Source organism: Urtica dioica, chromosome 4, assembly GCF_054948205.1.
Source record: "Urtica dioica subsp. dioica isolate 48M chromosome 4, U.dioica_male_clone48M_v1_H2, whole genome shotgun sequence".
Lineage (NCBI taxonomy): Eukaryota > Viridiplantae > Streptophyta > Magnoliopsida > Rosales > Urticaceae > Urtica > Urtica dioica.
In genome coordinates, this window is record NC_142759.1 from 37922308 (window position 1) to 38066486 (window position 144179).

The 144179-nt window shown below is 51.1% G+C and overlaps 1 protein-coding gene and 1 pseudogene across 5 annotated transcripts; one reads left to right on the plus strand and one right to left on the minus strand.

Annotated features, from left to right (window-relative positions):
• Positions 1–21236: 21236 nt before the first annotated feature.
• On the plus strand, positions 21237–50141 carry LOC149401526 (uncharacterized). The gene is made up of 3 exons (XM_089610770.1): positions 21237–21331; positions 21464–22931; positions 50073–50141. The coding sequence occupies exons 1-3, from the start codon at positions 21237–21239 to the stop codon at positions 50139–50141; spliced, it is 1632 nt and encodes a 543-aa protein (XP_089466896.1).
• A 50242-nt stretch (positions 50142–100383) lies between these two features.
• On the minus strand, positions 100384–101957 carry LOC149401527 (enoyl-CoA delta isomerase 3 pseudogene; annotated as a pseudogene). 4 transcript variants are annotated; one of them, XR_016296741.1, is made up of 3 exons: positions 101173–101957; positions 100825–100888; positions 100384–100634 (listed from the first exon to the last, which is right to left on the minus strand). The product of XR_016296741.1 is annotated as an enoyl-CoA delta isomerase 3 pseudogene, transcript variant X3 (transcript). The 4 variants fall into 4 exon arrangements; XR_016296742.1 differs by lacking the exon at positions 100825–100888; XR_016296739.1 differs by having other exon boundaries at positions 100384–100888.
• Positions 101958–144179: the final 42222 nt, after the last annotated feature.

Sequence of the window (144179 nt, forward strand, 5' to 3'; positions counted from 1 at the left end):
TCGAGTCGAGCTCGCTCCTCGAGTCGAACTCGCTTCTCGAGTCCAGTTCGCTCCTCGAGTCGAGCTCCGAGTCCGCGAGTCGACTGATGCTCGTGCCGACTTCGCACAATTCCTCGAGTCGAGCTCGCTCCTCGAGTCCAGTTCGCTCCTCGAGTCGAGCTCGCTCCTCGAGTCCAGTTCGCTCCCCGAGTCGAGCTCGCTCCTCGAGTCCAGTTCGCTCCTCGAGTCGAGGGAGCTCCTCGAGTCGAGCTCGCTCCTCGAGTCCAGTTCACTCCTCGAGTCGAGCTCCGAGTCCGCGAGTCGACTGATACTCGTGCCGACCATGCAATTCCTCGAGTCGAGCTCGCTCCTCGAGTCCAGTTCGCTCCTCGAGTCCAGTTCGCTCCTCGAGTCGAGCTCGCTCCTCGAGTCGAGCTCGCTCCTCGAGTCGAGCTCGCTCCTCGAGTCCAGTTCGCTCCTCGAGTCGAGCTACGAGTCCGCGAGTCGACTGATGCTCGTGCCGACTTCGCACAATTCCTCTAGTCGAGCTCGCTCCTCAAGTCTAGTTCGCTCCACGAGTCGAGCTCGCTCCTCGAGTCCAGTTCGCTCCTCGAGTCGAGCTCGCTCCTCGAGTCCAGTTCGCTCCTCGAGTCGAGCTCCGAGTCCGCGAGTCGACTGATGCTCGTGCCGACTTCGCACAATTCCTCGAGTCGAGCTCGCTCCTCGAGTCCAATTCGCTCCTCGAGTCGAGCTCGCTCCTCGAGTCCAGTTCGCTCCCCGAGTTGAGTTCGCTCCTAGAGTCCAGTTCGCTCCTCGAGTCGAGCTCGCTCCTCAAGTCGAGCTCGCTCCTCGAGTCCAGTTCGCTCCTCGAGTCGAGCTCCGAGTCCGCGAGTCGACTGATGCTCGTGCCGACTTCGCACAATTCCTCGAGTCCAGCTCGCTCCTCGAGTCCAGTTCGCTCCTCGAGTCGAGCTCGCTCCTCGAGTCCAGTTCGCTCCTCGAGTCGAGCTCGCTCCTGGAGTCCAGTTCGCTCCCCGAGTCTAGCTCGCTCCTCGAGTCCAGTTCGCTCCTCGAGTCGAGCGAGCTCCTCGAGTCCAGTTCGCTCCTCGAGTCGAGCTCGCTCCTCGAGTCCAGTTCGCTCCCCGAGTCGAGCTCGCTCCTCGAGTCCAGTTCGCTCCTCGAGTTGAGCTCCGAGTCCGCGAGTCGACTGATGCTCGTGCCGACTTCGCACATTTCCTCGAGTCGAGCTCGCTCCTCGAGTCCAGTTCGCTCCTCGAGTCGAGCTCGCTCCTCGAGTCCAGTTCGCTCCCCGAGTCGAGCTCGCTCCTCGAGTCCAGTTCGCTCCTCGAGTCGAGGGAGCTCCTCGAATCGAGCTCGCTCCTCGAGTCCAGTTCACTCCTCGAGTCGAGCTCCGAGTCCGCGAGTCGACTGATACTCGTGCCGACCACGCAATTCCTCGAGTCGAGCTCGCTCCTCGAGTCCAGTTCGCTCCTCGAGTCCAGTTCGCTCCTCGAGTCGAGCTACGAGTCCGCGAGTCGACTGATGCTCGTGCCGACTTCGCACAATTCCTCTAGTCGAGCTCGCTCCTCAAGTCCAGTTCGCTCCACGAGTCGAGCTCGCTCCTCGAGTCCAGTTCGCTCCCCGAGTTAAGCTCGCTCCTCGAGTCCAGTTCGCTCCTCGAGTCGAGCTTGCTCCTCGAGTCGAGCTCGCTCCTCGAGTCGAGCTCGCTCCTCGAGTCCAGTTCGCTCCTCGAGTCGAGCTCCGAGTCCGCGAGTCGACTGATGCTCGTGCCGACTTCGCACAATTCCTCGAGTCGAGCTCGCTCCTCGAGTCCAGTTCGCTCCTCGAGTCGAGCTCGCTCCTCGAGTCCAGTTCGCCCCTCGAGTCGAGCTCGCTCCTTGAGTCCAGTTCGCTCCCCGAGTCGAGCTCGCTCCTCGAGTCCAGTTCGCTCCTCGAGGCGAGCGAGCTCCTCGAGTCCAGTTCGCTCCTCGAGTCGAGGTCGCTCCTCGAGTCCAGTTCGCTCCCCGAGTCGAGCTCGCTCCTCGAGTCCAGTTCATTCCTCGAGTCGAGCTCCGAGTCCACGAGTCGACTGATACTCGTGCCGACCACGCAATTCCTCGAGTCGAGCTCGCTCCTCGAGTCCAGTTCGCTCCTCGAGTCCAGTTCGCTCCTCGAGTCAAGCTCACTCCTCGAGTCGAGATCGCTCCTCGAGTCCAGTTCGCTCCTCGAGTCGAGCTCCGAGTCCGTGAGTCGACTGATGCTCGTGCCGACTTCGCACAATTCCTCGAGTCGAGCTCGCTCCTCGAGTCCAGTTCGCTCCTCGAGTCGAGCTCGCTCCTCGAGTCCAGTTCGCTCCTCAAGTCGAGCTCCGAGTCCACGAGTCGACTGATGCTCGTGCCGACTTCGCACAATTCCTCGAGTCGAGCTAGCTCCTCGAGTCCAGTTCGCTCCTCGAGTCGAGCTCGCTCCTCGAGTCCAGTTCGCTTCCCGAGTCGAGCTCGCTCCTCGAGTCCAGTTCGCTCCTCGAGTCGAGCGAGCTCCTCGAGTCGAGCTCGCTCCTCGAGTCCAGTTCACTCCTCGAGTCGAGCTGCGAGTCCGTGATTCGACTGATACTCGTGCCGACCATGCAATTCCTCGAGTCGAGCTCGCTCCTCGAGTCCAGTTCGCTCCTCGAGTCCAGCTCGCTCCTCGAGTCCAGTTCGCTCCTCGAGTAGAGCTCGCTCCTCGAGACCAGTTCGCTCTTCGAGTCGAGCTCCGAGTCCGCGAGTCGACTGATATTCCTTGTGCGACTTCACGCAATTCCTCGAGTCGATCTCGCTCCTTGAGTCCGGTTCGCTCCTCTAGTCAAGCTCGCTCCTCGAGTCCAGTTCGCTCCTCGGGTCGAGCTCGCTCCTCGAGTCCAGTTCGCTCCTCGAGTCGAGCTCGCTCCTCAAGTCCACTTCGCTCCTCGGGTCGAGCTCGCTCCCCGAGTCCAGCTCGCTCCTCGAGTCGAGTTCGCTCCTCGAGTCGAGCGCGCTCCTCGAGTCGAGCTCGCTCCTCGAGTCCAGTTCGCTACTCGAGTCGAGCTCACTCCTCAAGACCAGTTCGCTCCTCGAGTCGAGCTCGCTCCTCAAGACCAGTTCGCTCCTTGAGTCGAGCTCCGAGTATGCGAGTCGACGTATACTCCTCGCCGACTTCACGCAACTCCTCGAGTCGAGCTCGCTCCTCGAGTCTAGTTCGCCCATCGATTCGAGCTCGCTCCTCGAGTCCAGATCGCTCCTCCAGTCCGGTTCGCTCCTTGAGTCGAGTTCGCTCCTCGAGTCGAGCTCCGAGTCCGCGAGTCGACTGTTACTCGTCGCGGACTTCACGCAACTCCTCGAGTCGAGCTCGCTCCTCGAGTCCAGTTCGTTCCTCGAGTCGTGCTCGCTCCTCGAGTCCAGTTCGCTCCTCGAGTCGACTTCATGCAATTCCTCGAGTCGAGCTCGCTCCTCGAGTCCAGTTCGCTCCTCGAGTCGAGCTCCGAGTCCGCGAGTCGACTGATACTCCTCGTGTCGACTCTTCATACGATTCCTCGAGTCGAGCTCGCTCCTCGAATCCAGTTCGCTCCTCGAGTCCAGCTCGCTCCTCGAGTCGAGCGTCGAGTCCGCGAGTCGACTGATACTCCCCGTGCCGACTCTTCACGTGACTCCTCGTGCAGGCTCTACATGGGTCCTCGAGTTGAGTCCGAGTCCACGAGTCGATTAGCTACTCCCCTTGCCAACTCCACCTGTCTCCCCAAGATGTGTTCATTCCTCGAGTCGAGTTCGAGTCCACGAGTCGACTGATACTCCTCGTGCCGACTCTTCATGTAACGCCTCGTGCAGGCTCCGCGCCGAAAGGTAGCGAAGCATCAACAAGTCGGATCCGCGCACCTGACCTCCGACCTCGCACGTCTTTCGCTGCGACACTCTCACGCAATGTCGTGCCTTGCACACCGATAGGCAGTAAGGTGTCGACGGATCACGTCCGCGCACCGGATCGTCGGTCCCGAAACGTCAACGAGTTGGATCCGCGCACCGGACCTCCGACCTCGCATGTCTTTCGCTGCGACACTCTCGCGTAATGTCGCGCCTTCCACACCGATAGGCAGTAAGGCGTCGACGGATCACGTCCGCGCACCGGATTGTCGGTCCCGAAACGTCAACGAGTTGGATCCGCGCACCGGACCTCCGACCTCGCACGTCTTTCGCTGCGACACTCTCGCGCAATGTCGTGCCTTGCACACCGATAGGCAGTAAGGCGTCGACGAAACACGTCCGCGCACTGGATCGTCGATCCCGAAACGTCGACGAGTTGGATCCACGCACCGCACCTCCGACCTCGCACGCCTTTCGCTGCGACACTCTCGCGCAATGTCGTGCCTTGCACACTGATAGGCAGTAAGGCGTCGACGGATCACGTCCGCGCACCGGATCGTCGATCCCGGCAGTCAAAACTCAAAGCGTGACACGCGTATCGACAAGTACCACGATCACTGGGAACTACGCTCGCATCAAGCCCACCCCGACGCGTAACACGCACGTCGATAGGTAGCGTACTCGTCGGAAGATGGGTGCAACGGCCACCCAGCTCGCACACGCCGATAGACAACGAGTCACGAATGGATGGCGAAGAGTCGCACCCGCCGGACGAAACTGGTCTAGCCAGCGTCCGCGGGAAACTTCGCCGCCAGGTGCGGCACTAAGCCGTGCAAACCGGTTACGCTGAGCATAGTAAGCCGGGCCCGTAAGACGCGCACCAATCACATCGCGCAAATTGATTACGCCTTCACTGGTAAATCGAGAAAATAAGACGCGCACCAACAAAATCCTGCGAATCGACTACGATAGTATGTCGGGAACATAAGACACTCATAAGGACGTCCCTCGTGACACGCAAAAGCCGTCCCTCGCGACGCACAAAGGCCATCCCTCGCGACGCCCAGAGGCTTTCCCTCGTGATGCATTAAAAGCCCTTTTGCGGCACGCTCATAAACCCGAGAGCGTTCGTCCCGCGTCCGTACGCCGGCGTAAGCATTGAGTTTCCACTCGACCTACGCTCGACCGCAAACTCGGGGGGCTAATGTTGTCGGTCCGTTCCGGGTCGACGGCGCCCGCGGGCGCCCGCGGGGTCCCATGGCCAAGGGGCCAAAGATCAGCTTGACGAGCTCGACCTTGGCCTCAGCTCGACCTCAGTCCGACCTCGGCCTGACGAGCTCGACCCCGGCCTCAGGTCGACCTCGGCCTGGCGAGCTCGACCTCGGCCTCAGCTCGGCCTGGCGAGCTCGACCTCGGCCTCAGCTCGACCTCGGCCTGACGAGCTCGACCCCGACCTCAGCTCGACCTTGGCGTGGCGAGCTCGACCTCGGCCTCAGCTCGACCTCGGCCTGGCGAGCTCGACCTCGGCCTCAGCCCGACCTCGGCCTGACGAGCTCGACTTCGGCCTCAGCTCGACCTCGGCCTCAGCTCGACCTCAGCCCAACCTCGGCCTCAGCTCGACCTCAGCTCGACCCCGGCCTCAGCTCGACCTCGGCCTCAGCTCGACCTCGGCCTGGCGAGCTCGACCTCGGCCTCAGCTCGACCTCGGCCTCAGCTCGACCTCGGCCTGGCTAGCTCGACCCCGGCCTCAGCTCGACCTCGGCCTGACAAGCTCGACCTCGGCCTCAGCTCGACCTCAGCCCGACCTCGGACTGACGAGCTCGACTTCGGCCTTAGCTCGACCTCGGCCTGGCGAGCTCGACCTCGGCCTCAGCTCGACCTCGGCCTGGCGAGCTCGACCCCGGCCTCAGCTCGACCTCGGCCTGACGAGCTCGACCCTGGCCTGACGAGCTCGACCCCGGCCTGACGAGCTCGACCCCGGCCTCAGCTCGACCTCGGCCTGACGAGCTCGACCTTGGCCTGGGCCCAACCTCCGCTCGGCCTCCTGGGCCCAATGCATCTGCTCGGCCTCCTGGGCCTAATGCCAAAGGGTTGCCCTAATGCCTCTTGATCGCCTATAAATACAGGTGCCTCTCACCTTCTCCAGGGAATCCATTTTTGAGTCCAGAAACGCTGTAGAACTCAGACTTCACTCGTTTCCTCATCTTTGGCCTCTGAACTACATCATGACCTGATCCCGACTAAAGGGTACGTAGGCAGCCAACCCTTGGGGCGGTCACATCCCTCATTCACCCTCCAGATTCCCCATTTGGAGGTGTTTGGACGAGCTTATACACCACCGACAACCAAGGGAAGACTCGGGACACCGAGCCCGACACGCTAGAGCCCAGGCGAGGCCACTCGGTCCGGCCTTGGGTCTAACCGCCTGTGGCCCCTAAATCGTTGTCCGGAAAACGGCGACAACCGTTTGATTCAGAACAAGCCATCGTTTGGCTATAGGAAACAGGATCATCCATGTCAGAGATGGCTACGAGAGAGTCTTTGTCACGACCCGCGACCTCTCGTCGCCGGTTCACGAGCCGCGATGGTGGGTTACGTCACAAGTCACAACGTCACTATAATAATATATCTCATATCCACAGGAATAACATTATATAACCATAATCAACGCAATACTTATATTAAACATAATACGATAACATATAAGTATTATAAGTCGTTATATAAAACCTGGTAAATTTTTCGTTTTTCTCAATTCAAACTTTGAGTCTCACTACGACTCTAAATATTTACATAACCGCTCTTGGGTTTACGTATAATTACAGGAAATAGTTTTAGGGGCGTAGTTTACGGAAGGGGTTCAACAAAATATAGTTATAACTATAGAAGAGGTTGATCCCGAGTGAGTCTCCACTAGCCCAAAGGTCAAGAGATACACGTCCGGTCTTCGTCTTCAGTTCTGTTATTCACATCGCCGTCTTGCCCTTCTCTACATTACCAAGGGTCATAAAACTATGAGTCGATTGACTCAGCAAGTGGGAGTCTAACTTAGAAAATAAAGCGACTAAATGCCATGTGATATCATGTGACGTGCAAACAAGCACATAATAATGCATGGATGCAAATCTACCAAGTCTAGAGCATGACTCTTGTGTATACACTTTAACTAGAACTTGTCGTCTTTAAGGTTACACACATCCCCCGCTATAACCTTCAGAACGACAAGAGACCAGCCTTAGACTTCGAGCAGCAGTCGTCCGGCGGCCTAAGAGTTTTAACGTCTGTCTGGGATCCACTAATGGTACCAACTTCATTCGGCGTCGACGCAACCCCCAGGCCCTCATAGCCCGTCAAGGTGCGTCCTTCAGGTCCTCATAACCTGGCATTAAGATCGGGTGTGACTCTTGGTCGACTTCCCGATAAATGAGTACTCAGCGCCATCCCCCAGGCCCTCATAGCCCGTCAGGGTTCATTTCGTTTTGGTACCATCGACGCAACAATTCTTTAAGGTTCGGGTACTCTGCTGCACTCAGAGTACACACCTATGCTACTTACAGGAGAGCAACTCAGGATAAATCCTGAAAGAAATTTCATTTCCCTTTTATGCTCGTTAGTGTTTTAGGTTGAAGACTCGGGATATGACTCCCGGTACTTCTACCCTCGATTTGAATTCGAGAGTTAAACACGACTCTCCTGTCTCCCCCGTTCTAACGGGTCATCACAGCCTAAGGAAATTATATCACATATCAGAGGCTGGGTTTCACAAATCTCATGTTTGAACTTATTGAGCGAACTCACGCTAAGTTTTCAGGAAAAGCGGCCGAAGCCTTAATCTTTGAGATTATTCGATTTTAAAGCTTTTCCTATTCTTGTTTACTAACAAACAATAATGCACGTAAACAGGGTTATTCCCTTGGTATGTAGTTGACTTAAGTCTCCACACTTACCTGGAAAAGATCGTCTGAAAATTTGTTGACTTCCAGAGTTTCATTGCTTTTCACGCTTCCCGAGACTCTACACGTCCTGGAGCGTTATCACGTTCTGAAGCGTCGAGAAACTAAAACCCGAAGTTGAAAACTTATTAGTCAATGATCCGGAAGGTGATGACAAGCTTAAGGTTCGTTATCGGGATTCATTGCGAGTCGGTTCAGGGGTTCGAGAATTTAATTCACTTATTTCCCGGCTTTTCAGAATTTAAACTTATTCAAGACTCGTACAAATTCGTACCAGAGAATGAGTACGAAATAAAATCCAAATCCTTATTTTAACGAGTCTTAAATAAATTAAAGAAATAATCCGAAATAGTACAAACCGAGAATTCTAAATGAATTAACCAAAATTAAATTCTCGAACATCTCTTAATTAAATAATTGATAATCCTTGAATACAAATCTCAAATCCAAAATCAAGACTCGAGTCTAACGCTACAAAGCGATAAACGACTCACGAGTGAGATCGAGCTTTAAAAATCTGTTATGAATTCTCTAACTTTCCAGCTTCCACGCGTTTAGTTCCGCCGGCTCTCGCTCGTCTCGACCTGATCTGTGACTGAGCTGTGAAATTCAGAAAACGAATATCGAATCAATTATAACATCCAACTCCCGACTCGACTTAGAAACCGAAATCGAACCACTAACACAATTCTTAAATCCAATATAACTTGTCACAAAATCCATAACCTTGTCAACAAATCACGTAAACTTGTCATAAAGTTCACATTTCAACCTAAAAAACGAGCTAATTAACCAAAAACCTGAGCCCGACAGAATCATCAAATCTCAAATCATATCCACCAATTCCAAAACCAAATCACAACCTAAAACTTAAAACCATATCCAAACCCCAATTCTCAAATCAATTTCAATTCCAAATTCTCAAATCTCAAAATCACAAATCATAACTTTCCAAAAATCGTCATAGCCTCCTAATTCAACCAGAAATTCCTTCACAAATCGAACCCATAACAACCACACAACTCAGCAACGACAAAAATATTGCACACACACACACACACACGGCCTTAACCAAGTTCACGGCCGAAACCAATTTTCAAACCAAATCCCAAATCAAACCACATCAATACCCAAATCATCACGACCTCCATCAAACCCAGCATCAACAACACAAGATTCACAATTCAAAACACACGGCTAAAAAAACCAAGCTACACGGCCAAAATCAAATTCATGAGCAAAATCATCAAAAATCCAAAACTCATCACATCAATATCATCATTAAGCATCAACCACTCCGGAAAAACCACTAACCACACTCAATTCCTCAAGAACCATTTTAGAACGCGAAATCCCCAAAACCAATTTCTCAAAACCCTAGTTTCCAATTCGGGTCAAGGAGATTTACCTTGTTTCTGAAAGAATTGAACCCTCCGGCGTCCTCTCTAACTCGCGGCGGCTCAACCTTCACAGCGGTCGCGCGCACGGCGAGGCACGGTGGTCGGCTGGATGGCGCGCACGGGGCTGGGGTCTCGGGCTGGTGCTGGTGGCCGAGCGTTCTCTCCCTCGGTCGCTCTCCTCCTTCTCAGTCTCGCTCTCTCGCTCTCTTCTGCTCTCTCTCGCTCGATCTCTCTTTCTCTCCCTCTCGGCCGCTCACTCTTTCTCTTCTCTTCTTCTTTCCTTCTCTTCTTCTCTTTCCTTTCCCTTCTTGCTTTTTTTTTCCCTTTCCTTTTCTTTTCCCGTGTCCTTTCTTTGTCTTGGGCTGGTGGGTTTAATTTTACTCGGCCATGAAGACTTAATGACAAAGTAATTGACCAAGATAAGTGTTGAGTTGGCAAGGATAAGAACTAAGTTTCCAAAATTCCCATTTAACCTTCTTTTCCTTGTTTCCTTTCAAGTGGGTCCATTAAAAATTGTCACAACCACGTCTTTTCATATAATTATTTAATTAAATCCATATCCGAACGGATTATAATTATATGATTCGAACCAAGAATTTTCTCGTTCGTTCTTGATTAATTTAAATATATTTAAGGTTTCTCGGAAATAATTCTCATCCTTGAGAATTTATTTCTTAAATTAAATTCCGACATATTTCTTCGGAAATAATTTATTATTCGAGACAAACTCGATAAATCCTTTATTTATTCCAAGATTTTTCATTACCTTAAAATAATTTAAATTAACTCGCTAAACTTCAACGTCCATAATTTATTCAAGAACTTACTTGTAACACACGAAAGCTCATTTATTAACCGTAAACTACAAACGGCGAGATTCAAAAGTTTATCCCTTACAGTCTTCATAAGACATGTCCCTATCAGGCTTTTGAGTAGCCCTCCTACTACGTCGAAGTACTACTTGAAGTGATTCTGAAGAGTTAGGTTGTGTTTCAGTTGGGGTAAGAATAGTTCTTACAGATGAGGTAGAAGCTTCCACACCCAACTTTTCTTCAAGCACAATTTTACTTCTAGGTTTTGCATCCTTCATAAAGTCCTCCTCAAGGAAACGAGCATTCGTTCTAACGAAAGTCTTATCGTCCTCGGGACTATAGAAGATGAAACCCTTGGTTTCCTTTGGATATCCCACAAACAAGCACAATTCTGACCTACTAGCCAACTTGCTAGTTGTTGTCGCAGTTTTTCGGACAACGATTTAGGAGTCAAGGGCGGTTAGACCCAAGGCCGGACCAAGTGGTCTCGTCTTGACTCGAGTGTGTCGGACTTGATATCTCAAGTCGTCCCTTAGCTGTTGGTGATGTCTATCTCGTCCAGCACCTGAAAAGCAAGCAGGGAGGCGTGAACTACAAAGGGGAAACAGAGGGGTTGCCTCTGTTTACCTCTCCGACGCTCAACATTAGTAGGATTGAGGTCAATATAGAGGGTTTAAGTGTTTAGAGGCCGAGACTTGAGAGAAACGAGCGAGGTACGAGTTCGACAATGTTTCAGTACTCAAGAATGGATTACCTGGACCGGGGGCGGGACCCCGGCATTTATAGGCGACCGAGGGGCATTTTGGGCATCCCCTTGGTTGAAGGCTGGCCCTGGGTCGGCCGTTGAGCCGGAGGCCGGCTCTGGGTCGGCCATGGAGCCGAAGGCCGGCCCTGGGTCGGCCATAGGGCAGGAGGCCGACCCTGGGTCGGCCATGGAGCCGGAGGCCGACCCTGGGTCGTCCATGGAGCCGAAGGCTGGCCCTGGGTCGGCCATGGAGCAGGAGGCCGACCCTGGGTCGTCCATGGAGCCGGAGGCCGAGCTCATGAGGCCAGAGGTCGGCCATGGAGCTGGAGGCCGAGCTCATGAGGCCGGAGGTCGCCATGGAGCTAGAGGCCGAGCTCATGAGGCCGGAGGTCGGCCATGGAGCTGGAGGCCGAGCTCATGAGGCCGGAGGTCCGCCATGGAGCTGGAGGCCGAGCTCATGAGGCCGGAGGTCGGCCATGGAGCTGGAGGCCGGCCTTGGGTTGGCCATGGAGCCGAAGGCCGGTCCTGGGTCGGCCATGGGGCCGGAGGCTGGCCCTGGGTCGGCCGTGCGTCGGGGGAGTCCCGGGGTGGTCGCTATCGCGGCCGTCGCTGCTCTACCGGGCCAAGATGGACCAGTAACATTAGCCCCCCAAGTTTATCATCGAGTGTAAGTCGCGTGGTAAACTCAAAGTCTACCGTCGGCCCACCGGAGAAGCCCGTCGCCCAGAGGTATGTTCCAACGTCTTTTAATATTATTATTATTTTTTGTCGATCGCTTTAGTCTCGTTATTTGCGCCCATGAACCCCATCGACCACCTATCGGGGGGTGGGACCATTGAAGACGACTTGCTTCACTTGTTCGGGGACAACCACGTAGACTTAGACAATTTTTGGGCCCAAATTTCGCCTCCCCCAACGTTCTTCGAAAAACGACACACGTCGAACTCGAATAACGCGGCTGAGATGACCGGGGAAGACCTCTCTTTGGTGGAGGCGTGGCTGACCGGCGAGGGAGAGGATGCACGTGCCGGAGACCGCACCCGACTGAGCGGCCGCGCCGGTGCGGAGGAACGCCCGGGCTATGCGAGTGAGCCCAGGGCGGCCGCGCACGGCGAAGCCGACGCCGAGAAGGGCGTGCCGACTGGTGTCGACGCCCTCTGGGCCGATCCCGACGCGGGGGAGGCCTTAGTTCGGCTGGGTGAGGCCGCCGGACGGCCTGCAGATCGCGCCCAGGAGGAGAGCCCCTCGGGCCTGGCCGTGCCGGCGATGTCGCACGCCACTGGAGGATTGCCGATGCCGGGCGACGCCGCCCAGGGAGGGGCCGACACCGGGCAGGAGGTGGCCCGGCCAGGTGGCGCCGGCCAGGGGGTAGCGGCCTGCCCAGCCCTTGGGCAAACCTTAGGCCCTATCGGGCCGGGCCCGTGTGTGGAGGACTCGCCCAGCCAGGAGGTGGGTTGGGTCCTTGGGATGGATGCGCGCACAGGAGGGAGCACGGCCGGCCACGGGCTGGGCCGGCCTGACGGCGACGGCCCGGCAGGCTGGCAACCAGGCGCGCGCTCGGGCGACCATGTCGAGGTCGAGAGGGATAACCCGGCTCGAGTGGGCGGCCGTGAGGGTGTCGCCCCCTGCCCGAGCAACGCTCCAGACGCCGAGCGCTCGAGCGACTCGTCGAGCCGTCATGTTACACCTGCGGCGACACTTTCCTTAACCGCGCGGGAGGAGACGCGGGCCTTGACCTTCCCGACTGGAGAATCGGTCATACGTGGCGCCCTTGACTGCTCGGGCGTCGATGTCCCGAGTTCGCTCTCGATCACCAGCTTCATGAGCCTGAGGAAGCGCTACAACATCCCAGAGTTCGTGTCGATTCTACAGCCGTTACCCGACGACCTTCCGACTCGGCCGCGAGAGGGGTTCGCCGCAATCCATGAGGCGAGTCTTCGCGGAGGACTGAGGTTGCCCTTCGAGCCGGTCATCCAGGAGTTGCTGGTTCGGTTAGGGGTACACGCTTCGCAGATGTCTCCGTTCTTTTATCGAGTGGTCGCGGCGTGCCATATGATGCTCTATCGAGCGAAGAAAAGGGCCGTTACTGCGGACGACATTCAGGATCTCATATCGGTGCGAGGGGTCCCCGGGATGCCGGGCTCCTACCTAGTCTCACATCGGAAGCGCCTAGCCATCGTCACCAGGGTCACTTCGAAGCATAGGTACCCTTGGGTGTGGGTTTCCGAGTCAGCTTTCGAGGTTGCGCCCCTCGCATTTGGTCCCGCGGCCGATTTTCCACCGGTAAGCGACTTCGAGGACTCCCAGCTCGACACGGTGATCAGGGCTGTCCCGGAGTCGAGACGGCATGGATCACTCTTCGAGTCCCCAGACCTGATGGCGAGGACTGGGTGGTTCGTGCCAGGCGACGACGCTCCTCCGTGCCCGGGTCTCGGCGCAGAGGTTGCGGAGGATCCTCAATCAGAGGCGGGGGGTTCGTCTGCCCCTCCCCCCGATGTGGGGGGTACTAGCCATACTTATGTTTCAGCGCTGTTGCATGTTTCGCTGTATTTATGCTTATCGTTCGCGTTCTAACTTATTGTCGTTTCTTTCTCATTTTCAGATACCATGACCCGATGACATCGACCGCGCACACAAGGGCCGAGAGCGGCATCTACCGTTGAAGCTACGACCGCGGCTCGTCCCCAAGCTGAGGTTCACCACCGGGGGTCGCCACCGCGGGCGAGGAACGAGGCGATCTCTTCTAACAAGCGATCGTCGTCGTCGACTTCCTTCGGATCACCCTCCGGCCACAAGCGCGCCCACACATCAGCGGCGTCGGACAGCATGGACTCGATGCTCCTAGCGGAGGCGGCAGAGCTGAGGGACCAGTGCTCCCGAGGGATCCTTGAAACCCCTCTGCGGGATTTCAAGGGTCTCCTGACGACGAGCGACCTCGAGCATTTCCAGAACGGGATCGGAGACGCCCGAAAGGTACGACTCGTTTGCTTGTTTTGTGTGTAATTATTATGCTCATTCCGATCACACGTATATCACTCGTTTCCACAGATGCTCACACGCCAAGAGTGAAGCGACCGCATTCTCCGGGATCTGCTACGGCGCATGCAGATCATGGAGAGAGACAAGGAGAGCACGGCGGCCGCCCATGCTGCCGCTCTAGCGGGAGTCCGTACCGCTCGAGAGTTTCAAGCACTCGAGGAGGAACTGAAGCGAGCTCGCGAGGAGTCGGCGGCCGAGAAATCGCTCCGCGTGGCAGAGCAGGCATCCCGAGAGAAGGCGGAGCAGGCGGCTGACACCTTCTTAGGGGAGACGAAGAAACTCCAGGCGGCGCTCTCGAGCCGGGATGAGGAGTTGAGCATCGTCCATGCTCGACTGTCGGCGAGTGAGATCTCTCTGGTCAAGTCCGAGAGGGAGAGGGACACTTTGCGAGCGGAGGTGCAGACCCTTGTCGAGGGGAAGGACGACGCCCTGTGATCCAAGACGGACTTGGAGGACGACTGGGACCTCGCGCTGGAGGTGGCTCGTCACGAGGCGGCCATACGAGTCCGAGACGCGACCGCGAAGGAGAATGCGTCTCGCGGAACCACCTTTTCCTTCTTCGACGCCATGTTCCCTCCTCTGGATGACGAGCTGCCAGAGGACAACCCGCGTCCTCAAGCCCCCGTAGAGGCCGCTCAGTCGACGAACCGACAGTTTGATGGAGAAGCCACCGACGGGTCCGGCGCCCCCCGTCCCGAGGAGGACGAGGAGCAGATTGATTTTGGCTCAGAGTAGCCAAGTTTTCTTCGGTTTTTTGCGCACTTGTTTAGCGCTTGCATTGTGTTTTCTTCCGGATTTTCGTTATGTTTTTCTTTCGTTCGACACTTGTCGTACTCTCATATTTTTCTTGTTGGATTGCTCATACAACATTGTTTGCTTTAGTTAAAGCTTTTTTTGTATGTTATGCGTCTTATTTTCTCGACTTGCTATGCTTAGCGCAATCGATTCGGGCGATGTGACTGGTGCGTGTCTTACGAGCCCGGCTTACCATACCTGGCGTAACCGGTTTGCACGGCTTACTGCTGCACTTGGCGGCGAAGTTTCCCGCGGATGCTGGCTAGACCAGATTCGCCCGGCGGGTGCGACTCTCGGCCATCCATTCGTGACTCGTCGCCTATCGGCGTGTGCGAGCTGAGTGGCCGTCGCGCTCATCTTCCGGCGAGTACGCTACCTATCGGCGTGCGTATCGGGACGAGCTTGTTGTGGACGCATTTCCCAGTGAGCGTGGTACTTGTCGGTACGCGTGTCATATTTTGGGTTTTGACTGCCAGGATCGACGGTCCGGTGCGCGGACGTGCGCGGATCCGATTTGTTGATGTTCCGCTACCTTTCGGCGTGTGAAACGTGGAGTCGTGCGAAAGCGTCGCGCAAGGGTCGAAGGTCCGGTGCGCAGATCCGATTTGTTGACGTTTCGCTACCTTTCAGCGCGTAAAACGTGTTATTGCGCGAGTGTGTCGCGTGAAAAAAGAGTTTGTGAAAAATGAGCTTATTATCCTCATTTTATCCTCGTTAGCCCCCCGAGTTTCTTGGGTGCTCGTAGAGGAGACGAGAAATTGTAATACAATAAGGTGAAGATGTCGAAGCGAAATGTAATTCAATTATAATGTTGAAATAGTTGAAAATTACATTCCCAGGCCGTTGGCCGTACTTGAAATATGAAATATGAGATATGAAAACAAAATGAAAATAATTGCAGGTCGGGGATGTGGCGCCTCTATTGGTAGTATTGCCGCAGGTGCTCCGCGTTCCACGGGTGCGTGAACACGAGTCCTTCCAGGTTTTCGAGCTCGTACGTGCCGTTGTGAATGGCTCGGCGCACACGATACGGGCCTTCCCAGGTGGGACCCAGAACTCCCGCTCCTTGCACCTTGGTGTTTTGGAACACCCTTCTGAGGATGAGGCTTCCGTCGGCGAACTGTCGTAGCTTGACCTTGGAGTTGTAGTACTTCTCGACCTTCCTCTTTTGTGCAGCAAGGCGGGTGAGCGCGTCCGCCCTCTTCTCATCTATTAGGTCCAGCTCGAGCCTGATTGCGTCGTTGTTGGCGGCCTCTTCGTATTCCTCGATGCACAAGGTTGGCAGCTTGGTCTCGACGGGTACCACGGCCTCGACGCCGAACGCGAGAGTGAAAGGGGTTTCGCCGGACGCGTTTCGTGAGGTGGTTTGGTATGCCCACAGGACCATGGGAAGCTCGTCGGCCCAAGCCCCCTTTCTCTCCTCCAGCTTCTTCTTCAGATTCTCCTTGATCGTTTTGTTGACCGCCTCTACCTGACCGTTGGCTTGAGGATGGCGGGGAGAAGAGAAAGTCTTGCTAATGCCCAACTGTTCGCACATTTCTCGGAGGCGCGCATTGTCAAATTGCTTTCCGTTGTCGGTCACAATTGACGCGGGGATCCCGAAGCGGCAGACAACGCTCTTCCAGATGAAGCTCGTCGTGTTTGCCTCGGTGATCTTCGCCAGCGGTTCGGCCTCTACCCACTTCGCGAAATAGTCGATTGCCACGATCGCATGCTTGTATTGCCTCGGGGCCATGGGTAGCTCGCCGATGAGGTCGATTCCCCATTTCGCGAAGGGTCGCTGTACGATGATCGGACATAGCGGGGCAGGCGCTTGGCGCGGGATGTGAGCGAACCTTTGGCATTTGTCGCATTTTTTGGCCCACTCGTGGGAGTCCTTTTTCATGGTTGGCCAAAAATATCTGAGCCTTAGAAGCTTCAATGCCAAAGATTGTCCGGCGGCATGGTTTCCGCACACCCCTTCGTTCACTTCACGGAGCGCTTTCTTCGCCTCGACCTCGGTCAAGCAGCGGAGGAGGGGCATGGAGTAGCCCCTCTTGAACAGGTTTTCCTCCCTCATCATGTACTTCGGCGCCAAGCTTCTCAGCTTTTTGGCCTCTTCTTTGTCTTCGGGGATGACTCCTCGCTTAAGGAATTTCACGAGCGGAGTCATCCATGAGGGAGGTGGGCTCTCGTCAACTACCCCTACGTCGCCTCTCGAGACATAGGGTCGGGTCAGCACTTCGATCGGGACGCTGCCCTCGCCCTCCTCGTCTATTCCGGACGCGAGGCGAGCCAGGGCGTCAGCGTCGACGTTCGCCTCTCGAGGAACTTGGATGATCTCGAACCATGACAGGGCCGGCCTCTAGGTTCTTTTGGGTCTTGGATAGGTACACGATCATGTTTGGCTCTTTTGCGGCATAGTCGCCCTTAACATGGTTCACAATCAACTGCGAGTCGCAGTGGATGCGCATGTTTTGGATGCCTAGCTTGTTTGCTAGCTCCAAGCCAACGATCATAGCCTCGTACTCTGCCACGTTGTTGGAAACCTTGAACTCGAACCGCAGGGCGTATCTCAGTTTTTCCCTATCGGGATTTGTGAGCGCAACGCCGGCGAGCACAACGGGCGTACCTCCATGGTTTTTCCAATTTGATTGGCGAACATTCGGTTCACCAACCTTTGATACGTTGCTCCCGCATTTTTGAGGCCAAAGGGCATGACCTTGTAACAGTAGAGTCCGCGGTTCGTAACAAAGGTGGTCTTGATCTGATCCGGCTCGTGCATGCGGATCTGGTTGTAGCCTGAGTAGGCGTCCATGAAGCTCAACAACTCGTGGCCCGCCGTAGCGTTCACAAGCTGCTCGATCCTCGGGAGAGGGAAGCTATCTTTTGGGCAGGCCTTGTTGAGATCTTTATAGTCGATACAGATCCGCCACTTCTCGTTTGGCTTCTTGACCATCACCACATTGGACACCCACTTGGGGTGTTCCGCCTCCCTGATGAAGTCGGCGGCGAGAAGTTTGTCAACCTCTTCACCAATGGCTTGGTATCTCTCTCCGCTGAACGTCCGCCGCGGTTGAACGCGTTCAGCTACTCTCTTGTCGTCGTTGAGGCGGTGAACCATTATCTCGGGGTCGATCCCCGACATGTCGGCGTGTGTCCACGCGAAGACGTCCTTGTGCTCGCGGAGGAAGGTGTCGAGCCGGTTTCGGACTTCGGACGAGAGCTGGGCGCCTACCTTGACTACCTGGTCAGGTTTGGCGTCGTCCAACACGACGGGAACAAGGTCATCCGGTGTCTCCACCTTTCGACGCTCGACATCATCCCTCTGGTCCAGTTCTCCGAAGGTGCCTCCCTCCTTGACCTTGCATGGGAGCTTGTCCCCGAGCTGGAAGACGGTGCTCACCATCTTTCCCTTTTCTTTCCCGTCCACACCTTGGATGTAGCACATCCTTGCCATCGATTGGTCTCCCAACATCATGGCTATTCCCTTGTCAGTCGGGAACTTCATCATCAGTTGGTAAGTGGACGTAATGGCCTTCAACCGATTGAGGGTCGAGCGGCCAATTATGATGTTGTAGGCGGAGGGTTCGTCCACGACCAAGAACGATACGATGTGGGTGACCTCGAGCCCCCCCGGTGTCCCGAAGGTCGAAGGTCACCGGGAGGTCGATGGTTCCCTCCGTCATGACCCTCTCCCTGGAGAAGGTGAAGAGTGAAGTCGAGATCGGAGTCAGTCTCATCCCAGATAGCTTCATCCTGTCCAGCGCCGACTTGAAAATTATATCGGCGGAGCTCCCATTGTTGATCAGGATTCTCCGGACGAGGTTGTTGGCGACCGGGGCTGAGACGACTATCGCGTCGTTGTGCGGGTGGAGGACTCGCGCTGCCTCTTGGCCAGTGAAGAACATGGACTCGAATGGGGCCGGAGGAGGAGCCTCGTACGTATGGTTGATGTAGTGCGCTATTTTCCCTTGGGAAACTTCACGCACGTACTTCTTCCTTTGCGTGGACGAGTCTCCAAACAACGGGCCACCCATGATTGAGCCCACGACGTGCAGTTGTGAGCTCTCCGGTTCTCCGTTTGCCGCTCGGTCCGTGACAGTTACCGTCGCCAGACCCTTTCTTTCTTGCCGCGGGCGTTCTCCGTGCGTCGCGGCCGTCCCGATCGTTCTGAGGACGTACTCTTTCAATTTTCCGCCTTGAATCAGGGCCTCGATCTGACGCTAGAGTTGATAACACTCGGACGTCAGATGCCCGTGATCTTGGTGGTACTCGCAAAACTTGCTTCGATCCCTCTTTGCAGGATCCTTTGTGAGAGGAGTGGGGCTCCCTAGCTTGTCGCGGTGCAGAGCTAGGATCCGCTCCGGTGGGGTGTTCAAGGGGGTGAACGTCGAGAACTTTCGGAAGCTATCGATGTGTGACGGTCTCGGCCCGGGGAGGGAGCGGCCGTTAGGGGCCTGGCCTCCCTTGTTCCTCCTCTTTCGAGGGTCGGGACGATCTCCATCTTGGTCGTCGCGGCGTCGACTACCCTGTCCCCCTGACTTACGGCCATCTCGGCCATCGAGATAGTCCTCGATTCCCATGTATGTGCGGGCTCTCGTCATCAGCTCTGCCATGTCTCGCGGGACTTTCCCAACGATAGACTTGAGGAAGTCACTCGTGCGAACTCCCTCGGTGATTGCTGTGATGGGATCCTTGTCGTCGAATCCTTCAACCTTGTGAGACTCCTCGGTGAAGCGGGCGAGGTACTGTCTCAACGTCTCGTCTCTCCCTTGCCGAATGGAGAGGAGGTGGGTCTTCGACTTCTTTTGTGCGACGAGCGTGGCGAAGCGGACAAGGAAAGCCTCTCGCAAGGCCCGGAAGGACGGGATCCTCTCAGGTCTCAAACTCTGGAACCACTCAAAGCCCGACCCCGTGAGGGTCAGGCTGAAGGCTTGGCACAGGGTCGCGTCCGACTGCCCTTGCATTGTCATCCACGTCTCGTAGTGTTGGATGTGGAAGTTCGGGTCCGTCCGTCCGTCATAGGGAAGGATGGATGGCAATTTGAAGTTCCCCACGCAAGGTTGCGCGAGGATTTAAGCGGCGAAGGGAGACCTCAATCCCTCCATACGGCCGTTGCCTCCCTGACTCCCTCATCTCGATGATTTGATTTTGGAGGCTCTGAATCATCGTGACCATGTCAAGCCCGTTTAAGACCCTGATCATAACTTTCCGTGGTGTTGTCTTTCTTGTTTGTGTCGTTTGGGGTGTCGTTTTTTATTGTTCGTGTCGTTTGGGTGTCGTTTGTGTCGTTTTGGTGTATCGTTTTCGAATTCCTTTCATCGCCTTCCTGGTCTCTGAGTAGTTCGGTACGAGCACAACGCCGGCGCTACTCCCCGGGCGTTTGAGGCGGCATCCACGTGCAAGTCCCAGACCGGCCCTATCGGGTTGTTGGTCCTCTTCTTCGATGACTCGCTGTGGTCATCCTCCTTGTCTTCTCTGCCCTCACCACCTTTGTGCCCCTCGTCAGTTGAGGGCGCGCCTGTGAACTCGACTACGAAGTCGACGAGGGCTTGGCCCTTGATGGCGGTTCTCGATTGGAACTCGACCCTGTACTCGCCCAACTCTTGGGACCATACATCCATTCGAGAGGAGGTCCCTTTTTGAAGGGCCTTCTCGATGGGATGTCCCGTGCGGACCACAATGGGGTGAGCCTGAAAGTAGGGTCGGAGTTTTCTCGCGCTCATGATAAGGGCGAGGGACAATCTCTCGATTTCCGAGTATCGAGTCTCGGCGTCGAGGAGCGCCTTGCTAACGTAATAGACCGGCCATTGCACCTTGTCTTCTTTGCGTATGAGAACCGAGCTCACGGCCCTGTCGGAAACCACGAGGTAGATGTACAAGGTTTCGCCATTCTTTGGCTTTGCGAGGAACAAGGGGGAGGCGAAATAGGCTTTCATTTCACGGAATGCTTCCTCGCATTCCTCCGTCCACACGAACCCGTCGGTCTTCTTCAGTGCCTTGAAAAACGGTTGGCACTTATCGGTGGCCTTGGACACGAATCGCGTCAGGGCTGCGATCCTTCCTGTCAGACTCTGAACTTCTTTCACTTTCTGCCCTTGCATTGTCATCCACGTCTCGTAGTGTTGGATGTGGAAGTTCGGGTCCGTCCGTCCGTCATAGGGAAGGATGGATGGCAATTTGAAGTTCCCCACGCAAGGTTGTGCGAGGATTTAAGCGGCGAAGGGAGAGTACGACTCCTCAATCCCTCCATACGGTCGTTGCCTCCCTGACTCCCTCATCTCGATGATTTGATTTTGGAGGCTCTGAATCATCGTGACCATGTCAAGCCCGTTTAAGACCCTGATCATAACTTTCCGTGGTGTTGTCTTTCTTGTTTGTGTCGTTTGGGGTGTCGTTTTTATTGTTCGTGTCGTTTGGGTGTCGTTTGTGTCGTTTTGGTGTATCGTTTTCGAATTCCTTTCATCACCTTCCTGGTCTCTGAGTAGTTCGGTACGAGCCTATATAGAGTTTGAGTGAGTGGTAAAAGGCAGAGAGAATAACTATCGCCATCATCAAACACGAGTGCAGAGTGATAATTTTTTAGTGTAAACACGTGAGGGAGAGGTTTGTGAGGTTTTTTTTTCTTTTGTTACTAACAATATCTTGCAGTAACCATGTCTAACAACGGCGATGCAGATGAGGGAATTCCATACTGGAGGCTGATGATGCAAGCAATGATAGGAGAGATGAGAAGGATGATGAGGGAAGAGTTGGAGCCACTACGAGAACGTGTTGAGAGAGTGGAGGAAGGCCAACAAGCTCCCAACAGAGGAAGACGAAGACAGCCTAGGGAGGAGACAGAAGATGAGATGGAGAATGATTTTGAAGAGGAGGATTATAGGAGAGGAGGACGAAACGAAAGAGTGTTCGAAAGAAGGCAAGGAGGAAGGGACAGAGAAGACGGAGGAATTGGTGGCATCAAGCAAAAGATTCCAACATTCCAAGGGAAAAGTGACCCGGACGCCTACTTTGAATGGGAGACGAAAGCCCAGTTTGTGTTCAACTGCTACAACTACACCGAACGCAAAAAGGTAATACTTGCCGCTGCTGAATTCACTGATTATGCTATTGTTTGGTGGGATCAGCTGGTGACGAGTAGGCAACGGGCTGGAGAGGAGCCGATAGAGACTTGGGATGAGATAACGGCCATCATGAGGAAGAGATTCGTGCCTCGCCACTATTACCGAGAGCTCTATCAGAAGCTTCAGCGTCTACGGCAAGGCACTCGCAGTGTTGGGGAGTACTACCGGGAAATGGAGGTTGCCATGATCCGAGCAAATATAGAGGAAGATCGCGAGTCTACCATGGCCAGATTTATCAACGGGCTGAACCCTGACATAGCGGACAAGGTGGAGTTGCAGCATTATGTCGAGATGGAGGATTTGGTTCACTTGGCCGTCAAGATTGAGAAGCAGCTCAAGACGAGGGGTAGCATGCGGGGAAACCGATTCTCAGAACAACCTGCATGGAAGCAGACCTTCAACCGAGACGAGAAGAGCAGTTTCAAACCACGAGGGGACGTAGCCAAGCCAAGCACTTCCACAGCCCCAACCACATCTAGTCCTGGTCCCAGTGCTCAAAAGAAACCGGAGATGACATCTCAAAGAAATCGTGATATCAAGTGCTTCAAGTGCCAGGGAGTTGGTCACTTCGCAAACCAATGCCCGAATAAGAGGAGCATGACGATTATTCTGACCGGAGAGATGGTTACCGACGATGAAGAGGAAGATCAAGAGTGGCCTGACGAGGAATCAGACGAGGAAATTGAGGAAACGGCAGAGCTCGTGTTGGTCTCTCGACGAACGATGAACGCACAGGTTGTACGAGATGATGAGGAGCAGCACGAAAACATCTTTCATACCAGGTGCCATATTGGTGAGAAGGTGTTCAGTGTTATCGTCGATGGAGGGAGTTGTACGAACATAGCCAGCGTTGCTGTAGTGAAGAAGCTTGGACTTCCCACGACAAATCACCCTCGTCCTTACAAGCGTCAGTGGTTTAATGATGGTGAAGAGGTACGTGTCTACAAACAAGTCCTTATCAGTTTTCGAATTGGCAGCTATGAGGACTTGGTGCTCTGTGACGTGGCACCAATGGACGCGGGGCATATACTTTTGGGGCGGCCGTGGCAATTCGATCGGAGGGTGACTCATGACGGCTACACCAACAAGTACTCCCTCAGGCACAAGAATCGTACCATCACCCTCGCACCCCTTACTCCAAAGCAAGTTCATGAAGATCAACTGAGGATGCAACAAGAGAGGGAAAGGTTTAGGGCACTAGAGAAGGGAAAGGAACCAAGGGATGAGGTAAAAACAGAGAGAAAAAAAGAGAGAGCCCCAGAGAGAAAACCCGAGAGAGAAGTGGGGAGTGAAAGAAGAGATGGGGTCATGAAAAACAAAATCGGTGAGAGAAAACAAAACAACTTCTTTGCGGGACAGAGTGATGTGAGGAAAGCCTTCTTTGCCAAACAGCCGATGATTTTACTTGTGTACAAGGAGGCTTCCTTATTCTCTAACCAACATGGCGAGGTCCTACCTACGGCCATTGTTTCTCTTTTGTAGGAGTTCAAGGACATTGTTGTTCGAGACATGCCAACAGGACTACCACCGATTCGAGGGATTGAGCACCAGATTGACCTTGTACCCGAGGCCTTGCTTCCAAATAGACCGGCCTACCTAACCAACCCTGAGGAAACGAAGGAGTTGCAACGTCAAGTCGAGGAGCTTTTGTCAAAGGGGTACATTAGAGAGAGCATGAGCCCGTGCGCCGTACCAGTTCTACTAGTTCCAAAGAAGGATGGGTCCCAGAGGATGTGCGTGGATTGCCGAGCCATCAACAACATCACGGTCAGTTATCGATTTCCCATTCCTAGATTGGATTATATGCTAGACGAATTACATGGTGCGTGTGTTTTCTCTAAAATTGATTTAAAGAGTGGGTACCACCAAATTAGAATGAAAGAGGGGGATGAATGGAAAACCGCTCTTAAAACTAAACTTGGGTTGTATGAATGGTTAGTGATGCCTTTTGGTTTGACTAATGCACCTAGCACATTTATGCGACTTATGAATCATGTTTTGCGTTCCTTCATTGGTAAATTTGTGGTGGTATACTTTGACGATATTTTGATTTATAGCAAGACCCTGGATGATCATGTCTTACACTTGCGTGAGGTTTTTATTGTACTCAAACGTGAACAGTTATTTGCTAACCTTGACAAGTGCACCTTTTGCACCGATCACGTTGTTTTCTTGGGTTTTGTTGTAAGTTCTAAAGGAGTGCAGGTAGATGAGGAAAAGGTGAAAGCTATTCAAGAATGGCCGACACCGACAAATGCAGCACAAGTACGGAGTTTTCATGGCTTAGCGAGCTTTTATAGGCGCTTTGTTAGAGATTTTAGCACGATCGCTGCCCCGCTCACGAAGGTGATGAAGAAACATGTGGCGTTTGCATGGGGGCAAGCACAAGAGGCGGCGTTAACCGCAATCAAAGGAAAATTAGTCAACCCTCCTTGTCTCGCATTGCCTAACTTCGATAAACCATTCGAGGTTGAGTGTGATGCGTCCGGCGTGGGAATCGGAGCAGTTCTCATGCAAGATCGACGGCCGATTGCGTATTTTAGCGAAAAATTGAGTGGGGCCACCCTTAATTACCCCACTTACGACAAGGAGATGTACGCATTGATTCGAGCTTTAGAGACTTGGCAGCACTACCTTTTGCCAAGAAAGTTCGTGGTCCACACCGACTGTTATCGGCCCGACCCCGATCGAAGCTATTCAAAGGCAAAAAAGCAATCAGACTTGCCCAGGCCATTAATCGGCCCTTGGGCCGGCTCGGCCAAGGGTCGGCCCAGGCCTCACGAGCGACCTCGGCCTTGCGAGCTCGACCTCGGCCTCGCGAGCGACCTCGGCCTTGCGAGCTCGACCTCGGCCTCGCGAGCGACCTCGGCCTCGCGAGCTCGACCTCGACCTTGCGAGCTCGCCCTCGGCCTCTCGAGCTCGACCTCGGCCTCACAGGCCTATCCTCGGCCCTATGCTATCCTCGGCCGAGCCTATGTTATCCTCGGCCAAGGGGCCCACCAATGACACCAGCCCATGTTGTCCTCAGCCTAGGGGCACGCCAATGACGCCACCCTATGTTATCCTCGGCCAAGGGGCACGTCAATAGCGCCAGTCTATGTTATCCCCTGCCGAACCCATGCTATCCCAAGCCGAGGGGCCCACCAGTGATGCCACCCTATGTTATCCTCGGCCGGGCCTATGCTATCCTCGGCCAAGGGCCGAACCCATGTTATCCTCGGCCAAGGGGCCCACCAGTGGCCCCTTGGTCGCCTATAAATACAAGCGCCTCCCACCTTCTCCAGGTAATCCAAGTTTGAGGACTGAAACGCTGCCGAACTCACCTTTCGCTCGTTTCTCTCAAGTCTCGGCCCCTAAACACTTAAGCCCTCTATTCTCCACCTCAATCCCACTAATGTTGAGCGTCGAAGAGGTAAACAGAGGCACCCCCTCCGTTTTCCCTTCTTAGCTCACGGTTCTCTCGTCCTTTCCAGGTACCCCGGCGAGCTCAGACACCACCGACAGCCAATGGAAGATCTGGGCAACCAGGTCCGACACGCTCGAGCCCAGGCGAGGCCACTTGGTCCGGCCTTGGGTCTAACCGCCTGTGGCTTCTAAATCATTGTCCGGAAAACGGCGACAACATTTTGGCGCTAGAAGGAGGGGATCTCTCGTCCTTGGCGACACATTCCCTCTACCACTATCACCCCGACTTTTGAACGATGAGTCACATTCCCACTACCTCCGCGGGTACTCGGGCGACGGCCTCGAGGTACAGTCTCCGACGCCTCGCACATCGTCTTGAAGGGCAACCTCGCGATAGCGAGAGCCAGCCCCAAGACCCGGTGAACGACCCCGAGGCCGAGCTCCGAGAGGACACGGCCCGGCGGCTTGCGGAGCTCCTTGACCGTCCCGGCGTTGACGGTTCGCTCATTGCCGATCTCCTCGGCTACGATGTCGAGGATCGATCCGCCCATAACTACTCTGACCCCGACTATGTGGGGGAGTCGAGGACCGACGAGGCGACTGCTAGCCTCGACCATTCGCGGTCCGAGAGGCCCAATGGCGCGACGGCAGGCACGGTCGCGTTCCCAAGGACTCGCCCCTTCGGTTTCAAGAGGCGGTCGGACACGGCCCCTCGCCGAGGAGAGAGCGACTCTGGGCAATGATGGGGCCGATAGCCGAAGCGCTAACCGCGCGGCCCGACCAAGGGCGAACTCGCCCCACCACTCGCCGAGTGTGGACCTTAGAGAGCGCTTGACGGCGCAGAGGAACTCTCGGGGGGAGGATCTCCGCCAAAGGCTCAACTCTCGGAGGGACGCGCTCCCCCGCCGCAACTCTCGGCCAACCTCAGGCCAATATCGTGGACCAAGCATCCAACGAGCGCCAGCCAGCGACTCCCGTGGCCCCGGCGGTCAGCCCTGCTAACGAGCTTGACATGGTCACGATGATTCAGAGCCTCCAAAACCAAATCATCGAGATGAGGGAATCGGGGAGGCAGAGGCCATATGGGGGGATCAAGGAATCATACTCTCCCTTCGTCGCGCAAATCCTCACGCAACCTTGCTTGGGGAACTTCAAATTGCCATCCATCCCTCCCTATGATGGGCGGACTGACCCGAACTTCCACATCCAACACTACGAGACATGGATGACAATGCAAGGGCAGCCGGACGCGACCCTATGCCAAGCCTTCAGCCTAACCCTCACAGGGTCGGGCTTTGAGTGGTTCTGGAGCCTGAGGCCTGGGAGCATCCCGTCCTTCCGGGCTTTGCAGGAGGCTTTCCTCGCCCGCTTCGCCACGCTCGTGGCACAAAAGAAGTCAAAGACCCACCTCCTCTCCCTTCGGCAAGGGAGAGACGAGATGTTGAGGCAATACCTCGCTCGCTTCACCGAGGAGTCTCACAAAGTCGAGGGTTTCGACGACAAGGACGCCATCACGGCGATCACCGAAGGAGTTCGCACGAGCGACTTCCTTAAGTCCATTGTAGGGAAGGTCCCGCGAAGCATGGCGGAGCTGATGACGAGAGCCCGCACGTATATGGGAATCGAGGACTATCTCGATGGTCGAGATGGCTGAAAGTCAGGGGGACAAGGTAGTCGACGCCGCGACGACCCGGACGGAGATCGTCCCGACCCTCGAAAGAGGAGGAACAAGGGAGGCCAGGCCCCTAACGGCCGCTCCCTCCCCGGGCCGAGACCGGCACACGTCTATAGCTTCCGAGAGTTCTCAACGTTCACCCCCTTGAACAACCCACCGGAGCGGATCCTGGCTCTGCACCGCGACAAGCTAGGGAGCCCTACTCCTCTCACAAAGGATCCTGCAAAGAGAGATCGAAACAAGTTCTACGAATACCACCAAGATCACGGGCATCTGACATCCGAATGCTGTCAATTCAAGCGTCAGATCGAGGCCCTGATTCAAGACGGGAAACTGAAAGAGTACGTCCTTAGAACGATCAGGACGGCCGCGGCGCGCGGTGAGCATCCGCGGCAGGAATGGAAGGGTCCGGCAACGGTGACCGTCACGGACCGAGCAGAAATCGAAGAACCAGAGAGCTCGCAACTGCACATCGTGGGCTCAATCATGGGCGGCCCGGAGTTTGGGGACTCGTCCACGCAAAGGAAGAAGTACGCGCGCGAAGTTTTCCAAGGGAAAATAGCGCACTACATCAACCACACGCACGAGGCTCCTCCTTCGGCCCCGTTCGAGTCCATGTTCTTCACTGGCCAAGAGGCGGCGCGAGTCCTCCACCCACACAACGACGCGATAGTCGTCTCGGCCCCGGTCGCCAACAACCTCGTCCGGAGAATCCTAATCGACAATGGGAGCTCCGCCGATATAATCTTCAAGGCGGCACTGGACAGGATGAAGCTATCTGAGATGAGACCGACCCCGATCTCAACTCCGCTCTTCGGCTTCTCCGGGGAAAAGGTCATGACGGAGGGAACCATCGTCCTCCCGGTGACCTTCGGGACACCGGGGGGGCTCGAGGTCACCCACATCGTACCGTTCTTGGTCGTGGACCAACCCTCCGCCTACAACGTCATAATTGGCCGCCCGACCCTCAACCGGTTGAAGGCCATCACTTCCATTTACCACCTGATGATGAAGTTCCCGACGGACAAAGGGATAGCCATAATGTTAGGACACCAATCAATGGCGAGGATGTGCTACATCCAAGGCGTGGACGGGAAAGAAAAGGGAAAAATGGTGAGCACCGTCTTCCAACTCGGGGACAAGTTCCCGTGTGAAATAGGGAAAGGAGGGATCTTCGGAGAACTGGACCAGAGAGACGATGTCGAGCGTCGAAAGGTGGAGACACCGGACGACCTTGTTCCTGTCGTGTTGGACGACGCCAAACCCGACCAGGTGGTCAGGGTAGGCGCCCAGCTCCCGGCCGAAGTCCGAAACCAGCTCGCCACCTTCCTCCGCAAGCACAAGGACGTCTTCGCATGGACACACGCCGACATGCCGGGGATCGACCCTGAGATAATGGTTCACCGTCTCAACGACGACAAAAGAGTGGCCGAACGCGTCCAACCGCGGCGGACGTTCAGCGGGGAGAGATACCAAGCCATCGGTGTAGAGGTCGACAAACTTCTCGCCGCCGACTTCATCAGGGAGGCGGAACACCCCAAGTGGGTGTCCAACGTGGTGATGGTCAAGAAGCCAAACGAGAAATGGCGGATCTGTATCGACTATAAAGATCTCAACAAGGCCTGCCCGAAAGATAGCTTCCCCCTCCCGAGGATCGAGCAGCTTGTGGACGCTACGGCGGGCCACGAGTTGTTGAGCTTCATGGACGCCTCTTCAGGCTACAACCAGATCCGCATGCACGAGCCAGACCAGATCAAGACCACCTTTGTTACGAACCGCGGACTCTACTGTTACAAGGTCATGCCCTTTGGCCTCAAAAACGCGGGAGCGACGTATCAAAGGTTGGTAAACCGAATGTTCGCCAATCAAATTGGCAAAACCAAGGAAGTCTACGTTGACGATATGCTCGTCAAAAGCCTCAAGACCCACGACCACGTTCGAGACCTGGGAGAAATGTTTGCAATCCTGCGACGCTATAGGATGAAGCTCAACCCCAACAAGTGCGCTTTTGGGGTCGAGTCCGGAAAATTCTTGGGCTACATGGTTAGCCGCCGCGAGATCGAGGCTAACCCTGAGAAGATTAGGGCGATCTTAGAAATGACGTCGCCGCAGAAAGTGATAGAAGTTCAGAGTCTGACAGGAAGGATCGCCGCCCTAATGCGATTCGTGTCCAAGGCCACCGACAAGTGCCAACCGTTTTTTAAGGCACTAAAGAAGACCGACGGGTTCGTGTGGACGGAGAAGTGCGAGGAAGCATTCCGCGAGATGAAAGCCTACTTCGCCTCCCCCCCCCCCCCCCGTTCCTTGCAAAACCAAAGAATGGCGAAACCTTGTACATCTACCTCGCGGTTTTCGACAGGGCCGTGAGCGCGGTTCTCATACGCGAAGAAGACAGGGCGCAATGGCCGGTCTACTATGTTAGCAAGGCGCTCCTCGACGCCGAGACTCGATACCTGGAAATCGAGAGATTGTCCCTCGCCCTTGTCATGAGCGCGAGAAAACTCCGACCCTACTTTCAGCCGCACCCCATTGTGGTCCGTACGGGACATCCCATCGAGAAAGCCCTTCAAAAAGGGACCTCCTCTCGAATGGCCGTGTGGTCCCAAGAGTTGGGCGAGTACGGGGTCGAGTTCCAACCAAGAACCGCCATCAAGGGCCAGGCCCTCACCGACTTCATCGCCGAATTCACGACGCCCCCGACCGACGAGGGCGACGAGAGTAGTAAGGGCACAGAAGACAAGGAGGACGACCACGGCGAGCCGTCAAGGAAGAGGACCAACGGCCCGACAGGGCCAGTTTGGGACCTGCACGTAGATGGCGCGTCAAATGCCCGGGGGGCTGGCGCCGACGTTGTGCTCACAAATCCCGATAGGGAAAAACTTAGATATGCCATGCGGTTCGAGTTCAAGGCTTCCAACAATGAGTCGGAGTACGAGGCTCTGATCGTTGGCTTGGAGCTGGCGGACAGGCTAGGTGCCCAAAACCTGCGCATCCACTACGACTCGCAGCTAATCGTGAACCAGGTTAAGGGCGACTACGCCGCTATAGAGCCGAACATGGTCGCGTACTTGTCCAAAACCCGAGAGAACCTAGAGGCACTGTCATGGTTCGAGATCGTCCAAGTCCCCCGAGAAGCGAACATCGACGCTGACGCCCTAGCTCGCCTCGCATCCGGGATAGACGAGGAGGGCGAAGGCAGCGTCCCGATCGAGGTGCTGACCCGACCCTACGTCTCGAGAGGCGACGTAGGGGTAGTTGATGAGACTCCACCTCCCTCATGGATGACACCGCTCGTGGAATTCCTTAAGCGAGGAGTCATCCCCGAAGACAAAGAGGAGGCCAAAAAGCTGAGAAGCTTGGCGCCGAAGTACAGGATGAGGGAGAACAACCTGTTCAAAAGAGGCTATTCCATGCCCCTCCTCCGCTGCTTGACCGAGGTCGAGGCGAAGAGGGCGCTTCGCGAGGTGCACGAAGGGGAGTGCGGAAACCATGCCGCCGGACAGTCTTTGGCATTGAAACTCTTAAGGCTCGGATATTTATGGCCAACCTTGAAAAAGGACTCCCACGAGTGGGCCAAAAGGTGCGACAAATGCAAAAGGTTCGCCCACATCCCGCGCCAAGCACCGGCACCGCTATGTCCGATCATCGTACCGCGCCCCTTCGCAAAGTGGGGAATCGATCTCATCGGCGAACTACCTATGGCTCCGAGGCAATACAAGCATGCGATCATGGCAATCGACTATTTCACGAAGTGGGTAGAGGCCGAACCACTGGCAAAAATCACCGAGACAAACGCAACGAACTTCATCTGGAAAAACATTGTCTGCCGCTTCGGGATTCTTGCGTCGATTGTGACCGATAACGGAAAGCAGTTTGACAACGCGCGCCTCCCAGAAGTATGCGAGCAGTTGGGCATTAGCAAGACTTTCTCTTCCCCCCGCCATCCTCAAGCCAACGGTCAAGTAGAGGCGGTCAACAAAACGATCAAGGAAAATCTGAAAAAGAAGCTGGAGGAGAAGAAGGGGGCTTGGGCCGACGAGCTCCCCATGGTCTTGTGGGCATACCGAACCACCGCGCGAAACGCAACCGGCGAAACTCCTTTCGCTCTCGCGTTCGGCGTCGAGGCCGTGGTACCCGTCGAGACCATGCTGCCGACCCTGCGCATTGAGGAATACGAAGAAACCGCCAACGACAACGCGATCAGGCTCGAGCTGGACCTCATAGATGAGAGGAGGGTGGACGCGCTCACCCGCCTTGCCGCACAAAAGAGGAAGGTCAACAAATACTACAACTCCAAGGTCAAGCTACGGCAGTTCACCGACGGAAGCCTCGTCCTCAGGAGGGTGTTCCAAAACACCAAAGTGCAAGGGGCGGGAGTCTTGGGCCCCACCTGGGAAGGTCCATACCGCGTGCGCCGAGCCATCCACAACGACACGTACGAGCTCGAGAACCTGGAAGGACTCGTATTCACGCACCCTTGGAACGTGGAACACCTTCGGCGGTACTACCAATAGACGCCCGTTCCCGCTTACTCTATGTTTTGTTATGTTATTCCATTTTCAATTTTTGAAATGACATTTTTAAATCTCAAGTACGGCCGAACGGCCTGGGAATGTAAATTTTTCTTTTACTATTTCAACATTGTAATCAAATTACACTTCGCTTCGAAACCTTTGCTTTATTTTGAAACAATTTCTCATCTTCTTTGCGAGTACTCGAGAAACTCGGGGGGCTAACGGATTGTTGGGACTTCGACTTCGCCTGGCCGAGCTCGTCACTTCGCTTAGTCGAGTTCGTCGCTTCGCCTAGTCGAGCTCGTCGCTCGCCTAGTCGAGCTCGTCACTTCGCTTAGTCGAGCTCGTCACTTCGCTTGGTCGAGTTCGTCGCTTCGCCTGGTCGAGCTCGTCACTTCGCTTGGTTGAGTTCGTCGCTTCGCCTAGTCGAGCTCGTCACTTCACCTGGTCGAGTTCGTCGCTTCGCCTAGTTGAGCTCGCCACTTCGCTTGGTCGAGCTCGTCGCTTCGCCTAGTCGAATTCGTCACTTCGCCTAGTCGAGTTCGCCACTTCGCCTGGTCGAGCTCGTCAGTTCGCCTAGTCGAGTTCGCCAGTTCGCCTAGTCGAACTCGTCACTTCGCCTAGTCGAGTTCGCCACTTCGACTTCGCCTGGCCGAGCTCGTCACTTCGCCAAGTCGAGTTCGCCACTTCGCCTAGTCGAGTTCGCCACTTCGCCTAGTCGAGTTCGCCACTTCGCCTAGTCGAACTCGTCACTTTGCCTAGTCGAGTTCGCCACTTAGACTTCGCCTGGCCGAGCTCGTCACTTTGCCAAGTCGAGTTCGCCACTTCGCCTAGTCGAGTTCGCCACTTCGCCTAGTCGAACTCCTCACTTCGCCTAGTCGAGTTCGCCACTTCGCCTGGTCGAGCTCGTCACTTCGCCTAGTCGAGTTCGCCACTTCGCCTAGTCGAACTCGTCACTTCGCCTAGTCGAGTTCGCCACTTCGACTTAGCCTGGCCGAGCTCGTCACTTCGCCAAGTCGAGTTCGCCACTTCGCCTAGTCGAGTTTGCCACTTATCCTAGTCGAACTCGTCACTTCGCCTAGTCGAGTTCGCCACTTCGACTTCGCCTGGCCGAGCTCGTCACTTCGCCAAGTCGAGTTCGCCACTTCGCCTAGTCGAGTTCGCCACTTCGCCTAGTCGAGTTCGCCAATTCGCCTAGACGAGCTCGTCACTTCGCCAAGTCGGGTTCGCCACTTCGCCTAGTCGAGTTCGCCACTTCGCCTAGTCGAGTTCGCAATTTCGCCTAGTCGAGTTTGTCACTTCGCCTAGTCGAACTCGTCACTTCGCCTAGTCGAGCTCGTCACTACGAGCTGGTCATTCCACCTAGTCGAACTCGTCACGTCGTCTAGTCGGGCTCGCACAATGACACGTTTTACACACCGAAAGGTAGCTAAAGATTAACAAGTCGGATCCGCGCACCGGACCTCCAACCCCCACGCGACGCTCTCGCGCAATTCCACGCCCCGGACCGTCGATCTCGGCAGTCAAAACCCAAAACATGGCGCGCGTACCGACAAGTACCACGCTCACCAGGAACTGCAAGCTCGTCCTGATACGCACGCCGATAGGTAACGTACGAGCGCGTTCGGCGTCGAGGCCGTGGTACCCGTCGAGACCATGCTGCCGACCCTGCGCATCGAGGAATACGAAGAAACCGCCAACGACAACGCGATCAGGCTCGAGCTTCACCTCATAGATGAGAGGAGGGCGGACGCGCTCACCTGCCTTGCTGCACAAAAGAGGAAGGTCGAAAAATACTACAACTCCAAGGTCAAGCTACGGCAGTTCACCGACGGAAGCCTCGTCCTCAGGAGGGTGTTCCAAAACACCAAAGTGCAAGGGGCGGGAGTCTTGGGCCCCACCTGGGAAGGTCCATACCGCGTGCGCCGAGCCATCCACAACGGCACGTACGAGCTCGAGAACCTGGAAGGACTCGTATTCACGCACCCTTGGAACGCAGAACACCTTCGGCGGTATTACCAATAGACGCCCGTTCCCGCTTACTCTCTGTTTTGTTATGTCATTCCATTTTCAATTTTTGAAATGACATTTTTAAATCTCAAGTACGGCCGAACGGCCTCGGAATGTAAATTTTTCTTTTACTATTTCAACATTGTAATCAAATTACACTTCGCTTCGAAACCTTTGCTTTATTTTGTAACAATTTCTCGTCTTCTTTGCGAGTACCCGAGAAACTCGGGGGGCTAACGGATTGTTGGGACTTCGACTTCGCCTGGCCGAGCTAGTCACTTCGCTTAGTCGAGTTCGTCGCTTTGCCTAGTCAAGCTCGTCGCTCGCCTAGTCGAGCTCGTCACTTCGCTTAGTCGAGCTCGTCACTTCGCTTGGTCGAGTTCGTCGCTTCGCCTGGTCGAGCTCGTCACTTCGCTTGGTTGAGTTCGTCGCTTCGCCTGGTCGAGCTCGTCACTTCGCCTGGTCGAGTTCGTCGCTTCGCCTAATCGAGCTCGCCACTTTGCTTGGTCGAGCTCGTCGCTTCGCCTAGTCGAACTCGTCACTTCGCCTAGTCGAGTTCGCCACTTCGCCTGGTCGAGCTCGTCATTTCGCCTAGTCGAGTTCGCCACTTCGCCTAGTCGAACTCGTCACTTCGCCTAGTCGAGTTCGCCACTTCGACTTCGCCTGGCCGAGCTCGTCACTTCGCCAAGTCGAGTTCGCCACTTCGCCTAGTCGACTTCGCCACTTCGCCTAGTCGAACTCGTCACTTCACCTAGTCGAGTTCGCCACTTAGACTTCGCCTGGCCGAGCTCGTCACTTTGCCAAGTCGAGTTTGCCACTTCGCCTAGTCGACTTCGCCACTTCGCCTAGTCAAGTTCGCCACTTCGCCTGGTCGAGCTCGTCACTTCGCCTAGTCGAGTTCGCCACTTCGCCTAGTCGAACTCGTCACTTCGCCTAGTCGAGTTCGCCACTTCGACTTCGCCTGGCCGAGCTCGTCACTTCGCCACGTCGATTTCGCCACTTCGCCTAGTCGAATTCGCCACTTCGCCTAGTCGAGTTCGCCACTTCGCCTAGACGAGCTCGTCACTTCGCCAAGTCGGGTTCGCCACTTTGCCTAGTCGAGTTCGCCATTTCTCCTAGTCGAGTTCGCAACTTCGCCTAGTCGAGTTTGTCACTTCGCCTAGTCGAACTCGTCACTTCGCCTAGTCGACCTCGTCACTACGAGCTGGTCATTCCACCTAGTCGAACTCGTCACGTCATCTAGTCGGGCTCGCACAATGACACGTTTTACGCACCGAAAGGTAGCTAAAGATTAACAAGTCGGATCCGCGCACCGGACCTCCAACCCCCACGCGACGCTCTAGCGCAATTCCATGCCCCCGACCGTCGATCTCGGCAGTCAAAACCCAAAACATGGCGCGCGTACCGACAAGTACCACGCTCACCGGGAACTGCAAGCTCGTCCCGATACGCACGCCGATAGGTAACGTGCTCGCCGAAAGACGAGCGCGTTCGACGTCGAGGCCGTGGCACCCGTCGAGACCATGCTGCCGACCCTGCGCATCGAGGAATACGAAGAAACCGCCAACGACAACGCGATCAGGCTCGAGCTGGACCTCATAGATGAGAGGAGGGCGAATGCGCTCACCCGCCTTGCTGCACAAAAGAGGAAGGTCGAAAAATACTACAACTCCAAGGTCAAGCTACGGCAGTTCACCGACGGAAGCCTCGTCCTCAGGAGGGTGTTCCAAAACACCAAAGTGCAAGGGGCGGGAGTCTTGGGCCCCACCTGGGAAGGTCCATACCGCGTGCGCCGAGCCATCCACAACGGCACGTACGAGCTCGAGAACCTGGAAGGACTCGTATTCACGCACACTTGGAACGCGGAACACCTTCGGCGGTACTACCAATAGACGCCCGTTCCCGCTTACTCTATGTTTTGTTATGTCATTCCATTTTCAATTTTTTAAATGACTTTTTTAAATCTCAAGTACGGCCGAACGGCCTGGGAATGTAATTTTTTCTTTTCGTATTTCAACATTGTAATCAAATTACACTTCGCTTCTAAACCTTTGCTTTATGTTGTAACAATTTCTCGTCTTCTTTGCGAGTACCCGAGAAACTCGGGGGGCGAATGGATTGTTGGGACTTCAAATTCGCCTGGCCGAGCTCGTCACTTCGCTTAGTCGAGTTCGTCGCTTCGCCTAGTCGAGCTCGTCGCTCGCCTAGTCGAGCTCGTCACTTCGCTTGGTCGAGTTCGTCGCTTCGCCTGGTCGAGCTCGTCACTTCGCTTGGTTGAGTTCGTCGCTTCGCCTGGTCGAGCTCGTCACTTCGCCTGGTCGAGTTCGTCGCTTCGCCAAGTCGAGCTCGCCACTTCGCTTGGTCGAGCTCGTCGCTTCGCCTAGTCGAACTCGTCACTTCGCCTAGTCGAGTTCGCCACTTCGCCTGGTCGAGCTTGTCACTTCGCCTAGTCGAGTTCGCCACTTCGCCTAGTCGAACTCGTCACTTCGCCTAGTCGAGTTCGCCAATTCGACTTCGCCTGGCCAATCTCGTCACTTCGCCAAGTCGAGTTCGCCACTTCGCCTAGTCGAGTTTGCCACTTCGCCTAGTCGAGTTCGCCACTTCGCCTAGTCTAACTCGTCACTTCGCCTAGTCGAGTTCGCCACTTAGACTTCGCCTGGCCGAGCTCGTCACTTTGCCAAGTCGAGTTCGCCACTTCGCCCAGTCGAGTTCGCCACTTCGCCTAGTTGAGTTCGCCACTTCGCCTAGTCGAACTCGTCACTTCGCCTAGTCGAGTTCGCCACTTCGCCTGGTCGAGCTCGTCACTTCGCCTAGTCGAGTTCGCCACTTCGCCTAGTCGAACTCGTCACTTCGCCTAGTCGAGTTCGCCACTTCGACTTCGCCTGGCCGAGCTCGTCACTTCGCCAAGTCGAGTTCGCCACTTCGCCTAGTCGAGTTCGCCACTTCACCTATTCGAGTTCGCCACTTATCCTAGTCGAACTCGTCACTTCGCCTAGTCGAGTTCGCCACTTCAACTTCGCCTGGCCGAGCTTGTCACTTCGCCAAGTCGAGTTCGCCACTTCGCCTAGTCGAGTTCGCCACTTCGCCTAGTCGAGTTCGCCACTTCGCCTAGACGAGCTCGTCACTTCGTCAAGTCGGGTTCGCCACTTCGCCTAGTCGAGTTCGCCACTTCGCCTAGTCGAGTTTGTCACTTCGCCTAGTCGAACTCGTCACTTCGCCTAGTCGAGCTCGTCACTACGAGCTGGTCATTCCACCTAGTCGAACTCGTCACGTCGGCTAGTCGGGCTCGCACAGTGACACGTTTTACGCACCGAAAGGTAGCTAAAGATTAACAAGTCGGATCCGCGCACCGGACCTCCTACCCCCACGCGACGCTCTAGCGCAATTCCACGCCCCCGACCGTCGATCTCGGTAGTCAAAACCCAAAACATGGCGCGCGTACCGACAAGTACCACGCTCACCGGGAACTGCAAGTTCATCCTGATACGCACGCCGATAGGTAACGTGCTCGCCGAAAGACGAGCGCGTTCGGCGTCGAGGCCGTGGCACCCGTCGAGACCATGCTGCCGACCCTGCGCATCGAGGAATACGAAGAAACCGCCAACGACAACGCGATCAGGCTCGAGCTGGACCTCATAGATGAGAGGAGGGCGGACGCGCTCACCCGCCTTGCTGCACAAAAGAGGAAGGTCGAAAAATACTACAACTCCAAGGTCAAGCTACGGCAGTTCACCGACGGAAGCCTCGTCCTCAGGAGGGTGTTCCAAAACACCAAAGTGCAAGGGGCGGGAGTCTTGGGCCCCACCTGGGAAGGTCCATACCGCGTGCGCCGAGCCATCCACAACGGCACGTACGAGCTCGAGAACCTGGAAGGACACGTATTCACGCACCCTTGGAACGCGGAACACCTTCGGCGGTACTACCAATAGACGCCCGTTCCCGCTTACTCTATGTTTTGTTATGTCATTCCATTTTCAATTTTTTAAATGACTTTTTTAAATCTCAAGTACGGCCGAACGGCCTGGGAATGTAAATTTTTCTTTTACTATTTCAACATTGTAATCAAATTACACTTCACTTCTAAACCTTTGCTTTATTTTGTAACAATTTCTCGTCTTCTTTGCGAGTACCCGAGAAACTCGGGGGGCTAACGGATTGTTGGGACTTCCATTTCGCCTGGCCGAGCTCGTCACTTCGCTTAGTCGAGTTCGTCGCTTCGCCTAGTCGAGCTCGTCGCTCGCCTAGTCGAGCTCGTCACTTCGCTTAGTCGAGCTCGTCACTTCGCTTGGTCGAGTTCGTCGCTTCGCCTGGTCGAGCTCGTCACTTCGCTTGGTTGAGTTCGTCGCTTCGCCTGGTCGAGCTCGTCACTTCGCCTGGTCGAGTTCGTCGCTTCGCCAAGTCGAGCTCGCCACTTCGCTTGGTCGAGCTCGTCGCTTCGCGTAGTCGAACTCGTCACTTCGCCTAGTCGAGTTCGCCACTTCGCCTGGTCGAGCTCGTCACTTCGCCTAGTCGAGTTCGCCACTTCGCCTAGTCGAACTCGTCACTTCGCCTAGTCGAGTTCGCCACTTCGACTTCGCCTGGCCGAGCTCGTCACTTCGCCAAGTCGAGTTCGCCACTTCACCTAGTCGAGTTTGCCACTTCGCCTAGTCGAGTTCGCCACTTCGCTTAGTCGAGTTCGCCACTTCGCCTAGTCGAGTTCGCCACTTCGCCTAGTCGAACTCGTCACTTCGCCTAGTCGAGTTCGCCACTTCGCCTGGTCGAGCTCGTCACTTCGCCTAGTCGAGTTCGCCACTTCGCCTAGTCGAACTCGTCACTTCGCCTAGTCGAGTTCGCCACTTCGACTTCGCCTGGCCGAGCTTGTCACTTCGCCAAGTCGAGTTCGCCACTTCGCCTAGTCGAGTTCGCCACCTCACCTATTCGAGTTCGCCACTTATCCTAGTCGAACTCGTCACTTCGCCTAGTCGAGTTCGCCACTTCAACTTCACCTGGCCGAGCTCGTCACTTCGCCAAGTCGAGTTCGCCACTTCGCCTAGTCGAGTTCGCCACTTCGCCTAGTCGAGTTCGCCACTTCGCCTAGTCGAGTTCACCACTTCGCCTAGACGAGCTCGTCACTTCGCCAAGTCGGGTTCGCCACTTCGCCTAGTCGAGTTCGCCACTTCGCCTAGTCGAGTTTGTCACTTCGCCTAGTCGAACTCGTCACTTCGCCTAGTCGAGCTCGTCACTACGAGCTGGTCATTCCACCTAGTCGAACTCGTCACGTCGGCTAGTCGGGCTCGCACAATGACACGTTTTACGCACCGAAAGGTAGCTAAAGATTAACAAGTCGGATCCGCGCACCGGACCTCCAACCCCCACGCGACGCTCTAGCGCAATTCCACGCCCCCGACCGTCGATCTCGGCAGTCAAAACCCAAAACATGGCACGCGTACCGACAAGTACCACGCTCACCGGGAACTGCAAGCTCGTCCCGATACGCACGCCGATAGGTAACGTGCTCGCCGAAAGACGAGCGCGTTCGGCGTCGAGGCCGTGGTACCCGTCGAGACCATGCTGCCTACCCTGCGCATCGAGGAATACGAAGAAACCGCCAACGACAACGCGATCAGGCTCGAGCTGGACCTCATAGATGAGAGGAGGGCGGACGCGCTCACCCGCCTTGTTGCACAAAAGAGGAAGGTCGAAAAATACTACAACTCCAAGGTCAAGCTACGGCAGTTCACCAACGGAAGCCTCGTCCTCAGGAGGGTGTTCCAGAACACCAAAGTGCAAGGGGCGGGAGTCTTGGACCCCACCTGGGAAGGTCCATACCGCGTGCGCCGAGCCATCCACAACGGCACGTACGAGCTCGAGAACCTGGAAGGACTCGTATTCACGCACCCTTGGAACGCGGAATAGCTTCGGCGGTACCACCAATAGACGACCGTTCCCGCTTACTGTATGTTTTGTTATGTCATTCCATTTTCAATTTTTGAAATGACATTTTTAAATCTCAAGTACGGCCGAACGGCCTGGGAATGTAAATTTTTCTTTTACTATTTCAACATTGTAATCAAATTACACTTCGCTTCGAAACCTTTGCTTTATTTTGTAACAATTTCTCGTCTTCTTTGCGAGTACCCGAGAAACTCGGGGGGCTAACGGATTGTTGGGACTTCAATTTCGCCTGGCCGAGCTCGTCACTTCGCTTAGTCGAGTTTGTCGCTTCGCCTAGTCGAGCTCGTCGCTCGCCTAGTCGAGCTCGTCACTTCGCTTAGTCGAGCTCGTCACTTCGCTTGGTCGAGTTCGTCGCTTCGCCTGGTCGAGCTCGTCACTTCGCTTGGTTGAGTTCGTCGCTTCGCCTGGTCGAGCTCGTCACTTCGCCTGGTCGAGTTCGTCGCTTCGCCAAGTCGAGCTCGCCACTTCGCTTGGTCGAGCTCGTCGCTTCGCCTAGTCGAACTCGTCACTTCGCCTAGTCGAGTTCGCCACTTCGCCTGGTCGAGCTCGTCACTTCGCCTAGTCGAGTTCGCCACTTCGCCTAGTCGAACTCGTCACTTCGCCTAGTCGAGTTCGCCACTTCGACTTCGCCTGGCCGAGCTCGTCACTTCGCCAAGTCGAGTTCGCCACTTCGCCTAGTCGAGTTTGCCACTTCGCCTAGTCGAGTTCGCCACTTCGCCTAGTCTAACTCGTCACTTCGCCTAGTCGAGTTCGCCACTTAGACTTCGCCTGGCCGAGCTCGTCACTTTGCCAAGTCGAGTTCGCCACTTCGCCCAGTCGAGTTCGCCACTTCGCCTAGTCGAGTTCGCCACTTCGCCTAGTCGAACTCGTCACTTCGCCTAGTCGAGTTCGCCACTTCGCCTGGTCGAGCTCGTCACTTCGGCTAGTCGAGTTCGCCACTTCGCCTAGTCGAACTCGTCACTTCGCCTAGTCGAGTTCGCCACTTCGACTTCGCCTGGCCGAGCTCGTCACTTCGCCAAGTCGAGTTCGCCACTTCGCCTAGTCGAGTTCGCCACTTCACCTATTCGAGTTCGCCACTTATCCTAGTCGAACTCGTCACGTCGCCTAGTCGAGTTCGCCACTTCAACTTCGCCTGGCCGAGCTCGTCACTTCGCCAAGTCGAGTTCGCCACTTCGCCTAGTCGAGTTCGCCACTTCGCCTAGTCGAGTTCGTCACTTTGCCTAGACGAGCTCGTCACTTCGCCAAGTCGGGTTCGCCACTTCGCCTAGTCGAGTTCGCCACTTCGCCTAGTCGAGTTTGTCACTTCGCCTAGTCGAACTCGTCACTTCGCCTAGTCGAGCTCGTCACTACGAGCTGGTCATTCCACCTAGTCGAACTCGTCACGTCGTCTTGTCGGGCTCGCACAATGACACGTTTTACGCACCGAAAGGTAGCTAAAGATTAACAAGTCGGATCCGCGCACCGGACCTCCAACCCCCACGCGACGCTCTCGCGCAATTCCACGCCCCGGACCGTCGATCTCGCCAGTCAAAACCGAAAACATGGCGCGCGTACCGACAAGTACCACGCTCACCGGGAACTGCAAGCTCGTCCCGATACGCACGCCGATAGGTAACGTGCTCGCCGAAAGACGAGCGCGTTCGGCGTCGAGGCCGTGGTACCCGTCGAGACCATGCTGCCGACCCTGCGCATCGAGGAATACGAAGAAACCGCCAACGACAACGCGATCAGGCTCGAGCTGGACCTCATAGATGAGAGGAGGGCGGACGCGCTCACCCGCCTTGCTACACAAAAGAGGAAGGTCGAAAAATACTACAACTCAAAGGTCAAGTTACGGCAGTTCACCAACGGAAGCCTCGTCCTCAGGAGGGTGTTCCAGAACACCAAAGTGCAAGGGGCGGGAGTCTTGGACCCCACCTGGGAAGGTCCATACCGCGTGCGCCGAGCCATCCGCAACGGCACGTACGAGCTCGAGAACCTGGAAGGACTCGTATTCACGCAACCTTGGAACGCGGAACACCTTCGGCGGTACTACCAATAGACGCCCGTTCCCGCTTACTGTATGTTTTGTTATGTCATTCCATTTTCAATTTTTGAAATGACATTTTTAAATCTCAAGTACGGCCGAACGGCCTGGGAATGTAAATTTTTCTTTTACTATTTCAACATTGTAATCAAATTACACTTCGCTTCGAAACCTTTGCTTTATTTTGTAACAATTTCTCGTCTTCTTTGCGAGTACCCGAGAAACTCGGGGGGCTAACGGATTGTTGGGACTTCAATTTCGCCTGGCCGAGCTCGTCACTTCGCTGAGTCGAATTCGTCGCTTCGCCTAGTCGAGCTCGTCACTTCGCTTAGTCGAGCTCGTCACTTCGCTTGGTCGAGTTCGTCGCTTCGCCTGGTCGAGCTCGTCACTTCGCTTGGTTGAGTTCGTCGCTTCGCCTGGTCGAGCTCGTCACTTCGCCTGGTCGAGTTCGTCGCTTCGCCAAGTCGAGCTCGCCACTTCGCTTGGTCGAGCTCGTCGCTTCGCGTAGTCGAACTCGTCACTTCGCCTAGTCGAGTTCGCCACTTCGCCTGGTCGAGCTCGTCACTTCGCCTAGTCGAGTTCGCCACTTCGCCTAGTCGAACTCGTCACTTCGCCTAGTCGAGTTCGCCACTTCGCCTAGTCGAGTTTGCCACTTCGCCTAGTCGAGTTCGCCACTTCGCCTAGTCGAGTTCGCCACTTCGCCTAGTCTAACTCGTCACTTCGCCTAGTCGAGTTCGCCACTTAGACTTCGCCTGGCCGAGCTCGTCACTTTGCCAAATCGAGTTCGCCACTTCGCCCAGTCGAGTTCGCCACTTAGCCTAGTCGAGTTCGCCACTTCGCCTAGTCGAACTCGTCACTTCGCCTAGTCGAGTTCGCCACTTCGCCTGGTCGAGCTCGTCACTTCGCCTAGTCGAGTTCTCCACTTCGCCTAGTAGAACTCGTCACTTCGCCTAGTTGAGTTCGCCACTTCGACTTCGCCTGGCCGAGCTCGTCACTTCGCCAAGTCGAGTTCGCCACTTCGCCTAGTCCAGTTCGCCACTTCACCTATTCGAGTTCGCCACTTATCCTAGTCGAACTCGTCACGTCGCCTAGTCGAGTTCGCCACTTCAACTTCGCCTGGCCGAGCTCGTCACTTCGCCAAGTCGAGTTCGCCACTTTGCCTAGTCGAGTTCGCCACTTCGCCTAGTCGAGTTCGCCACTTCGCCTAGACGAGCTTGTCACTTCGCCAAGTCGGGTTCACCACTTCGCCTAGTCGAGTTCGCCACTTCGCCTAGTCGAGTTTGTCACTTCGCCTAGTCAAACTCATCACTTCGCCTAGTCGACCTCGTCACTACGAGCTGGTCATTCCACCTTGTCGAACTCGTCACGTCGTCTAGTCGGGATCGCACAATGACACGTTTTACGCACCGAAAGGTAGCTAAAGATTAACAAGTCGGATCCGCGCACCGGACCTCCAACCCCCACACGACGCTCTAGCGCAATTCCACGCCCCCGACCGTCGTTCTCGGCAGTCAAAACCCAAAACATGGCGCGCGTACCGACAAGTACCACGCTCACTGGGAACTGCAAGCTCGTCCTGATACGCACGCCGATAGGTAACGTGCTCGCCGAAAGACGAGCGCGTTCGGCGTCGAGGCCGTGGTACCCGTCGAGACCATGCTGCCGACCCTGCGCATCGAGGAATACGAAGAAACCGCCAACGACAACGCGATCAGGCTCGAGCTGGACCTCATAGATGAGAGGAGGGCGGACGCGCTCACCCGCCTTGCTGCACAAAAGAGGAAGGTCGAAAAATACTACAACTCCAAGGTCAAGCTACGGCAGTTCACCAATGGAAGCCTCGTCCTCAGGAGGGTGTTCCAGAACACCAAAGTGCAAGGGGCGGGAGTCTTGGACCCCACCTGGGAAGGTCCATACCGCGTGCGCCGAGCCATCCACAACGGCACGTACGAGCTCGAGAACCTGGAAGGACTCGTATTCACGCACCCTTGGAACGCGGAACACCTTCGGCGGTACTACAAATAGACGCCCGTTCCCGCTTACTCTATGTTTTGTTATGTCATTCCATTTTAAATTTTTGAAATGACATTTTTAAATCTCAAGTACGGCCGAACGGCCTGGGAATGTAAATTTTTCTTTTACTATTTCAACATTGTAATCAAATTACACTTCGCTTCGAAACCTTTGCTTTATTTTGTAACAATTTCTCGTCTTCTTTGCGAGTACCCGAGAAACTCGGGGGGTAACGGATTTTTGGGATTTCGACTTCGCCTGGCCGAGCTCGTCACTTCGCTTAGTCGAGTTCATCGCTTCGCGTAGTCGAGCTCGTCGCTCGCCTAGTCGAGCTCGTCACTTCGCTTAGTCGAGCTCGTCACTTCGCTTGGTCGAGTTCGTCGCTTCGCCTGGTCGAGCTCGTCACTTCGCCTGGTCGAGTTCATCGCTTCGCCTAGTCGAGCTCGGCACTTCGCTTGGTCGAGTTCGTCGCTTCGCCCAGTCGAACTCGTCACTTCGCCTAGTCGAGTTCGCCACTTCGCCTGGTCGAGCTCGTCACTTCGCCTAGTCGAGTTCGCCACTTTGCATAGTCGAACTCGTCACTTCGCCTAGTCGAGTTCGCCACTTCGACCTCGCCTGGCCGAGCTCGTCACTTCGCCAAGTCTTCGCCACTTCGCCTAGTCGAGTTCGCCACTTCACCTAGTCGAGTTCGCCACTTCGCCTAGTCGAACTCGTCACTTCGCCTAGTCGAGTTCGCCACTTAGCCTTCGCCTGCCCGAGCTCGTCACTTTGCCAAGTCGAGTTCGCCAATTCGCCTAGTCGAGTTCGCCACTTCGCCTAGTCGAGTTCGCCACTTCGCCTAGTCGAGTTCGTCACTTCGCCTAGTCGAACTCGTCATTTCGCCTAGTCGAGTTCGCCACTTCGACTGGTCGAGCTCGTCACTTCGCCTAGTCGAGTTCGTCACTTCGCCTAGTCAAACTCGTCACTTCGCCTAGTCGAGTTCGCCACTTCGCCTGGTCGAGCTCGTCACTTCGCCTAGTCGAGTTCGTCACTTCGCCTAGTCGAACTCGTCACTTCGCCTAGTCGAGTTCGCCACTTTGACTTCGCCTGGCCGAGCTCGTCACTTCGCCAAGTCGAGTTCGCCACTTCGCCTAGTCGAGTTCGCCACTTCACCTAGTCGAGTTCGCCACTTATCCTAGTCGAACTCGTCACTTCGCCTAGTCGAGTTCGCCACTTCAACTTCGCCTGGCCGAGCTCGTCACTTCGCCAAGTCGAGTTCGCCACTTCGCCTAGTCGAGTTCGCCACTTCGCCTAGACGAGCTCGTCACTTCGCCAAGTCGGGTTCGCCACTTCGCCTAGTCGAGTTCGCCACTTCGCCTAGTCGAGGTCGCAACTTCGCCTAGTCGAGTTTGTCACTTCGCCTAGTCGAACTCGTCACTTCGCCTAGTCGAGCTCGTCACTACGAGCTGGTCATTCCGCCTAGTCGAACTCATCACGTCGTCTAGTCAGGCTCCTACAATGACACATTTTACGCACCGAAAGGTAGCTAAAGATTAACAAGTCGGATCCGCGCACCGGACCTCCAACCCCCACGCGACGCTCTCGCGCAATTCCACGCCCCGGACCGTCGATCTCGCCAGTCAAAACCGAAAACATGGCGCGCGTACCGACAAGTACCACGCTCACCGGGAACTGCAAGCTCGTCCCTATACGCACGCCGATAGGTAACGTGCTCGCCGAAAGACGAGCGCGTTCGGCGTCGAGGCCGTGGTACCCGTCGAGACCATGCTGCCGACCCTGCGCATCGAGGAATACGAAGAAACCGCCAACGACAACGCGATCAGGCTCGAGCTGGACCTCATAGATGAGAGGAGGGCGGACGCGCTCACCCACCTTGCTGCACAAAAGAGGAAGGTCGAAAAATACTACAACTCCAAGGTCAAGCTACGGCAGTTCACCGACGGAAGCCTCGTCCTCAGGAGGGTGTTCCAAAACACCAAAGTGCAAGGGGCGGGAGTCTTGGGCCCCACCTGGGAAGGTCCATACCGCGTGCGCCGAGCCATCCACAACGGCACGTACGAGCTCGAGAACCTGGAAGGACTCGTATTCACGCACCCTTGGAACGTGGAACACCTTCGGCGGTATTACCAATAGACGCCCGTTCCCGCTTACTCTATGTTTTGTTATGTCATTCCATTTTCAATTTTTGAAATGACATTTTTAAATCTCAAGTACGGCCGAACGGCCTGGGAATGTAAATTTTTTTTTTTTACTATTTCAACATTGTAATCAAATTACACTTCGCTTCGAAACCTTTGCTTTATTTTGTAACAATTTCTCGTCTTCTTTGCGAGTATCCGAGAAACTCGAGGGGCTAACGGATTGTTGGGACTTCGACTTCGCCTGGCCGAGCTCGTCACTTCGCTTAGTCGAGTTCGTCGCTTCGCCTAGTCGAGCTCGTCGCTCGCCTAGTCGAGCTCGTCACTTCGCTTAGTCGAGCTCGTCACTTCGCTTGGTCGAGTTCGTCGCTTCGCCTGGTCGAGCTCGTCACTTCGCCTGGTCGAGTTCGTCGCTTCGCCTAGTCGAGCTCGCCACTTCGCTTGGTCGAGCTCGTCGCTTCGCCTAGTCGAACTCGTCACTTCGCCTAGTCGAGTTCGCCACTTCACCTGGTCGAGCTCGTCACTTCGCCTAGTCGAGTTTGCCACTTCGCCTAGTCGAATTCGTCACTTCGCCTAGTCGAGTTCGCCACTTCGCCTAGTCGAACTCGTCACTTCGCCTAGTCGAGTTCGCCACTTAGACTTCGCCTGGCCGAGCTCGTCACTTTGCCAAGTCGAGTTCGCCACTTCGCCTAGTCGAGTTCGCCACTTCGCCTAGTCGAGTTCGCCACTTCGCCTAGTCGAACTCGTCAATTCGCCTGGTCGAGTTCGCCACTTCGCCTGGTCGAGCTCGTCACTTCGCCTAGTCGAGTTCGCCACTTCTCCTAGTCGAACTCGTCACTTCGCCTAGTCCAGTTCGCCACTTCGACTTTGCCTGGCCGAGCTCGTCACTTCGCCAAGTCAAGTTCGCCACTTCGCCTAGTCGAGTTCGTCACTTCACCTAGTCGACTTCGCCACTTCGCCTAGTCGAACTCGTCACTTCGCCTAGTCGAGTTCGCCACTTCTACTTCGCCTGGCCGAGCTCGTCACTTCGCCAAGTCGAGTTCGTCACTTCGCCTAGTCGAGTTCGCCACTTCACCTAGTCGAGTTCGCCACTTCGCCTAGACGTGCTCGTCACTTCGCCAAGTCGAGTTCGCCACTTCGCCTAGTCGAGTTCGCCACTTCGCCTAGTCAAGTTCGCCACTTCGCCTAGTCAAGTTTGTCACTTCGCCTAGTCGAACTCGACACTTCGCCTAGTCGAGCTCGTCACTACGAGCTGGTCATTCCGCCTAGTCGAACTCGTCACGTCGTCTAGTCGGGCTCGCACAATGACACATTTTACGCACCGAAAGGTAGCTAAAGATTAACAAGTCGGATCCACGCCCCGGACCGTCGATCTCGGCAGTAAAAACCCAAAACATGGCGCGCGTACCGACAAGTACCACGCTCACCGGGAACTGCAAGCTCGTCCCGATACGCACGCCGATTAGTAACGTGCTCGCCGAAAGACGAGCGCGTTCGGCGTCGAGGCCGTGGTACCCGTCGAGACCATGCTGCCGACCCTGCGCATCGAGGAATACGAAGAAACCGCCAACGACAACGCGATCAGGCTCGAGCTGGACCTCATAGATGAGAGGAGGGCGGACGCGCTCACCCGCCTTGCTGCACAAAAGAGGAAGGTCGAAAAATACTACAACTCCAAGGTCAAGCTACGGCAGTTCACCGACGGAAGCCTCGTCCTCAGGAGGGTGTTCCAAAACACCAAAGTGCAAGGGGCGGGAGTCTTGGACCCCGCCTGGGAAGGTCCATACCGCGTGCGCCGAGCCATCCACAACGGCACGTACGAGCTCGAGAACCTGGAAGGACTCGTATTCACGCACCCTTGGAACGTGGAACACCTTCGGCGGTACTACCAATAGACGCCCGTTCCCGCTTACTCTAAGTTTTGTTATGTCATTCCATTTTCAATTTTTGAAATGACATTTTTAAATCTCAAGTACGGCCGAACGGCCTGGGAATGTAAATTTTTTTTTTACTATTTCAACATTGTAATCAAATTAAACTTCGCTTCGAAACCTTTGCTTTATTTTGTAACAATTTCTCGTTTTCTTTGCGAGTACCCGAGAAACTCGAGGGGCTTACGGATTGTTGGGACTTCGACTTCGCCTGGCCGAGCTCGTCACTTCGCTTAGTCGAGTTCGTCGCTTCGCCTAGTCGAGCTCGTCACTTCGCTTAGTCGAGCTCGTCACTTCGCTTGGTCGAGTTCGTCGCTTCGCCTGGTCGAGCTCGTCACTTCGCTTGGTTGAGTTCGTCGTTTCGCCTGGTCGAGCTCGTCACTTCGCCTGGTCGAGTTCGTCGCTTCGCCAAGTCGAGCTCGCCACTTCGCTTGGTCGAGCTCGTCGCTTCGCCTAGTCGAACTCGTCACTTCGCCTAGTCGAGTTCGCACCTTCGCCTGCTCGAGCTCGTCACTTCGCCTAGTCGAGTTCGCCACATCGCCTAGTCGAACTCGTCACTTCGCCTAGTCGAGTTCGCCACTTCGACTTCGCCTGGCCGAGCTCGTCACTTCGCCAAGTCGAGTTCGCCACTTCGCCTAGTCGAGTTCGCCACTTTGCCTAGTCGAGTTCGCCACTTCGCCTAGTCGAACTCATCACTTCGCCTAGTCGAGTTCGCCACTTCGACTTCGCCTGGCCGAGCTCGTCACTTTGCCAAGTCGAGTTCGCCACTTCGCCTAGTCGAGTTCGCCACTGCGCCTAGTCGAGTTCGCCACTTCGCCTAGTCGAACTCGTCACTTCGCCTAGTCGAGTTCGCCACTTCGCCTGGTCGAGCTCGTCACTTCGCCTAGTCGAGTTCGCCACTTCTCCTAGTCGAACTCGTCACTTCGCCTAGTCGAGTTCGCCACTTCGACTTCGCCGGGCCGAGCTCGTCACTTCGCCAAGTCGAGTTCGCCACTTCGCCTAGTCGAGTTCGCCACTTCACCTAGTCGAGTTCGCCACTTCGCCTAGTCGAACTCGTCACTTCGCCTAGTCGAGTTCGCCACTTCGACTTCGCCTGGCCGAGCTCGTCACTTCGCCAAGTCAAGTTCGCCACTTCGCCTAGTCGAGTTCGCCACTTCACCTAGTCGAGTTCGCCACTTCGCCTAGACGAGCTCGTCACTTCGCCAAGTCGAGTTCGCCACTTCGCCTAGTCGAGTTAGCCACTTCGCCTAGTCAAGTTCGCCACTTCGCCTAGTCAAGTTTGTCACTTCGCCTAGTCGAACTCGACACTTCACCTAGTCGAACTCGACACTTCGCCTAGTCGAACTCGACACTTCGCCTAGTGGAACTCGTCACGTCGTCTAGTCGGGCTCGCACAATGACACATTTTACGCACCGAAAGGTAGCTAAAGATTAACAAGTCGGATTCGCGCACCGGACCTCCAACCCCCGTGCGACGCTCTCGCGCAATTCCACGCCCCGGACCGTCGATCTCGGCAGTCAAAACCCAAAACATGGCGCGCGTACCGACAAGTACCACGCTCACCAGGAACTGCAAGCTCGTCCCGATACGCACGCCGATAGGTAACGTGCTCACCGAAAGACGAGCGCGACGGCCACCCAGCTCGCACACGCCGACAGGCGGCGAGTCACGAATGAATGGCCGAAGGTCGCACCCGCCGGGCGAATCTGGTCTAGCCAGCGTCCGTGGGAAGCTTCGCCGCCAAGCGCGGCAGTAAGCCGTGCAAACCGGTTATGCTAGGTAAGGCAAGCCAGGCTCGTGAGACACGCACCAATCACAACGCGCGAATCGATTACGCTAAGCATGGCAAGTCGAGAAAATAAGACGCAGAACAGAGAGGATAGCTCTGACTAAGGCGAACAATGTTGTACGAACAACCCAAAAAGAAAAAGTATGAGAACACGACAAACTTCTAACGGAAGAAAGACATAACAAAATTCCGGAAGAATGCATGACGCAAGCACTGAACAAGTGCGCGGAAAACTGAAGAAAACCCGGCTACTCCGAGCCGAAGTCGATCTGCTCTTCGTCTTCCTCGGGGCAGGGGGCGCCAAACCCACTGATGATTTCTCCGTCGAGTTGAAGGTTCGCCGACTGGGCGGCTTCCGCCGGGGCTTGAGTACGCAGGTCGTCCTCAGGCGACTCGTCATCCGGAGGAGGAAACATGACGTCGAAGAAGGAAAACGTGGTCCCGCGAGACACGTTCTCCTCCACGGTCGCGTCTCGGACCCGTTTGGCTGCCTCATAGCGGGCCGCCTCCAGCGCGAGGTCCCAGTCATCCTCCAGGTCCGTCTTGGAGTGCACGGCGTCGTCTTTCTCCTCGGCAAGGATCTGCACCTCCGCCCGCAAGGTATCCCTCTCCCTCTCGGCCTTGACCCGGGAGATCTCACTCACTGACAGCCGGGCGTGGACGATGTTCAGCTCCTCGTCCCGACTCGAGAGCGCCGCCTGGAGCTTCTTTGTCTCCCCTAAGAAGGTGTCGGCTGCCTGCCCCGCCTTCTCCCGAGACGCCTGCCCGGCCGTGCGAAGCAATTTCTCGGCCCCCAACTCTTCGCGAGCTCGCTTCAGCTCCTCCTCGAGTGCTTGGAATTCTCGAGCAGTACGGGCTCCCGCTAGAGCGTCAGCGTGGGCGGCCGTCGTGCTCTCCTTGTCCTTCTCCATAATCTGCATGCGTCGCAGCAGGTCCCGGAGAATGCGACCACTTCGCTCTTGACGGGCGAGCATCTGCAGAGACAAGCGATATGCGTATAATCAAAGTAAGCATAAGGGTTACGTATGGGATAAGCAGGCGTATCGTACCTTTCGGGCATCGCCGATCCCATTTTGGAAATGCTCCAGATCGCTTGCCGTCAGCAAACCCTTGAAGTCCCGCAGAGAGGTCCCAAGAATCCCTCGGGAGCACTGATCCCTCAGCTCCGCCGCCTCCGCCAGGAGCATCGAATCCATGCCATCCGGCACCGTCGATGTGTGGGCGCGCTTGTGGCCGGAGGGTGGCCCGAAGGAAGTCGACGACGACGATCGCTTGTTAGAAGAGATCGCCTCGTTCCCTGCCTACGGCGGCGACCCTCGGCGACGAACCTCGGCTCGGGGGCAAGCCGCGGCCGTGGCTTCAGCGATAGGTGCCACTTTCGGCACATGTGTGCACGGCCGATGTCGTCTGGGCATGCTATCTGAAAGAGAGAGAGATGGCAGTAAGTTAGAATACACACGATAAGCGTAATACAACAAAGAGTGCGATAACGCGAGAGCGTGTGAACGGATAGTACCCCCCGCGTCGGGGGGAGGGGCGGACGAACCCCCCGCCTCTGATACAGGGTCCTCCGTAACCTCCACGCCAAGACCAAGGCACGGAGGGACGTTGCCGCAAGGCACGAACCACCCGGTCCTCGCCATGAGGTCCAGGGACTCGAACAATGACCCCTGCCGCCTCGAATCCAGGATCGCTTTGATCACGGATACAAGTTCGGAGTCTTCTACGTCCCCGACGGAGGGAAAGTCGACCGCGGGCCCAAACGCTAAGGGCGCGGACCCAAAGGCCGTCTCAGAAACCCACACCCAAGGGTACTGGTGCTTCGAGGTAACCTTGGTAACAATGGAGATGCATTTCCGAGGGCACGCGCAGTAGAAGCCCGGTTTCCCCGTGACCCCGCGGACGACCACGAGATCCTGGATATTGTCGGCGGTGACTGCCCGCTTCTTCGCTCTGTAGAGCATCATGTGGCACGCGACGACCGCCCGGTAGAAGGACGGAGACACCTACGACGTGCGCACCCCCAACTGAATCAATAGCTCTTGGATCATCGGCTGGAAAGGTAACCGTAGCCCCCCGTGAAGACTCGCCTCATGAACGGCCGCGTGTCCCTTCGGAGGACAGGTCGGGCGATCGTCGGGCAACGGCCTCAGGATCGACACCGAGTCAGGGATGCCATAACGCTTCCTCAAGCTCGCGAAGCTAACGACCGAGAGCGAGCTCAGGACATCAACGCCCGAGCAGTACAAGTCACCACGGATTGCAGACCTCTCACGGCCGCCGCCCGAGCCAGCCGGCCCCGTCCCCCCTTGTCCGGCCCGGCAGCGGGCCCACCGTCGGCGCCCGGCCTGTCTAGAGAGTCTCCTCGCGCGCCCAGGCCACCCGGGCTCCTTGGGCTCTCGCCCGGCCCATCGGCACTTGCGCCTGGCCCGGCGGCACGGCCCGACTCGCCAGGTGGGATGCCACCGACCCCTAGGGCTAGGGCAACCAGCGCCTCGGCCGCCGCCCCTCGGCCGGCGCTGTCCGGCCGGCGCTCCTCGTCTCTAGCGCCGGCGTTACCACCAGTAACGCCGCCTGCCTCCGATCGACCTCCACCGACGCATCCCTCCTCAGGGGAGGCCGGACCCAGAGTACCCGGGCCTCCCTCGCCGCCGCTCGCCTTCCAGACAGTCCCAGCGTCGCCGCCCAGGACCGGCGCGGCTCTCCCTGCGCCCGGCTCGGCCGACACGACTCCTTCCAAGGCGGGCGCTCCACCAGCGCGGTTTGGGCCTCTCCCGGGAATACCTCCAGAACAGACAAGGCCGACGGGGGTCGGCCCGCCTCCGCGCGGACTCGCCTCGGCGGGCGCACCTTCCCCCAGGCCGCGCATCCCCGACGACCTCGGGGTCCCCTCTAGCGACGACTCCGGTGCGCGTACCCCCCTCCGCGTCGGCCAACCACGCATCGACCGAACGAGGATCGCCTCCAGCCATCTCAACCGACCCGTTGCCCGAAGGCGGTGATGGGGGCGCTATGTTTTGGGTATCCACAGGGGGTGAGAATTGCGACCAAAGATCATCTAGGTTTACATCTTTGTCCACGAGCAGAGGGAAGAGGTCATCTTCAACGGACCCACGCCCCGACAGGTGGTTGGTGGGGACCATTGGCACGTGCAGCGAGGCAAGAAAAAAAAACAAAAAGAAACCAGAGAAGGGAAAATAAATAGTGAAGGAGGCTCGGGTCGAACCTTTTTCGCGACGGGTCACTTCGGTGGGCCGGCGATGACGGGAATCCTGAGTTTACCGCACAAGCTTCACTCGACGATAGACCAGCGCCTCGGCCGCCGCCCCCCGACTGACGCTGTCCGGCCGACTTTCCTCGTCTCCGGCACCGGCGCTCTCGCCAGCAGCGCCGCCCGTCTCCAGCGGCCCCCCACTGGTACGCCTCTCCTCAGGAAAGGTCGGGCCCAGACTGCCCGAGCCTCCTTCGCCGCCGCTCGCCTGCCAAACAGCCCCGGCGTCGCCGCCCAGGGCCGACGCGACGCTCCCAGCGCCCGACTCGACCGGCGCGACTCCTCCCGGGGCGGGCGCTCCACCAGTGCTGCTTGGGTCTCCCCCGGTGATGCCTCCAGCGCAGACAACGCCGACGAGGGCCGGCGCACCTCCGCCCGGGCTCGCCTCACCGAGCGCGGCTCCACCAGCGCCGCTCGGGTCTCCTCCGGCGACGCCTCCAGTGCAGACAACGCCGGCGGTAGCCGGCACACCTTCGCCATTGCCCGCCTCGCCGAGCGCGACTCCACCCAGGCCGCGCGCGTCCCCAGTGCCATCTGGGTCTCCTCCGGCGGCACTTCCGGCATGCACAACGCCGACGAGGGCCGGTGCACCTTCGCCCGAACCCGACTCGCCGAGCGCGCCTCTACGCCGGTCGATCCAATTCTCCCCGATGCCCGGTGCTCCTGGGCCGGCATCCCCCTGACGGCAGGGGCCATCCCCGGTATGCATGCCCTCCTCCTCGTCGGCCAGCCACGCTTCGATCGAGTGAAAATCGCCCCCGGTCATCTCTGCCACTTGGTTGTTCGAAGAAAGTGAAAGCGGCGCGTTGTGGGTAACCAAAGGGGACGAGAATTGCACCCAAAAATCATCTAAGTTCGCATCTTGATTCCCGAGCAAAGGGAAGAGGTCATTATCGATGGACCCACACTCCGATAGGTGGTTGGTAGGGTCCATTGACACGTGCAACGATACGAGGCGTACGGAAAATGATGCGACCTAAAGAAAAATAATAATTAAAGGGGTCGAGCCAAACCTTTTCACGACGGGCTGCTCCGGTGGGCCAACGATGGCGAGAATCTTGAGTTTACCGCACGAGTTTCACTCGGCCGTAAACTCGGGGGGCTAATGTTATCGGCCCGACCCCGATCGCGGCCGAGAGAAGGCGAACCGACGTCGAACGCGTCTCGGCGACTTGCCCCGGCCATTGGCCGGCTCTAGGGCCAGCCTTGGCCAATGGCCGACCCAAATAGCCCCGGCCATTGGCCGGCCCTAGGGCCAGGGCCAGCCTCGGCCAATGGCCGGCCCAAACAGCCTCAGCCATTGGCCGCCCCAAGGGCCAGCCTCGGCCAATGGCCGAGCCAAGCTACCCCCGGCCATTGGCCGGCCCCAGGGCCAGCCTCGTCCAATGGCCGGCCCAAATAGCCTCGGCCATTGGCCGGCCCAAGGGCCAGCCTCGGCCAATGGCCGAGCCGAGCTACACCCGGCCATTGGCCGGCGCTAGGGCCAGCCTCGGCCAATGGCCGGCCCAAATAGCCTCGGCCATTGGCCGGCCCAAGGGCCAGCCTCGGCCAATGGCCGAGCCAAGCTGCCCAGGGCCAGCCCCGGCCATTGGCCGGCCCCAGGGCCAGCCTCGGCCATTGGCCGGCCCAAGGGCCAGCCTCGGCCAATGGCCGAGCCGAGCTACCTCCGGCCATTGGCCGGCCCTAGAGCCAGCCTCGGCCATTGGCCGGCCCAAGGGCCAGCCTCGGCCAATGGCCGAGCCAAGGCTATCCCTCGGCCAAGGGGATGCCCAAAATGCCCCTTGGTCGCCTATAAATACCGGGGTCCCTCCCCCGGTCCAGGTAATCCGAATTTGAGTGTTGAAACGATGTCTAACTCGTACCTCGCTCGTTTCTCTCAAGTCTCGGCCTCTAAACACCTACACCTCTATATCCACCTCAATCCTACTAATGTTGAGCGTCGGAGAGGTAAACAGAGGCAACCCCTCTGTTTCCCCTTTGTAGTTCACACCTCTCTGCTTGCTTTTCAGGTGCTTGGACGAGATAGACACCACCAACAGCTAAGGGACAGCTTGGGATACCAAGTCCGACACGCTCGAGTCAAGGCGAGACAACTTGGTCCGGCCTTAGGTCTAACCGCCTTTGACTCCTAAATGGTTGTCCAAAAAACAGCGACAACAACTATTCCTACTCGATGTGACTCATGACAGTGACCTCATGGATCCAAATGAACAAAGCTTGAGCTAAACACTTGGACTCAAAAGTTCACAAAACCTTTTCCAAATTTAGCTTAATCTCAACTGACTCCACTAAAGAGTTGACACTGAAAATCTCTCGATTCAAATGAATTTATTTTCTACTCAAGAATTCAACCTAATTGTGATGAGTGGATCCATAGAAAATTATCAGTGTTTACCCTTCATGAATATCATCAGCTAGTCGGGATTTACAAAATTACCATTTTACCCTTCTAGCTGTTATTTCCTCAACTCTTTTGTTGCTTGTGAATAAGTTAGAAACAATGTATTGACGAGGAGCTAACAAGTCACATTGTTTCATCCAAAAGAGTCAAGACTCAATTTGGACACTGGCCAGTTTATTTATTCACACTCCAAGGAACAAAGCATGAGGTGATATACATTGCATTTCAGCAATCTTGTACATGAATTCCATATCTATGAGATCTTTACAAAGTTACTCATGACATTCTCACAACTTAGTACTTCACCAATAGGCCTTGTTCGGAATCACATAGTGAGTCCGAACTCTGACTTTCTCAAATGAGAATACGTAAGGTGTGAAATGGCATGTCTCATTTCAGGATTAAGGTAAGCACGATGCAATTCATACGTAGTGACTTCGAGCCATAAGAGGTTAAATGGATTGTTCTTATCTTGTCTCTAGAAGTGCACTGGTCAATTCAGTACCTTCGGAAGATACCTAGAAGAACTATAGAGTCTCCAACTCTCAATGCCTCATAACCTGACATCATAGATTCTGTTGTCGCACGAAAATGAACAACTATTGAAAACCTCGGGCGGTTCGATCCAAGGCCGGACCATGTGATCGCACCCGGGCCAAAAATGTGAACTCGAAAGTCTCGAGCTAGGTTTTCTCCGATCAACCCACCTCTCAGAGGAGAGAAGGGGTGAGGAGGGGGAGTGACCGTGCCTTGGGTGTCGGCTGCCTATGTACCCGTGCGTGGGATCAGGTCAGAACGTAGTTCAGGCGTGTAAGACGCAGTATGAGGCGCGGAGCCTTAATGGAGAAGCGTACTCGACGAAGGAGACGATGCGCGGAGGAGTCCTCGGCGGTGTCTCAGAACTTCGGAGATCGCGAGCGTGAGAGAGAATGTGTGTTTTCTCTCTTTCGGAGATGTGGAAGACTCTAAGTCAAGAGTTCCTTGTTGTGGCGGAGATTCCGGACGCGTAGGCGATTTCTAGTCGGAAATGCCGGACGCGTAGGCGATTTCTTGTCAGAAATGGTGGACGCGTCTAGGGTGCTAGACGCGTAGGCGATTTTCAGTCGAAAACCGTAAGAGCACTCGTGGGTTCAAGATTAATCGTTCGATCAAGAGAGGCGGCACTCGGGAGTCCCCGGAAAGCGCTTCAGAATCTCTGAGAACGAGAAATCAAGGAGAATTCGCTTCAGGCCAAGGATGGCATCCAGAGAAGCAGAGAGAAGTCTCAAGTTCCTTGAGAATGAATGGGATCGCTTTCCCCTCAATGAGAGGGGGTATTTATAGGTGTTTGAGGGCCTTAGAAGGCTTCTTTTTCGTCGGTGCGCTCCGTCAAGTGGAGGCGCACGGCGCGCAGGTCACTGGGCACGGTGCGGGATGCGCGGCGCATGGAGCGCGCGGCGCGGGCGCGTCTTGGCGCGGCGCGCGGCCTGCCTGGCGCGGCGCGCGATGAGGGCTGCGCGGCGAGCGGCCGGCGCGCTGCTTGCTGTGAGCGGTGGCCGGCGCGGCTTACTGCGAGCGGCTGGCCGGCGCGGCGCACGGCCTGTTTTGTCGGATTTTTGTGGGCCTTTAGGGGTCTTCAGATACCACACTTGCAACGTGAAATATGAAGGTTTCTACTTGATGAGAGTGACTCGATTTGAGGAGCAACTCGAGGCTCGACTCGAGGAGGACGACTCGAGGCTCGACTCAAGGAGGACGACTCGAGGCTCGACTCAAGGAGGATGACTCGAGGCTCGACTCAAGGAGGACGACTCGGGTCTCGACTCGAGGAAGACGACTCGAGGCTCGACTCAAGGAGGACAACTCGAGGCTCGACTCGAGGAGCGTGAGCGTATGGCACGAGGACTTGCAAGTCGACTCATGACAGAAGGCTTGCCATTCTTCAGGACCTCTGGCCTGACCGTCGGCCCTTTGAGCGGCATGTCTTCTCGTTGTTCCGGGTTTTTTGAAAACGACCGACAACATTAGCCCCCCAAGTTTATCGCTCGGGAGGCCCCGGGCGGTGAACTTTTAGTTGTTTCCGCCGGGTATTTGAGGAAAATTTATTTCCCAAGGCTTCGCCGTCGCGAAGCTTTTGTGATTATAGAGATTATTCTTGCAATTGCAAGTATGCTCTCTTGCTTTTCTGCCTCTCTCAACATGAGTGTGTGATCAACATGTGGAGGAGGATCCAAGCGGATGAGAGGCATAGCTCAACGTGGGCGAGGCGGACACGTTCGCATCCATCGCTCTAGCCCCGGAGCAGCGGGGACATGCGCGGGCAGGTAGGGCGTGCATTCGTGCAGAGGCGTGCTGGCGTGTCACGGCTTGTTGATCTTTTGGTGAGATTACGCCCAAGTCTTTCTTCGATCGCGTTTTGTTTTACGATACCTTCGACCCGGAGTCCATGGGACTCAACGGTGACTAGCAGGGCGACGATTGTGTAATCGTGACCTATTAGGGGAAGATCATGGCTTCTGTCTCGGCCAGCTTGGAAGGCGACTGCACTTTTGCGTTTCGCAAAGGCGTGCTCATTCTGAGGTCTCGGAGACGGAGGTTGATGCTGTGGGCTGATGCTTCGAGAAGACGGAGTGTGTTGGAATCGATCTAGGGTTTAAGAAAAAGATTAAACGCTTCGCAAAGCGGCGGAATTTTAAAAATTTTCTTTTTAAGTAAAACTAGTTTTTACTAACCTAGACAAGAGCATATGCATGTAAATAAAAACTAATATGAGCTTTAAAAGTTACTAACCTTTTTGATGCTTGAACGTTGATGAGCCTTTGGAAGGTTGGCAACGTTCGTCTCCCCTCGCAGCACGTCTCTCTTTTCTTTCCTCGGCACCTCGAGCAACCACGAAAGTTTCTATCACTAAATCACTCGAAAAGAAGGAATTAGTGAGTGGGCACTTTTAAACACTACGACTTGAGAACGAGTCTCGAAGTCGCAGAGCTAAAGACTAGGTCGAGTGAGGACCTAGGTGCCAAGACAAGAGAAAACCGAAAATAAACTAGAGAGAGAGAGAAGAGGACTTCGGCCAAGTTCTAGAGAGAGAGTCTCTCAAATCTCTTAAACTTGGATGAATGAATTGTGAGGAAATGGGGCTCCTATTTATAGGAGAGGTCTCACCTTCAATAAGGTAGTTTCCTCTTCTATAGAATATCACATATTCATGAGCAAAAATCCTTCATTTCCCATTCCTTGTTGGGCGCCCAAGGCTGCCTCCTAGAGGCAAGGATTTGTTTCCTTTTTTGTTCCTTGGCTTTCCCTTTTCTCACTTGGCCGAATTTCCCATTGCATGTGTGGGAAATTTGTTTCCTCTTTTTCTTTTGGCAAGTATCTAAATACATTTATGCACAAAATAAACTCTCTTTCCTTGGGTATTATGGGCGCCCATTTCACTTCTAGAAGGAGCTTCTAGAAGCTTCTTCATTTATTCATGAGAACATGAAAAAGGCCCATTAAGAGTTTTCAATAAAATTCTTATGAAATGAAATTAATTCACAAGGCCCAATTAATCATATTATGGCCGAGTGACATTAAGTCATCAAATGAACTTGTCAAAATTTATTGACATCCATTTCATCCTTATGTCTCAAAAGACAAAAATACCCTTTTAACTATTTTCGTTCTTGTTTTGGCTTAGCTTCCAGTTTAACTATTCCTATCGATGTGATTCGTGACAGTGACCTCATGGACCCAAATGAACAAAGCTTTAGCTAAACACTTGGACTCAAAAGTTCACAAACCTTTTCCAAGTTTAGCTTAATGCCAACTGACTCCACTAAAGAGCTGACACTGAAAATCTCTCGGTTCAAATGAATTTATTTTCTACTCAAGAATTCGACCTAATTATGATGAGCGGATCCACTGAATATTATCTATGTTTACCCTTCATGAATGTCATCAGCTAGTCGGGATTTACTAAATTACCATTTTACCCTTCTAGCTGTTATTTCCTCAACTCCTTTGTCGCTTGTGAATAAGTTAGAAACAATGTATTGACGAGGAGCTAACAAGTCACATTGTTTCATCCAAAAGAGTCAAGACTCAATTTGGACACTGGCCAGTTCATTTATTCACACTCCAAGGAACAAAGCATGAGGTGACATACATTGCATTTCAGCAATCTTGTACATGAATTCCATATCTATGAGAACTTCACAAAGTTACTCATGACAGACTCACAACTTAGTACTTCACCAATAGGCCTTGTTCGGAATCACATAGTGAGTCCGAAATTTGACTTTCTCAAATGAGAATACTAAGGTGTGAAATGACATGTCTCATTTCAGGATTAAGGTAAGCATGATGCAATTCATACATAGTGACTTCGAGACATAAGAGGTTAAATGGTTTGTTCTTATATTGTCTCTAGAAGTGCACTGGTCAATTCAGTACCTTCGGAAGATACCTAGAAGAACTATAGAGTCTCCAACTCTCAATGCCTCATAACCAGACATCATAGATTCTTCTAACAATCATACTGAGGTCAATAGTCCTTTGACCCTAAGATTGCGAATATATCGTTTTAAGCAAACTACGAAGAGTTTGTTCATGCAAATCTACATTTGTCTCTTCGTAAGTTGTTAAGTTTGTTTATGGACTAAAAGACTATGGTTTTATCATAAAGCTTCAGACAAGGAAGATTGAATGAACGTTTCAACTTTATTAATGAATAGATAGGCAATTACAAGCAAGAGTCTTCGTAAGACTATATGACATCAAATGTACATAAATAGACACTACTACTCTTCTTGTGGGCACCATTGACAACAAACTCCCACTTGACTCAAAGAAGATGTGAGTAGTCCTACATGCCTAATCCCTCTCGAAGTTGGTCGAAGACCAGGTTCGCTAGGGCCTTGGTGAATAGATCTTCCAGAGATCTACTTCACCTCCACGTCTCCGCGTTGCGCGATCTCTCGAATCAAATGGTATTTCCCCTCAATATGCTTAGAGCGCTTATGGCTTCTAGGTTCCATTGAGTTAGCGACAGCCCCACTATTATCACAATAAAGGGTCATGGGCTCGTCGACGTTTGGAACAACTTCCAAATACTTAAGGAATTTTCTAAGCCATACAGCCTCTTTGGATGCTTCACAAGCAGCCACATATTCTGCTTCCATTGTGGAGTCAGCAATGCAAGATTGCTTAATACTTCTCCACACAACAGCTCCACCATTAAGGATGAACACAGATCCCGAAGTGGATTTCCTGGAATCCTTATCCGCTTGAAAATCGAAGTCGGTATATCCCGTCATAGTCAGGTCAGTACCTGAGTATGTAAGCATCAAGTTCCTAGTTCTTCGAAGATACTTAAGAACATGCTTAACAGCAATCCAGTGCTCGGGTCCAGGGTTGGATTGGAAACGACTAACTACGCCAACGGCGAAACATATATCAGGTCGGGTGCAAAGCATAGCATACATGAGGCTTCCTACGGCAGAGGCGTAAGGAATTTTCCTCATGTCTTCAATCTCTTGTGCAGTCTTGGGAGACTGGTCCTTAGAGAGTGAAACTCCATGCCTAAAGGGTGTTTGACCCCTCTTGCAGTCTTGCATCGAGAAGCGATCCATCACCTTATCAATATAAGATGCTTGAGAGAGCGACAGGGTCCGGTTTTTCCTATCTCGAAAGATTTGGATTCCCAGAATGTACGCGGCTTCTCCTAGATCCTTCATATCGAATTGCTTTGCTAGCCAGACCTTAACCTCAGATAACTTACCCACGTCATTACCAATGAGTAGTATATCATCGACATATAGTACCAGAAACACAACTTTGCCTTCGTGTATTAACTTGTAAACACAAGGCTCATCTATTGACTGTTCAAAGCCGAAGCTCTTTACAGTTTCATCGAATCTAATATTCCATGACCTAGATGCTTGCTTTAGTCCATAAATGGATTTAAGCAACTCACAAACCTTGGTCTCTTGACCTTTATCCACGAAACCATCTGGTTGAGCCATGTAAATGCGCTCGTCAAGATTGCCATTCAGAAAAGCTGTCTTGACATCCATTTGCCAGATCTCATAGTCGAGAGCTGCAGCTATGGATAGGAGTATGCGGATGGATTTAAGCATCGCGACTGGCGAGAAGGTTTCTTCATAGTCAATCCCTTCTTGTTGGGTATAACCCTTCGCCACAAGTCGTGCTTTGAACGTCTCAACGTTCCCATCAGGACCCCTTTTCTTCTTGTATATCCACTTACACCCTACGGGTTTAATCCCTTCAGGAAGGTCTACAAGTTTCCAGACTTTGTTGACATACATCGAGTGCATCTCAACTTTTATGGCGTCAAGCCAAAGGTTTGATTCAGAACAAGCCATTGCTTGGCTATAGGAAACAGGATCATCCATGTCAGAGACGGCTACAAGAGAGTCTCCATAAGACATGTACCTGTCAGGCTTTTGAGTAGCCCTCCCACTACGTCGAAGTACTACTTGACGAGATTCTGATGAGTTAGGTTGTGTTTCAGTTGGGGTAAGAACAGTTTTTACAGATGAGGTAGAAGCTTCCTCACCCAACTTTTCTTCAAGCACAATTTTGCTTCTAGGTTTCGCATCCTTCATAAAGTCCTCCTCAAGGAAACGAGCATTCGTGCTAACGAAAGTCTTATCGTCCTCGGGACTATAGAAAGTAAAACCTTTGGTTTCCTTCGGATATCCTACAAACAGGCACAATTCTGACCTACTAGCCAACTTGCTAGTCTTTTGCCTCAGCACGTGTGCAGGGCAACCCCAAATTCGGATGCGGCCAAGATTCACTTTACGGCCAGTCCATCGTTCATAAGGAGTACCAGGAACCGTTTTGGACGGAACTTGGTTCAGAATGTAGGCGGCTGTTTCGAGGGCATATCCCCAAAAGGAAAGCGGGAGTGATGAGTAACTCATCATTGATCTAACCATCTCCATAAGAGTTCGGTTTCTTCTCTCTGACACTCCGTTTTGTTGAGGTGTGCCAGGTGCGGTAAGCTGAGAAGCAATACCTTCTTCTTTAAGAAAGTCATCGAACTCTCCAGACATATACTCACCACCTCGATCAGATCGAAGGGTTTTGATCACTTTGCTAGTTTGCTTTTCCACTAAAGCCCTAAAGACCTTAAATACGTTAAAGGTCTCGGATTTGTGTTTGAGCAAATAGACAAACCCATATCTTGAGTAGTCATCAGTGAAGGTAACGAAGTATTCGTATCCTCCACATGCCTGTTGGTTGAGCGGACCACATACATCAGAATGTATTAGTTCCAGCAACTCAGTGGCTCTTCGACCCTTATCGGAGAAAGGTCGCTTAGTCATTTTTCCTTCTATGCAGGATTCACAAGTAGGTAGTGAACCTATTGCAGAGGCTTGGAGTGGACCATCCCTCACAAGTCTCTTAATCCTATCTAGACTGATATGACCAAGTCTTAAGTGCCAGAGGTATGTTGATTTTGTTAGATCGGAGGATTCAGAAAGTTTGATCCTCTTTGGCTCCCTAATTAGATCATCATCTATTTCGGTGTCTAAAAGAGAAGGTTTAGTGGGATAGATGTAGAAAATAGCATTCTTCATACATGCATCAGTGACAAAAGAATTATCAGGAAACGAAATACGAATTCCATTCTTAATGAACTTTAAACAATAATCTTGCTCTAGAAGACGAGCAACGGATATTAAGTTCTTCCCAAAGGTAGGAACAAAATAAACATTATTCAAGTTTAAGGTGCGGTCTTCAAAAGACAGCGTCACGGATCCCACAGCCTTCGCAGACACCAGGCTCCCATCACCCCATTTGAAACAGAACTCGCCTTCCTCTAAGCTTTTGGTTTTCTTGAAACCATTCAAGGAACAACAAATATGGTTAGTAGCAGCGGAGTCAATAATCCACGATGATACATTATCAGCTACTAAGCATGCTTCGGTAACTAGTACAATACAGTGTTCCTTTGCTTTGAGATAGGCGGGACAGTTCTTTTTATCGGCCTTGTAAGGTCTCTTCACAGTTCCAGAGGTGGAGGCCTTTTGCTCAGTAGCATGTGCCTCTCCTTGATTCCTCTTTCTCTTAGTGAGACCTACAGCAGTGTGAAGTTCCTCCATAAGCTTGGTAACAGTGTACACTAGCTTGTTTATGGAGTAGTTCATGTTGGAGGTATCAAGAGATGCGGGGAGAGTTTCTAAGATCATATCTATGAGATTCTTCCCATCAGTCTCAGATCCTAGGATTTCCATTTTATTTAGAAAACTAATGATCAGTATCATGAAGTCTCTAACAGGAGTCCTAGCCTTCATATGACAGTTCATAAACTGTCGGACTGCTTTTTGCCTTGCTTGACGCCTTTGCCCTCCAAAACTCTCAAGGAGATTGTAGAGCATGTCGGCGGCAGTCTCGATGTCACGATGTTGCTTTTTCAGCATATTGTTCATAGATGCTAAGATATAGCACCTCACAATCTCATCGGATCGAAGCCAGGCCGCTAAGGCGTCATTGTCCTCTAGAGTTGAATCATCATTCGTCAGAGGAGGACACGGGGTGGTGAGTACCCATTTGTGCTTGTTAACGGTAGGTATTATGTCGAGGTTACGTTTCGAATCTACGCAGTTTTCGTTTTCGAGTTTGATCGAGGAAAGAAAGATTGAGAGTGGGTTGAGAGACATATTGCCTATTTAAGTTGAAACAAGTTTATGATTAGTCTTTGGTTTAGGATTTAAGTTTTATTAAGACTTTTGTAAAACCCAAAGGTGTTATAAACCAAACGATAATTTACTCCCTCAAGAGAAGGCCGCAAAAAATCTCCTTTTATAAGTAAATGACACATCATTAATGCTAAGCCAAGATGTCAGTACATCATTTTGACTAGCCACCTTGTAAATTGGTTTGATCACTCATATCCTTTCGCAGAGCCTTAAGGAAGGATACTAGGGATTGAGCCTAAGTGTGCAACCAACCACTTAGTCCAAAAGATCAGCTTTGAAAAACAATCCCCCAAGGGGAGGCCTTGCCATCATTGCATCACTCTCGGACGTAGCTCATTGAGCAATGATCGAAGCAATAACGCCTTGGAGTACTCACATTTAAGTGAGGGTCGCAAGAGCGGCTCTTAGTCCCACGTTATTGCATCTTTCACTAGTGTTGGGGATCGCGGGTTACAAACAACGAATATAACCCTCCCACTTAGTTTTTGGAGTTGGTTCATCGACTCTTATAAGTTCGGAAACAAATTTCCTAGTTAGAGAGCGACAGAGCGGACAACTAGAAGAGAATCCTAGATCGACATGTTCAGAGCAGTATTAGTGCATAAAGGCACAAGGGACATACTCGATCTTTTCCTATTTTCTATTTCGGGAAAGTGCGTGAGGGAAGTGTGAACTTCAACTCACTCGAACACTTGAAAGTTTGAGATTACACATCTTTTTATTTTTCGGTTTTGTCTACAAAGAGACCTCCCACTCAAAATTTCAAGAGCATATAGATTTTGAACATATGTGATATAGATATAGTTTTGAAAACATTTTGAAAATTTATTTGATTTGGATGACAAAATATTTTCAAGTTTGAAAGTGAAAACGGTTTTTCAAAATTCAAACTAGTTTTGTAAAAATTCAATTTCAATTAATCTTTCAAAAAACAAAACTTTTAATCTTTACACATCATGTTTATAATCATATGAAAAACATTTTTGCTCAAGAAAGTTTTCTCATTAGAGTTCTATAACTCATGGTAGTGGGGTTTGAAAATCCGGATTTCTAAAAAAACTGGAGTTTCAGACAGCCGCGCACCTCGGAGTAAAATCGCCATAACTGGCGGCTCCGATGTCCTTTTGAGCCGAAACCGGTGGCATTGGACAGAGGACAGACAGAGCTTTAATTTGATTCAAGAATCATTAAATTTCGATTTCTGAGCAGAGAGTTATGCCGCTTTTAATGCGGGTTTACATTCCAGCTCGAAGAAAAAGAAATAAATTAAAGCTTTGTCCTTTTAGGTGCGAAAAAGAATCGAGTGTAACGGAACGTTTTATGAGGTTGTTTAAAGCTTTTATTTGTGTTTTATTAGCAGGGTAACAACATAGAATAAAAGAAATAACAACATGCATAAAACGATTCAAGTAAATAAACGGAACTAGTAAGAAAATAAAACTAGTCACAAAATTTACTCAAAAATTCTCAAACCTTTAAAACACGTTTTTCAATATAAAAAATTAAAAACTTTTAGAACTGATTCTAATGTGTTTTAACATCATCCCAAACTCATAGAAAATCAACATGCTTTTTAATTTAAAGACAAGAGCAATAAATTAAAAAAAATCTAAGATTACAATTCTAACTTGTCACAAAATTAGTAAACTTTCGAAAACGATTTTCAAGCTCATAATTTAAAAAACATGCACATGCATTCCTTTGACCATAGCTCTGATACCATTTGTTGGAATCGATCTAGGGTTTAAGAAAAAGATTAAACGCTTCGCAAAGCGGCGGAATTTTAAAAATTTTCTTTTTAAGTAAAACTAGTTTTTACTAACCTAGACAAGAGCATATGCATGTAAATAAAAACTAATATGAGCTTTAAAAGTTACTAACCTTTTTGATGCTTGAACGTTGATGAGCCTTTGGAAGGTTGGCAACGTTCGTCTCCCCTCGCAGCACGTCTCTCTTTTCTTTCCTCGGCACCTCGAGCAACCACGAAAGTTTCTATCACTAAATCACTCGAAAAGAAGGAATTAGTGAGTGGGCACTTTTAAACACTACGACTTGAGAACGAGTCTCGAAGTCGCAGAGCTAAAGACTAGGTCGAGTGAGGACCTAGGTGCCAAGACAAGAGAAAACCGAAAATAAACTAGAGAGAGAGAGAAGAGGACTTCGGCCAAGTTCTAGAGAGAGAGTCTCTCAAATCTCTTAAACTTGGATGAATGAATTGTGAGGAAATGGGGCTCCTATTTATAGGAGAGGTCTCACCTTCAATAAGGTAGTTTCCTCTTCTATAGAATATCACATATTCATGAGCAAAAATCCTTCATTTCCCATTCCTTGTTGGGCGCCCAAGGCTGCCTCCTAGAGGCAAGGATTTGTTTCCTTTTTTGTTCCTTGGCTTTCCCTTTTCTCACCTGGCCGAATTTCCCATTGCATGTGTGGGAAATTTGTTTCCTCTTTTTCTTTTGGCAAGTATCTAAATACATTTATGCACAAAATAAACTCTCTTTCCTTGGGTATTATGGGCGCCCATTTCACTTCTAGAAGGAGCTTCTAGAAGCTTCTTCATTTATTCATGAGAACATGAAAAAGGCCCATTAAGAGTTTTCAATAAAATTCTTATGAAATGAAATTAATTCACAAGGCCCAATTAATCATATTATGGCCGAGTGACATTAAGTCATCAAATGAACTTGTCAAAATTTATTGACATCCATTTCATCCTTATGTCTCAAAAGACAAAAATACCCTTTTAACTATTTTCGTTCTTGTTTTGGCTTAGCTTCCAGTTTAACTATTCCTATCGATGTGATTCGTGACAGTGACCTCATGGACCCAAATGAACAAAGCTTTAGCTAAACACTTGGACTCAAAAGTTCACAAACCTTTTCCAAGTTTAGCTTAATGCCAACTGACTCCACTAAAGAGCTGACACTGAAAATCTCTCGGTTCAAATGAATTTATTTTCTACTCAAGAATTCGACCTAATTATGATGAGCGGATCCACTGAATATTATCTATGTTTACCCTTCATGAATGTCATCAGCTAGTCGGGATTTACTAAATTACCATTTTACCCTTCTAGCTGTTATTTCCTCAACTCCTTTGTCGCTTGTGAATAAGTTAGAAACAATGTATTGACGAGGAGCTAACAAGTCACATTGTTTCATCCAAAAGAGTCAAGACTCAATTTGGACACTGGCCAGTTCATTTATTCACACTCCAAGGAACAAAGCATGAGGTGACATACATTGCATTTCAGCAATCTTGTACATGAATTCCATATCTATGAGAACTTCACAAAGTTACTCATGACAGACTCACAACTTAGTACTTCACCAATAGGCCTTGTTCGGAATCACATAGTGAGTCCGAAATTTGACTTTCTCAAATGAGAATACTAAGGTGTGAAATGACATGTCTCATTTCAGGATTAAGGTAAGCATGATGCAATTCATACATAGTGACTTCGAGACATAAGAGGTTAAATGGTTTGTTCTTATATTGTCTCTAGAAGTGCACTGGTCAATTCAGTACCTTCGGAAGATACCTAGAAGAACTATAGAGTCTCCAACTCTCAATGCCTCATAACCAGACATCATAGATTCTTCTAACAATCATACTGAGGTCAATAGTCCTTTGACCCTAAGATTGCGAATATATCGTTTTAAGCAAACTACGAAGAGTTTGTTCATGCAAATCTACATTTGTCTCTTCGTAAGTTGTTAAGTTTGTTTATGGACTAAAAGACTATGGTTTTATCATAAAGCTTCAGACAAGGAAGATTGAATGAACGTTTCAACTTTATTAATGAATAGATAGGCAATTACAAGCAAGAGTCTTCGTAAGACTATATGACATCAAATGTACATAAATAGACACTACTACTCTTCTTGTGGGCACCATTGACAACAGAGTGGCACCTGGTGGAAGGCTCTACCGCACCGGAGGGCTTCGACCGCTCGGGGATCAGTACTCAAAGTTCGATCACGCACCGAGCATAAGTCGGTCTCACGGGGCATCCGCCATTCCAGCTTTGGTGACGCTTCCCCGTCTGCATTCGGAAGATCGGCCCTTATTCCCCAAGCATGAGTGCGAGTCTCTATTAAAGATGCGGAGGGACGTCGTAACGAGTAATGATGTAGACTTCTCTTGTCATGGCGTTTTCCACGCTCAGAGGGCAAGTTTTCCTCTGTTTGTATTTTTGCTTTATTTTGCAATTGTCTTGCTTTGGCTAGCCTGTTCTTCAAATCGTTACAGGTGGTTGCTCGAGGAGCGAGACTCGATTCGAGGAGAATGGCTCGACTCGAGGAGCAAGGCTCGACTCAAGGAGAGTGACTCGACTCGAGGAGGAGACTCGACTCGAGGAGAATGACTCGACTCGGGGAGCGAAGCTCAACTCGAGGAGAATGACTCAACTCGGGGAGCGAAGCTCGACTCGAGGAAAATGACTCGACTCAGGGAGCGGAGCTCGACTCGAGGAAAATGACTCAACTCGGGGAGCGAAGCTCGACTCGAGGAGATTCTACACGACCTCATTCGTTGCCTGGGACTCTCCCAAGAGGTGATTGCTCGAGCGAGGTCTCAGCTAGCTCGGGCCAAGCGAAGTTCTTGCTTAGAGGCGGAGTTCACGAGTCTTTGCGAGCAGCTTCCATTAGCTCGCATGGAATGGGGAGTCTCCAAAGGCGAGTGTGATCACGCTCAGGTGACGGTGGCGAATGATGGTAGGACTTACGCCTTAGACGGCGGTTTAGGTGCGCCTTGTGGCGGTTCAAGTGCATTGCGATTAGTCATCTCATACAACGCCTTAGGGCGACTCAGAGGGCGTCGTGAGAGACGGTTCTGTGCGTCATTTAGGCGTCATAGGCATGTTGCGAGGGATGGCCTAGATGAACCACGTAGGCTACTTAGGTGCGTCGCAAGGGACGACTTGGTTGCGCCATGTAGGCGTCTTGCGTGCGCCATGTAGGCGTCTCAAGTATGCCATGTAGGCGTCTTGGGTGCGCCATGTAGGCGTCTTAGGTGCGCCATGTAGGCGTCTTAGGTGCGCCATGTAGGCGTCTTAGGTGCGCCATGTAGGCGTCTCAAGTATGCCATGTAGGCGTCTTGGGTGCGCCATGTAGGCGTCTTAGGTGCGCCATGTAGGCGTCTTAAGTGCACCATGTAGGTGTCTTACGTGCGCCATGTAGGCGTCTTTGGTGCGTCACGAGGGACGGCTTTGGTGCGCCATGTAGGCGTCTTAGGTGCGCCATGTAGGCGTCTTTGGTGCGTCGCGAGGGACGGCGTTAGCCTGCATCTCTGGGATGTCTTATGGCGCGTTGCGGAGGCGTCTTAGCCTGCATCTATGGGATGTCTTATGGCGCGCCGCGGAGGTGTCTTAGCCCGCATCTCGGGGATGTCTTACGGCGCGCCGCGGAGGCATCTTCAGCCTGCATCTCTGGGATGTCTTATGGCGCGCCGCGGAGGCGTCTTCAGCCTGTATCTCTGGGATGTCTTACGGCGCGCCGCGGAGGCGTCTTCAGCCTGCACGCTCGTTCCCGTTTATGTTCGGGTGTTTTGTTTTGGTTGAGCGTACTTTCTTTGGGTGGAGCGTACTTTCTTGAGGATTTTGAGTGTATTTACCGTTGCCTATGTCACTAGCCCCCCGAGTTTTTGGGTTTATAAACGTTATCGAAAAACTTTGATAAAGCGGATTTTGAAAGAAAAACCTCAAACTTTATTAATATTGCAAAAATATGAAATCCTAAAACATTGGCTCGTAGGCCTTATTGAATGTTGGAAAGGAAAGAAATAAAATGGGGGGAGCGTTGGCTAATGGTAGTACTTCCTCAAGTGTTCCGCATTCCACAGGCGACGGATCGGTGTCTCATCCGTGTAGTATGTCCCGTCATGTACGACTTGGCAGACTTTGTGGGGTCCCTCCCTGTTTGGGCTGAGGACGTCGGCACCTTGCACTTGGGTGTCATGCAGATGTCTTCGTGGATTTCGCGGCGGACCTTGGTCGACTCGACGCTATCTCTAAGCTGGTAGATCGTGTTAACCGTCTTGCTAGCGGTTTTTCCATCGATTCCTTGGATGTAGCATATTCTGGCTTGGGATTGATCTCCAGCCATGATGCCGATTCCATCCTTCGTAGGGAACTTCACCAGTAGGTGGTATGTAGAGGTAATAGCCCTTAGTCGGTTCAGCGCAGGTCGTCCAATGATGACATTATATGGCGACTCCTGATCAACCACTAGGAATGGGACCATGTGAACAACTTCAATGCCTTCGGGAGTTCCGAAGGTGACCGGCAGATCAATGATGCCTTCGGTTATGACTCTCTCCCCAGTGAACCCGAATAGAGGCGTTTGGGTCGGAGTTGGGCGTAGCCCCCCGAGCTTCATGCGCTCTAGGGTGGACTTGAAAATTATGTCGACAGCACTGTCGTTGTCGATGAGAACTCTTTTCACCAAGTTATTAGCCACTTGGGCTTTGAGCACTATCGCGTCATTGTGTGGATGCACAACTCGCTTGGCCTCTTCATTGGTGAAGTACATCGTCTCGTGGAGCACGGACGGAGGTTCTTCATAGGTGAGGTTGATGTGCATAGCAGCGCCTTCTTGAGCCACGGCCCTTAGGAATTTTTTCCGTTGCCGGGCTGAATCTCCATCTTGTGGGCCACCCAGTATGGTGGTTACAACGTGGAGATGTGGATTGGCATCGGCAGTAGCCGTGGTTCGGTCGGCAAAAGCGGCTGTTCCTCCTCCCTTGCCAGACTGTGGTCTGTTTGTGGTGGGGCCCACAGCGCTGATCATGCGCAACACGAACTCTTTCAACTCACCCCGTTGGATCAATGCCTCGATCTGTCTTTTAAGACTATAGCATTCGGAGGTCAAGTGACCGTATTCCTGATGGAACTCGCAATATTTAGATCGATCGCGAGTCGCGGGATCTTTGCTTATTGGACCCGGGGGAGTAAACTTGTCACGTGCCATAGCCAGGATTTGATCCGGCGTCGTGAACGACGAGTAGCCCTTAAAGTCTTCCGCAAGTCGCGGATTTTGGGGCATTGGAGGTCGGCTATTAGTAGTCTGACCCCCTCTGTTTCGCCTTTTACGGGAGTTGCCTTGTTCGTTGCTAGGCTCGTCTTGGCGGTGAGGGCTTTGATTATCGCCCTTGCGGCCATCGACGTAATCTTCGACTCCCATGAAGGTCTTGGCTCGAGTCATTAACTCGGCCATGGTAGAAGGGACACGGCCAACGATGGACTTAAGGAAGTCACTTGTGCGCAAGCCTTCAATGATGGCAGTGATTGCGTCTTTGTCGTCAAAGCGGTCGACCTTATTCGATTCTTCTGTGAATCGGGCGAGGTATCGTCTAAGAGACTCGCCATTCTCTTGCCTGATTGACCACAGATACATCTTGGTCTTCTTTTGGACCATAGATGTAGCGAAGCATGCTAGGAACATGTCCTTCAGGTCTTTGAATGATCGGATGCTTCCCGGCCTTAAGTTCTTGAACCACTCGAAGCCGGGTCCGGCGAGGGTAAGACTAAAAGCTTGGCACATGGTGCCGGGAGAGACACCCTGTATCGTCATCCAGGTTTCATAGTGCTGGATATGGTAAGCAGGATCTGCTTTTCCATCATAGGGAGCGAGGATCGGGAGTTTGAAATTTCCCGTGCATACCTCGGCCAGTATCTGAGCCGTGAAAGGCGATGGATTCTCCTCGACGACCCCATAGGCACTTCCGCCTATTCCATGTTCTCGGAGATCTCGTACTTCATTTCGAAGATTGTGGATCATAGTGATCACATCGAGACCGGTAGTCGGAGTAACTCCCTGTTCGGGAGGAGTTACTTGCCGCCTTTAATTTGACCCTTGACCCGTGCGGCGGTTCCCGTGAGTTGGGGCTGCTACGGGGATGTTTGGCCGAGAGCTTAGTCGCTCTCTTAGGTCATCGCCACGCTCGATACGTTGGGCGGTGAGGTGATCCCTAAGATCAGGGCTGGTCGTACGGAGGCGCAAGCTTCGTCTGCGACGGCGCGCTCTCCGCGTGCCCTGACTCTCCGTAACATTCTCCCTTTGACCTAGTCGGTCGAGGGCCGAACGTCGGGAATTTCCCTCTTGAGAAGCAGCCGGCGCGTCACCTGTCCGGGGTAGGGGATTCGAAGGACCGGCTTCAAACACGGTGGGGTGTTCCCCGTCCTTCGTGAGAGATGTCTCGATATCCTCCGAATCGCCAGTACCCTCATAATCAGGGTCGCGGTCGTGGCTTTCCTCGTTGAGGTTCTCAGGATCCCCGTTGGGGGTCATTGCGTTATGCGCGGGTTGCTTCGCAGCCAGTCGGCTGTGGTACCTCGCGTTCTTCGCCTTTAGTTGGCGGATATTCTCCTCCAACTCCATGATGCGGTCGTCCCTGCTATCTGGAGATGGAGATGGTGAGCGGGTCGAGCTCTCTTCGTTGAGCGACTCTTCGTCACCATGCGCTCGGGAGCGCAAGAAGTACTTTTTGGTCCCAGTGACGTTATCGGGGTTGTTGACGCCCTCAGAACGTACGGGTGGTTGGCTACTCATCGCTTCTCGAGTTCGAGAAAGTTGAGTTCGCAGAAGAAAAGAAGAAGATGAACAGAAGGGATTTCGGGCTGAACAGGTCAGGAAGTCCCCTCCTTCTAGCGCCAAAATGTTGTCGCACGAAAATGAACAACTATTGAAAACCTCGGGCGGTTCGATCCAAGGCCGGACCCAGTGATCGCACCCGGGCCAAAAATATGAACTTGAAAGTATCGAGCTAGGTTTTCTCCGATCAACCCACCTCTCAGAGGAGAGAAGGGATGAGGAGGGGGAGTGACCGTGCCTTGGGTGTCGGCTGCCTACGTACCCGTGCGTGGGATCAGGTCAGAACGTAGTTCAGGCGTGTAAGACGCAGTATGAGGCGCGGAGCCTTAATGGAGAAGCGTACTCGACGAAGGAGACGGTGCGCGGAGGAGTCCTTGGCGGCGTCTCAGAACTTCGGAGATCGCGAGCGCGAGAGAGAATGTGTGTTTTCTCTCTTTCGGAGATGTGGAAGACTCTAAGTCAAGAGTTCCTTGTTGTGGCGGAGATTCCGGACGCGTAGGCGATTTCTAGTCGGAAATGCCGGACGCGTAGGCGATTTCTTGTCAGAAATGGTGGACGCGTCTAGGGTGCTAGACGCGTAGGCGATTTTCAGTCGAAAACTGTTAGAGCACTCGTGGGCTCAAGATTAATCGTTCGATCAAGAGAGGCGGCACTCGGGAGTCCCCGGAAAGCGCTTCAGAATCTCTGAGAACGAGAAATCAAGGAGAATTCGCTTCAGGCCAAGGATGGCATCCAGAGAAGCAGAGAGAAGTCTCAAGTTCCTTGAGAATGAATGGGATCGCTTTCCCCGCAATGAGAGGGGGTATTTATAGGTGTTTGAGGGCCTTAGAAGGCTTCTTTTTCGTCCGTGCGCTCCATCAAGTGGAGGCGCACGGCGCGCGCGGCGCACAACGCGCGGCGCGTGGCGCAGGGGGCGCGGTGCGCGACGCAGGGCGCAGGTCACCGGGCGCGGCGCGCAGGTCACTGGGCACGGTGCGGGATGCGCGACGCGGGCGCGTCTTGGCGCGGCGCGCGGCCTGCCTGGCACGGCGCGCGGCCGGCGCGCTGCTTGCTGTGAGCGGTTGCCGGCGCGGATTGCTGTGAGCGGCTGGCCGGCGCGGCGCACAGCCTTTTTTGTCGGATTTTTGTGGGCCTTTAGGGGTCTTCGGATACCACGCTTGCCATGTGAAATATGAAGGTTTCTACTTGATGAGAGTGACTCGATTTGAGGAGCAACTCGAGGCTCGACTCGAGGAGGACGACTTGAGGCTCGACTCGAGGAGGATGACTCGAGGCTCGACTCAAGGAAGACGACTCGAGGCTCAACTCGGGGCTCGACTCGAGGAGGACGACTCGAGGCTCGACTCGAGGAGGACGACTCAAGGCTCGACTCGAGGAGGACGACTCGAGGAGCGTGAGCGTATGGCACGAGGACTTGCAAGTCGACTCATGACAGAAGGCTTGCCATTCTTCAGGACCTCCGGCCTGACCATCGGCCCTTTGAGCGGCATGTCTTCTCGGTGTTCCGGGTTTTCCGAAAACGACCGACAACAAATTCTTCTAACAATCATACTGAGGTCAATAGTCCTTTGACCCTTAGATTGCGAATATATCGTTTTAAGCAAACTACGAAGAGTTTGTTCATGCAAATCTACATTTGTTTCTTTGTAAGTTGTTTAGTTTGTTTATGGACTAAGGACTAATGTTTTATCATAAAGCTTCAAACAGACAATGAAGAATGAATGAACGTTTCAACTTTTTATTAATGAATAAGCAATTACTAGCAAGAGTCTTCATGAGACTTTATTACATCAAATGTAAAATATAATGATTACAACTCTTCTTGTGGGCACCATTGACAACAAACTCCCACTTGACTCAAAGAAGATATGTGTAGTCCTTCATGCCTAACCCTCTCGATGTTGGTCGAAGACCTTGTTCGCTAGGGCATTTGTGAATGGATCTGCTAGGTTGTCCACCGTTGAGATCTTCTTCACTTCCACGTCTCCGCGCTGCACGATCTCTCGAATCAAATGGTATTTCCTCTCAATATGTTTAGAGCGCTTATGGCTTCGAGGTTCCTTTTTTTTTAATTGATCTAGGGTTTAAGAAAAAGTTTAACGCTTCGCAAAGCGGCGGAATTTTAAAAATTTTCTTTTCAAGTAAAAACACTTTTTTACTAACCTAGACAAAGAGCAAGTACATATAAATAAAAACTATTATGAGCTAAGAAGTTTACTAAGCTTTCTTGAAGCTTGAACTTTGAGAAGCTTTTGGAAAGTTGCAACGCTCGTCTCCTCGCAGCACGTCTCTCTTTCTTTCCTCGGCAACTCGAGCAACCACGATGATTTCTATCACTAAATCACTCGAAATAAAAGGAATCAGTGAGTGGACACTTTTAAACACTATGACTTAAGAACGAGTCTTGAAGTCGCAGAGCTAAACTCTAGGTCAAATGAGGACCTAGGTGCCAAAAAAATAAAACGAAATTGAATAGAGAGAGAGAGGGGGGATCGGCCAAGGTTCTAGAGAGAGAGTCTCTCAAATCTCTAAAACTTTGGAATGAATGAAATGTGAAGAAAGGGGCTCCTATTTATAGGAGAGGTCTCACCTTCAATAAGGTAGTTTCCTCTTCTATAGAATATCACATATTCATGAGCCAATTTCCCTTTTTTTCTTGAGATGCTCGGCCAACATAGGCTTCATTAAGCCTTGGATTTGTTTCCTTTTTTTGTTTCTTGCCTTGCCTTGTCTCTCTCTTGGCCGAATCCCTTATGCATCCATATGCAAATTTGTTTCCTCTTTTTCTTTTGGCAAGTATCTTGATACATTTATGCACAAAATAATCTCTCCTATTTTTCTATAGGGTAGGCGCCCAAACTCATTCTAGAAGGAGCTTCTAGAAGCTTCTTCATTTGTTCATGACAACATGAGAAAGGCCCATTAAGAATTTTCAATAAAATTCTTATGAAATGAAATTAATCCACAAGGCCCAATTATTTCAATACGGCCGAGTGACATTAAGTCATCAAATGAACTTGTCAAAAAAATTTATTGACATTCATTTCATGCTATGTCTCAAAAGACAAAAATACCCTTTTGATAATTTTCGTTCTTGTTTTGACTTAGCTTCCAGTTTAACTATTCCTAATCGATGTGATTCGTGACAGTGACCTCATGGATCCAAATGAACAAAGCTTGAGCTAAAATACTTGGACTCAAAAGTTCACAAACCTTTTCCAAGTTTAGCTTAATGTCAACTAACTCCACTAAAGAGTTGACACTGAAAATCTCTCGGTTCAAATGAATTTATTTTCTACTCAAGACTTCAACCTAATTGTAATGAGCGAATCCACAGAATATTATTAGTGTTTACCCTTCATGAATATCATCAGCTAGTCGGGATTTACAAAATTACCATTTTACCCTTCTAGCTGTTATTTCCTCAACTCCTTTGTCGCTTGTGAATAAATTAGAAACAATGTATTGACGAGGAGCTAACAAGTCACATTGTTTCATCCAAAAGAGTCATGACTCAATTTGGACACTGGCCAGTTCATTTATTCACAGTCCAAGGAACAAAGCATGAGGTGATATATATTGCATTTCAGCAATCTTGTACATGAATTCCATATCTATGAGAACTTCACAAAGTTACTCATGACATACTCACAACTTAGTACTTCACCAATAGGCCTTGTTCGGAATCACATAGTGAGTCCGAGCTCTGACTTTCTCAAATGAGAATACTAAGGTGTGAAATGACATGTCTCATTTCAGGATTAAGGTAAGCACGATGCAATTCATACATAGTGACTTCGAGACATGAGCATGAGGTGATATATATTGCATTTCAAAGAAGATGTGTGTAGTCCTTCATGCCTAATCCCTCTCGATGTTGGTCGAAGACCTTGTTCGCTAGGGCCTTTGTGAATGGATCTGCTAGATTGTCCACCGTTGAGATCTTCTTCACTTCCACGTCTCCGCGCTACACGATCTCTCGAATCAAATGGTATTTCCTCTCAATATGCTTAGAGCGCTTATGGCTTCGAGGTTCCTTTGAGTTAGCGACAGCCCCACTATTATCACAATAAAGGGTCATGTCTCTAGAAGTGCACTGGTCAATTCAGTACCTTCGGAAGATACCTAGAAGAACTATAGAGTCTCCAACTCTCAATGCCCCATAACCAGACATCATAGATTCTCCTAACAATCATACTGAGGTCAATAGTCCTTCGACCCTTAGATTGCGAATATATCGTTTTAAGCAAACTACGAAGAGTTTGTTAATGCAAATCTACATTTGTCTCTTCGTAAGTTGTTAAGTTTGTTTATGGACTAAAAGACTAAGGTTTTATCATAAAGCTTCAAACAAAGAAAGAATGAATGAACGTTTCAACTTTATTATTAAATGAATAGGCAATTACAAGCAAGACTCTTCATGAGACTTTATTACATCAAATGTACAAAATAAAGATTACAACTCTTCTTGTGGGCAACATTGACAACATAAAAATACTCACCTTGTGAGGTCTCTCTGATTTATAAGGCACCATGACGAATTCATTTATGTCAAAATCGGACGAGTCAGACGCCTCAGGTTCCTCAGTTTTCTGGCGTTTCCCAGAAACTTTCTTCGGCGGCGCGGAAACCCTCTGCTTCTTCGTCGCCACAACTTTGTGTCGTCAATGGTGCCCACAAGAAGACTTGTAGTGTCTATTTATGTACATTTGATGTAATATAGTCTTACGAAGATTCTTGCTAGTAACTGCTTATTTATTAATAAAAGTTGAAACGTTCATTCATTCTTCCTTGTCTGTTTGAAGTTTTATGATAATCTATAGTCTATAGTCCTTAAACAAACCTAACAACAAATGAAGAGACAAATGTAGATTTGCATGAACAAAACTCTTCATGGTTTGCTTAAAACTGCATATTCACAATCTAAGGATCAAAGGACTATTGATCTCAGTACGATTGTTACGAGAATCTATGATGTCTTGTTATGGGATATTGAGAGTTGGAGACTCTATAGTTCTTCTAGGTATCTTCTAAAGGTACTGAATTGACCAGTGCACTTTTAGAGACAGAATAAGAACAAACCACTTAACCTCTTATGTCCCGAAGTCACTGTTGTCGGTCGTTTTCGGAGAACCCGAGACGCCAAGAAGGCACGTCGCTCAAAGGGCCGATGGTCAGGCCGGAGGTCCTGAAGAGCGGCAGGTCTTCAAGCCTTCGCCTAAACTCTTGACTCCTCGAGTCGAGCTTCGCTCCTCGAGTCGAGCCTTGAGTCAATCTCCTCGAGTCGAGCTTCGCTCCTCGAGTCGAGCCTCGAGTCAATCTCCTCGAGTCGAGCTTCGCTCCTCGAGGCGAGCCTTGAGTTGTTCCTCGAGTCGAGCCTCGAGTCGGTCTCCTCGAGTTGAGCTTCACTCCTCAAGACGAGCCTCGAGTCGCTCCTCGAATCGAGTCACTCTCGCCAAGTAAAAACCCTCATATTTCATGTGGCAAGAATGGTATTCGAAGGTCCGCAAGAGCCCGACGAGGCGGGCCATGCGCCGCGCGCGCAGCCGCGCCGGCCAACCAAGCGCAGCAGCCCGCGCGCCGCGCCAGACGGGCCGCGCGCCGCGCCAAGCAGACCGCGCGCCGCGTGATGACACGCCCGCGCCGCACATCCAGCGCCGCGCATCGCGCGCCGCGCCTGGTGACCCGCGCGCCGCGCCCCCTGCGCCGCGCGCCGCGCGCCGCGCGTTGTGCGCCGCACTTTGTGCGCCGCGCGCGCCGTGCGCCTCCAATTAATGCCACGCGCATTCCTAGTCCCACATGGACGAAAAAGGAGCCTCTTAAGGCCCCCAAACACCTATAAATACCCCCTCTCATTGAGGGGAAAGCCATCCCATTCATTCTCAAGGAACTTGAGACTTCTCTCCGCTTCTCTAGATGCCATCCTTGGCCTGAAGCGGATTCTCCACGATTTCTCGCTCTCGGAGATTCTGAAGCGCTTTCCGGGGACTCCCGAGTGCCGCCTCTCTTGATCGAGCGATTAATCTTGAGCCCACGAGTGCTCTAACGGTTTTCAACTGAAAATCGCCTACGCGTCTAGCACCCTAGACGCGTCCGCCATTTCTGACAAGAAATCGCCTACGCGTCCAGCATTTCCGACTAGGAATCGCCTACGCATCCGGAATCTCCGCCACAACAAGGAACTCTTGACTTAGAGTCTTCCACGTCTCCAAAAGAGAGAAAACACACATTCTCTCTCGCGCTCACGATCTCCGAAGTCCTGAGACGCCGCCGAGGACTCCTCGCGCCCCATCTCCTTCGTCGAGCACGCCTCTCCACCAAGGCTCCGCGCCTCATACAGCGTCCTACACGCTTGAACTACGTTCTGACCTGATCCCACGCACGGGTACGTAGGCAGCCGACAACCAAGGCACGGTCACCCATCCTCCTCACCCCCTACCTCTCCCGAGAGGCGGGTTGATCGGAGAGAACCCTAGCTCGAGACTATCGAGTTCACACTCTTGGCCCGGGTGCGATCACTTGGTCCGGCCTTGGATCGAACCGCCCGAGGTTTTAAATAGTTGTTCATTTTCGTGCGACAACATTTTGGCGCTAGAAGGAGGGGACTTCCCGACCTGTTCAGCCCGAAATCCCTTCTGTTCATCTTCTTCTTTTCTTCTACAAACTCAACTTTCTCGAACTTGAGAAAAGATGAGTACTCAACCACCCGTACGTTCTGAGGGCGTGAACAACCCCGAAAACGTCACTGGGACCAAGAAATACTTCTTGCGCTCCCGAGCGCATGGTGACGAAGAGTCGCTCCATGAAGAGAGCTCGACCCGCTCACCATCTCCATCTCCAGATAGCAGGGACCACCGCATCATGGAGTTGGAGGAGAACGTCCGCCAACTAAAGGCAAAGAACGCGAGGTACCACAGCCGACTGGCTGCGAAGCAACCCGCGCATAACGCAATAACCCCCAACGGGGATCCTGAGAACCTCAACGAGGAAAGCCTCGACCGTGACCCTGACTATGAGGGTACTTGCGATCCGGAGGATATCGAGACTTCTCTCACGAAGGACGGAGGACTCCCCGCCATGTTTGAAGCCGGTCCTTCGAATCCCCTACCCCGGAAAGGCGACGCGCCGGCTGCTTCTCAAGAGGGAAACTCCCGACGCTCGGCCCTCGACCGACTAGGTCGAAGGGAGAACGTTGAGGAGAGTCAGGGCACGCGGAGAGCGCGCCGTCGCAGACGAAGCCTGCGCCTCCGAACGACCAGCCCAGATCTTAGGGATCACCTCACCGCCCAACGCATCGAGCGTGGCGATGACCTAAGGGAGCGACTAAGCTCTCGGCCAAACATCCCTGCAGCAGCCCCAACTAACGGGAACCGCCGAACGGGTCAAGGGTCAAATGAAAGACGACAGGTGACTCCTCCCGAACAGGGAGTTACTCCGACTACCGGTCTCGATGTGATCACAATGATCCACAATCTTCGAAATGAAGTACGAGATCTCCGAGAACACGGAATAGGCGGAAGTGCCTATGGGGTCGTTGAGGAGAAGTCCTCGCCTTTCACGGCTCAGATATTGGCCGAGGTATGTACGGGAAATTTCAAACTCCCGAACCTCGCTCCATATAATGGAAAAGCAGATCCTGCTTACCACATCCAGCACTATGAAACCTGGATGACGATGCAGGGTGTCACTCCCGGCGCTATGTGCCAAGCTTTTAGTCTTACCCTCGCCGGACCCGGCTTCGAGTGGTTCAAGAACTTAAGGCCGGGAAGCATCCGCTCGTTCAAAGACCTGAAGGACATGTTCCTAGCACGGTTCGCTACGTCTATGGTCCAAAGGAAGACCAAGATGTACCTGTGGTCAATCAGGCAAGAGGATGGCGAGTCCCTTAGACGATACCTCGCCCGATTCACTGAAGAATCGAATAAGGTCGACCGCTTTGACGACAAAGACGCAATCACCGCCATCACTGAAGGCTTGCGCACAAGTGACTTCCTTAAGTCCATCGTCGGCCGTGTCCCTTCTACCATGGCCGAGTTAATGACTCGAGCCAAGACCTTCATGGGAGTCGAAGATTACCTCGATGGTCGCAAGGGCAATGATCAAAGCCCTCACCACCGAGACGAGCCTAGCAACGAGCAAGTAAACTCCCGTAAAAGGCGAAACAGAGGAGGTCAGACTTTTAATAGACGACCTCCGATGCCCCAGAAGCCGCGACTTGCGGAAGACTTTAAGGGCTACTCGTCGTTCACACCGTTGAACACAACGCCGGAGCAAATCCTAGCTTTAGCGCGTGACAAGTTCACTCCCCCGGCTCCAATGAACAAAGATCCCGCGACTCGCGATAGATCTAAATATTGCGAGTTCCATCAGGAATACGGTCACTTGACCTCTGAATGCTATAGTCTTAAAAGGCAGATCGAGGCATTGATCCAACGGGGCGAGCTAAAAGAGTTCGTGTTACGCATGATTAGCGCTGCGGGCCCCACCTCGAACAGACCACAGTCTGGCAGGGGAGGAGGAACAGCCGCTTCTGCCGACCGAACCACGGCTACTGCCAATGCCAATCCTCAACTCCACGTTGTGACCACCATATTGGGAGGTCCACAAGATGGAGATTCGGCCCGACAACGGAAAAAATTCCTAAAGGCCGTGGCTCAAGAAGACGCTGCTATGCACGTCAACCTCACGTATGAAGAACCTCCGTCCGTGCCTCACGAGACGATGCATTTCACCAACAAAGAGGCCAAGCGAGTTGTGCATCCGCACAATGACGCAATTGTGCTCAAAGCCCAAGTAGCTAATAACTTGGTGAAAAGAGTTCTCATCGACAACGGCAGTGCTGCCGACATAATCTTCAAATCCACCCTAGAGCGCATGAAGCTCGGGGGGCTACGCCCAACTCCGACCCAAACGCCTCTATTCGGGTTCACTGGGGAGAGAGTCATGACCGAAGGCATCATCGATCTACCGGTCACCTTCGGAACTCCCGGAGGCATTGAAGTCGTTCACATGGTCCCATTCCTAGTGGTCGACCAAGAGTCCCCCTACAACGTAATCGTTGGGCGACCCACATTGAACCGGCTAAGGGCAATCACTTCAACATACCACCTACTGGTGAAGTTCCCTACCAAGGATGGAATCGGCATCATGGCTGGAGATCAATCCCAAGCCAGAAAATGTTACATCCAAGGAATCGATGGAAAGACCGCTAAAAAGACGGTTAACACGATCTCTCAACTTAGAGATAGCGTCGAGTCGACCAAGGTCCTCCGCGAAGTCCATAAAGACACCTGCATGACACCCAAGTGCAAGGTAACGGCGTCCTCATCAGGGACCCCACACGGTCTACCAGGTCATACATGGACGAGACACCGATCTGTCGCCTGTGGAATGCGGAACACTGGAAGAGAGTACTACCACTAGCCAGCGATCCCCCCATTTTATTTCTTTGCTTTCTAAACATTCAATAAGGCCTACGAGCCAACGTTTTAGGATTTCAAATTTTTTTGCAATATTAATAAAGTTCGATGTTTTTCTTTCAAAATCCACTTTATCAAAGATTTTCAATCATCAAAGATTACGCTTGTAAACCCAAAACTTGGGGGGCTAGTGACATAGGCAATGGTAAGTACGCTCAAAATCCTCAAGCAAGTACGCTCCACAAAAAGAAAGCACGCTCCATCAAAACAAAACACCCGAACACAAAACGGGAGCAAGCGTGCACGTAAGACGCCTCTGTGGCGCGCCGTAAGACATCCCAGAGATGCAGGCTAAAGACGCCCCCGTGGCGCGCCCAAGAGACATCCCCAAGATGCAGGCTAAAGACGCCCCCGCGGCGCGCCCACGAGACATCCCAGAGATGCAGGCTAAAGACGCCCCCGCGGCGCGCCCAAGAGACATCCCCGAGATGCAGGCTAAAGACGCCCCCGCGGCGCGCCCACGAGACATCCCCGAGATGCAGGCTAAAGACACCCCCGCGGCGCGCCCAAGAGACATCCCCGAGATGCAGGCTAAAGACGCCCCCGCGGCGCGCCCACGAGACATCCCCGAGATGCAGGCTAAAGACGCCCCCGCGGCGCGCCCACGAGACATCCCCGAGATGCAGGCTAAAGACGCCCCCGTGGCGCGCCCAAGAGACATCCCAGAGATGCAGGCTAAAGACGCCCCCGCGGCGCGCCCACGAGACATCCCCGAGATGCAGGCTAAAGACGCCCCCGCGGCGCGCCCAAGAGACATCCCCGAGATGCAGGCTAAAGACGCCCCCGCGGCGCGCCCACGAGACATCCCAGAGATGCAGGCTAAAGACGACCCCGCGGCGCGCCCACGAGACATCCCCGAGATGCAGGCTAAAGACGCCCCCGCGGCGCGCCCACGAGACATCCCCGAGATGCAGGCTAAAGACGCCCCCGCGGCGCGCCCACGAGACATCCCAGAGATGCAGGCTAAAGTCGTCCCTCGCGACGCACCTAAGACGCCTACATGGCGCACGTAAGACGCGTAAAGGCGCAACCCGTAAGACGCCTACATGGCGCAACCTAAGACGCCTACATGGCGCACGTAAGACGCGTAAAGGCGCAGCCCGTAAGACGCCTACATGGCGCAACCTAAGACGCCTACATGGCGCACGTAAGACGCGTAAAGGCGCAACCCGTAAAACGCCTACATGGCGTAACCTAAGACGCCTACATGGCGCACTTAAGACGCCTACATGGCGCAACCTAGGACGCCTACATGGCGCACTTAAGACGCCTACATGGCGCACGTAAGACGCCTACATGGCACAACCATAGCACACCTAAAACGCCTACATGGCGCAACCAAGATGCCTACATGGCTCATCTAAAACGCCTATACGGCACACCTAAGAAGCCTGCATGGTGCATCTATGCCATCCCCCGCAATGTGCCTAAGGCGCCTAAACGACGCACAAAAACCGCTTCTCACGACGCGCTAAGAGTCGCCACAAAGCGTTGAATATGATGACTAAATCGCAACGCACCTGAACCGCCGTACAAGGCGCAGTTCATGCTGTCTTCGCCATCGCCAACTAAACACGATCACCCTCACCTTGGGAGAATCCCCGTTCCATGCGAGTTAATTGAAGCTGCTCGCAAAAACTCGCGAACCTCGCCTCCGAGCAAGAACCTCGCTCGGCCTGAACTAGCCGAGACTTCGCTCCTCGAGTCGAGTCATCCTCCTCGAGTCGAGCTTCGCTTCTCGAATCGAGTCAGTCTCCTCGAGTTGAGCTTCGCTCCTCGAGTCAAGTCATTCTCCTCGAGTCGAGTCAGTCTCATCGAGTTGAGCTTCGCTCCTCGAGTCAAGTCATTCTTCTCGAGTCGAGCTTCGCTCCTCGAGTCGAGTCATCCTCCTCGAGTCAAGTTTCGCTCCTCGAGTCTAGTCAGTCTCCCCGAGTTGAGCTTCGCTCCTCGAGTCAAGTCATTCTCCTCGAGTCGAGCTTCGCTCCTCGAGTCGAGTCATCCTCCTCTAGTCGAGCTTCGCTCCTCGAGTCGAGTCATCCTCCTCGAGTCGAGCTTCGCTTCTCGAGTCGAGTCAGTCTCCTCGAGTTGAGCTTCGCTCCTCGAGTCAAGTCATTCTTCTCGAGTCGAGCTTCGCTCCTCGAGTCGAGTCATCCTCCTCGAGTCGAGTTTCGCTCCTTGAGTCGAGCCATTCTCCCCGAGTTGAGTCTTGCTCCTCGAATTGAGTCATACACCTCGAGTCGAGCATCGCTCCTCGAGTAGAGTCATATTCCTTAATGTCCAGCCAGTCTCCTTGAGTCGAGTCTAGCCCCTCGAGTTGAGACTTGAGTCGGCTCCCCGAGTCGAGCCTAGCCCCTCGAGTTGAGACTCGAGTCGGCTCCCCGAGTTGAGCTTCGCTCCTTGAGTTGAGACTTGATTCAGTCTCCTCGAGTCGAGCTTCGCTCCTCGAATCGAGCCTCGAGTCAGTCTCCTCGAGTCGAGTCCCACTCCTCGAACAAACGCCTGGAGCGACCTGAAGAACAGGTCAGACAAGGTAGAGACCCGCGCTCGCGCCTGGGGAATAAGGACCGATCTTCCGAACGCAGACGAAGAAGCGTCACCAAGGCGGGAATGGCGGATGCCCCGTGAGGCCGACTTATGCTTGATGCGTGGTCAAACTTTTAGCGTTTATCCCCGAGCAGTCGAAGCCCTCCGGTGCGGCAGAGCCTTCCGCCAGGTGCCGCTCCGTCTTCTCGAAGCATCAGCCCGCAGCATCAACCTCCGTCTTCGAGACCTCGGAATGAGCACGCCTTTGCAAAATGCAAAAGTGCAGTCGCCTTCCAAGCTGGCCGAGACGGAAGCCATGATCTTCCCCTAATAGGTCACGATTACACAATCATCACCCTGCTAGTCACCGTCGAGTCCCATGGACTCCGGATTGATGACATTATCAAACAAAACGCCATCGAAGGTTAACTCGGGCGTAACATCGCCAAAAGATCAATAAGCCGCGACGCGCCGACACACCTCTACATAAATGCACGCCCTACTCGCGCATGCATATCCCATTTGCTCCGGGGCTAGAGCGACGAACGCAAGCGCGTTCGCCTCGCCCACGTCGAGCTACGCCTCCTATCCGCTTGGATCCTCCTCCACGTGTACATCACACACTCGTGTCGAGAGAGAAGGAAAAGCGAGAGAAAGCACTAGCAATTGTGAGAGTATTCTTTATAATCACAAAGGCTTCGCAACAGTGAAGCTCTGGAAAGTCTATTTTCCTCAAACACCCAACTAGAAGAACAAAAAGTTCATCGCTGGGACGCCTCCCGAGCGACGAACTTGGGGGGCTAATGTTGTCGGTCGTTTTCGGAGAACCCGAGACGCCAAGAAGGCACGTCGCTCAAAGGGCCGATGGTCAGGCCGGAGGTCCTGAAGAGCGGCAGGTCTTCAAGCCTTCGCCTAAACTCTTGACTCCTCGAGTCGAGCTTCGCTCCTCGAGTCGAGCCTTGAGTCAATCTCCTCGAGTCGAGCTTCGCTCCTCGAGTCGAGCCTCGAGTCAATCTCCTCGAGTCGAGCTTCGCTCCTCGAGGCGAGCCTTGAGTTGTTCCTCGAGTCGAGCCTCGAGTCGGTCTCCTCGAGTTGAGCTTCACTCCTCAAGACGAGCCTCGAGTCGCTCCTCGAATCGAGTCACTCTCGCCAAGTAAAAACCCTCATATTTCATGTGGCAAGAATGGTATTCGAAGGTCCGCAAGAGCCCGACGAGGCGGGCCATGCGCCGCGCGCGCAGCCGCGCCGGCCAACCAAGCGCAGCAGCCCGCGCGCCGCGCCAGACGGGCCGCGCGCCGCGCCAAGCAGACCGCGCGCCGCGTGATGACACGCCCGCGCCGCACATCCAGCGCCGCGCATCGCGCGCCGCGCCTGGTGACCCGCGCGCCGCGCCCCCTGCGCCGCGCGCCGCGCGCCGCGCGTTGTGCGCCGCACTTTGTGCGCCGCGCGCGCCGTGCGCCTCCAATTAATGCCACGCGCATTCCTAGTCCCACATGGACGAAAAAGGAGCCTCTTAAGGCCCCCAAACACCTATAAATACCCCCTCTCATTGAGGGGAAAGCCATCCCATTCATTCTCAAGGAACTTGAGACTTCTCTCCGCTTCTCTAGATGCCATCCTTGGCCTGAAGCGGATTCTCCACGATTTCTCGCTCTCGGAGATTCTGAAGCGCTTTCCGGGGACTCCCGAGTGCCGCCTCTCTTGATCGAGCGATTAATCTTGAGCCCACGAGTGCTCTAACGGTTTTCTACTGAAAATCGCCTACGCGTCTAGCACCCTAGACGCGTCCGCCATTTCTGACAAGAAATCGCCTACGCGTCCAGCATTTCCGACTAGGAATCGCCTACGCATCCGGAATCTCCGCCACAACAAGGAACTCTTGACTTAGAGTCTTCCACGTCTCCAAAAGAGAGAAAACACACATTCTCTCTCGCGCTCACGATCTCCGAAGTCCTGAGACGCCGCCGAGGACTCCTCGCGCCCCATCTCCTTCGTCGAGCACGCCTCTCCACCAAGGCTCCGCGCCTCATACAGCGTCCTACACGCTTGAACTACGTTCTGACCTGATCCCACGCACGGGTACGTAGGCAGCCGACAACCAAGGCACGGTCACCCATCCTCCTCACCCCCTACCTCTCCCGAGAGGCGGGTTGATCGGAGAGAACCCTAGCTCGAGACTATCGAGTTCACACTCTTGGCCCGGGTGCGATCACTTGGTCCGGCCTTGGATCGAACCGCCCGAGGTTTTAAATAGTTGTTCATTTTCGTGCGACAACAGTCACTACGTATGAATTGCATCATGCTTACCTCAATCCTGAAATGAGACATGTCATTTCCTAGCTTACGTATTCTCAATTGAAAAATTCAGAATTCGGATTCACTATGTGATTTTGAACAGGACCTATTGGTGAAGTACTAAGTTATGAATATGTCATGAGTAACTTTGTGAAGATCTCATAGATATGGAATTCATGTACAAGATTCCTGAAATGCAATGTATATCATCTCATGCTTTGTTCCTTGGAATGTGAATAAATGAACTGGCCAGTGTACAAATTGAGTCATGACTCTTTTGGATGAATCAATGTGACTTGTTAGCTCCTCGTCAATACATTGTTTCTAACTTATTCACAAGCGACAAAGGAGTTGAGGAAATAACAGCTAGAAGGGTAAAATGGTAATTTTGTAAATCCCGACTAGCTGATGATATTTATGAAGGGTAAACATAGATAATATTCAGTGGATCCACTCATCACAATTAAGTAGAATTCTTGAGTAGAAAATAAACTCATTTGAACCGAGAGATTCTCAGTATCAACTCTTTAGTGGAGTCAGTTGACATTAAGCTAAACTTGGAAAAGGTTTGTGAACTTTTGAGTCCAAGTATGTTAGCTCAAGCATTGTTCATTTGGATCCATTAGGTCACTGTCACAAATCATATCGAGTAGGAATAGTTAAACTAGAAGCTAAGTCAAAACAAGAACGAGAGAAGTTTTACGAAAATTGTCTAAAGGGTAATTTTGTCTTTTTGGACATAGGATGAAATGGATGTCAATAAATTTTTTGACATTGTCGTATGATGACAAATATTACTTGGCCAAGTTAAGTAATTTTGGCCTTGAGGATTAATTTCATTTCATGGAATTTTACTTGAAAATTCTTAATGGGCATTTCTTATGTTGTCATGAACAAATGTAGAAAAATCTAGAAGCCCCTTCAAGAAGCATGTTGGCCGTCCAAATTAGAGAAAAAAGGGAGATTATTTTGTGCATTAATATATGAAGATACTTTCCAAAAGAAAAAAGAGGAAACAAATTTCCTACAAGGAAGAGGAGAATTCGGCCAAGGCTAAGGGAGAACAAAAGAGGAAACAAATCCAAGGCCTTCTAGAAGCTAGTTGGCTGTGTGGAATAAAGGGAAGGAGGGCAAATTTTGCTCATGAATGTGTGATATTCTATAGAAGAGGAAACTATATTGTTGAAGGTAATTCCTCTCCTATAAATATAGCCCTCATTCCTCTCATTTTATTCATTCCAAAGTTTTAGAGATTGAGAGCTTCTCTCTCTAGCTTGGTTGCCCAACTCCCTCTCTCTCTATAAGTTCTTTTCTGTTTTGTTTTGGCACCTAGGTCCACATTTGACCTAGTGTTTTAGCTCTTCAACTCTTAGACTTGTTATTGAGTCGTCGTGTTTAAACGTGCCCACACACTAATTCCTTTCTTTCTCGAGTGATTCATGTGATAGAAACTTTCGCGGTTACTCGAGTTTCCCGAAGAACGAAGAAAGACGAGCTGCGTGGGGAGACGAACGTGTCAACCTTCCTAAGGCTTCTGAACGTTCAAGCTTCACAAAGGTTAGTAAGCGAGTATTGCTTTTAGATAGTTTTAAATATAAACATGTGCTTGCTCTTTGTCTAGGTTAGTAAAATCGTTTTACTTGTTTAAAAAAAAATTAAATTTCGCCGCTTGCTCGAAGCGTTAAATCTTTTCTTAACCCTAGATCAATTCCAATACTTTGAGGTTCTTCGTTGGACGCTCAACATTCTCGACCAAGGAGTCGTCAGAACCCACGCATGGACTCCGACACAGGGATGCATGTGTCACTGACAGAGTTTTTGTGGGTGTTTGAGGATGAGTCATCTTTCTAGAGTTAGGGTTAGGGTTCGTATTATGATTTTTTGGAGGATGTTTGGACGGTGCACGAGATTTAGTCTTCATCTCCAATCGGTGAAGAAATGAGAGTGAAGAAATGAAACACAACAGTGTTCGGCGACAAAAAATTGATCGGCGAGAGGAAGGGAAAGAAGAAAATGGATGGTTTTTGAGGTTGGTTTCTCTCTCTCTCTCTCTTTCTTTTATCGAGTGAAATGTGATGACGGTTTAGAAGGGAAAACTGACTCAAAGGATCGGCAAGAGATGAAGGGAAGTTTAGAAGGGAAGTTGAACGGTTTTGAGTTGGATTCTCTCTCTCTTCTGGTTAACTGATGACGGGAATGAAGAAACAAAGAGGAAGAAAATGATGTGGCGAATGGAGAGATAAGGGAAAGAAAGAGAGAAAATTTTATGGAAGTGGGCCTGATTTTGTGGCCCCATTTTAACTAAAACATGGGAACATTTGCGTGACCCTTTCATGACAAAGAAGAAGTTTTATGTTTAAATTTTAATGTTATCAGGGGTAAAATGGTAATTTCATAAATCAAATTTAATTATGAAGTCCTATTTTTGACTTGTTTGAAAAAAAAGTCAAAACCATTTTTTTTACTCATACCAAGAGCAATTTACCTATAAAATTATGGAAAATCATAAAAATACTGATTTTAATATAGAAATTATATTTGGATTTTTTTTGTATAAAAGGAGTCAGTTTATACTAAATACTTAATATAATAGCTAATGTTTCGTATGCTATTACTAACTTATACTCTAAAAATACTATTATATTCTTTTATATTTTTTGTACGTGATTTTGATCAATTTTCTCAACTCACAAACTCAATTTTGATCCATCAATTAATTTCGATATTGCCTGTTTTGATTTTCATCATAATTTTTTAGTTTTAAAACTCTGGTCTGAATGTTTGTGCCTGTAAATCAATTTTTCAAGAATTTTCAAAATAATTAATCTACCTGTCCAAAAAAAAATTTCCACTATTTTTTAATGCTATATACCAAAAACAATTGAAAACTAATTTCACCGTCGAAACTAAGCAACAAAATTTCAGAGAATCTAATCATGCCTTCAAATTGTTAACCAATTTCACAACACACAAACAATAGAAAAAAGTTACTTACAAAAAGTACATGATTTCAAAAAATTTAAGCGTATCTTAGCTAAAAATCAAGTTATAATCCACTTTCATAACATAAAAAAAAAACTTAGCTAAAAATCAAGTTATAAATCCCTACCTAAACATGCGATTAAATATCCAGATCTTCTACTGCTACGGACTTCCGTTTTTAGTGTTTTTTTTTTCTTCGAGATTAGCCTTCTTTTTCCTATACATCTACTACGAGAAGACAATAAAGTGTCAAAACATACAATACAGGTTTAAAAAATACTTAATATACTTTTTTTAAAAGCAAAATAAGAAGCCCATAAATTTAATCATCTTTCATAATTATTAATCGAGTCAAAAATCAGAATCGATCATTCACAAATATTAATCATGTAACATAAAAGTCAAGAAGAAGAATAAGAAGAAGAAAGAATTTCACGAGATGGACGGCGATGGAGATCGATGACGAAAATGGAAGCGACAACTGAGATCGACAATGATGACGATGGTGATGACGATTGACGGCAACGGTGATGGTGATGCCTATGACGAAGGAGATCGACAGCGACAGGTGATGACGATATAAATTGACGGCTATGGCAATAGGATTGACTATGACATCGAGTTCGACTACGACGTAGATCGGCGGTGATCGCAACGAAGATTGACGACGATGGAGGAGGTCGACGATAATGGCGACTAAGATCGATGTTGATGGTGTGTTCGACTACGACGAAAGCGATAACGTCTGGGCTAGGGTTTGAGCTTCGTGAATCAGAATTGTTTGGCATTTGTCAAATAATTAATGAAGTCTGTCTTATGATATTATGGTTAAATAAAAGGGTGATTTTGTGATTTTTTTTTTTTTTTTTTTTTTTGCTAATTACCTTGATTTTAGAAAATTGAGCTATTTTTATAACTCCATACATTAAATTAGTTATATAGCCACATCACTCATTATTTATATATATATATGATGGTGAGTCCATTTATGAATGGAATATAGATGGACTAAGTGAATACTTAATCCTAGGAACTCTTCAAGAGATGACCATGGCAGCTTGTGCCTATAAATCAAAAAATAATAATGATCCAATCGTAGCTAATGTTTTAATTTCTGGCTTTACGGGCCAACTCAAAGGATGGTGGGATTATTACATTTCACCAGAAAATAAGACTCAAATACTTACAGCAAAGAAGAATGTCGTAAAATTAGAAAATGGTACTAATGTTCAGACCCAAGAAGATGATGTAGTCAATACACTCATCTTTGCTATTATGAAAAGTTTTGTAGGAGACCCTTCTCACTTTCAAGCTAGGGCCTCTGAAACCCTAATCAATCTTAATTGCCCAACCTTGAGCGATTTTAGGTGGTACAAAGATGTTTTCCTTACTAAAGTCTACACAAGAAGCGATAGTAATCTTTCCTTTTGGAAGGAGAGATTTATTGCAGGCCTACCAAAATTATTCGCAGATAACAACACTATTCCTTACGATCACTTAACTTATGGTCAGTTAATCAACTATATTGATAATGAAGGACTAACCCTTTGTACGGATATCAAATTAAAAAATAAAATTAAAATATAAAGTAGTCAAAATAGAAAAGAATTAGGAGAATTTTGTGCACAATACGGCTATGAGAAAATAGAACCTCCTAGTTCAAAAAATACGAAAAAAATATTTAAAAATACCAAAGTTTTATTCAAAAAATACCCCAACTACTTCAAAACACAGAAAATATAAACCAAATAAAAACTACAACAAGCCACCTACCTGCTACAAGTGCGGAAGAGTTGGTCATTTTTCAAACCAATGTAAAATGAAAGATAAAATTAATAATCTAGAAATATCAAAAAAATTAAAACAACAACTTAATAATCTTCTTATAGAAACAAGATCTGAGTCTGAAATCAATGATAATTTAATCTCCGAATCAGAACAAAGTTCTGACACAGAAACACAACCTTATGGTTTGTGTGATTGTAAAACTATTAATTTCATTACTAAAGAAAAGGAATTTCTTCTAGATATCATAGATAGAATCAATGATCCCGAATTAAGAAGAGAATATTTAATAAAATTTAAAGACTTAATTTCAGACAAAGAAACTAACAGTTTTGAACAATATAAATTTTCTGAAATATAAAATAGATTCAAAGAACCCTCAAAATCCACTTTAACGATTAAAGATTTACAAGAAGAAATAAATAACATAAAAATTGATATTTCAAATTTAAAAGCTGAAAACAAAGAGATCAAATAAATACTTTTAGAAAATGAAATAAAAATTGAAAGAGATGACCCATCTCCATCTCAAACAGAAGAAATAAATCAAGATTTTATAAACACAGTTTCTAAAATGTATTTTCACAAGTGGTATGTTCAAATAAACCTTGTAATAAATTCAGATTTTCATTTAACCACCACTGCTCTAATTGACACCGGAGCAGATCAAAACTGCATTCAAGAAGGATTAATACCCACCAAATACTATGAAAAAACTAAAGAAAGATTAAGTGCTGCAAATAATACTAAATTGCAAATAAATTACAAATTATCAAGAGTAAAGATATGTAATCAAGGATTATGCTTTCATACTCAATATATTTTAGTGAAAAACCTTTCTTGTCCTCTGATTCTAGGAACGCCTTTCATCACTTTAATTTACCCTTACAGAGGGACTAAGAACCTCTATATTAGGTAAAGAAATTATTTTCAAATTCATCTATCCAATTCAGGAAAAACAAGTTAATCTATTAAAAGAAAATTGCATTCAACAAATTAATTTGATTTCCAAGAAAGAAAATCATATTAAGTTTCTAAAACAAGAAGTTAATAATTTAAAAATAGAACAACAATTGTCTAATCCTAATGTTATAAAAAACATACAAGAAATAAAGAATTTATTTATTTCAAATGTCTGTTCAACTATTCCTAATGCTTTTTGGACCCGCAAAAAACATATAGTTAGCCTTCCATACGAATCAAATTTTTGTGAAAAATATATTCCAACTAAATCTCGCGCGATTCACATGAATCAAGAGATGGAAAAGATTTGTATTAAAGAAATAAATGATCTAAAATCTAAAGGACTCATTAGAGATTCAAAATCTCTGTGGTCCTGTTCGGCCTTTTATGTTATGAATGCTGCGGAATTAGAAAGAGGAGTTCCAAGATTGGTAATCAATTACAAACCTCTCAATAAAGTTTTAAAATAGATAAGATATCCAATACCTAATAAAAGAGATCTTATTAAAAAACTTTATGATGCAAAAATTTTCTCAAAATTTGACATGAAATCGGGATTTTGGCAGATTCAAATATAGATGAAAAAGATAGATATAAAACTGCTTTCAATACTCCTTTTGGGCATTATGAATGGAATGTGATGCCTTTTGGTTTAAAGAATGCTCCAAGTGAATTTCAAAATATTATGAATGATATTATTGCTCCTATTCAATCTTTTGCTATTGTTTATATCGACGACGTTCTTATTTTCTCTAGCTTACTAGATCAGCATACATCTCATCTCAAAAAAATATATAACATCATAAAAAATAATGGATTAGCTGTTTCTGAAACAAAAATGAAACTTTTCCAGACGCATATAAAATTTTTAGGTCATTACATTTATTTAGGAACTATAAAACCTATTTCTAGAGTCCTAGAGTTTACATCAAAATTCCCAGATGAAATAAAAGATAAGAATCAATTACAAAGATTATTAGGATGCTTAAATTATGTAGGAGATTTCTTCAAAGAAGTCAACCGTTATTCCAAAGGCTTAAGAAAAACCCACAACCCTGGTCTGCTTCTCATACTAAACTAGTCAAGCAAATAAAAGAAAAAATCAAGTATCTTCCTTGTATATCGATACCTCATCCCTCAGCCTCTCTTATAGTCCAAACCGACGCCTCTGATACTATTCTGGCTGCTGGAACACTACTCAACAAAATTATTCTACTATAAAAAAGGAGCTATTAGCCATCGTTTTATGTATCAAAAAATTTGAAGATGATTTATATATGAAAAAGTTTTTACTAAGGATTGACTGCAAAGCAGCCAAAGATTTATTAAACAAAGATATAAAAAATTTGATTTCAAAACAAATTTTTGCTAGATGGCAAGCTCTATTAAGCAATTTTGATTTCGATATAGAACATATAAAAGGTAGTACTAATTCTCTTCCTGATTTTCTCTCACGAGAATTTTTACAGGGAAAAGAATAGAATCAATGTCTGACTCAAGAAAATGAGACTCAAAAAAGAATGTTATTCAAAAAGATGCACCGGTCAAAATGACCAAACAATCTTATTCAAATACAGATGCTATTCAAAATAAGTTCAACTTACTCAATGAATTTCCTACCATATCCAAGCCATCTTCTTCAAAGTCTTCTTCAACTTTGGTCCAAACTATCAAAAGTCTCCCTTCTATATATTTCAACAAACCGGTCAGCCAAACTATTATTACCTTAGAACCTGAATTCGGAGATACTCAAAATGCTAATTTTCCAACTATCCTCAAAAGAGTCTTTCCTCCTGACTGTCTCTTTATATCTAATCATCCCCTTAAAGATAGAAAATTCTTTGAACATATTCTCATAGATTCCAACTCTGTAGAAATTAACCATTGCCTCGATCCTCAAGATTCTCGTAAAATCAATTATTCAAAGTTAAAAACTCTTAAATTTCTTACTCCTTCTGATTGGGATCAAAATATTTATACTCCCAAATATTTCTCTCATCCAGGAACAGTAAAATTCTATAACTATCCAGATTACCAAAAAGCTTGGTTTAATGTTTTCTTCATTCGAGCCTTTTCTCATTCTTGGTTTATCCAGTTCTCAAAACAAGCTACCGAACCTTTTCCTTTATGGTTTCAAGAATGGTGGTCCTACTTTGGACTTGTCACTAATATCCTTCCTCCTCCAATTTTAGATGGATTCAATATTTTTTCTAACAAATTTTCTTGTAATAATAAATTACTATCATTCTCTTCCAACTTTGGAGTTCCATGGATACTTGCATGGACATTCCAAATTAATAATCAAGAAAATCATATTCCTTTATTAGTCAGACAATTCAGAGTCAAGTGGTGGGATACTTTTAACGTCTCTCAAGCCAACTCGGAAGCCATTTCAAAATTTCTCAATTCAAAAGTCTGGTATCCAGCCAAGGACCCACGACATCTAGAATTTCTTACTCAAAAAAGCAAGATTCAAGCATTATTAGCAGCAGCCTCTTCTAAAGAAGACTACGTAAAGCTCTTAGAAGATGTCAAGTCCCAGTTATCAAGTGAAGATCAAGAGAGTCTACCAGAAGAAGATGAAGACGAAAGTTTAAATCAAAAAGAGCTCGGATTAGATCCGAACGATTTTTTTTCTCAAATACCATAATTCAAATTTTGTAAGATTCCTCTTTATCTTATTTGTCAAAATATGAATAGTAGTTATGTCTTTATTTATTTTCTTTGTTTGTTAAAAGTCTGATGTTGTATAGTAAGTATGTCGAGGATAAGATTCCTCTTTATCTTTTCTGTAATAAAGTCAAAAGATCTACAGTAGTTATGTCGGGGATAATATCCTCTGTTACGGATTTGAAACCCTTTCGAATCCGAGAGTTTGTCTATTTAAGAGAGCTTGCTCTCAGTGTGTAAGCAAGTTTCGAAAACTGAAGAAATAAAGAAGTATTCTCAGTCTCTCTCTCTCTCTCTCTCTCTCTCTCTCTCTCTCTCTCTCTCTCTCTCTCTCTCTCTTTATGACTAGAAGGCCTAATCCAGGATACTCTGTAAAGTTCTTGAATATCCCCTCTCTCAACAAACATATCCTAAATCTCCATACTCCCTGCCTACGTACTCAAATCTTCATATTCTCTTTAAACTCAGATAATCCCAAAATCTCTCTTTCATATAACCAATCCATCATCAATATAAGCCTTCCGCCAGAAATGGATATATATATATATATATATATATATATATATATATATATATATAAACTCCTCAACTTCAGATTTGATTAAAATTTGAAAAGTTGTGATTGACGATTCCCAATTTAGAAAGCACCTGCGTAACAACGTGTGTGCCACAATACAAGTCTTACGACCATCTTCCGATGAAGAAATTTGTAACTGAGACTACAAAACAACAAAGATATAGATGAATTAATATGTTAAAATCGTAAATATGGGTAATCGTAACTCATTCAATTAAATGTATTTCAACAGGAATCTTAAAATGAGATTCAAAATCCGATATTAATGTAATTACTTCGTTATTTAAAAAAGAGAATTACAAATTTTTTTCTTGAAATTGACAAGACAGGTTGAGAAATAAAGTCAGAAAAAAAACCTTTTTTTTTTGTTGCTAAAATGGAGGACAAATATGGCGTCGCAAGTTTTTCTTCTCTATCTTGACCAATTTGTCCAATCCATAAACAGAATCCCTAATCTCCACTAACGTACTTCGTTGTTCAAAGCTGATGTTTTATGTAGATGCATCATTGTGGAAGCCGTGACCTTTGAGCACCAACATACATACGAGATGAGATATACAAAATATTGTGAGCTTAAATTTTGTGACAAATATTATGACCAGATTATTGCGAAGACTGGGAATTTCGTGACCACGTTGTCACGAAAAATGAAGAATCCAATGATCTTATATGAATTTGTAAAAAAAAAAAAAAATCAAATTTATTTACTATTTTATCATAAAAACATGGAATTTCGTGACCATGTTGACACGAAAAATGAGCATATTGTGATCATGTCGTCACAAAATTCTATGGTTGTGCTTGGTAGTTAACTCAAAAAGTTTTTGTTTTCTATTTTCTAATTTTTGTAGTTGTACTGAAAAATTATTTTGCAGTTGTTTTCAAAAAGTTGTTTGGTACAGTTTTCATTTTTGTTTTTGAGAAAGTGAAAAAACTGAAAAAAGTGTTTGGTATAGTTTTCATTTTTTTTTTTTACAGAATGAAAAGAGAAGATGAGGAGAAGGAGAAGAGAAGAGAAGAGAAGAAAAAAATTTCCAAAAACACCTTTTATTTGTTTTCAGTTTTCTTTACTTTTTTACAAAACAACTTCAAAATTTTTTGAAAATTTTTTCCGAAAAATTAAAACAAACACATTTTCACTTTTTGTTTTCAATTTTTTCAACTCAAAAAGTGAAAAACGGTTTTTGGAATGAAAACCAAACACAACCTATATATTTGATAATCATGTTGTCACAAAATTACTGAATTTCGTGATCATGTTTACGAAAATTTTGTCACGAAATTGAAAATCATAACAACATTGTCATGAAGTTTTTTATTTTTGTAACATTCTCTTCCCGAGTCATTGGATTACTCGCCAAAAGAGACGCATGGACTTAAAAAATGAAAAAAAAAAAAAAAAAAAAAAAAAAAAAACCAAAGAATATAAAACTATAAAAGTAACCTTTTATAAAATCATAACAATTTGTTGTATTACAAAAAATATATCATATGAATGAATTTTATATAGCATCTTTTGTGGATTTTGAAAGAACGTTAGTTACAAAATAACATCTAATAGAATAATACATGTCATTATCTCATCATCCACATATATAAATGGTTACTTCTACGGTTTTATGTTTCCTTTTTTAATCCAACGCGCCGCTTAACACTAAGTTGAAAATTTCTCAAGTCAAAGAATTCAATGGTTTTATATGAATTTGTCAAAAAAAAACTTCAAATTTAGAGACCATATTATCACGAAAAATGAGAATTTCGTAACCATGTTGTTACGAAATTCCCTAATTTTTTTTTACCATGTAGTCACAAAATTGCTGAATATCGTAACAGCATGATCACCAAATTGGAAATTTCGTAACAACATTGTCACAAAATTATTAGTTTTGTACATTTTCTTCCCTAGTCATTGAATTATTCGCCAAAGAGACACATGGACTTAAAAAAAATAAAAAGAATATATATATATATATATATATATATAAAACCATAGAAGTAACTTTTTATATATTTGAACAATGGGATCAGTTGTTGTATAACTGAAAAGTATATCATTTGAATGCATTTTAAAAGTATAAGGTTTTTCTTTTTGGGCACTGTAGCAAAACATTGCCCAAAATCTCTTTTTTACAAATCTTTGTTTTTTTTTGGATTTTGAAAGAACATTAACGTTCAACACAATAATGCATGTTATTATCTCATCATCAAAATATATAAAGGGTTATTTCTACGGTTTTATGTTTCCTTGTTTTTTATTTATTTATTTTTATTCAACGTGTCACTTGACAATAAGTTGAAAACCCCTCAGATTAAAGAATCCAGTGACTTTGTACGAATTTGTCACGAAAACTAGGAATTTTGTGACCATGTTGTCAAGAATAATGTAAATTCCGTGACATTTCCTCATGAAATTGATGAATTTCGTCACAACATTGCATTGTCGAGAAGTTCTTATTTTTGTTACATTTTCCCCAAGTCATTGGATTCCTTGCCACAAAGACGCGTGGGCTTAAAACAAAGGAATAAAAAAAAAGCAAAGAATATAAACCCATAGAAGTAACCTTTATGGCAATGAGTTCATAAATTGTTATTGTATTATCGAAAAATATATGATTTGAGTGAATTTTTAGTATCTAGTTTTTTGTGAATTTTGAAAAATTAAGGTTTTATGTTTCCTTGTGTTTTTTTTAATACCACACACCACTTGACACTAAGATGAAAACCACTCACGTCAAAAAATCCAATGATTTTATACGAATTTGTCAAAAATTTCAAATTTTGTAACCACGTTGTCTAAAAAATTGGGAATTTCAATCATGCCATCACGAAAATGATAATCCAGTGATTTTGTATGAATTTGTCAAAAAAGAAATTTAAGTTTAGCGACCATGTTTTCACAAAAACTATGAACTTTGTGATCATGTTGTCATGAAAAATGAGAAATCTATTGACTTTGTAAAAAATTTAATTTTGCTATCATGTTATCACGAAATTGGAATTAACTTTTTTATATTTAGACAATGAGTTCATGACATGTGGTTTTCTGACTTAAAAATATATCATTTGAGAAAATTTTGAAAGTATATTGTTCTTTGTGGATTTTGAAAGATTATGGTAATATGTTTCCCTTTTTTATGTGTTTTAATTCAACGCGTAACTTGACAGTAAGATGAAAACCACTCATGTCAAAGAATCTCGTGGTTATGTATAAATTTGTAAAGATAAATATTCATATATAGTGACCATGTTATCACGAAATCTGACAATTTCGACCATGTAGTCACAAAAATGAGGAATCTAGTGATTTTGTATGAGTTTGTCAAAAAAATTCAAAATTTAGCGACAAAACATGTTATTATCTTACGAAATAACATTCGTCACAAAATAACAGTCAACCGAATAATAATCCAAATATTTAACGTGTTACTTCTATGGTTATCCAAATATAGCAAAATAAGGTTTTTCGTTTTCCATAAATGAATTTAGATAGGTACGAATAAGAAAAAATAGAGATAAATGAGGTAAGAGTAGAATGATTTTTTTAATGACCAAATTATTAAGATAAAATAAAGGAGTTAGGTAAAAAAAAAAAAATTAAATGTAATATATGAGATAATGAAAAAAAGGATTTTGATTGCGTAAAAATAATTTTAGGTTGGTGAATAAAAATGCATAAAATGAGATAAGGGTAGAATAGTAAAAAAAATATTCTCTCAATTAGAAATCATATTCTAGTGTTTTTTTTATCATAGGAAAACCAACAAAAAGGGAGAAACCACTATTCTAGTGTTCTTTAATCATAGAAAAACCAACAAAAAGGGAGAAACTACTTTTTTTTTGTTCTACCAATGTCATAGCCCTTATTTGAAATTAAAGGGGGAAAATGGCATCCTAAAACAAAGATATGCCAAATGATAAAAATGTGGGCTTATAAACTAACGACCTTTCTTTAGAGGGGGCTTAGAGCGATTGCTCCAGTCGCTCCCCCCCTTGAGCATGGCATACTTTCTATATTGTTTTCATGGGTTCTAATTTTTTTATCATGACGAATTTGAAAAGTTGAATATCGGGATATTATGAGATGTATATTTTGTAAATCAAAATGCCGGATTATTCTCCTAACTTGTAAAAATATGAGATGTATCCCTTTATTTATTATCATTAGTATATTTACATCTAATTTATAGACAGAAATGTCACTTTTTATAACTTTTTGTTGATTTTTTATAATAAAAAATATACCCTAGACCACTAAGAACGCCTCTAAAGCTGCAAGTACTCCCTCTAATTTTTTTTTTCTTCCTTATGGTTGTTTTGATATCAATAGAAATACCATAACTAATATGAAATAGAATATCAAGAACCTAGATTAACGAAAAATCAATAACCCAACGTTAGAGTTATTTATTATCTCTTAAACTTGGTTTTGCATCAAATATTGATTAGTTTGGTCCGGTGTTATTAGTCATTCTCAGAAAACTCGAGTCATTAAATTCATAGCGACTTGCGACGAGTTCCACATCGAAAAGCTTAATGACCAAGTCACGAAAAAGCCCACCAAAGAAGACGAAAGCTCACCCTAAGTGGGCCCAAGCCGAGGCCATGCTCGCACATGCCAAAACCGTGCGCGAAACGACAAAACACGTCGCGCGGACATTAGTTACAAGCGAGAAACAATAAACAATGGCAATTGAGCTGTTTGAGAGACTCAAGCTTTCATAGATGAACAAATCGCCAAACTGTTCTTTCATGCTCCCTCTCACTATTACACTTCTTCCTTTCACGAGCTTCGACCCAACACCCGCCACGTCACCAGATCTTTCTCAGTTTCCGTGGCCGGTGTGGGTTCCGATTCTCTCCATTCTGCCTCAGCATGAGCTCTCTTCCTCTTCCTGATGTACTTGAATCACAGTGGTTTACCTAGGGTCTTATCATAATGTGTTCCAGTTACAGCAAGCTCATTTTCAACCTATTTTGTAAAGTTATGTTGGAGAGCATACACCAGAATACAACTACAATCAAAGTTTTTTCCAGCTCTCAATAAATTTTGAAGCTTCTGATATTACATCCATGAAACATCATCCCTCAGTCATGACACTTTAGTGTCACTATTTCCTTTAATGAATGACAAAAAGAGTAGTGCTTAAAGGAGCGCTTTCTAAGATTCCTAAAAGATTTGCAAACTCAAATCTGATACAAGTTTGACTAACCTCCCTAAAAACACTTGGATCGGAAAATCCTTGAATCTGCTTTCCATCTTCTACCTTCAATTACAGAAATTCAGTCACTCAAATGTTTAGGGAAACAAATGCAACTCAAAACAAGCCGTGACAGCTTATAATAATCAATTATTAAACATCAAAATTAAAAAAAAAAATTGAGTCTTACGGTTTGAGAAAAAGAAAAAAAAATTGAGAAAGCCATTGTATCCAAACGCGAGCTCAACACCAATACCTCGTTCCTCTTCGCAGATTGATATTCGTAACAACTCATCACTCGAGTCTTGCTCTTTGTTGGCCTATGCTAGCCAAAACCGAAACCAATGGTAACCACGAAGTCTGATGAAAAGCTTAACAGTATCTCATTGAGAGCCTAAAATTAGCCTGTCCTCTCTCTACCGTATCAGCCAGCATAAAATAATTTATATTAAATAGGTCATTCAAATTATTCATGAAATTTTGCATTCTCATGGGGGAAAAAATCAAATGTGAACTTCATCTGTGAATAAACGTCAACGATATTTTACCTAAACTCTGAGACAATACTTGCAGAATCTCATCACCAAAAACACAATTTGCATACCCGAAGTTTTCTAGAAGCAAAATGTCAGAGCTTGGCAACAGTGGCGACGCTGATCCCGAGAAGTTGGCAGAAGTCAGGGAACATGCTCATCCTAATCTCGGCGTAGACCTCTCCTTTCCATTTCCTGGCGGCGAGCCTCTCGGCGAGCTTGGCTCCCTCCTCCGCGACCTTGTCAGCGCCGGAGTGCGCCGACTCCGCGAGCCCCATCGCCACCGCCTCCTCTCCCCGGATCCTCCTCCCTGCGAGCATGACATCACGCCGCACCGCTGCATCGCCGATCTTGGAGCGCAAGAGAGCGGCCGCGGAGGCGGGGATGGGGAATCCGATGTCGACCTCACTGAGGTAGAGCACGCCGCGATCGGAGCGAGCGACGAGGTAGTCGTGCGCGAGGACAAAGAGGAAGCCGGCGGCGGCGGCGTGGCCGGGGACTGCAGCGACGGTGGGGATGGGGAGGGAGACGAGGGAGGCCAGGACAGGGCCGAAGGATTCCGACATGGAGGCGAACCGGGAGCGGAAATCGGAGGATTGGGCCCAGGCTAGGTCGAACCCATTGGAGAAGAATTTGGAGCCAGAGGCGGTGGTGAGGAGGGCGGTGCCGGGACTGGATTCGGATCTCACGGTGGAGAGTGCAGAGAGGATCGATGCCAGCACGGCAGGGCTCAGGCGGTGCTCGTCGCCGGACCCGGTTAGGGTTAGGATAAACAGGTTGCCCCGTTTCTCTAGAGTGCACATTTTGAGAGAGAAAGAGTCAGGCTTTTACGGTCCAATTAAAATTATAGCCAGTAATTACCATTTTAGTTTAAAGAATAGTTAATATTATATTAAGCTACCAACATATCATGTTAAACTAGTATTATTAATTTTTCTCAGGATAACAATAAAATAATTAATCTTATAATTAATTTTATAAACGCTAATAGTAATAATAATTAATCTTGTTAACGATAACAATAACTAATTTCATAATTTTATCACGGGTAATAAAAATAATAAATAATTTTATTAATAGTAACAAAGATAATAATTAATCTTATAGTAAATTTTATTAACGTTAACACCAACATAGTATTATAGTATTAACAGTAACGATAAAAATAATTAACTTAATTAACGGTAACAAGAACAATAATTAATTACATAATTAATCTTATTAACAGTAATAATCATATTAATTAATCTTATTAAAAATAACAATAATTAATTTTGCTAACGATTGTCGCACTTTTTCGGACAACGATTTAGAGGCTCCAAACGGTTCAACCCAAGACTGGAAGAGGTGATCGCGTTCGAGCCTGAGCTTCCTGAACTCGATGTCTCGAGTTCTTCCTAACTGTGATTGGTCTTTCTCATCATTCGTTAATCCTGAAAGGAAAAAAAAAACAATGAATTAAAAAAGGTAAACAAATGGGTTGTCTATGTTTACCTCTTCGACGCTCAATATTAGGAGGATTAAGGTGAAAGATAAAGGTTTAGAGAGTTTAGGGGTTGATTATGAGAGAAACGAGCTTCCGAGAGTTTCAGCGGTATTTCGGGACTCAAAATCCGATTACCTTGCGTTTGGAGTTGATGTCTATATTTATAGACCCAGAGGCCCTTCTCCCTTGCCTCAAGGATGGACTTGGGCATGCAAGCCGTCCAGTCGGTCGCTGGTAGACCGAGGCTGGAGAACCGAGAAGGGCCAACCGAGCCTGGCCGCCCATGATTGGCCGCCTGAGATTAGCCGCCCTGGACTGACCAACCGGGCTTGGCCGCCTAGGGATGGCCGCCCGGGACTGTCCGATCGGGCCTGGCCGCCAGGGGATGGCCGCCTGGGACTGGCCGTCCGGGACCGGCCGCTAGGGACTGGCCCCCCAGGTATGGCTTTTCGGATCGGCCGACCGGGACTGGTCGCTCGGGCTCGGATGGGAACCGTCGTGATCGTCCATCCTTGGCAGTCCGGAATGAGCTAACACATCAGCCTCCGAGATTGTCCTTCGATATAATCCGAGCGATAAACTCAAAAATATACGAGCCAATTCTTTTATCCCGAGGAGATCTGCTTGGATCGCCGCCTCACTTTCGTCGGAGTAGTTGGTTGCGAGAAAAATGTACGACTAGGCCTCCTTCTTTTTTTCTTTTAATTTTTTTCCGGTTCGCATATTCCCATATACGTCATCTTTTCCACGTGTTCATGGGTTCCTCCGACCGTCCTACCCCAAGTGGGACCCTCGAAGAAGACTTCATCTCTCTCTTATCCACCCCGTGTGTTGACATGGATGGATTTAGGAATCAATTTTCCTTCCCTCAAGATATCCTACCACAATTCTCTTCTCTTGGATTTAGGACTTCTCAGGCAGCACCCATGGATTTTAACGACCAAGATCCTCCTCCATGGATGCGTGGCTTTCCGGCGACGGTGGGACGCCGACGATTGGCAAGGTGGCGGCACCCTCGACAACCAGGGCGGTCGGCTTGGAGAACGCGCCGGGCGTGGGACTCCCTGGTCGGGTAGATGCCAACATGGCGCAGGGCGGGCCAGCGCCGGGCGATGTAGGCGTCATGCCAACAGCGCAAGTCTCGGTCGACGCGCCCTCGAACGGCTCACGCGCAGCAGGCGGCGTGCAAGGAACGTGTGGTGCGGCGAGGACCAGCGAGATCTGGATAAGTCTTCCCTGACCGGGATTTCCTCGGAGCCAGGACGATTGGCCGGTTGGCCGTCTCCCCTGATGTGGACATCAATATGGATTCACATGAAGATCAAGTCAAGATGGATTCAACTCATAAACAAGTAAAGAAGGACTCAATCTAAGATCAACCAGGACCAATTAGAAGATTAAGAGCTAAACAACTCAAGGACGAGATAAAGAACTTTGTCCATGAAGCCCAACAACAAGCAGCCCAAATACACTCTTTTAAGCCTAATAAAGAGTTGCATCTACTTCTCCAACAACATCTGATTAAAGAAGGCTTATGGCATTTAATGAGAGGCATAATTAGCCATTTATGAAATCATTAGAGTAGGAGCAAAACGGATTCCGAATTTCAAAAGAAATGTCATTAGTTTCATGTTTTATGGCATTTAATGTCTAATTTTAATTGTGTTTAAGTGTGTTTATTTCATTTCATTTCAGTTTCTTTTTGCTTTGTTTAGCTTTGGAACGTTATAATGTTTGTAAAGGTCTGAATAGTTTTAAGAATACGTTGGAATGAATTTGTGAGAGATTTCTCTTTGTTTCTTGAAGAAACTATACTGAGCTTATCAAGGGAATACCCTGGCGTTCGAATCTGACTTATCAAACGAATTTCCACTCTCATTTTGTTGCGTCTTCACCATTCCAAAGTTTGAGCTTCAACATAAGCTACGAGTCGTGGATTCACCGAATCTGATCTCGAAGGATCCTTGGGTCTGATCCAATCCAACAAATTGAGAAGGGTCATAGTCACATTGTTGGCTTGGTTCGCATCAGTTGGTATCAAAGCTAATTCAAGTTCATCAAGGTTCAATCTATCTTTTATATTGTTATATCACACTTCCAAAAAAAAACCTCCCATTCATAGCTTAGAATCTGTTTTGTTTTAGTTTATTAAGTTGTGTTTATTCATTTATGAATTATTCTTGTTTGTTTTTTTTAAAGGACAAAAAAAGGAAAAAAAAAGAAGAAGAATCCTGAATCAAGAACAAAATCCTTGGTTTGAAATTAAGTACTTCTCTTTAGATCTTTGTGTTTAATATCCTTCTTTTCTCTCCCATCCTTGAGGTATTTTAATGTCATTTCATAGCTTACGTATTCTCATTTGTGAAAGTCAGAGTTCTAGATTCACTATGTGATATAGACAAGACCTATTGGTGAAGTACTAAGTTATGAAGATGTCATGAGTAACTTTGTGAAGATCTCATAGACATGGAATTCATATACAAGTTTGTTGAAATGCAATGTATATCACCTCATACTTTGTTCCTTGGAATGTGAATAAATGAACTGGGCAGTGTCCAAATTGAGTCATGACTCTTTTGGATGAATCAATGTGACTTGCTAGCTCCTCGTCAATACATTGTTTCTAACTTATTCATAAGGGACAAAGGAGTTGAGGAAATAACAGCTAGTAGGGTAAAATGGTAATTTTGTAAATATCATCTAGTTGATGATATTCATAAAGGGTAAACACAGATAATATTCAATGGATCCAGTCATTACAATTAAGTAGAATTCTTGAGTAGAAAATAAATTCATTTGAACCGAGAGATTTCAGTGTCAACTCTTAAGTGGAGTCAGTTGACATTAAGCTAGAACTTGGAAAATGTTTGTGAACTTTTGAATCCAAGTATGCTAGCTCAAGCTTTGTTCATTTGGATCCATGAGGTCACTACCATAAGTCATTAGAGTAGGATTAGTTAAACTAGAAGCTAAGTCAAAACAAGAACTAGACAAGTTTTACGAAAATTGTCTAAATGGTAATTATGTCTTTTTGGACATATGATGGTATGAATGCCAATAAATAAGTTTTTTTGACTTTGTCATATGATGACAATTGAAATTGGATCACACGGCCATGTTGGGAATATTGGGCCTTGATGATTAATTTCATTTCATGGAATTTTATTTTAAAATTCTTAATGGGTTTTTCTTATGTTGTCATGAACAAATAAAGAAACATCTAGAAGCTCCTTCTAGAAGCTCAAAACCGTCCATACCAAGGGAGAAAGATGAATTATTTTGTGCATTGATGTATGAAGATAATTGCCAAAAGAAAAAGAGGAAACAAATTTCCTCTAGAAGGAAATCCATTTGGGCGGCCAAGGAGGGAGCAAGCAAAAGAGGAAACAAATCCATGTGAACATGAGGGCATGCCTTGGACATGCAAAGGGGAAAGAGGAAACCAAATATTTGCTCATGAATATGTGATATTCAATAGAGAAGAGGAAACTACCTTTTGAATGTAATCCTCCTCCTATAAGTACCCCACCTCTTTCACAACTCACAACACACAATTTTAGAGATTGAGAGCTTCTCTCTCCAGACTTATTGGCTGCCCATCTCTCTCTCTCTCTAACCCTTCTTGTTCTTTTGTTTTGGCACCTAGGTCCTTATTAGACCTAGCATTTGTTTTAGCTCTTTGGCTCAAAGACTTTGTTGTCGGCCCGTCTCGGACCGGCGAGGAAAAAGACATCACTTCGACCCGTGCGACCGGCGCGAGGCCTTTGACGACGGAGCCTTGCCTCAGCCATTGGCCGGCCCAAACCAATGGCCGGCCCAAGTTCCAGCCGGCCAATGGCCGGCCATATGCTTAGCCGGCCATATGCTTAGCCGGCCCATGGCCGACCCAAGGGTGTCACTCGGCCGTTGGCCGAGTCAAAGCCTCAGCAGGCCAATGACCGGCCCAGTTCACTCGGCCATTGGCCGAGGCAAAGTTTCAGTCGGCCAATGGCCGACCCAAGGGTCTCACTCGGCCATTGGCCGAGGCAAAGCTTCAGCCGGCCAATGGCCGGCCCAGTTCACTCGGCCATTGGCCGAGGCAAAGTTTCAGTCGGCCAATGGCCGACCCAAGGGTCTCACTCGGCCATTGGCCGAGGCAAAGCTTCAGCCGGCCAATGGCCGGCCCAGTTCACTCGGCCATTGGCCGAGGCAAAGTTTCAGTCGGCCAATGGCCGACCCAAGGGTCTCACTCGGCCATTGGCCGAGGCAAAGCTTCAGCCGGCCAATGGCCGGCCCAGTTCACTCGGCCATTGGCCGAGGCGAAGCTTCAGTCGGCCAATGGCCGACCCAAGGGTCTCACTCGGCCATTGGCCGAGGCAAAGCTTCAGCCGGCCAATGGCCGGCCCAGTTCACTCGGCCATTGGCCGAGGCAAAGCTTCAGTCGGCCAATGGCCGACCCAACATGCTCACTCGGCCATTGGCCGGTCCAACCCTTCAGCCGGCCAATGGCCGACCCAACCTTGCTCACTCGGCCAAGGGGTCTTCAAACCACCCCTTGGCTGCCTATAAATATAAGGGTCCTTCCCTTGACCCAGGTAATCCATTTTTGAGTCCCGAAACGCTGCCGAACTCGTACTTCGCTCGTTTCGCTCATCTTTGGCCTCTAAACACCCCTAAAACCTCTATACTCCACCTTAATCCCACTAATGTTGAGCGTCGGAGAGGTAAACAGGGGCCCCCCCTGTTTCCCCTTTGTAGTTCACGTGTTCCCTACTCCTTTTCAGGTACTCTGACGAACTCAAGGGACATCCACAACTAAGGGACGACTCGGAATACCGGGTCCGACACGCTCGAGTCAAGACGAGACCACTTGGTCCGGCCTTGGGTCTAACCGTCTTTGGCTCCTAAATAGTTGTCCGAAAAACAACGACAACATTTTGGCGCTAGAAGGAGGGGATCTCTCGACCTTGGCAACACATCCCCTCTACCAGTCTTCTTCTCACTTCTACGACTCTCGAGAGATGAGTCGTAGCCCCGCCACCTCCGTGGGCGCCCGAGCGACTAGCTCGAGGCGCGACCTCCAAAGCTCCACGCACCGTCTCGAAGGGCAACCTCATGATAATGAGAGCCAGCCCCGAGACCCAGCGAATGACCCCGAGGCCGCAGTCCGAGAGGACACGACTCGAAGGCTCGCCGAACTCCTAGACCGCCCCGGCGTCACCGGCGCGCTCATCGCCAACCTCCTCGACTCCAACAACGTCGGCGACATCAACCATGAGACCAACCTCGACCACGCTGTTCACGAAAGTGGACGCGCGCGCGCGCTTCCAAGGGGACACCCTCGGGCGACCGCGTCAAGACGCCAACTTTCGGATGAGCACGCGCACGCGCCCTCGAGGGGACACCCTCGGGCAACCACGTCAAGGCATCGAAGCTCGCACAGTACCCGAGGACGCTCGGTCTCGAGGTCCCGAAAGGGACGCTCCAAGCTCACCGTCCGCGTCCAAAACCCTTGTGAAGGTGACAACGTCGATGGTCTCGGCCCCCGCCAAAGGCGTCGCCTGAATGACGCGCCCTTAACAAGGGTGATAGGGACGGCCTCCGGAGATCAACTCTCAAAGAGAGAATCACGAGTTCGACTTGAGAGAAAAACTCGACGCTCAACGTGAGACCGCGATCGTCTTGGGGCAGCAACCACCCAACACTGATCAAGCACCCAACCAAAAGCGCGCAGCCACGCTTGTGATGCCGGCCGTTGGTCCCGAGTCACGAAGGAAAAGGCGCCGGAAGGGTCAAGTCCCTAACGACCACCCTTCTCCAGCCCCTAAGCGATCCTTCATCCCGCTCAACACAACGCCCGACCGGATCCTGCGCTTACGCCGCGATGAGCTGGGAAGCCCCGCTCCACTCACAAAGGACCCCGCGAAGCGAGATCGAAGTCGGTTCTGCGAATACCACAAAGATCACGGGCACGTGACGATCGAATGCAAGCAGCTTAAGAAGCGAATTGATTCCCTAATTCGAGGTGGGGATTTCAAGGAATTCGTCGCGTCTGCTAACAAGCCATGAGTATCGTTACTTCGACCCTTAAATTCACGCCCGAACCCGATCGGCTTCGTGGTCACTTTCATTTCGAAAATGTAATTTCCTTTTTTCAAAGAAGGCCAAGTGCCATGACAAACTGTAACGACCCCCTTATTGCAATAAAGAGTTATTTCACACATGAAAAAATGTAGCACATACTATTGTATACCTCTAACGCAAGAGTTTCTTGGCCTTCATCTCACAAACGCAAGAAACTCGGGGGGCTAACAGGGATCAATGATCAATAAAAATAACTCAACAAAAAAAAAAAATATATATATATATATATATATATATATATATAAGTCTCGAGGGGCCGATGGTTAGGCCGGAGGTCCCAAAGAAAGACTTCTCACGTAACTCCTCGAGATGAATTCATTACTCGAGTCGAGCTACGAGTCCGCGAGTCGACCGATGCTCCTCGTGCCGACTCTTCACGAAACTCCTCGTGCAGGCTCTACGTGAGTCCTCGAGTCGAGTTCGAGTCCACGAGTCGATTGATACTCCTCGTGCCGACTCTCCACATGTCTCCTCGAGATGCGTTCATTCCTCGAGTCGAGTTCGAGTCCACGAGTCGACTAATGCTCCTCATGCCGACTCCTCACGCAACTCCTCGTGCAGGCTCTACGTGAGACCTCGAGTCGAGTTCGAGTCCACGAGTCGACCAATACTCCTCGTGCCGACTCTTCACATGTCTCCTCGAGATGAATTCATTCCTCGAGTCGAGCTTCGAGTCCGCGAGTCGATCGATACTCCTCGCGACGACTCTTAACGAAACTCCTCGTGCAGGCTCTACGTGAGTCCTCGAGTCGAGTTCGAGTCCACGAGTCGACCAATACTCCTCGTGCCGATTCTTACGAATATTCGGGATTTCGAGCTCGCCAGCTCGTCGCCTCGCCCTGGCCGAGCTCGTCAGCTCGCCCCACCTGGCCGAGCTCATCAGCTCGCCTCGCCCTGGCCGAGCTCGTCAGCTCGCCTCGCGTGGCCGAGCTCATCAGCTCGACTCGCCTGGCCGAGCTCAGCAGCTCGCCTCGCCTGGCCGAGCTCATCAGCTCGCCTCGCCCTGGCCGAGCTCGTCAGCCTGCCTCGCCTGGCCGAGCTCATCAGCTCACCTCGCCTGGCCGAGCTCGCCAGCTCGTCGCCTCGCCTTGGCCGAGCTCGTCAGCTCGCCCCACCTGGCCGAGCTCATCAGCTCGCCTCGCCCTGGCCGAGCTCATCAGCTCGCCTCGCCCGGCCGAGCTCATCAGCTCGCCTCGTCCGGCCGAGCTCATCTGTTCGCCTCGCCTGGCCGAGCTCATCAGCTCGCCTCGCCCTGGCCGAGCTCATCAGCTCGCCTCGCCTGGCCGAGCTCATCAGCTCACCTCGCCCTGGCCAAGCTCGTCAGCTCGCCTCGCCTGGCCGAGCTCGTCAACTCGCCTGGTTGATTTCGCCTGGCCAAGCTCGTCTGGTCGAGCTCGTCACCTCGTCTGGTTGAGTTCGTTGCCTCGCCTGGTCGAGCTCGGCACTTCGTCTAGACGAGCTGGAGCGACTTCATCGCTTCTTCCAAACGTCTTTGGATTCGGTTCATCAGTTCGCCCAACCGTGTTGGGCTAACTCTCTCAAAAAACTAAAACATATAAAAGCATAACAAAGTCTCAAGGGGCCAATGGTCAGGCCGGAGGTCCCAAAGAGAAACAACCTGCACGTAATTCCTCGAGAAGAGCTCATTCTTCGAATTGAGTTCGAGTCCACGAGTCGACTGATACTCCTCGTGCTGACTCTCCACATGTCTCCTCGAGATGCGTTCATTCCTCGAGTCGAGCCCCGAGTCCACGAGTCGACTGATACTCCTCGTGCCGACTCTCCACATGTCTCCTCGAGATGCGTTCATTCCTCGAGTCGAGTTCGAGTCCACGAGTCGACTAATGCTCCTCGTGCCGACTCCTCACGCAACTCCTCGTGGAGGCTCTACGTGAGCCCTCGAGTCGAGTTCGAGTCCACGAGTCGACTGATACTCCTCGTGCCGACTCTCCACATGTCTCCTCGAGATGAATTCGTTCCTCGAGTCGAGCTCCGAGTCCGCGAGTCGACCGATACTCCTCACGCTGACTCTCCACGAAACTCCTCGTGCAGGCTCTACGTGAGTCCCCGAGTCGAGTTCGAGTCCACGAGTCGACTGATACTCCTAGTGCCGACTCTTCATATGTCTCCTCGAGATAAATTCATTCCTCGAGTCGAGTTACGAGTCCGCGAGTCGACCGATACTCCTCGCACCGACTCTTCACGAAACTCCTCGTGTAGGCTCTACGAGAGCCCTCGAGTTGAGTCCCGAGTCCACAAGCCAACTAACCACTCCTCGTGTAGGCTCTACGAGAGCCCTCGAGTTGAGTCCCAAGTCAACAAATCAACTAACTACTCCTCGTGCAGGCTCTACATGAGTCCTCGAGCTGAGTCTCAAGTCCGCGCTCGCCGCCCAGCTCGTGGGCCGATAGGAAACGAGTTACAAATGGGTTCAAGGTCTGCGTCCGCAGGGCGTATCTAGTCTAGCCAGCGTCCACGGGAAACCTCGCCACACAAAAGTGGCATCGCGCTCACCGCCCAGCTCGTGGGCCGATAGGCAACGAGTTACAAATGGGTTCAAGGCTTGCGTCCGCCAGGGCGTATCTGGTCAAGCCAGCGTCCACGGGAAACCTCGCCACACAAATGTGGCATCGCGCTCGCCGCCCAGCTCGTCGGCCGATAGGCAACGAGTTACAAATGGGTTCAAGGCTTGCGTCCGCCAGGGCGTATCTGGTCAAGCCAGCGTCCACGGGAAACCTCGCCACACAAATGTGGCATTGCGCTCGCCGCCCAGCTCGTGGGCCGATAGGCAACGAGTTACAAATGGGTTCAAGGTCTGCGTCCGCAGGGCGTATCTGGTCTAGCCAGCGTCCATGGGAAACCTCGCCACACAAATGTGGCATCGCGCTCGCCGCCCAGCTCGTCGGCCGATAGGCAACGAGTTACAAATGGGTTCAAGGTCTGCGTCCGCAGGGCGTATCTGGTCTAGCCAGCGTCCACGGGAAACCTCGCCACACAAATGTGGCATCGCGCTCACCGCCCAGCTCGTCGGCCGATAGGCAACGAGTTACAAATGGGTTCAAGGTCTGCGTCAATACAACAAAGACGTGCAAATCGATTATGCCTTCGGTGGCAAATCGAGAAAACAAGACGCGCACAACACAACAAAGACGTGCAAATCGATTATGCCTTCGGTGGCAAATCGAGAACATAAGACGCGCACAATACAACAAAGACGCGCAAATCGATTATGCCTTCGTTGGCAAATCGAGAAAACAAGACGCGCACAACACAACAAATACGTGCAAATCGATCACGCCTTCGTTGGCAAGTCGAGAAAATAGGCCACATACAATAAAGCCGTGCTAATCGATCATGCCCTCACTGGTAGATCGAGAAAATAAGCCGCACACGATCAACCCGAAAACCCGAAAACCCGAGAGCGTTCATCCCGCATCCGTGTAAAAGCGTAGATTTTGAGTTTCCACTCGATCTACGCTCGACCGGAAACTCGGGGGGCTAATGTTGTCGGCCCGTCTCGGACCGGCGAGGAAAAAGACATCACTTCGACCCGTGCGACCGGCGCGAGGCCTTTGACGACGGAGCCTTGCCTCAGCCATTGGCCGGCCCAAACCAATGGCCGGCCCAAGTTCCAGCCGGCCAATGGCCGGCCATATGCTCAGCCGGCCCATGGCCGACCCAAGGGTGTCACTCGGCCGTTGGCCGAGTCAAAGCCTCAGCAGGCCAATGACCGGCCCAGTTCACTCGGCCATTGGCCGAGGCAAAGTTTCAGTCGGCCAATGGCCGACCCAAGGGTCTCACTCGGCCATTGGCCGAGGCAAAGCTTCAGCCGGCCAATGGCCGGCCCAGTTCACTCGGCCATTGGCCGAGGCAAAGTTTCAGTCGGCCAATGGCCGACCCAAGGGTCTCACTCGGCCATTGGCCGAGGCAAAGCTTTAGCCGGCCAATGGCCGGCCCAGTTCACTCGGCCATTGGCCGAGGCAAAGTTTTAGTCGGCCAATGGCCGACCCAAGGGTCTCACTCGGCCATTGGCCGAGGCAAAGCTTCAGCCGGCCAATGGCCGGCCCAGTTCACTCGGCCATTGGCCGAGGCGAAGCTTCAGTCGGCCAATGGCCGATCCAAGGGTCTCACTCGGCCATTGGCCGAGGCAAAGCTTCAGCCGGCCAATGGCCGGCCCAGTTCACTCGGCCATTGGCCGAGGCAAAGCTTCAGTCGGCCAATGGCCGACCCAACATGCTCACTCGGCCATTGGCCGGCCCAACCCTTCAGCCGGCCAATGGCCGACCCAACCTTGCTCACTCGGCCAAGGGGTCTTCAAACGACCCCTTGGCTGCCTATAAATATAAGGGTCCTTCCCTTGACCCAGGTAATCCATTTTTGAGTCCCGAAACGCTGCCGAACTCGTACTTCGCTCGTTTCGCTCATCTTTGGCCTCTAAACACCCCTAAAACCTCTATACTCCACCTCAATCCCACTAATGTTGAGCGTCGGAGAGGTAAACAGGGCCCCCCCTGTTTCCCCTTTGTAGTTCACGTGTTCCCTACTCCTTTTCAGGTACTCTGACGAACTCAAGGGACATCCACAGCTAAGGGACGACTCGGAATACCGGGTCCGACACGCTCGAGTCAAGACGAGACCACTTGGTCCGGCCTTGGGTCTAACCGTCTTTGGCTCCTAAATAGTTGTCCGAAAAACAGCGACAACAGACTTGTTCTTGAGTCATCGTGTTTAAAAGTGCTTACACACTAAATCCAACCATTTGTTTTAGGGAGACGAACGTTTCAACATTCCAAAGGCTTCCCAACGTTCAAGCTCCATTTGAGGTTGGTACCGAGTAAAAACTATATGTAGTTTTAAAAAATTTAAATTATATGTTCATGCACTTTGTCTAGGTTGTAAAATCGTTTTACGTGTTTTAAAGAAATTTTTTATATTCCGCCACTTGCTAGAAGCGATAAAGCTTTTCTTAACCCTAGATCTATTCCAACAGAATGGTCTGTTTCAGGACGGACTGCCGGTCCTCCTGGGGGTGGGGGGTGGGGAGTCTGCTCGAGCTCGGTAGAGGGGCCGGGGTGAACACCCCGGGCAGAGAGTATATCCCGAGCTGAAACATTGGGTACGAGGACCTAGCCCCCGACGGGGTGATAGAGATTCTTGAGAAATCCAAATTGGTCACAGTCGGGAGGGCTCGATCTTCCCCTATCTCTCCAAACAGGCGAGCTGACGTGTCCGCAGCAGCGTTCGCGACCTTTTCGGCCTCATATGCGGCCTTGAGTGCGGCATGTTCAGCTGTCAAAGTGTCCAGAGAAGCCCGAGTGGACTGCTGGAAATTGCGATTTTCCGTCGCTCCGGCGACAAGAGTTTCTATGAGAGATTTGATCTCGGAGGTGACCCTCGGGTTCGAATCTATCTGTTGATTTTCGTTAGCCATACTTATGATCGAGTTTAACTCAATTCTTTGAGGTTAGAATTCTTGATAGAATTTCTCACAGACGGCGCCAAATTGTTGATGTAAGAATCGTCCTTCAACAATCACGAACTGTATATTATGGATAGTGCATCGTTTTTATATTTATATAAGGAAAAATGGTATGAAGTGGCCAATTCAAACTATGACTTTTGCAAAATAGCCATAGTTTCATTAGGTATAGCATAATAGCCAATTGAGAGTACTATGACTTGTAATCCGGTCTTGATTAATTTTAATCCAGTCTTCATAAAGCTTACATTCTGTCTTTATAGTTCGTTGGGATTAAATTTAATTCTAGCCTAGATTAATCTTACTTGGGCTAGTTTACTTATAGTTGGCAAACTATGGCTATTTTACAAAAGCTTAAGTTCTATTTGGCTATATAGCCGCTTCACCCTTTATATAATGGTTCTCAAAATTCGTCGTAAATAGAATTGAATTAATATGAAAATAAATGGAAACAAATATATAAACGCTTTATTGAGAATGGGTCGGATTGAATGTAAAGAAATGATTGTACTCGAATACAGAGAATTTCGGCTCAATCAAGTCAGAGAATATACAAAAAATAATAATTCCAAAATTCAAGAAAAAAGTGCTGGTAGATCTTCTTCAGCTTCAATTAATAGGCGAAGTCGAACTCTCCCTCACTTCTTGATCCGTCGTCCACGTGGTCGGTCTGGAATCTCTCAGAGCGCTTCGTGCGGGATGGACTCTTCTGAATTGGTGAAAGATTTGCATGAAGACTGTTACCGGTCCGTCTCGGTCCGGTAGGTCGACGACGGCCACGCTGGCGGCCGTCCTAAGCCCGGCGCTCGCCCGGGGCCGGCACTCGCCATGGTCGGCTCTCCACGGCCGGCTCTCCAAGGCCGGCCCTCCAAGACCGGCGTTCCAGGGCCGGCGCTCCAAGGCCGGCGCTCCAGGACCGGCGCTCCAAGGCCGGCGCTCCAGGACCGGCGCTCCAAGGCCGGCTCTCCAGGGCCGGCTCTCCAGGACCGGCGCTCCAAGGCCGGCGCTCCAGGACCGGCTCTCCAGGGCCGGCGCTCCAGGACCGGCTCTCCAGGGCCGGCGCTCCAGGACCGGCTCTCCAGGGCCGGCGCTCCAGGACCGGCGCTCCAAGGCCAGCGCTCCAGGACCGGCGCTCCAGGGCCGGCGCTCCAGGACTGGCTCTCCATGGCCGGCACTCCAAGGCCGGCTCTCCAAGGCCGGCGCCCGGCCGAGGGGTTCCCCAAACCCCCTCTGGCCGCCTATAAATATGAGGGTCTCTCCCTCGACCCAGGTAATCCGAATTTGAGTACTGAAACGCTGTCGAACTCGTACCTCGCTCGTTTCTCTCAAGTCTCGGCCTCTAAACACTAAACCCTCTACAAACCACCTCAATCCCACTAATGTTGAGCGTCGGAGAGGTAAACAGAGGCAACCCCTCTGTTTCCCCTTTGTAGTTCACACCTCTCTGTTCACGTTTCAGGTGCTTGGACAAGATAAAGATCATCTACAGCTAAGGGAAGACTTGGGATACCAAGTCCGACACGCTCGAGTCGAGACGAGACCACTTGGTCCGGCCTCGGGTATAACCGTCTACGACTTCTAAATCGTTGTCCGAAAAACTGCGACAACATTTTGGCACTAGAAGGAGGGCATCTCTCGACCTTGACGACGCATTCCCTCTACCAGTCTTCTCCCTTTGTTCTCACGACTCTCGAGAGATGAGTCACATTCCCACCACCTCCGCGGGTACCCGAGCGACGAGCTCGAGGTACGGTCTTCGACGCCTCGCACATCGTCTTGAAGGGCAACCTCGCGATAGCGAGAGCCAGCCCCAAGACCCGATGATTGACCCCGAGGCCGAGCTCCGAGAGGACACGGCCCGGCGGCTTGCGGAGCTCCTTGACCGCCCCGGCGTCGACGGTACGCTCATAGCCGACCTCCTCGGCTATGACATTGAAGATAGGTCCGCCCAAGACGACACCGACCCCGAGTATGTGGAGGAGTCGAGGACCAACGAGGCAACGCCTAGCCTTGCCCCTTTGCGGCCCGAGAGGTCCAACAATGCTCTGGCCGGGCCGTCTCACCCAGCGCGGCAGCAGGCACGGTCACACTCCCGGGGACTCGCCCCCTCGGTTTCAAGAGGCGGCAGGACACGGCCCCTCGCCGAGGAGAGAGCGACTCTGGTCGATGATGGGGCCGATAGCCGAAGCGCCCGCCGGACGGTCCGACCAAGGGCGACCTCGCCTCGCCCCGCACCAAGCGCGGACCTTAGAGAGCGCTTCACGGCGCAGAGAAACTCCCAAGGGGAGGATCTCCACCAAAGGCTAAACTCTCGAAGGGACGCGCTCCCCGCTGCAACTCTCGGCCGGCCTCAGGCCAACGTCGTGGACCAAGCGTCCAACGAACGCCAACCGGTGACTCCCGTGGCCCCGACGGTCGGCCCCGCTAACGGCCTCGACATGGTCACGATGATTCAGAGCCTCCAGAATCAAATCATCGAAATGAGAGAGTCAGGGAGGCAAAGGCCGTACAGAGGGATCGAGGAATCATACTCTCCCTTCGCCGCGCAAGTCCTCGCGCAACCATGCGTGGGGAACTTCAAGTTACCGTCCATTCCCCCCTACGATGGACGTACGGACCCCCACTTCCACGTCCAACACTATGAGACGTGGATGACGATGCAAGGGCAGACGGACGCCACCCTCTGCCAAGCCTTCAGCCTGACCCTCACAGGGTCGGGGTTTGAGTGGTTCCGAAGCTTGAGGTCGGGAAGCATCCCGTCCTTCCGGGCCTTGCGAGAGGCGTTCCTCGCCCGATTCGCCACCCTTCTGGCGCAAAAGAAACCGAAGACCCACCTCCTCTCTATCCGACAAGGAAGAGACGAGACGTTGAGACAATACCTTGCTCGCTTCACCGAGGAGTCTCACAAGGTCGAAGGATTCGACGACAGGGACGCCATCACGGCAATCACTGAGGGAGTACGCACGAGTGACTTCCTCAAGTCTATTGTTGGCCAAGTCCCACGTGACATGGCGGAGCTAATGACAAGAGCCCGCACGTACATGGGAGTCGAGGACTATCTCGATGGCCGAGATGGCCGAAAGTCAGGAGGACAGGGGAGTCGCCGCCGCGACGATCGAGACGAAGATCGTCCCGACCCCCGAAAGAGGAGGAATAAGGGAAGCCAGGCCCCTAACGGCCGTTCCCTCCCCGGGCCAAGGCCGCCACATGTCGATAGCTTCCGAAAGTTCTCGCCATTCACTCCTCTGAACACTTCGCCGGAGCGAATCCTAGCTCTGCACCGTGACAAGTTGGGGAGTCCAACCCCTCTCACGAAGGATCCCGCCAAGAGGGATCAAAGCAAGTACTGTGACTACCATCAGGATCACGGGCACCTGACATCCGAATGCTATCAACTCAAGCGTCAGATTGAGGCCCTGATTCAAGATGGGAAGCTGAAAGAATACGTCCTTAGAACTATCGGGACGGCCGCGGCGCACGGAGGCCGCCCGCGGCAAGGAAAGAAAGGTCCGGCGACGGTGACTGTCACGGACCGCGCGGCAACCGAAGAACCAGAGAGCTCGCAACTTCACGTCGTGGGCGCGATCTTGGGCGGCCCGGAGTTCGGAGACTCGGCTACGCAGAGGAAGAAGTACGTGCGCGAAGTTTCCCAAGGGAAAATAGCGCACTACATCAACCATACGTACGAGGCCCCTCCTCCGGCCCCCTTCGAATCCATGTTCTTCACCGGACAAGAAGCGGCGCGAATACTCCATCCACACAACGACGCGATAGTCGTCTCCGCCCCGGTCGCCAACAACCTCGTCCGGAGAATCCTGATCGACAATGGAAGCTCCGCCGACATAATCTTCAAGTCGGCGTTGGACAGGATGAAGCTATCCGGGATGAGACCGACCCCGATCTCAACCCCGCTCTTCGGCTTCTCCGGGGAGAGGGTCATGACGGAGGGAACTATCGACCTCCCGGTTACCTACGGTACGTCGGGGGGGCTCGAGGTTACCCACATCGTGTCGTTCCTTGTGGTGGATCAGCCCTCGGCTTACAACATCATCGTCGGCCGCCCGACTCTCAATCGATTGAAGGCCATAACGTCCACGTACCACTTGATGATGAAGTTCCCAACCGAGAAGGGAATCGCCGTGATGTTGGGAGACCAATCCATGGCGAGGATGTGCTACATCCAGGGCGTGGACGGAAAAGGGAAGGGAAAGATGGTGAGCACCGTCTTCCAACTCGGGGACAAATTCCCGTGCAAGTTAGAGGAGGGAGGCACCTTCGGAGAGCTAGACCAAAGGGATGAAGTCGAGCGTCGGAAGGTGGAAACACCGGACGACCTCGTTCCCGTCGTGTTGGACGATGCCAAGCCTGACCAAGTGGTCAAGGTAGGCGCCCAACTCTCGTCTGAAGTCCGAACCGAGCTCGCCGCTTTCCTCCGAGAGCACAAAGATGTCTTCGCGTGGACACACGCCGACATGCCGGGGATCGACCCCGAAATCATGGTCCATCGTCTCAACGACGACAAGAGGGTGGCCGAGCGCGTTCAACCGTGACGGGCATTCAGTGGGGAGAGGTACCAAGCCATTGGTGAAGAAGTTGACAAACTTCTCGCCGCCGACTTCATCAGGGAGGCGGAGCACCCCAAGTGGGTGTCCGATGTGGTAATGGTCAAGAAGCCAAACGGGAAGTGGCGGATCTGTATCGACTACAAAGATCTCAACAAAGCCTGCCCGAAAGACAGCTTCCCTCTCCCGAGGATCGAGCAGCTCGTGGACGCCACTGCGGGCCACGAACTGCTAAGCTTCATGGACTCCTACTCAGGCTACAACCAGATCCGCATGCACGAGCCGAATCAGATCAAAACCACCTTTGTTACGAACCGCGGACTTTACTGTTACAAGGTCATGCCCTTTGGCCTCAAAAACGCGGGAGCGACGTATCAAAGGTTGGTGAACCGCATGTTCGCCAATCAAATTGGCAAAACTATGGAGGTCTACGTGGATGACATGCTTGTCAAAAGCCTCGAAGCCCACGACCACGTTCGAGACCTCAGGGAAATGTTCACGATCCTGCGACGCTACAAGATGAAGCTCAACCCCAACAAGTGCGCTTTCGGGGTCGAGTCTGGAAAGTTTCTGGGCTACATGGTGAGCCGCCGCGGGATCGAGGCCAATCCTGAGAAGATTAAGGCGATCTTAGAGATGAGGTCGCCACAAAAGGTCAAAGAAGTTCAAAGCTTGACGGGAAGGATCGCCGCCCTGACGCGATTTGTTTCCAAAGCCACTGATAGGTGCCAACCATTCTTCAAGGCACTGAAGAAGACCGACGGGTTCGTGTGGACGGAGGAGTGCGAGGAAGCATTCCGCGATATGAAAGCCTATTTCACCTCCCCCCCGTTCCTCGCGAAGCCAAAGAGTGGCGAAACCTTGTTCCTCTACCTCGCGGTTTCCGATAGGGCCGTGAGCGCGGTCCTCATACGCGAGGAGGACAGGGTACAATGGCCGGTCTACTACGTTAGCAAGGCGCTCCTCGACGCCGAAACCCGATACCCGGAAATCGAGAGACTGTCCCTCGCCCTCGTCATGAGCGCGAGAAAGCTCCGGCCCTAGTTCCAAGCGCACCCCATTGTGGTCCGCTCGGGACATCCCATCGAGAAGGCCCTTCAAAAAGGGACCTCCTCTCGAATGGCGATATGGTCCCAAGAGCTGGGCGAGTACGGGATCGAGTTCCAACCGAGAACCGCCATTAAAGGTCAGGCCCTCGCCGACTTCATCGCCGAATTCACAAGCACGCCCCCAACCGACGAGGGCGACGAGAATAACGAGAGCACGGGAGAGAAGAAGGACGACCACGTCGAGTCGTCGAAGAAGAGAACCAACGACCCGATAGGGCCGGTCTGGGACTTGCACGTGGATGGCGCGTCAAACGCCCGGGCTTGGGCCGACGAGCTCCCCATGGTCTTATGGGCATACCGCACCACCGCTCGAAACGCGACCGGCGAAACCCCTTTCGCTCTCGCGTTCGGCGTCGAGGCTGTGGTACCCGTCGAGACAAAGTTGCCAACCTTGCGCATCGAGGAGTACGACGAAGCCGCCAACGATGACGCGATCAGGCTCGAGCTAGACCTCATAGACGAAAGGAGGGCGGACGCACTCACCCGGCTTGCTGCGCAAAAGAGGAAGGTCGAGAAGTATTACAACTCAAAGATCAAGCTGCGGAAGTTCTCCGACGGAAGCCTCGTTCTTCGAAGGGTGTTCCAAAACACCAAGGTGCAAGGTGCGGGAGTTCTAGGCCCCACCTGGGAAGGCCCGTACCGTGTGCGCCGAGCCATCCACAACGGCACGTACGAACTCGAGAACATGGAGGGACTCGTGTTCACACACCCATGGAATGCGGAGCACCTTCGGCAATATTACCAATAGATGTTCATTCGTCCATTTTTACGCTTTGTTGTTCTCATGTAATTTTCGATTCTAGCAAAGTCAATTTTAAATTTCAAGTTTGGCCAACGGCCTGGGATGTAATTTTTGAACCATTTCAACAATTTAATGAATTACATTTCACTTCAAAACATTGTATCTTAGTTTCTAGCCTCCTCTACGAGCACCCAAGAAACTCGGGGGGCTAAGGGGGATAAGGCGAGAGTAACAAGCTAGCTTATTCCACTTTCCACGCGCCAAGCGATAACAAAACACCCATAAATCGGATCCGCGCACCGGACCTCCGACTTCGTACCCTCCTCGTGCGACGCTCTCGCACGGGTTGAGGCCGTATGCCGAGAGATAGCGAAACGTCGACAAGTTGGATCCGCGCACCGGACCTCCGGCCTCGCACGTCTTTTGCTGCGACCCTCTCGTGCACCGATGCACCTTGCGCACCGATAGGCGGCAAGGCATCGATGGATCACGTCCGCGCACCGGATTGTCGATCTCGGCAGTCAAAACCCAAAACGTGACACGCGTACCGACGAGTACCACGCTCACTGGGAGCTGTGAACCCATCCCGATACGCACGCCGATAGGTAGCGTACTCGCGGAGGATGAGCGCGACGGCCACCCAGCTCGCGCACGCCGATAGGCAGCGAGTCACGAATGGATGGCCAAAAGTCGCACCCGCCGAACCCATCCCGATATGCACGCCGATAGGTAGCGTACTCGCGGAGGATGAGCGCGACGGCCACCCAGCTCGCGCACGCCGATAGGCAGCGAGTCACGAATGGATGGCCAAAAGTCGCACCCGCCGGATGAAACTGGTCTAGCCAGCGTCCGCGGGAAACTTCGCCGCCAAATGCGGCGGTAAGCCGTGCCAACCGGTTACGCTAGGCATAGCAAACCGGGCTCGTAAGACACGCACCAATCAAAATGCGCAAATCGATTACACTAAGCATAGCAAGTCGAGAAAATAAGACGCGCAGTAAAAAGAAAAGCTTCCATCAAAGAAAAACGATGTTACACAAGCAACCCGACGAGAAAAGTGCAAAAATACAGCACATGTCAAACACAAAAGAAATCCGAAAGAAAATGTAAAGCGAGCGCTAAACAAATGCGCAGAAAACCAGAGGAAACTTGGCTACTCTGAGCCGTAGTCGACCTGCTATTCGTCGTCTTCAGGGCGAGGGGCGCCAACGGTTCCTCCACCGGACCGACAGTTTGACGACTGGGCGGCCTCCGCAGGGACTTCGGGAGGAAGATCATCCTCTGGCAACTCGTCCTCCAAGGGAGGAAACATGGCGTCGAAGAAGGAAAATGTGATCCCTCGAGACGCGTTCTCCTCCGCGGTCGCGTCTTTGACCCGCATGGCCACCTCGTAACGGGCCACCTCTAGCGAAAGATCCCAGTCCTCCTCCAACTCCGTCTTGGATCGCACGGCGTCATCCTTCTCCTCGGCGAGGGTCTGCACCTCCGCTCACAAGGTTTCCCTCTCCCTCTCGGCCTTAACCCGGGAGATCTCGCTCGCCGACAGTCGGGCGTGGACAATGTTCAGCTCCTCGTCTCGGCTCGAGAGTGCCGCCTGGAGTTTCTTTGTCTCCCCCAAGAAAGTGTCGGCCGCCTGCTCAGCTTTCTCCCGAGACGCCTTCTCGGCCGCCGCCCTCTCACGAGCTCGCTTCAGTTCCTCCTCAAGCGCTTGAAATTCTTGGACGGTGCGGACCCCCGCCAAAGCAGCAGCATGGGCGGCCGCCGTGTTCTCCTTGTCTTTCTCCATGTTCTGCATGCGACGCAGCAAGTCCCGGAGGATACGGTCGCTCCGTTCTTGGCGCGCGAGCATCTGTGGAAACAAACAACGCACATGCGATCGAAATAAGCATAATAATCACAAATAAGGCAAACAAGCAAATCGTACCTTTCGGGCGTCGCCGATCCCACTCTGGAAATGCTCAAGGTCGCTCACCGTCAGGAGACTCTTGAAATCCCGTAGAGAGGTTTCAAGGATCCCTCGAGAGCACTGGTCCCTCAGCTCCGCCGCTTCCGCCAAGAGCATCGACTCCATGCCGTCTGACGTCACCGACGTATGAGCGCGCTTGTTGCCGGAGGACGAGCAGGGGAGGATCGTTGACAACGGTCGCTTATTCGAGGAGTTCGCCTCGGCCCTCGTCCGCGTTGGAAGCCCTCCATGGTGGGCCTCAGCTTGTGGTTGAGCCGCGGTCACGGCCTCAACGTCGGGCGCCACCTTCGGTGCCTGCGTGCGTGGTCGGTGTCGCCGGGTCATCGTATCTGAAAAAAAAATAAAGAGATGACGGGTTAGAGTACAATACAACGGAACGTACACTAACTGGAAGCAGGTGTTTGGTTGGTACCCCCCACGTCAGGGGGAGGGGCAGACGAGCCCCCCGCCTCTGATTCAGGGTCCTCCGTAGCCTCCGCGCCGAGACTCGGGCACGGAGGAGCGTCGCCTCCGGGCGTGAACCACCCAGTCCTTGCCATTAGGTCTGGGGATTCGAAGTGCGGCCCTTGCCGCCTCGATTCCGGGATCGCCCTGATCACCGCATGGAGCTCAGAATCCTCGATATCGCCCACAGGTGGGAAATCGGCCGCGAGACCGAAGGAGAGAGGCGCGACCCCGAAGGCTGACTCAGACACCCATATCCAAGGGTATCTGTGCTTCGAGTTAACATTGCTGACGATGACGAAACGCTTGCGATGTAGCGCTAGGTAGAAGCCCGGCTTCCCCGACACCCCTCGTATCGTCATAAGGCCCTGGATGTCGTCGGCGGTGACGGCCCTCTTCTTCGCCCGATAAAGCATCATATGGCACGCCGCAACCAGTCGGTAGAAGGCCGGGGACATCTGTAAAGCGTGAACCCCCAGTTGAGCTAACAACTCCTGGATAACCGGCTGAAAAGGCAACCTTAGTCCCCCGCGAAGACTCGCCTCGTGGACCGCGGCATACCCCTTTCGAGGGCGGGACGGAAGATCATCGGGCAGCGGTCTGAGGATTGACACAGAATCCGGGATACTGTAGCGTTTCCTAAGACTCTTGAAGCTGACGATGGAGATTAGGCTCGGGACATCGACACCCGAGCAGTCGAGGTTGCCCCGCACGACTGATTCTCCTATCGGGAAGGTTGAGGTCCGCGTTTCCTCCTGCGCGGTGGAAGAAAGTCCCCTCGCCGTAGGTGCTGCACGATGGCTCGACGAGTCGACGAAGCGTTCGGAGCCCGAGACGTTACCCGAACGCTCGACTGGTTGCCGGCCGGCCGAGTCACTGCCCTCGGGCCGGCCCATCCTGTGGCCGGCAGCGTTCCCTCCCGTGTGCACGTCAAGCCCGAGGACCCAGCCCGTCTCCTGGCTGGGTGGTTCCTCCACGCGCGGTCCAGGCGGCTTCCGGCCTTCGGCGCGCGCGTCAGGCCCGTCGGCCCGGCCTGCCCCTCGGCCGATTGGGTCTCCGGCACTTGAGGCCTGCCCGGGCGTCCCAGCGATCGTCCCAAGCCCGTCCGGCCCCTCGGCCCGGCCCAGCTCGTGGATTGCTGGGCTCTCCTCGCGCGCGCACAGCCCAGCGGCCCCGTCCGGCCTCTGGCCGATTGGGCCTTCCTCGCGCGCACCGGCCCGGCCCGACTCCTGGCCGGCTGCACTCTCCTCGCCCAGGCCCGGCCCAATGGGGCCTAGGGTTTGCCCTAGGGCTGGGCGAGTGGCCGCCCCCTGGCCGGCGCTACCCGGCGGCACCACCTCCTGCCCGGCGCCGGCCCCTCCCTGGGCGGTGTCTCCCGGCGCCGGCGGTCCTTCAGCGGCGCGCGCCATCGCCGGCGCGGCCGGGCCCGGTGGGCTATGCTCCCGCGCGTCACCTGCAGGCCGCCCGGCGGCCGCCATCAGCCGAGCATCGGCCTCCCCCGCGTCAAGACCGGCCCAGACAGCGCCGAGACCGGCCGGCGCGCCCCTGTCGGCGCCGGCTTCGCCGTGCGCGGCCACCCCGGGGTCTCTCGCGTCGCCCGGGTGTTCCCCCTCGTCGGCGCGCCTGCTGAGCGCCTGGTCGGCTCGGCCCAGACGGAGTAGGACTTCCCCAGGGCTGGGGTCGACCCAGGTCGCGTCCTGCCTGGTCAGCGCGCCCCCCCCGGCGTCGCCCTCCTCTGGCGCGTCTCCTCCAGCGCCGGCCGCTCCAGGCGCGGCCGTCTCCGGCACGCGCGCCCTCTCCCTCGTCGGCCAACCACGCTTCCACCAATGAAAGATCCTCTCCGGTCATCTCGGTAACGTTGAACGAATGCGACGAGTGTCGTGTGTCGGGAGGTGTTGATGGGGGCGAAAATTGAGCCCAAAAAGCATCCAAATCCACGTGGTTCTCCTCAAACAAATCGTGTAAGCCGTCATCAATGGTCCCACACCCCGATAGGTGGTCAATGGGGTCCATGGGCGCGAATAGCGAGGCGAGCACGATCGATAAAAAAATATAATAATAAAAAAAAAATTAATATGAAAGGACGTCGGAGCATACCTATTGTCGGCGGGCTTCTCCGATGGGCCAACGTTGGACTTTGAGTTTACCACGCGATTTACAATCGATGATAAACTCGGGGGGCTAATGTTACCGGTCCGTCTCGGTCCGGTAGGTCGACGACGGCCACGCTGGCGGCCGTCCTAAGCCCGGCGCTCGCCCGGGGCCGGCACTCGCCATGGCCGGCTCTCCACGGCCGGCTCTCCAAGGCCGGCCCTCCAAGACCGGCGTTCCAGGGCCGGCGCTCCAAGGCCGGCGCTCCAGGACCGGCGCTCCAAGGCCGGCGCTCCAGGACCGGCGCTCCAAGGCCGGCTCTCCAGGGCCGGTGCTCCAGGACCGGCGCTCCAAGGCCGGCGCTCCAGGACCGGCTCTCCAGGGCCGGCGCTCCAGGACCGGCGCTCCAAGGCCGGCGCTCCAGGACCGGCGCTCCAGGGCCGGCGCTCCAGGACCGGCTCTCCATGGCCGGCACTCCAAGGCCGGCTCTCCAAGGCCGGCGCCCGGCCGAGGGGTTCCCCAAACCCCCTCTGGCCGCCTATAAATATGAGGGTCTCTCCCTCGACCCAGGTAATCCGAATTTGAGTACTGAAACGCTGTCGAACTCATACCTCGCTCGTTTCTCTCAAGTCTCGGCCTCTAAACACTAAACCCTCTACAAACCACCTCAATCCCACTAATGTTGAGCGTCGGAGAGGTAAACAGAGGCAACCCCTCTGTTTCCCCTTTGTAGTTCACACCTCTCTGTTCACGTTTCAGGTGCTTGGACAAGATAAAGATCATCTACAGCTAAGGGAAGACTTGGGATACCAAGTCCGACACGCTCGAGTCGAGACGAGACCACTTGGTCCGGCCTCGGGTCTAACCGTCTAAGACTCCTAAATCGTTGTCCGAAAAACTGCGACAACAAAGACCGCTTCCTCCGGGCTGACCAAGTAGACACATTGTCTTGTTCTTCTGGTGTGCGAGGTAGGGTGAGCGAAATGAGCTTCTGAGCGAGATGGGCTTCCAGGTGAGTTGGGCTTCTGAGTGAGCCCAATTCTCCAGATTGAGGTCCAGAAGATGGAATATAGGCGATGAGGTCAAATCCCACTCCCACAAAACTGAACGGAAATAATGTTGCATAATTTATTAAAAATATGATACATACATATACCTTCCCAATTTTTAACCTTATAAAATATATGGTATTTAGGATATAATTAAATACGTAGTGTACATTTATTTATACATTTATTTCATAATATATTTAAAATTTTTGATTAATTATGTTGAAATATTTTATTTGATATTTTTACAATTCTCACATAGCTCTCTCTTATTCTCCCACTGATATTAGTATATAATTGTAAAAAAAAAGTTTAATACTTTTTTATACATTTAATAGTTCAAAAAATTTATTTTTTTATTTGAGAATTAAAAAAAATTGATGTCGACATCATCCTCAAATTCACAGTGTCCACCTCAACAATCTTCACCAAAGCAAATGAGCCTCTTTCTGAATGATTTCAACATTAGTACCAAAGATGTCAATATTTAAAGCCCAAATATATAATAAAAAAGGGTAAAAAATATATATATAATAAAAAGCAATTGTTCGTCTTCTTCTCCAACAACCAGACTCATAAAATTGCTTTAACGAATATCGCCAACTCATTTCTTTTTCTCCGAATTCCCACAAAATGCGACGATTTTACTTCAACTTTTGGCTTTTACTATGGCGAAAAGTTCCGTCCGTTCTTTTTTTTAATGACACTTTGTTTCTCCGAAATTCGAACGACATTCTTGGATGAAACGAAAAACAACGCGTTCGTTGGCCGCCAATCCCCCGGCAGCGGCAATGCCGGAGAATTTCGCCGGAATTCATCGGTGTTCCAAACAGTTCTTGAAATAACCTAATGGAATCGTGATTGAATCCTAATGAAAGCACTATTTTTTAGTATTAAGAGTTAATTGGTCGGGTACCGAGTAGACGGGTACAGATGTACTTATTTCGCTACCCATATTTGGACATACTAAAATCTGATAAGAACGTGTAATACCCGGCCCATTTAAACCGAGTAACGGACCAGGTAACGAGTAACAAATAAAATTATCATCTAGTGAACGCAATGAAAATGATATATTTTTCACTACAAAATTGATATAATAATTTTGTATAAATTACTTAGGGCATGTGCAACCACACGATATAACATTATATTTAGTGTGAAATAACCTCCAACCATACTGCATAACCATCATCAAATTATATCGTTTGTACAGTATCACTTCATATATGTCATGTGACTGTGTAACACGGTATAACTTGTTTTATTTTTTTAATATTATGTGAAATTCTGATTAGTCACAAAGACAAGATGTCGCACACAATGTGTTGACAATGTGTCCGACAACTTGCTTGAACACAGATTATGGATAAACAACAAACAGTGCAATAAACAAAGTACAAACGATATGGTTACCCAATTCGGTGAAATACACCTACGTCTGGGGGCACTCTGCTAGTGGAAATGATTTTAACTATCTTGTAGTCAATAGTACACACAAGGTTTATATATGATTACAATCGTCAAATCAATAAAACCTAGAGACTTACCACCAGTGAATACCTAGTCAGGGACTCCCCGTGAATTTGTGCTCCGTCTCAATTCTATCCTTCGAGCAACTGCCTGTGCTCGGATGACTTTCAGTCTTCAACCTTTCGTGAGCCTTCAATCAAGAGAACACAAAACCCAACTCTCACAGACACTCAATCTTTGTGGAATAGTGTTTGAGAGAATACACCGCGATTAACAAAACAAAAAGCCTCCCAGTCCGCCGGTCTTGCACGTCTAAGAGCTCTAAGTGTTTTATCAAAAGCGCCGAGGCTGCTAGCGCATGGCTTTTATAGCAGTTGTACATGCCTGGAAGTGAATCTAGGGTTTCCTTACCCTGCCTCATACGAATATCTCATAATAAAGTCACCAGCGAGGCAATATCTCACAATGAAGTCTCCAGCGAGGCAATCTGTCAATACTTGAAACTTGCCTGAAATAAAGTCTGTACACAGGAGGAAAGATGTCTCACTAGAAGTAGAAGCATGACGACCGACTTCTTTCCAAAAAACTTGCACTAAAAAATAAAGCCAACATATAACGTAACAACAATCTCCCCCTTTGGCTATTAGGCAAGCACTTCCAGGAGCAGTTCTCATACAAGCGTCATGACCAGAAGAGGAGAGTCAAAATAAATGATCTCATGACGCCTCTCCCCCTGATTGCCTCAAAAGAATACCAAAGGCAAGGATCGACCAAAACAGAGGGAGGAACAAAACCAGGCTGAAAAAGATGAGAACTTAAGCAAATAGCAATACACTAACCATCAAGAGTATGAGAAAGATGTTTTACACACCAACACAACTTAGTCTGAAACACATGATGAACTGTAGCAAAAGACAAACATAACGAGGTCTGAAAAGAAGTTGAATAATACATAAAAGAGAGAGAGAGATTTAGGCCGAACCACCATCATCACCAACATCATCCTGGGCACTGTCATTACCTCATTGCATCGTTCTCAGACTCCTCAGCATCCTCAGAGTCTTCAGCAGCATCAGAAACATCAGAAACATTAACTTGGCCAGGCTGAGAGTCGGTAGCTGTACTAGGAGCAGTGAGATCTCAGACAAGGGCTTCACACTTGGACTTCCTGTTGGAGAGAGTCTCAATAGTCTTTTTAAGAGTCTCAATCTCCTCAAGAAGTTCTTTCAGCACATTCCTCTGAACTTCTTCTGTCATAGAACCCAAATGCAGATTGCTCCCAGAGATGTCAGATGTCGCGACAGAAGGTCTAACAAGGTCTCGAACATGTTTCCCCTCAAACAATTTGTGACTGAAGTTGAGAACACCAGGTCTTTTGCCCACCACATCTGTACTTCGCAAAATGTTCTTGTTTTGCTTCAGCAGGATACCAGTGATGAGGGAAGGGAAACCTATGGGAAGCTTCACTGCAAACTACTTGGCATGCTTCGCCAAGTGGTCAAGGAAAAAATCACCAAAATCGAAGGAGGAACGGGTACCTATCTGGTAGATTAGAAGAGCCAGATCTGCCTTGATACTCGACCCATGTGAGGAGGGAGCCCAATTGGCGATGCCGATGCGATAGAGAATGGAGTATTTGGCAGTAAGATCAGCAGATGGCAAAGTCCCCTTGGAAGGCCAGACCTTGGTTTCGTCACCAGTAATTTCTTGAGCAATGATGTCCAAAGAGGGAACCCGATCGGCAGTAATGATCTTCCCTCGACCAAGGTACTCATTGATGACACCAGGAGAGATCTCAAAACAATGTCCTCTTACGAAGACCTTTCTGAATTCTGCATCGTCTGGAGCATCAAAGGACGAGGAGAGATTGACGATAAATTCTTTCACCAAAGCCGGATAGTATACCCCAATGCTTGAGATAGTCCTGAGCATCTCAGCATCGTGTAGGAGCTCAATGACGGCATCTATCTTGAGAGCCTTAGCAGACAATTCCTTTTCAGGAAAGATGGCTCGATGATACACATACCTCCATTTGAGGACACCGTCTTCCTTATGGAATGATACATTGTCCATAGGAGCATCTGGGACATTCTTTGGGAGCTTCTGCCCTCCAACAGATCTCTTGTTCCCTAAGCCAAGAGAAATCACCGGTTCTTCTTCCTCAATGTCATGGACCTCGTCAGTAGGTGACATAGGAGTCTCAGCAGACTTCTTTACACGCTTCTTTATCATGCCTATCTTTTCTTTCTTCTTCTTCTTCTTTGCAGGGATGGAAGCAGCAGGAGCACTTTCTTCCAACAACTTTCTCTTCTTCTTTCTCTTCTCCGACAGAAGAGTGGCAATACAGACGTCGTCATCTTTCTGGACCTTCTCTTTCAAAGAAGCAAGAATATCTTCCCCATCATCCTGAACTTGATCAGTCTTTCTTTCTTGCCTGAGAGAAGAAGATGTTGGAACATCTTTCGCGACATCTCCACTTAAACCCAGAATGCCACCAATGGCATCAACTGGAGGAGGCTCTTGATCGTCGAGGAGAGAGTCCAACATTTCACTGTCCCTAGGATTTTCATCAGGGGGAAAAGAGGTTTCAGGGTTACCTTGCACAACCTTGGGAGGGCTCTCAATGGGAGATCCACGAGTGAGGATTTCTTCTTCGGGAGCAGCGTCATGTTTTCTTCCTTCTTCAGAAGAACTGCTGGAGCTAACTTCTCCAGTAATGTCTGTGATCGAGAGAGCGGCTTTCTTGAGCATGGCATTTCATGCGGCGGAGAGTGACGGATTCTCAGGAGGAATTGACCCAGTAATCGCACCTCCGGCCTGACCATCGGTGTGTTTATTGGATCGCAACCCTCGAACCCGGACACCGTGTCTATTACTCTCCAGCCCAGGCTCCTTTGATTTAACATCTTTCGCCTTCATCGCGGTCTTCTCTTTCTTAGGAGGAATGGTAGTGATGATCTCGCTTCTAGTCCCAACCATTTTGAAAATGATTTGACCAAAATTGTCACACAAATAACCGTCGAGAGGGGTGATAGCGCAAATAAGGGAGATAGTGTGAAAGAGGGGCGAAGAAAAATGCGAGAAAATAAGAAATAGGCAAGAGGTAACTTCCCGGTTTTTCTCGAGAATGGAACCATTTGCATGTATGAGAAATTGGCAAGTATCAAAACGACGTCGTGACATGGAATGGGCCTTGATCCATCTCAAGCCCAAAGAAATAACAAGTGGCATTTTAGCCCGGTAATACAGTCGAATGGACCAACCAAAAAAATGGGCCCGTGAGAAAACTTTCACGAAACACACGCGAACAAAAATCAGAGAAGTACCAGCTTTGACAACATAGAAGATAAAACCAAAAATCCCTCTGAAATTCAGTAATTGCTATTGCTCAATCACACACAATCCTAGGGAGGATCTGAGATTTTCAAACCGGTTAGCATCCAAAGCCTTAGTGAAAATATATGCGAGCTGTTTTTCGGTGTGAATATATTCGAGTTTGATCTTTTTATCTTCCACAAGATCTCGAATGAAATGATGTCTGATCTCAATATGCTTGGTTTTACTGTGTTGAACTGGATTCTTTGAGATGTTGATGGCACTGATATTGTCGCAGAATAATGTCATGACATCTTGTCCAACATCATATTCAGCAAGCATCTGTTTCATCCAGAGGAGCTGAGGCAACTGCTCCCTGCAGCGATGTATTCTGCCTCAGCTGTGGACAAGGAAATGCAGTTTTGCTTCTTGCTGAACCAGGAGATGAGATTGTTTCCAAGGTAGAAACATCCACGAGAGGTACTTCTTCTATCAACCGTGCTACCTGCCCAGTCAGCATCACAGTATCCCACAAGCGTAGAGGAGGTATCATAAGTATATAAAAGGCCAAAATCAGCAGTTCCTGAGATGTACCTTATGATTCGCTTGGCTTGAGCCAGATGGCTAGCTTTGGGATTAGCTTGATATCGAGCACACACACCTACAAAGTAGGCTATGTCTGGTCGGCTGGAAGTGAGGTAGAGGAGACTACCAATGATACTCATGTAAAGGCTTTGATCAACAGATTCACCATGCTCATCCTTAGTAAGTTTAACATGAGTAGCGGCGGGGGTCCGCTTGTGAGAAGATTTTTCCAAGCCAAACTTCTTCACTAAGTTTTTAGCATACTTACTTTGGGAGATAAAGATATCACCATTCATTTGCCTGATCTGAAAGCCCAGAAAATAATTAAGCTTACCAACCATACTCATTTCAAATTCAGACTGCATTTGTTGTACAAAAAGATACACCATCTTGTTCTACATTCCTCCAAAAACGATATCATCAACATAGATTTGGGCGATCATGAGGTTGCCATCCTCCTTCTTTATGAACAATGTTTTATCAATTCCACCTCTGGTATAACCATTCTGCAGAAGGAACTGAGTTAGTCTTTCATACCATGCCCGAGGGGCCTGCTTAAGGCCGTAGAGAGCTTTTCTGAGTTTGTAGACATGTTGTGGTGAGCTGGGAACTATAAAGCCTTTAGGTTGGGCCACATAGACTTCCTCATTCAAGTACCCATTGAGGAAAGCACTTTTAACATCCATCTGGAAAAGTTTGAAGTGCAGATGACAGGAGATGCCGAGCAAGAGTTTGATGGCTTCAAGTCTCGCAACAGGGGCAAAGGTTTCATCAAAGTCTACGCCTTCCACCTGTGTATAACCCTGCGCCACAAGTCTAGCTTTGTTTCGAGTTATATTGCCATGCTCATCAAATTTATTTTTAAAAATCCACTTAGTTCCAATGACATTCACATTGTCAGGTTTAGGAACTAGCTCCCAGACTTCATTTCTTTCAAACTGAACAAGTTCCTCTTGCATAGCATTAACCCAGTATTCATCATCAATAGCCTCATTCACATTTTTAGGTTCAATCTTAGAGACAAAGCAAAGATTACCAATCATCCCGTGATAGTTTACAGAGGGTTTTGGGCGAGTCCTCATTCCTTCACTAATCTCGCCAATCACCTCATGAACAGGATGCTTTTTCTGAATTCTTCTGGAAGGGATTCTTCTTTCAGTCACAGGAGGAGACCCCTCATCCGGAACAATGTCACTCACTTTGTCATCAGCATCTGTCCCGACATTAGGGCTTCCAGAAGAGATGTCGTCCAAAGAGTTCTCAGCATCTGTCCTGACATCTGTGTTACTAGGAAAAACTTCATCTTCATCATTAGTACTGTTAGAAACATCATGATCATCGTTTACCACCACATTTACGGATTCCATCATAGACTTAGTTCGTTTGTTAAAGACACGATAGGCCCGGCTATTTCTAGAGTACCCAAGAACTATACCTTCATCACTTTTAGGATCAAATTTTCGTCGAGGATCCCTGTCAGTGTTGTCGGTCGTTTTCGGAAAACCCGAGACGCCAAGAAGACACGCCGTTCAAAGGGCCGATGGTCAGGCCGGAGGTCCTGAAAAGCGGCAAGCCTTCTGTCACGAGTCGATTGGCAAGTCTTCGTGCCAAATCCTCATGCCCCTCGAGTCGAGCCTTGAGTCGTTCTCCTCGAGTCGAGCCTCGAGTCATTCCTCGAGTTGAGCCTCGAGTCGTTCTCCTCGAGTCGAGCCTCGAGTCGCTCCTCGGGTCGAGCCTCGAGTCGTCCTCCTCGAGCCGAGCCTCGAGTTGTCCTCCTCGAGTTGAGCCTCGAGTCGTCCTCCTCAAGTCGAGCCTCGAGTTGCTCCTCAAATCGAGTCACTCTCGTCAAGTGGAAACCTTCATATTTCACGTGGCAAGAATGGTATTCGAAGACCCCTAAACGCCCACAAGAGGCCGGCAAGACGAGCCATTCGCCGCGCGCACAGCAAGCTGCGCCGGCCAGCCACGCAGCAATCCGCGCGCCGCGCCAGGAAGGCAGCGCGCCGCGCCAGGCAGGCCGCGCGCCGCGCCAAGACAAGCCCGCGCCGCGCGCCCCCTGCGCCGTGCATCCCGCGCCGCACGTCCCGCGTTGCGCCTGGTGACCCGCGCGTTTTGCGCCGCACTTTGTGCGCCGCGCGCGCCGTGCGCCTCCACTTGATGACGCGCGCGCCCCTATTCCCACATGGACGAAAAAGGGACCTTCTAAGGCCCTCAAACACCTATAAATACCCCATCTCATTGAGGGGAAAGCGATCCCAATTCATTCTCAAGGAACTTGAGACTTCTCTCTGCTTCTCTGGATGCCATCCTTGGCCTGAAGCATATTCTCCTCGATTTCTCGTTCTCAGAGATTCTGAAGCGCTTTCCGGGGACTCCCGAGTGCCGCCTCTCTTGATCGAACGATTAATCTTGAGCCCACGAGTGCTCTAACGATTTTCGACTGAAAATCGCGTACACGTCTAGCACCCTAGACGCGTCCACCATTTCTGACAAGAAATCGCCTACGCGTCCGGCATTTCCAACTAGGAATCGCCTACGTGTCCGGAATCTCCGCCACAACAAGGAACTCTTGACTTAGAGTCTTCCACGTCTCCAAAAGAGAGAAAACACACATTCTCTCTCGCATACGCGATCTCCGAAGTTCTGAGACGTCGCCGAGGACTCCTCCGCGCCTCATCTCCTTCGTTGAGCACGCCTCTCCACCAAGGCTCCGCGCCTCATACTGCGTCTCACACGCTTGAACTACGTTCTGACCTGATCCCACACACGGGTACGTAGGTAGCCGACACCCAAGGCACGGTCACTCCCCCTCCTCACCCCCTACCTCTCACCGAGAGGCGGGTTGATCGGAGAAAACCTAGCTCGAGACTTTCGAGTTCACACTTTTGGCCCGGGTGCGATCACTTGGTCCGGCCTTGGATCGAACCGCCCGAGGTTTTCAATAGTTGTTCATTTTCGTGCGACAACATTTTGGCGCTAGAAGGAGGGGACTTCCCGACCTGTTCAGCCCGAAATCCCTTATGTTCATCTTCTTCTTTTCTTCTACAAACTCAACTTTCTCGAACTTGAGAAAAGATGAGTGGTCGACCACCCTTACGTTATGAGGGCATGAACAACCCCGATAACGTCACTGAGACCAAAAAATATTTCTTGCGCTCCCACGTGCATGGTGACGAAGAGTCGCTCCACGAAGAGAGCTCGACCCGCTCACCATCTCCATCTCCAGATAGCAGGGACGACCGCATCATGGAGTTGGAGGAGAATATCCGCCAACTAAAGGAGAAGAACACGAGGTACCACAGCCGACTGGCTGCGAAGCGACCCGCGCATGACACAATGATCCCCCATGGGGATCCTGAGAACCTCAACGAGGAAAGCCATGACCGCGACCCTAATTACGAGGGTACTGGCGATTCGGAGGATATCGAGACTTCTCTCACGAAGGACGGGGAACACCCCGCCGTGTTTGAAGCCGGTCCTTCGAATCCCCTACCCCGGACAGGCGACGCGCCGGCTACTTCTCAAGAGGGAAATTCCCGACGTTCGGCCCTCGACCGACTAGGTCAAAGGGAGAATGTTACGGAGAGTCAGGGCACGCAGAGAGCGCGCCGTCATAGACGAAGCCTGCGCCTCCGTACGACCAGCCCTGATCTTAGGGATCACCTCACCGCCCAACGCATTGAGCGTGGCGATGACTTAAGAGAGCGACTAAGCTCTCGGCCAAACATCCCCGTAGCAGCCCCAACTAACGGGAACCGCCGCACGGGTCAAGGGTCAAATGAAAGACGACAGGTGACTCCTCCCGAACAGGGAGTTACTCCGACTACCGGTCTCGATGTGATCACAATGATCCACAATCTTCGAAATGAAGTACGAGATCTCCGAGAACACGGAATAGGCGGAAGTGCCTATGGGGTCGTTGAGGAGAAGTCCTCGCCTTTCACGGCTCAGATATTGGCTGAGGTATGCACGGGAAATTTCAAACTCCCGAACCTTGCTCCATATGATGGAAAAGCGGATCCCGCTTACCATATCCAGCACTATGAAACCTCGATGACGATGCAGGGTGTCGCTCCCGGCGCCATGTGCCAAGCTTTTAGTCTTACCCTCGCCGGACCCGGCTTCGAGTGGTTCAAGAACTTAAGGCCGGGAAGCATCCGATCGTTCAAAGACCTGAAGGACATGTTCCTAGCACGCTTCGCTACATCTAAGGTCCAAAAGAAGACCAAGATGTACCTGTGGTCAATCAGGCAAGAGAATGGCGAGTATCTTAGACGATACCTCGCCCGATTCACTGAAGAATCGAACAAGGTCGACCGCTTTGACGACAAAGACGTAATCACTGCCATCATTGAAGGCTTGCGCACAAGTGACTTCCTTAAGTCCATCGTCGGCCGTGTCCCTTCTACCATGGCCGAGTTAATGACTCGAGCCAAGACCTTTATGGGAGTCAAAGATTACCTCGATGGACGCAAGGGCAATATTCAAAGCCCTCACTGCCGAGACGAGCCTAGAAATGAGCAAGGCAACTCCCGTAAAAGACGAAACAGAGGGGGTCAGACTTCTAATAGCCGACCTCCGATGCCCCAAAAGCCGCGACTTGCGGAAGACTTTAAGGGCTACTCGTCGTTCACACCGCTGAACACGCCGCCAGAGCGGATCCTGGCTTTGGCACGTGACAAGTTCACTCCCCCGGCTCCAATAAGGAAAGATCCCGCGACTCGCGATAGATCTAAATATTGTGAGTTCCATCAGGAATACGGTCACTTGACCTCCGAATGCTACAGTCTTAAAAGGCAGATCGAGGCATTGATCCAATGGGGTGAGCTAAAAGAGTTCGTGTTACGCATGATTAGCGTTGCGGGCCCCACCTCGAACAGACCACAGTCTGGCAAGGGAGGAGGAACAGCCGCTTCTGCCGACCGAACCACGGCTACTGCCAATGCCAATCCACAACTCCACGTTGTGACCACCATATTGGGAGGTCCACAAAATGGAGATTCGGCCCGACAACGGAAAAAATTCCTAAGGGCCGTGGCTCAAGAAGACGCTGCTATGCACGTCAACCTCACCTATGAAGAACCGCCGTCCGTGCCTCACGAGACGATGTACTTCACCAACGAAGAGGCCAAGCGAGTTGTGCATCCGCACAATGACGCAATAGTGCTCAAAGCCCAAGTGGCTAATAACTTGGTGAAAAGAGTTCTCATCGACAACGGCAGTGCTGCCGACATAATTTTCAAGTCCACCCTAGAGCGCATGAAGCTCGGGGGGCTACGTCCAACTCCGACCCAAACGCCTCTATTCAGGTTCACTGGGTAGAGAGTCATGACCGAAGGCATCATTGATCTGCCGGTCACCTTCGGAACTCCCGGAGGTATTGAAGTCGTTCACATGGTCCCATTCCTAGTGATCGATCAAGAGTCGCCCTACAATGTAATCATTGGACGACCCACGCTGAACCGACTAAGGACCATTACTTCAACATACCACCTACTGGTGAAGTTCCCCACCGAGGACGGAATCGGCATCATGGCTGGAGACCAATCCCCAGCAAGAGTATGCTACATCCAAGGAATCGATGGAAAGACCGCTAGAACGACGGTTAACACGATCTCCCAATTCAGAGATAGCGTCGAGTAGACCAAGGTCCTCCGCGAAATCCACGAAGACCTCTGCATGACACTCAAGTGCAAGGCGCCGGCGTCTTCATCCCAAACAGGGAGGGACCCCACAAAGTCTGCCAAGTCATACATGACGAGACACGCTACATCAAATACACGGACACCGATCCGTCGCATGTGGAATGCGGAACACTTGAGAAAGTACTACCAGTAGCCAGCGCTTCCCCCCATTTTATTTCTTTGCTTTCCAACATTCAATAAGGCCTACGAGCCAATGTTTTAGGATTTCAAATTTTTGCAATATTAATAAAGTTCGAGGTTTTTCTTTCAAGATCCGCTTTATCAAAGTTTTTCGATAACATTTATAAACCCAAAAACTCGGGGGGCTAGTGACATAGGCCACGGTAAATACACTCAAAATCCTCAAGAAAGTACGCTCCATCCAAAGAAAGTACGCTCCACCAAAACAAAACACCCGAACACAAACGAGAACGAGCGTTCAACTAAGACGCCTCCGCGGCGCGCCATAAGACATCCCAGAGATGCAGGCTAAGACGCCTCCGCGGCGCGCCATAAGACATCCCAGAGATGCAGGCTAAGACGCCTCTGCGGCGCGCCATAAGACATCCCAGAGATGCAGGCTAAGACGCCTCCGCGGCGCGCCATAAGACATCCCAGAGATGCAGGCTAAGACGCCTCCGCGGCGCGCCATAAGACATCCCAGAGGTGCAGGCTAAGACGCCTCCGCGGCGCGCCATAAGACATCCCAGAGATGCAGGCTAAGACGCCTCCGCGGCGCGCCATAAGACATCCCAGAGATGCAGGCTAAGACGCCTCCGCGGTGCGTCGTAAGACATCCCCGAGATGCAGGCTAAGACGCCTTCGCGGCGCGCCGTAAGACATCCCAGAGATGCAGGCTAAAGTCGTCCCTCGTGACGCACCAAAGACGCCTACATGGCGCACCTAAGAGGCCTACATGGCGCACCAAAGCTGTCCCTCGCGATGCACCAAAGACGCCTACATGGCGCACCTAAGACGCCTACATGGCGCACCAAAGCCGCCTACATGGCACACCCAAGTCATCCCTCGCGACGCACTTAAGACGCCTACATGGCGCACGTAAGACGCCTACACGGCGCAGCCAAGTCGTCCCTCGTGGCGCACCGAAGCCGCCTACATGGCGCACCCAAGACGCCCACATGGCGCACTAAAGCCGTCCCTCGCGACGCACCAAAGACGCCTACATGGCGCACCTAAGACGCCTGCATGGCGCACTAAAGCCGCCTACATGGTGCACCTGAGACGCCTACGTGGCACACGTAAGATGCCTACATGGCGCAACCACGTCATCCCTCGTGACGCACCTAAATAGCCTACGTGGCGCATCTAGGCCATCCCTCGCGACGTGCCTATGACGCCTAAACGACGCACATAACCGTCTCTCACGACGCCCTCCGAGTCGCCCCAAGGCGTTGTATGTGATGACTAATCGCAATGCACTTGAACCGCCATAAGGCGCACCTAAACCGCCGTACAAGGCGTAAGTCCTACCATCATTCGCCACCGTCAGCTGAGCACGATCACACTCGCCTTTGGAGACTCCCCATTCCACGCGAGCTAATTGAAGCTGCTCGCAAAGGCTAGTGAACTCCGCCTCTGAGCAAGAACTTCGCTCGGCCTGAGCTAGCTGCGACTTCGCTCGACCATGCTCCTCCTAGAAGAGTCCCAGGCGACGAGTGAGGTCATGAAAAATCTTCTCGAGCCAAGCCTTGCTCCTCTAGTCGAATCATTCTCCTCGGGTCGAGCCTCGCTCCTCGGGTCGAGTCACTCTCCTCGAGTCGAGCCTTTCTCCTCGAGATGAGACATCCTCCTCGAGTCGAGCTTAGGTCCTCGAGTCAAATCATTCTCCTCAAGTCGAGCTTCGCTCCTTGAGTCGAGTCATTTTCCTCAAGTCGAGCTTTGCTCCTCGAGTCGAGTCATTCTCCTCGAGTCGAGTTCCGCTCCTTGAGTCGAGTCATTCTCCTCGAAGTCGAGCCTCGCTCCTCGAGTTGAGTCATTCTCCTCAAGTCGAGCTTTGCTCCTCGAGTCGTGTCATTCTCCACGAGTCGAGCTTCGCGCCTTGAGTCTAGTCATTCTCCTCGAAGTCGAGCCTCGCTCCTCGAGTCGAGTCATTCTCCACGAGTCGAGCTTCGCTCCCCGAGTCGAGTCATCCGCCTCGAGTCCAGCTTTGCCCCTCGAGTCGAGTCATTTTCCTCGAGTCGAGCTTCACTCCTCGAGTCAATTCACTGTCCTCGAGTCGAGCCTTGCTCCCCGAGGCGAGTCGTTCTCCTCGAGTCGAGCCTCGCTCCCTGAGTCGAGTCGTTCTCCTCGAGTCGAGCTTCGCTCCCCGAGATGAGTCATCTTCCTCGAGTCGAGCTTCGCTCCCTGAGTCGAGCTTCGCTCCTTGAGTCGAGTCATTGTCCTCGAGTCGAGCCTCGTTCCTCGAGTCGAGTCATTTTCCTCAAGTCGAGCCTTGTTCCTCGAGTCGAGACATTCTCCTCGAGTCGAGTTCTGATCCTCGAGCAAACACTTGGAGCGACCTGAAGAACAGGTCAGCCAAAGTAGAGACCCGCGCTCGCGTCTGGGGAATAAGGGCCGCTCTTCCGAACGCAGACGAAGAAGCGTCACCAGGGCGGGAATGGCAGATGCCCCGTGAGACCGACTTATGCTTGATGCGTGGTCAAACTTTTAGCATTTATCCCCGAGCAGTCGAAGCCCTCCGGTGCGGCAGAGCCTTCCACCTGGTGCCACTCCGTCTTCTCGAGGCATCGGCCCGCAGCATCAACCTCCATCTTCGAGACCTCGGAATGAGCGCGCCTTTGCAAAACGCAAAAGTGCAGTCGCCTTCCAAGCTGGCCGAGACGGATGCCATGATCTTCCCCTAACATGTCGCAATTAGAAAATAATTGCCATGCTAATCACCATCGAGTTGCATGGACTCCGGGTCGAAGATATCATCAAACAAAACGCCATCAAAGAAAGACTTGGACGTGACATCGCCAAAAGATCAACAAGCCGCGACACGCCGGTACGCCTCTGCACAAGTGCGTGCCCTACATGCCTGCGCATGTCCCCGTTGCTCCGGGGCTAGAGCGATGGATGCGAACGTGTCCGCCTCGCCCACGTTGAGCTACGCCTCTCATCCGCTTGGATCCTCCTCCACATGTTGATCACACACTCGTGTTGAGAGAGATGGAAAAGCGAGAGAGAGCACTTGCAATTGTGACGTTCTCTATAATCACAAAAGCTTCGCGACGGCGAAGCCCTGGGAGATAAATTTTCCTCAAACACCCGACAGAAACAACTAAAAGTTCACCGCCCGGGGCCTCCCGAGCGATAAACTTGGGGGGCTAATGTTGTCGGTCGTTTTCGGAAAACCCGACATGCCAAGAAGACACGCCGTTCAAAGGGCCGATGGTCAGGCCGGAGGTCGTGAAAAACGGCAAGCCTTCTGTCACGAGTCGATTGGCAATTCTTCGTACCAAATCCTCATGCCCCTCCAGACGAGCCTTGAGTCATTCTCCTCGAGTTGCGCCTTGAGTCGTTCCTCTAGTCGAGCCTCGAGTCGTTCTCCTCGAGTCGTTCCTCGAGTTGAGCCTCGAGTCGTTCTCCTCTAGTTGAGCCTCGAGTCGTTCCCCGAGTCGAGCCTCGAGTTGCTCCTCGGGTCGAGCCTCGAGTCATCCTCCTCGAGCCGAGCCTCGAGTTGTCCTCCTCGAGTCGAGCCTCGAGTCGTCCTCCTCAAGTCGAGCCTCGAGTTGCTCCTCAAATCGAGTCACTCTCGTCAAGTGGAAACCTTCATATTTCACGTGGCAAGAATGGTATTCGAAGACCCCTAAACGCCCACAAGAGGCCGGCAAGACGAGCCATTCGCCGCGCGCACAGCACGCTGCGCCGGCCAGCCATGCAGCAATCCGCACGCCGCGCCAGGAAGGCAGCGCGCCGCGCCAGGCAGGCCGCGCGCCGCGCCAAGACAAGCCCGCGCCGCGCGCCCCCTGCGCCGTGCATCCCGCGCCGCACGTCCCACGATGCGCCTGGTGACCCGCGCGCCACGCGCCGAGCATTTTGCGCCGCGCTTTGTGCGCCGCGTGCGCCGTGCGCCTCCACTTGACGGCGCGCGCGCCCCTAGTCCCAGATGGACGAAAAAGGGACCTTCTGTTACCTGTCCGTCCCGGCCCGGTAGGATGACGATGGCCACGATAGCGGCCTCCCCGAGTCTCTCCCGGCGCACGGCCACCTCAGAGCCGGCCCTGGTCGCCGTGGCCACCTTAGAGGCATCCCTGGCCTCCATGGCCGGGTCAGAGGCGTCCATGGCTGGGTCAGAGCCGTCCATGGAAGAGTCAGAGCCGTCCATGGCCAAGTTAGAGCCGTCCATGGACGAGTCAGAGCCGTCCATGGCCGAGTCAGAGCCGTCCATGGCCGAGTCAGAGCCGTCCATGGCTGAGTCAGAGCCGTCCATGGCCTCCATGGCCGAGTCAGAGTCGTCCATGGCCTCCATTGCTGAGTCAGAGCCGTCCATGGACGAGTCAGAGCCGTCCATGGCCGAGTCAGAGCCGTCCATGGACGAGTCAGAGCCGTCCATGGCCGAGTCAGAGCTGTCCATGGCCGAGTCAGAGCCGTCCATGGCCTCCATGGCCGAGTCAGAGCCGTCCATGGACGAGTCAGAGCCGTCCATGGCCGAGTCAGAGCCGTCCATGGCTGAGTCAGAGCCGTCCATGGCCTCCATGGCCGAGTCAGAGTCGTCCATGGCCTCCATGGCTGAGTCAGAGCCGTCCATGGCCTCCATGGCCGAGTCAGAGGCAGCCCTCGGCCAAGGGGTTGTTCATAACGCCCCTTGGTCGCCTATAAATACAGAGGTCTCTTCCCTAATCCAGGTAATCCATTCTTGAGTACTGAAATGCTGCCGAACTCGTACCTCGCTCGTTTCTCTCAAGTCTCGACCCCTAAACACTAAACCCTCTACAAACCACCTCAATCTTACTAATGTTGAGCGTCGGAGAGGTAAACAGGGGCAACCCCCCTGTTTCCCCTTTGTAGTTCACACCTTTTCTTCTCACTTTTTAGGTGCTTGGATGAGATAGATACCATAGACAGCTAAGGGACGACTTGGGATACCAAGTCCGACACGCTCGAGTCAAGACGAGACCACTTGGTCCGGCCTTGGGTCTGACCGTCTGTGACTCCTAAATCGTTGTCCGAAAAACTGCGACAACATTTTGGCGCTAGAAGGAGGGGACCTCGACGCTCTCCCTTCCATTCCTCTATCATTACACCTACGACTCTCGAGAGATGAGTCATGTGCCTGCCACCTCCGTGGGCGCCCGAGCGACTAGCTCGAGGCACGGCCTCCAAAGCTCTACGCACGGTCTAGAAGGGCAACCTCATGATAATTAGAGCCAGCCCCGAGACCCGACGAATGACCCCGAGGCCGCAGTCCGAGAGGACACGGCTCGAAGGCTCGCCGAGCTCCTAGACCGCCCCGGCGTCACCGGCGCGCTCATCGCCGACCTCCTCGACTCCAACGACGTCGACGACGTCAACCACGAGACCAACCTCGATTACGCTGTTCACGAAAGGGGACGCACGCGCACGCTTCCAAGGGGACACCCTCGGGCGACCGCGCCGAGACGTCAACTTTCTGATGAGCACGCGCACGCGCCCTCGAGGGGACACCCTCGGGCGACCACGTCAAGGCGTCAAAGCTCGCGCAATACCCGAGGATGCTCAGTCTCGAGGTCCCGAAAGGGACGCTCCAAGCTCACCATCCGCGTCCAAAACCCTTGTGAAGGTGACAACGTCGATGGTCGGGGCCTCCGCCAAAGGCGTCGCCTGAATGACACGCCCTTAACAAGGGTGATAGGGACGGCCTCCGGAGACTTGAGAGATCGCCTCAGCTCTCAAAGAGAGGATCACGAGTTCGACTTGAGAGAAAAACTCGATGCTCAACGCGAGACCGCGATCGTCTTGGGGCAGCGACCACCCAACATTGATCGAGCACCCGACCAGAAGCGCGCAGCCGCGCTTGTGACACTGGCCGTTGGTCCCGAGTCACGAAGGAAAAGGCGCCGGAAGGGTCAAGTCCCTAATGACCACCCTTCTCCAGCCCCGAAGCAATCCTTCGTCCCGCTCAACACAACGCCCGACCGGATCCTAAGCTTACGCCGCGATGAGCTGGGAAGCCCTGCTCCACTCACAAAGGACCCCGCGAAGCGAGATCGAAGTAGGTTCTGCGAATACCACAAAGATCACGGGCACGTGACGATCGAATGCTACCAGCTTAAGAAGTGAATTGATTCCCTAATTAGAGGTGGGGACTTCAAGGAATTCGTCGCATCTGCTAGCAAGCCATGATTGTCGCGACTTCGACCTTAAACTCACGCTTGAACTCTCTCGACTTTGTAAATCGCTTCATTTCAATTATGTAATTTTCTTTTTTCAAAGAAGGCCAAGTGCCATAACAACCTGTAACGACCTCCCTACTGCAATAAAAAGTTATTTTACACATGACAACGCACACTATTGTACACCTCCAACACGAGAGTTTCTTGGTCTTCGTCTCACAAACGCAAGAAACTCGGGGGGCTAACAGGGGTCAAAGCTCAATAAAAAACAACTCAAAAAAAAAATATAATAATAAAGTCTCAAGGGGCCGATGGTTAGGCCGGAGGTCCCAAAGAAAGACTTCTCACGTAACTCCTCGAGATGAGCTCATTCCTCGAGTCGAGTTTCGAATCCGCAAGTCGACCGATAATCCTCGCGCCGACTCTTCACGTGGCTCCTCGTGCAAGCTCTACATGAGTCCTCGAGTTGAGTCCGAGTCCGCGAGTCGACTGATACTCATCGTGCCGATTCTTCACGTGGTTCCTCGTGCAGGCTCTACATGAGTCCTCGAGTTGAGTCCGAGTCCACGAGTCGACTGATACTCCTCGTGCCGACTCTAACGAATGGTTGGGATTTCGAGCTCGTCGCCCCGCCTGGTCGAGCTCGTCACCTC

What these genes read in the sequence shown, in the direction of transcription:
- LOC149401526 (XM_089610770.1), top strand. Translation starts at nt 21,237, where the DNA reads ATGTCTAACAACGGCGATGCAGATGAGGGAATTCCATACTGGAGGCTG. An exon ending in AGAAGGATGATGAGGGAAGA is followed by an intron (nt 21,332 to 21,463) that starts GTTGGAGCCACT and finishes GGAGGATTATAG; the next exon opens with GAGAGGAGGACGAAACGAAA. An exon ending in GAAAGGAACCAAGGGATGAG is followed by an intron (nt 22,932 to 50,072) that starts GTAAAAACAGAG and finishes GCGTCGCAGCAG; the next exon opens with GTCCCGGAGAATGCGACCAC.